The following is a 144179-nucleotide window of genomic DNA, read 5'->3' on the forward strand; positions in this document are numbered from 1 at the left end:
TGACAGTATTTGGGTAATTATAGATAGACTGACAAAATCAGCTCACTTTTTACCTATCAAGCAAACTGATTCGGTAGACAAATTGGCACGTCTATATGTAAAAGAAATTGTTAGATTACATGGTATTCCAAAAGTCATTATCTCAGATAGAGATGGTCGATTTACTTCGAGACTGTGGAAGAGCATTCATGAAAGCTTGGGTACAAATCTGCATTTCAGTACAGCTTTTCATCCTCAGACTAATGGTCAATCTGAAAGAACCATTCAAGTATTGGAGGATTTATTGAGATTATGTGTTTTGGATTTCAAAGGCAGCTGGGAAGATCACATACCATTGATAGAATTTGCCTACAACAACAGTTATCAATCCAGTATACAAATGGCACCATATGAAGCACTTTATGGTAGGAAGTGCAGAACCCCCTTAACTTGGGTTGAGGTAGGTGAAAGACAATTAATGGGCCCAGAACTTGTGGAGGAAGCAACAGAGAAAATCAGATTAATTAGAGACAGATTAAAAGCTGCTCAGGACCGCCAACAAAAGTATTATGACCCCAAGCACAGAGCAGTAGAGTTTAAAGTTGGGGACTTCGTATTTTTGAAGGTTAAACCTATAAAGGGTATAGCTAGATTTGGTAAGGGAGGCAAATTGAGTCCTAGGTTTATTGGACATTTTGAAATTGTTGAAAGAATTGGAAAAGTTGCTTATAGACTTGCTCTTCCAGCTGACATGTCAAATATACATAACGTTTTTCATGTGTCACTGCTAAGGAGATGGGTTACAGATGCCCATCAACGAATCTCACCTGATGAAATTGAGCTACAGAAGAATTTGACTTATACGGAAGAACCCAAAAGAATACTAGATTTTGATACTAAACAGCTTAGAAATAACCAAATTCCTTATGTTAAGGTGAAATGGAAAAACAGGCCCGAAAAGGAGGCAACTTGGGAAAGAGAAGAAGAAATTAGACTCAAGTTTCCTCAACTACTTAATGACCACTAAGGAATTTCGAGGACGAAATTTAAACATGGAGGGGTGAATTGTAATACCCAAAAATGTCGAAAATAAATGTAAGTATAAATTTTATATAAATATTATGTTATTTTCGTCGTAAAATTCTACCTTTGACCCTGAACATTTTGACATATAGAAGTATATGTAAATTCTTACTTTAGTTGTCTCTTAATATAGTTAATTATTTACTATTTATGATTGAATGAACAGTTAAATTAAACATTATGTACTGAGCCTTATTTAAAGTATCTGCTTAGCATAGACTTTATTTAATATTTATTGTACTGCAGCAATCCCACTTAAATCGGCATGCAGAGAGCCTGATGGGATCTAAAGGCCATGAATGGCTGGAATGGTTAGTGGATTTAGGAATGTAAATATAATATTCATAGTGGAGGATGAGGTATTAAACAATAAGTATATGAAGTCTTTGCCTTAAGCTATCTTGAGACATTTTCCTTATCCCTGCCCGAGAGTTCCTGGCACTGAAGGCTGGAAGGGAAATTGGTTTGGCGGATGATATAGGTGGCTGCAGTAAAGGAATTCAGCAATCTTTGGTGGCTGCAGTAAAGGAATTCAGCAATCTTTGGTGGCTGCAGTATAGGAATTCAGCAATCTTTGGTGGCTGCAGTAAAGGAATTCAGCAATCTTTGGTGGCTGCAGTAAAGGAATTCAGCAATCTTTGGTGGCTGCAGTAAAGGAATTCAGCAATCTTTGGTGGCTGCAGTAAAGGAATTCAGCAATCTTTGGTGGCTGCAGTAAAGGAATTCAGCAATCTTTGGTGGCTGCAGTATAGGAATTCAATAATCTTTAAGGCAAGTACATAATACTAAGGTTGTTATAGATTGTTAGTGTTGGAATTCAATAAATAAGTACTGAAAATAAGGCTTGCTACCTTTTAAATTTCAGAATTCACCATGCAAGAAACATTTGTTAGCAGAATAATAGGAAATTGAGGTAAAACTGAAGAACTTGATGTTTCAATGAAGTATACTAAGTGAGGGTATTACTGTGGCTAACGTCGAGTGGGGATGTTGATGTCTTTTGCTGAAAACAATAGAGAAATGATACATTTTTATTGAAAAAAGTAGAAAACAGAGGTAAGAAGACTTTAGCAAATAAGTTATGTGATGCTATAGTTAATTGTGGAAAGTGGTATAAATGCTTAAATTAGTTTATTGAATTTAGGAGGAAAAAAAAAAGGTTTGAAAAGAGAGTAAAAGAATTCTAAATCGAATGAAGAAGAGCGTGATTGAGGTGCTATACAAAAGAAGAAAGAATCGAGATACTGAGGTGAGATACCTAGCAATGCTATAGAAATTAATAAATATTTTCTTTAATTGAAATTCATATCTATTACGGTTGATAGCATTTATTTCAGTTTTCTTCAATTTATTTCAGTTTATTTATGATTATGATTATTCATAAAGTATTGTTTATAATAGCATGTATCATGAGACTAAAAATGATGGATATTAAGAAAGTGATTAAGCCATATGTTGGGGAATAAGCCCGCACAAGTAAAAGGCGAAAGACCTGACGAGGTAAGCCTATAATCTCAAGTCTAGAAGTTGGGAATGTGGACCCAACCCTGAATTGAGATAACAACTTCAATTCTAAAAGTTGGGAAGTTAGACCTAACCTTGAATTGGAAGCTGAAAGGGGTGCAAAAGCTTATATACAACTTTTGTATAACTCGGTATTGCTCGGTATAGCTCGGTATAATTCAGTATTGGGTCTTCACGTGATGGTATTCCTCGTTATTGTTTGGTATTGCTCGGTATTTCTCATTTTTTTGCGCGATTTGGCCTCCGACCGGACGTTCTTCTAGGAACGTCTGGTCGGAGGACGTAATAATTGTTGGAACACTCTGGATTTAGCATTACCCAACACAACATGTTTTTTGGACCTCACTGCATATGTAGATGCGGATTGAGCTGGTGATAACCAGGATCGAAATCGACTACATAATTTTGTATATTCCTTGGCTCCACACTCATCACCTGATGCACTAAAAAGCAAACTACAGTTGCCCGTTCGTCAACTGAGTCTGAGTACAGAGCTCTTACCTCTGCTGCTACTGAAATAGTGTGGCTTAGATGCTTATTAGCTGATTTTCAAGTCAGTCTATAGCTCCCGACTCCACTCTACTGCGACAATATTTCGGCTATTTATTTAGCCAACGATCATGTATTTCATGCTCGAACAAAGCATATTGAAATAGATCATCATTATATTCGGGAGTGCATTAAGTCCAAATCTATTATAGTTCATCATATTCCAACTACAGATCAACCAGCAGATATCTTTACTAAGGCCTTACCTATTAAAAGATTTCTTTATCTTCGTGATAAATTAACGCTCTGACCTCGGATCATTAATTTGAGGGAGGCTGATAACGGTAAAGGCTCAAACCGTTGCATATCTCTATCAAAGCAACAACCATTACTTCTGCCATCTGACACAAGCAGCCGAAATGCACATGAGCAGAAAACTGTCAGCTCAATCTCAGCTGTTCAGAGATCACACTTGATAATACTTCATCCCCTGTATATAAGGATGACTACTATTTCATTGAAAGGAAGAAAGAAGATACCATTGCTGCTATTCTCTTTGTCTTTCTGTTTTCTTATGTTTATTATCTCTCAAAGCTTTGTTGCAGGTTTATGGTATCTTAACAAGCAAGCGTTCAGGTTGTATTAAAACTTTTTTGTGATGTTTTAATTAATTAAATAAATAAATATGAATAATATTTTAAAGGGATTTTTATATACTTATCACTTTATAATATGTGTATTGCATATTTAACACCTAATTCTTAAAGATTACACTCCTACCACCTATTCTCTATTTTCACAACAAAATTATCACTTCATTAACATCAAAACCTCACTCCGTATTATCTTCCTTCCTGCCCGGGCTTTCCGCGGGAGAACAGGTTTCAGTGAATCCCTCCGTGTTTGCTCTTCCACCGTAGCTGCTCTTCCATGCGATTTCTTCCACTGTAGCTGCTCTTCCATCCGTATTTACCCAGGTGAGATTTCTCTGGTTTTTTATTCCCACGTGTACAAATTTCTCTGCTTTACCGTAGCTGCTTTTTTATTCACACGAGCTTTAAGGCCAGCAAACTCGTGCTGCCAAAAAATAGAAAATATTCTCTGAAACTTTTCTACATTATTTATGGCTTTATTGAAGTAATAGATGAAACTTTTCTGCAATAGATGAAACTTTTCTACAATATTTCATTTTCGAATATTTATGGCTTTACTAAAACTTTTCTGTTCTCCTTACATTATTTATGGCTTAATGGCTTTATTGAAGTATTTATGGTGAATAGTTATAAATTATTCGAAGATGAAACATGTTTGTTATTCTTTTATATTTAGAATTTTGGCACTAATTAACGATGTGGTATTTGATTTGTCATCTTATTTCAGCTTGAAGTTAATGAAAAATGACAACCTCATGGCATAATTCGGTAATGCAGGATTGTGTTGACGAAGTAATAGATGATTTATGTGGAGATAAAAAAGAGAATTTGTTTATTACATTTAAATTTGATGAAATTTGGGTTGACACAAAGGACCAATCTAGAAAGAGATATACTGCGGCAAACAAAGAACTGTGAAACTTGAGAAAAGACATATAAATATTTTCAAGATTAGATCAGAGATTACTAGAATATGTCCTTGGTTGAAAGGACATCAATACAACATGCATTATCACATTAACGGAACATCACCCAAGGAGTACAAAGTAATCAATTACGATGGTGACGTAAGCCTGTTGGTAAACCAAACGAATGAAAATTTACATGCTCAAATAGTTATCTCACTGTATGAAGTTGATGAAGATCAATCAAACTCACAGATTATGGGGATTGATAGTTTTGAACAAAATATAGAATGTTCCATTTCTCAGAACGATGATGTTTCGAGATTTCAAAAATCAAGTGTTATAGATATCAATATAGGCACATTTTTTAATGATGCTACAAGTTTCAAGAATGCTCTCCGATCATTTGCCATTAAGGAGAACTTTGGGGTGATGATAAAAGCCAGTGATAAGAAACGAGTTATTACGACATGTTCATATCAAGGTTGTCAATGGCGAATTCAGGCATCCCTATATGAAGACACTCAATCATTCAAGTTAGGAGAGTTGATGGAAAACATACATGCCCTGGGATAAATCGTGCTGGGAATCGGCTAGCTACATATGCATGGGTTGCTAATAAGATTCAGGAGATGGTGAAGAGGTATCCAGATATTCCACCAAAAGAAATAAATAGCGATTTAGAGAAGGAATTTGGTTTATCAATACCTCAAGCTCGTGAAACAATTTTTGGCTCAGTTGATGACAACTATAAATGGGTTCCAACATTGACAGCATAATTACTTGATAGAAACCCGGGCTCACACATTACATATACATTTAATGCTATTGATAATTCTTTCCAAAGATTTTATGTTAGTTTCAAGGTGTGTGTGGATGGATTTTTATTTGGGTACAGGCCACTTATAAGTTTAAATGTATGCCATCTTAAATCTAAGTATTTGGGTATCCTTTTATCCGCCAACTCAGTCGATGAAAATAATGGCTTATTCACCATAACATATGTTGTTGTTGAGGCTGAGTCCAAACATTCATGGTCATGGTTCTTGAAGAACTTGGGAGAGAATATTGGTACTAATTTAAGCACTCTTAATTTCATATCTGACATGGAGAAGGGTTTGGGAGAGGCAATCAGAGAAATATATCCCGAAGCTGAGCATAGAATTTGCATTCGACATTTGTGGAAGAATATAAAAAAAAAAATTCGATGTAAAGATGGGCAAAAAATGCAAGGATTGGTATGGGCAACTGTAAATTCCTATACTAATGTAGAGATGAACGAGAAGCATTCTGAACTTTATGACTTGAGCCCTACTTTATACTCATATTTTCATTACCTTATAAGTGGTCAAGAAGTCAATTCATGATCGGGATAGGTCATGCTACTAATACAAATAATTTTGCTGAGTCATTTAACGCATGGATTACTGATGCTAGAACTAAACCTGCTGTTGACCTCATTGATTTGATTCGGGGAAAGGTTATGGCAAAGAGCTCAATGAAAGATGACTAGCTTGACTTGGCAGCGAGAATTAGTTCCAAATGTAGAAGAATGTATCAAAGATATCACAACAAGGAAAGATCATTTGGTAGTTCGGCAAGCTAGCAATTCCAAGGCTGAGGTGGAAGGACTGCACTCAAGACACATCGTTGATATTGAAAGAAAGGACTGCACTTGTGGAGTATGTTAGCTAATAGGTTTGCCTTGCATTCATGCCGTGGCCTTCATTGATATGAAAGAGCATCCATTGTGACATATTTATGTTGATGAGTTCTACTACGTAGCAAGGTATAAAATAACACCCATTGTTCATTGCTTATTGGCAATTACTTGTATCTCACAACTACTAATTTTAAGGTAACATGTTCTTTAGATATATGCTTGCATATGATGGAGCAATTGCTGCATTACCTGGGAAGGAGCAGTGGAGAGTTGTAGAAAATTGTGATTAAGTAGGTGTACCGAATACATGTAGAACAAGAGGTAGACCAAAGAAAAAAAGGCTGTTAAATTTCTTGGAGCAAGACAAGAGATCACATAGATGTGGAATATGTGGTCTTTGGGGACATCATCAAAGTACTTGCAAGAACCCTTTGCAAAATAAGAATAACAAGGAGATGATGGACACGGAAGTAGGACGAAAACGACAACAAGTGCTGCCAAGTAGACAGGTAGCGGATGACGTTGAGCTGCAGGAGTTTGATTATTCAAATGGTTTCTAAAATGAAGATCATTCTCAAATGAATCATGTTTTGTTACTTTTATTTTTGTTAACCATTAAAATATTTTTGTTATATTTTTGTGTTGTAGTTTTATTGTATTCACTAAAATATATTTTTGTGAACCAAAAACTTGTGTTGTAGTTTTGTTGTGAAAGTTATGTAGCCTGCAGCTTGGTATGAAAGTTGTCTTTTTTGTAATTTACATTTTGATTCCAATGGAAGATGCTGCGAAGGCACTGAAACTTCCCAGTTTGATTCGGTAAAGGAACCTGCAGCTTGTTTTGAAGTTTCGGCAAAGGCACCTAAACTTCCCAGTTTGATTCCAATGGAAGTTGCTGCAAAGGGTATATTTCGGAGCAATAGCTTTGGTCTATTTCGTGAAGCATGAAACTTTTATGCAGATGTCGATTTAACACAAGCAATTAGACAAATTTCAGATATTTATACCAAATAAAAGCTAAAAACTGATTGTGTTAAACTAAGGTGATTATTCATTCAGCAAACAACAAATTTTTGGTTTTGGGAATAAACAAGGTGATCATAACTTCATCAACAAGGTGAGCATTCATTCAGCAGCCAACAACCATATAAATTTTGGATCATTCATTTGCTAGTAAAAAACTTACAAAATGGTGCAATAGACTTCATCAAAACATATTACAAGTACACAACAACCATACAGATAGCTATGCCATTTACACTAATTCGAGACGACACATTAAACTATTACAAGTACACAACAATAGACTTCTACATCATTTAGACTACTTCGAGACGACACATTAAACTAAATAAATACGGATAGCTATGTCAACAAGAACAACACCATCAAAGACTTTCATCAACAAGATGATCAAGTCAAGCTTCTTAGACATCCTAGCTTCAAAGCCTTCAATTTCAGTAGGTGTACCATAAGTCGTCTCTTCTACGTCTTCTTTCCATTTAAAATACATGCAATCGTCTTCCGTTCGATTATTCATGCATCTATAAAATTGCCTTCTAGAGTTGGGTCCACGGTAGCAAGTATATAACGCACACTTAAGATGACAGTAGCAATAAACTTAACAATGTGGGCGCCTCGTAGCAGAAGAATGTGTTGATATCATTTGAAATGGGCACAATCTATGAACAAATTTGCATTAAACTGAATAAATCCTACATATGAAAGCCAGTATGACAACTAAATAAAGAAATTATTTTTCTTTGAAGTCAACATTAGGATAACCAAATATGGTGTAAATTAACAAAACAAAATGTAAAACAGGTGATAGAGAAGCACACAAACCTGCTCCGGCTATAGGTTTGGGAAGACTTTTTTCTTATAGAACTTTTATAATATCTGAAAATAAAATGAGCAGACCTAACCTGAAATAAAATGTAAATTAAAAAAGATAGAACTTATCACAAAATACAGAAATCTTAAAATCTTAAAATATGAAAATATAGAAATCTGAAAATGAGCAGATCTAACTTGCTCCGGCTAAGAAGACTACAACATCTACATATCTAACCTCACATCACAAACGACGAATGAGAACCTAAAGAAATAATGGGGGAAAATAAAAGAAATGGTTGAGTTTAGGGTGCAAAGAGAGGAGCAGATCTTACATTCAGGTGGTACAAAAAGCAAAGAACGAGGGGAGTTCGGTGGGAAGAGCCAAAGGAGCACGCAAGTTAGGGATTTTAGAAACAGAGTGAGACGGAGTGGCATTTCTGAGGTTAAGTTTGTGTTTGAGTGGTATATATGAAATATTTAAGTTTTGGGTGTTAAATATGTAATACACATGTTATAAAGTGGTATGTATGTAAAAATCCCTATTTTAAATACTTGATTCTTAAATAAATAAGTTTGAATAATAATGTGTTCGGCTCATTTATGTTCACGAACAACAACATTTGAAGCTCATGAACAAGCTTGACTTTAAGCTCGATAAAAACTTGATTCGTGAACAGATTTTTCATGAACAAATATAAGATGAATCATAGATTATTTGTTCGTGAACGAGCTCATTTGGTAGCTCAAAAACACTAGTTATATATATTCATGATCTTGCTCATTTGTTAGCTCAAGAATACTCATTAGATATGTTCATGAATGTGCTTGTCTGATAGTTTAAAAAATTCATTAAATATGTTCATGAACACAGCTCATTAAGACTTGTTTGTTTAAAGCTCGATAAGCACTAAACAAACCGAACATAAACTGAACTTGAACACCCATTAAATTAAACGAACCAAACATGAACATTAACAATAAAGCTCGAATCAAATACGAACCAAACTTAAACAAGTTGATAATAAATGAACTCAAACATGAACACTCACATACTCGACTCAGTTGAGTTCATTTACAGCCCTATGAATTACAATGCGATGGTGCAATCAAATTGAGTTTTCTTAATTTTCGTCATATTGTTTTACAGTTCATTAAGGGTAATCATTCAAGTGGGTTGGTACGATAATAATTTCACTTCATACTGTACGAACACACTTGTTCATATTATATGATCCATTTAGTTAAAAAGTGTACAGATGACTCTTAGGAATGAATGAAATCTCTTAAGATCATCCAATACAATAATAATCATACTGTATTATTTGACCACTTTTTTCCAACAGATCTAATTGCTCCAGAAAAATCTTTAAAATAATACAAGTGTGAACCTCGCTCTCATGAATTTATGATTCCCTTTAATTCTCCCAGAGGTATATTGAGTTTAAAATTTAACCAGATTTCCCCTAAAAATAATATCATTATTTATTTAGATATATGTTCTACTTTCTATGAGCGCAAGCCTTCATAGTTAATTACCCCTCCTAATCCATTAGAAGAGCACTCTCGATTAAGGATGAAATATACTTAGCTTCGTGTAATGAGTGTTAGAATGTGCAATAAAATTTTAAACTTAATTATAGGGGATGAAGGTACACCCGATCAAGATCCCATTGTTCCATCATCCCGGGTATAATATGGGTTCAATCTTCCAACACTAATAACCATTTATTATAGTGTCCAGGGAATCTGATTAGCAGCTATGGATTGCCTCCTCTCAAGAATCCCGAGTAAACTGAAGTGGAGATTATGAATTTTAAATTTAATTTAATTTGGGTTGAGACTTATAACTTCCTTAAAAGTTGCTCGTTAATTTATTTAGTTTGGGGCTTTTGGCTCTAATTAGGAGTTGCTCGTGTTAGTGGGTTTGAATTTGGGTTGGGGCTTACAGCCTTCATTTGTAAGTAGCCCAGATAATGGATCTTATGGCCTCTATTAAAGGTGGCCTGAAGAATTTTTGATATAAGTGGGTCTTATGACTTCTATAAGAAGTAGCCCGAAGATTAATTTTGGGTATGAGTGGATCTTATGGATTCTATAAGAAGTGGTCCATTGGTGGGTCTTACAACCTAGCCCTATGGACTAGGATGTCCGGGTAAGAGGTCTAGGATTATATTATTACTTAAATATTTTCCTCAAGTATCATACTTATGGCTTCTATTAGAAGTGGACGAGTTTGGAGGTGTATCGAGGATTAAATGTTAGGTTATTTTTACCTAAGATTTCCCCTAAACTCGGACTTATGACTTTCATTTGAAAGTTGTTGGGTTGTGGGTCTTATAACCTAGTTCTTATTAATAAGGTTGCCCATTTGGGTTTTGCATTTGGATATAGAGACATTCATTTAGAAGTTCCCTAGTACGCGCGAGTCTAACTGTTTCACTTGGAAATAACCTAAGTGGCGAGTCTTACAACTTCATCCTATAGGCTAAGATGTCCAATAAAGGATTTGTAGATTTTTGCTAGTTTAACACTAGGTTGTGGTCTTGACACCCACTTGCTAGCATTTTGTTTTCTATCCTAGATTTCAATAGTGTGTTTGTTATTTTGTTTTGTGCTCGTAGTTTATTTTAACTACAATAGAATGTTGCTCTATTGGTTTTCCAGCACTATTTCTTTATTAGCTTTCCTGTACTTTGCATTACTTGCAGTAGTTAGAATTTCTCTTTTTCAGCATTGATTTTATTTATGATTTCACTGACTTTTATCTACTTGTTTACATATGTTCGTAGCCAGTAGTTGCAATAGCAAGAGCTTGCAGCCACAGATGATGTAGTTGTAGGGGCTAGAGCCTACTAGGAGGACTTTGCCAAGTGTCAAGGCTTGGAAAAATTATTCCGTCAGCTTACTTGATGTAGAACTACATCAGGTAGCCTATAATATGTCGCCATGTGCGCTTACTCTTTACCACGCGGCCCGATGACCCGACTCGGACCGAATCCGGTGAGGGAGGCAGCAAACCTGCGATTGGAAAATATGCTAACCTGCGATTTTGGGTTATGTAGTCGGAGGTGAGGCTCGCTGGTGAGGGAGGCAGCAGATCAGACGACACGGAGGCGGCTAAGGCCAGTCGGAGGAAGGTGCAGTCGCGGTTCGTGCGGCTCAGGATAGTGCCGCCGAGGAAGGTGGTCGGGTTCATGCCTGTAGATCAGGACGGTGTTGCCAATTGGTTTGGAGACGAAGCGAGGCTGCTGGCTCTTTCGCAAGATTGGAGGTCGGGCGTGTGACCGGAGGCCCACGGAGATGTGCGATCGCGGCTTGATCACCTAAGCAAGAGAATCTCTTGAAAATTCCAATTGCCAGTACGCATAACTCCCTTTTCATTTTCTTGTTTTTGTTTTATATGAACACATCTAGGGATGTAAACGAGTCGAGCTCGAGCTCGATTAGTGGGCTCGAGATCAACTCGTTTAGAAAATATAAAGCTCGAGCTCGACTCGAAAGCTTGAGCTCGTTTGAAAAGCTCGAGCTCGTTTGAGAAGCACCAACGCATGTGATGCTTATTATTATATAAAAAAATTAATAATATTTTCTCGGGTTTAGCTCGAAACTCGAGCTCGTTTATCATACGAGCTCGATTGTAGGCTCGAGCTCGAAGCTCGATAAGCTCGGCTCGCGAGCTTGTTAACGAGTCGAGTTCGAGCCGGCTCGGCTCACTTACACCCCTAAACACATCAGTGTTTTTTTTTTTTTTAATTGAGGGCTTAGCCCATTCTATTAAAAGAATAAGGATTACAAAAATGCATCAAAAAAGGCTTAGCCTACAAAAAGAGGCTGAAACAAAATGGAAAAGAACAAATAAATACAACTCAGCAAATAAAATAAAAACCAAAACAGACAAAAATTCTATCTAGTGGGGAGTCAGAACGATCACGTACGATTATAGTAGAAATCCTTCCATCCTTCGATTGCCCTAAGACCATCCAAAAAGAGCTAAAATATGTCATCATTGTACACGACCCAAGCGTTATGGACGACGGCTGCCAATTTTAATTATTATTTTACTCTTCATATGGCATTTGAGATCCATATCCATACTGGGACGAGTGGCAGAACAACTGTTGCTGGCTTCAAATTAATAAACAGCATAGGCCTTTTTCAACATGATTTTATTAATATATTATTTATTTTTATATAAGAAAAAAATTTATGTCACAATCCTTCTAACTTTTTCAGAACTGCAGTTAACATTTCTTTTTTTTAAGAAGCCGTAAACAGTATCCTGAGCCCCACCATTCTTTTGAGAACGTAATCTGGCACCCTTGTATATCCTTACATTGAGTTTGCTGTCCCGTTCTGCTAGGGTTTTCTACCTTAGCTCCTTCCCGCCCACAAGCTTGCTTTTTTCCCGCCACCTCGTGGGGAGAGGGGTTTCTCCCCTCCCCTCCGCCCACTTTTTGATGGCTTCCTCCTCCTACAACATGCATTTCCCGCCTTTGCCTGGAGGCCCATCCTCCTCCTTGCTCCCTGTTTTCTCTAACCCGATCGGGTTAAACTTTGTCTCAAACCTAACCAAGGAAGATCCTGTTGCCAGTGATTTTTCACTATCCTTCCATCCCCCTGCTCCTAAGGTTCCTTTTTCTACAGATGAGCTTGCTCTTGGGCTCCCTGATTGGGGCTCTTGTCTTGTCGGGTACTCTATCGGCCCCCGACCCACCTACCTCAGCCTTCTCAATGTGGTGAAGCGTGCTTGGAACCCTAAAGGCTCGGTCGATCTACTCTCGCTGAATGATGGCTTCTTCCTTTTCAAGTTTTCAACTCCGGATGACTACCAAGTTGCATGGACGGGAGGACCCTGGTTCTTCTTTGGCCGGCCATTCATCTTGCAGAAATGGACACCAAAGTTCAAACCTAAAAGAGATGAGTTTTCCTCTATCCCTCTTTGGATAAAAATTTTTGATTTACCTCTAGCTGTTTGGAACCCGACTGGTATTTCTAAGATTGCGAGCTTTGTGGGTCATCCGCTTGCGGTGGATGCTCTCACTGCTAGGAAAACTAGACTTACCTATGCTAGAGTTTGTGTGATGGTATCCTGTAATTCCCCTCTGCCTGATGAAATTCCTGTTTCTCTTGATGGCGATGATGTGAATTTAAAAGTCTTGTATGACTGGAAGCCTTCCCCGTGCTCTGGCTGTGGCTCGTTTGTCCATCCCTCCTCTCTTTGTCACATTAATCCCCAGCCAAAACCCCCCACGGCTCCTGGTCACGAGAGAAGCTCCTCCCGTACTCGGGTTCCCCGTCTCCCCTCAGCTTCTAAACCTCCCCTTCTTCCTCCTAATACGCCCAGAATCATCCCTCCTCCACCAAATACCACTCCACCAATCACTACCCAACCCATCCTTCCCCCCCTGCGTCTTTTTTGCCCGCTGCTGATCAACAGATTTCTGTGGCCTACCCGCCGCGGTCGGAATTACCTACTACTTCTAAGCTGATACCCCCCCCCCCTCTGGTTACTACTGCCCCCCTGGATATCCCCTTGGATCCTTTGCCCAATTTGAACTCCCCCGTAGATGAGCTTTCTTCGTCTGATAATTCCCCTTTGATTACCAGCATATAACCTCCTTCTTCCATCATCCTCAATGGTACCTCCCCTCATCCCCCCTTTCCTTCAGGTACCATTGTTCTTCCTGCAGACCCACCTATCTCCTCTCCCAATAGGTTTGCTCTTCTGCAACTTGAAGATGAACCACCCGACATTGAGACTTCTACCTCTGTCTGTCCCCCAAAAACCCAGAAAAATAAAAACCCAGCTAGCAAAAACAACACTGCCAAATCTGGCAAGAAGACCCGTCCCTCCAAATCAAATTCAAAATGACCCATGGTCCTATTGGCTGCTGGAACGTCAGGGGATTTAACTCGCCTGATAGAGTTCTTGACTGTAAGAAATTTATTTCTTCTCTTCACCTTGACATGCTTTGCATCTTGGAGGCAAAGATCCCCTCCATCTCTATGGCTGATAAGTGGTTCACCAACTCCCACAGACTTTTTGAGGATGAATTATCCTGTAACAATTTTGACTGCTTTTCCCCTGGACGCATTTGGATTAAATGGAATTCCAGGAATATTTCATTTAGTCTCTCTATTACTACCTCCCAGCTTATTCACGGTGTTGTGAGCTCTCCTACTGTGCCCCCTATTTTTCTTAGTGTGATCTATGCATCCAATACTCCTTTGGAGAGGTCGTCTCTCTGGCAACAATTACTCAACATTCCCCCTACAATTAATTCTCATTGGGCCATTCTTGGAGATTTCAATTGCTGTAGGCACTTGGAGGAAAAATAGGGTGGCAGACCCATTCCTCATAGTCGGTTGGAGGAAATGAATAATCGGAATTTCAAGGCTGCTCTTTTGGACTTGCCCTCTTCTGGTCTTTTTTACACTTGGTATAATCAGAGATCTGAGGATCCCATTCATATTAAGCTAGATCGAGTGTTGGTTAATTCAGAATGGTTGAATTCGTTCCCTTCTTCTTACTATAGAGTGGAATCCCCTTCTTGCTCGGATCATTCTCTGTTGGTGCTTTTTTCTGGCAATTCTACCTCTAACTTTACTAGATTTCAATTCAAGAACTATATGGTGAATTTGGATGCTTTTTGGGAAGGTTTAATCTCTGTTTTTGCCTCTAAAAACTCGGGTACCCCTATTGCTGCTCTGTATTCTAAGCTCCACAATCTCAAAGATCTTATTAAATGTAAGAAGTGGTCCAATTCTTCTTTTCTTTCCAATAAGATTAAAGAGCTTCAAATGACACAGGAGTCTTGCTATACCCGCGCTCAATCAGATCCTCTGAATTTGGCTATCAACATGGAACTTAAAGATATAAACTCTACTCTCTCTTCCCTTCATAAAGCCTGGGCTTCTTGGGTTATCCAGCGGGCCAAAGCCAACTGGCTTTCTAGAGGGGAGGATGATTTGGGTTTTCTGTTTGCTAGAATTAAATCTAGAAATTCTAGTAGTCGGATTAAAGAAATCACTACTGAGAATGGGCACTTCACTACTAGGGGAGATATTGCTAACGCTGTTGTGGATTATTTCCAAAGACTTTATAATTCTCCCAAGTCTTCTAATACTAGGAGTGGGCTTATTCCTGTAGGCTCTACTATCCCTCTTCATCTTGTATCTCCTCTCATTTTGCTGGTTACTGATATGGAGATTAGGAGTGTTATTTTTGCTAGTTCCTCCTCTAAGGCCCCGGGGCCTGATGGTTTTACTTTTGAGTTCTACAAAATAACTTGGGATATCATTGGGAGCCAAGTTTGCTCGGCTGTTAAGTATTTCTTCTCTACTGGTTTGCTGCCTAGGTGTGCTGAAGCTACTGCTTTAGCCTTGATTCCTAAGGGAACTCATGCTGCCTCTTTCATGGATTACCGTCCCATTTCTCTTTGCAATGTTTTTTATAAAATTGTTGCTAAATTTATCGCTAACAGAATGAAAGAGGTTATGCCTTTTATTATTGATAAGAGCCAAGCGGGTTTCATTAAGCATAGAATCTCTACATACAATATTGTTCTTGCTGCTGATGTGCTTAGAGATTTTAATTCCAATCCAAGAGAGAAGTTCATGTGTGCCAAATTAGACATCCGTAAAGCGTTTGATAATGTTTCTAGAGAGTTCCTTCTCTCTAGGCTTCTTGAAAAAGGTTTTCCTTGCCAATTTGTAAAGTGGATTGAGGGTTGCATCAAGGATGTCTTTTTCTCTGTGTATATTAATGGGGGACTTGAGGGATTCTTTAATTCCACCAACGGGCTCAGGCAGGGATGCCCTCTGTCTCCTTTACTCTTCTCTATTGTCATGGATGCCTTCTCTTGTGAGATAAACAATAGCAATTTCTCGGGTATTACTGCTGAGGGTTTTACTGTTAAGCATCTTCTTTATGCTGATGATTTATTGATTTTTGGCCGAGCCTCTTTACCTAATGCTAATGACCTTAAAAGCTCTCTGGATCACTTTGCTGAGCACTCTGGTTTAGTGATTAATAATGCTAAATGCTCAATCTTGTTCTCTGACAATGCCCCTGCTGCTGCAGATATCACTTCCTTACTTGGCTTCTCTCCTGCTGAAAACTCATTAACTTACCTTGGCCTCCCTATTTCCACTAAAAAGCTTAATGCTACTTACTTCTAACCACTTTTGAGTAGGCTCTCTACTCTACTTGCTGGTTGGAAAGTTAAATTCTTGTCTTTTACAAGTAGAATCCAGTTTTTAAAGTTCACTATTATTAATACCATCGCCTATTGAATCAGGGGGTCTATTATACCCAAATCTATTTCTAAAACCATTGACAAAATTTGCTCTAAATTTCTCTATCATGGTCTTGGCTCAGATATGAAATTGCACCTACTCTCTTGGAAGAATACTTGTACTCCAAAGTGCTTCGGTGGACTTGGTCTCCCCTCCATTGACTCCTTGTATTTTGCTTATGGTTGTTCTTTCATTTGGAGGTTCTATAATGCTGACACACTTACTGGTTGCTGGTTTAGAAAGAAACACTACTCCCCTTGGAGGCCTTTGGGTCCCAAAGTCTCTAAATTTTGGAAAGGGATTTGCTCTGTTGCTAATAAGATAAAAGGGTTGGTTAAGCTTCATGTGATCAAAGAGAATTGTTTTCTTTCCCTTTTTTGGGATCCCTGGTGTGATGGTTCTGCTATTTTCGATATTTCTCTTGATAACAGTTTAAAAGGGTTTACTGTTAATGATTTTATTGTGAATGGTGATTGGTTTCTCCCTTATGATTGGGATCAAATGTTGTTGGACACAATTCGGCCCATTATTATTAATCCAGCATCTCACCCTCTCATTACCTGGATCAACTGTGAAAAATCGTGTTTTAATACTTTTTATATGCAATATTTTGCTGAGATGGATAAAGTTATTTGGACTAAGTATGTTTGGCATCGTAAATTTGCTCTCAGACATTCTGCCTATGCTTGGTTTGCATTTTCTGGTGGTTTAAAAATGGCGGATGCTCTTGCTAGAAGGAACATTTTTATTCCTCCCTCTTGTTCTTTTTGCAACTCTGATTTGGAGGGAATTTCACATTGTTTTTTCCAATGTGACTGCACGTTCTTGGTTATTTCTACCCTCCTTCCTTCTCTTCAGAATTTTCTCTTGCGTCCGACCCTGATTCAAGTTTTTAAATCCTTTGAAGAAAATCTATTGCTGAATGCTTTTGAGAAGGATTTCTGTTATTTTGTGATCTGTTGTTCAATTTACTACTTATGGAGAGATCGAAATGATGTTCGTTTTGGCAATGCTGATTTTTCAGTGGACTCCTCGGTGAGGAGAATTAGGCGTGCTATATTTGCCAAGGTCTCTACCTGGAAATTTTTTGATGTGCTGCAGGACAATTATCCGTTTTGCTTCAGTGGATGGTGATTTCTGCTCACCTGCTCTGTTCTTTTTTTTTTTTTTGGGGGGGGGGGGGGGTTTTTGGGGGGGGGGGGGGAGATTTTTATCTTCCCCCACCGGATGATGATGTGCCGAACTATCAAACAGGTCTGTTCCCTTGGATGGCCTGCTGTGCCCAGCTATTCTACTGTCAGTTGGATTATTTATTCTGTTGGCAACCAAGGTGTGTGGGTCACCTTTGGGATGCGAAGAGACGCATGACACCCCTTGACCCCAGCGACGACTGCGACGTGACCTGGCATCAGGACGCGAAGATATCAGGCAGCCGGGGCAGCCGGGGAAAGCGGGCAGGGTCATTCTAGGTAGACGGTTTTGTGTGCATTTCGGGTCATTCCCGGGTTCCCGGGGGTCAACCCGAACCCGTCCCGATTTTTCAAACGGGTCGATTTTCAGGACCCGACCCACTTCGGGTTTGGGTCGGGTCCAATATTGAGTGCCCTAGCTCCTCAATCACTATGGAATATTAAGAAATTAGGAATGTCAAATCACCTAACCATTCTTTTATTATTTTTTTATCATATCGTGAAAGCAGACCAAATCTTATCCTCTTTGTAAGCTCAAAAACATAAATATCAAATTTTCCTTCAGTATTTCCTTTGGCCGACGATACCAAGCAAGTCCATGAGAATTGAATAATTATTGGTGATAACAAAGTCATGCATTGCAATAGGCTCTAGATTTGTTATCAACACTGAATTGCATATAACACCATCCCCGGCAATGACGTAATAGATAATATATGGCAATGCATGTAAATAAGCAACTGTAAACATCTCGTCAGTGAATGGATCAACTTTCAACTGAGTAGTAGATGATTGTGTAAGCTTCTTATCATAATCTAGCATTCCAAAAGTTTGCAGGTCTCCATCTCTTAAAACTTTGATAACATCTTTGAGTCTCAATTCAGGAGCGAAATCAGTCATAATTTTCAAGAGGGGCAAACTTATAAGTAATTGTTCGCATATATGTCGGGGGTCCAAGGGGACAGCGTCCCTTGGCGGGGTTCGACCTGCCCGGTCAAGTCGCGGGATCAAGGGGCGGCGCCCTTGCGGGGGTTTTCAGAGGCAGCGCCCCCAGAATAAATTTTGATTTACTATTTCTCTTTGTATTTGGTTCATCATTCCCTAATAATAATACATCTACATAATGTATTTAATTATATTGGGGGCAATTGCCTAAAAATTATAGTATTTTAATATTTTTAGGGGGGGCAATTGCCTAAAAATCCTTGGAATAAAGACTAAAAATCACATAAATAAGAGTATAAAAAAATTTTTTTTTAGGGGGGGATTTGCCCCCCCTAGCCCCAAAGGGATTTCGCCCTTGGTCTCATCCATTCATTCATTTTCTTTTATTTAAAACGCTTAGCATTCTTTGCTAGTAAGGAGATATAACTCAACCATACAAACCAAAATCAATTTGTCAATATACAAATATGCATGCATTATATTCATCAATAGCATATTGTATTAGATACTTGTTATCTTTCATATTTTCATTTCCATAAACTTGCTCTTCTTCTTCTTCTTTTTTAAGTGCTTCAAGCTCAGCAAGCTGTGCTCCTTGCCTTTTTCAATGTGGTAGTTGTCATCATTGTTTTTTTATCATTATCACCGATTGGTTATACATTGATTTCCTTAGCATTAAACAAACTTTTGTTGCTCCCTTTAGTGTCATAGAGAATATTACAAAAGTGTACTGAAGGAATCGTAAGAATTCTATAACAATTTATTTCATTTGTACTGCTCACCAATAGTGCATATTTTCATTATTTTACTTGATAGTAAAGATTGTTTTCTCATTATAGGATGCTCGTTTGCCATCTAGCCGTGATGAATACTTGTAACTGTATAACATAACAAATAACTGCTCCTCTATGGTATATTTTATTTGCTAATATATGGTTTGTTGCACATTTTATTCATTTGTTCGAACAAGGTTGTCCAGATGATTTAACTCATTATGATCGTACTGTATGATCTAAAATCGTACTGTCTATTTGCTTAAAATCTATAAATTGGAAGGATTTCTATGTTTTCAATCCACTCAAACACTTGAATTCCTTTCTTCTCTCAAACTCCTACCCTCACAATATTACGTTCTCAAATGGCCAGAGGTAGCAAATGAGGACGTATAACCCAAGGAGGCTCTTCCTCTCATTACCCAGCCGACAATTAATTTCAATCCGCTGAAGATGAAGCTCCCTACTGCAGATACAAGGAAGCTCGCATCACTCCCTCTTGAATGCTGAATCAACATGCACTAAACTATGGGTGATGAATATTTTTGCCTCCACTATTGTTCAATTCCTTCACACTCTTACATTCCCTTTCAACCCCAAACTCCTATATAAATTTCTTGCAAACCTTAGGATTAATGCTGTTGCACCTATCATGACTTCCTATATGTGTCGCTGCCCTATAGAAATCACTAAAGAAGATTTAGGGGAACACATCATAGAAGAACCTCGACCCTAATCCATGGCCTCTAGGACTGATTTTGATTAGAGTGCGGTAAATCTAACTATCTGAAATGTTGCCCTGAATCAACATCAACCTTTAATCCACTCTTTAAAGAAAAATGTATATATTATCCAGCATGTTCTTCAAACATTAATCATACCGAAACCTAGAGATAGTGTCAATATCACTCCACTCCATTCTTTGGTCACCCACTTTATCATGTATGATACCCAATTTGATGAAGCTCAAATACTTATCAATTTATCCAAAATCTGGCCCCCATTTGACTTACCTCAGTAAGGAGAAATAGAAATATCGCACTTGTTCATATTATTGCCTATATTCTTGAAAAGAAATATGAACTTACCTACCTTGCACCACCCGATAATATTCCTATTTTCTACATTGATGCTTCCTTCCATATTTTTTTCCATCATCAATTGGGGCAAGAGCATTAAGAACATGGTTTTGATGAAGAAGGGGAGCTGGTCCTACAGTTGCACCTGCATCAGAACAATCACCAGCACTAGTACCACCACCTGCACTAGCCTACCACTCTTACCCTCATGAGGATATAATAGCTCGATCAATTAGAATCCCACCTAAACTCACATATTCAACATGAACAATAGTAGCACGAGGTAGATATGGGATAGTGTGGGGAACAATTCTTCTCAATCCATAAATATTTTTAACCACCACCACCACCTGATCAGGGGCCTTCCTACTTTTAGTTTTTGTGTGAAGTATTTCATATTTTTCATTTTTCGTAGTTACTTTCACGCCTTATGTGCTCCTCCTTTTTGGTGATGTCAAAAGGGGTAGTGAATGTTTGGTTGTATATATATTTGCACTTATCAATTAGTTTTTTTTTTGTTATAATTTTGTTTGTGCTCTTTTGATTTCTAGAAAAAAAAAATAAATTAAAAAAAATATTTTACCCCTATTTTTAAAATCTATCACCTAGTGAGGGGGAGATTAGAAGAAAAGAACATTAATTAGCTCATTCAACGAAAAATATTTTTTATCATAAAAAATGGGGGAATTGTTACAATCCAAGATCCCTAGCTTATGATTTTGATAATAACAAATATTATTGGTTGAGATTTTATTTCTCCAAGCATATATATTGGATATTATTTTTTTATGTGCGCACTAATATTTCAGGTACATCATACACCGCTCAAGATTATTGAAGACTCAAGTTTGTATAGAATATGATGTCATTCAAAAGAGTTTGTAATTTTAACTTTATTATATTTTCTATTTCTTGAGTTTAGCCATGTAAGGGTGGATGCAAAATTGGCGACCATGCTCACTCATAGTAAGAAATTTTTGAGAAGAAAATTTTTTGAACTAATTGTACCATACGATTGTAATCGTACTGTATAATCTATTATCTAAAAAGAAGATCTAATGATGAATTGAATCATTAATTCTAATAAACTAATCATACTATATGATACCGATCGTACTATACGATTAATTTTGATTTACCCTAGCTGCTAGATAAATTAAGTAAGAATTTTTTAAAATGAATTTTGAATTAATCGTACTGTATAACCCTAATCATATTGTACGATATTTAAAATCTTACTAAAATTATCTCCCATGATTAGTCAATTAAATTAAGGCTTATTAAATGTGGCTAATTGTACTATACGATCTTGATTATATATGTAATTGACAGTGACAAAATTCGGTCGTTTTAGAGATCAAACCGAATGAAATGTTAATTTTTGAACTAATAGTATAGTACGATATATATATCGTATTGTACAAACTATTATTATTACACTTAGAATACTGTATGATGTGAATCATATCGAATGATCGATAGAGATGATTTCCAATCATCCCTGTGATCATCATGTATGAATATAACAAAATTAAACTAATCATACTATACAAAGTTACGCTCATATTTTAGGGTATGTTCATTGAAATTGATCAGTTCATCTGAACAATTGTTTTCGTTATATTAGACAAGTTGTGTTTTTGAACTGATCGAACTGTATAAACCCAGATCATACTGTAAGAACAGAGATGACCAAATTAAAAAAATTAGGATTTTCTTAAGCCTACTACTTAAACAACTTTTTGAAGTCTTTTGATAAGGACTTTGACTATTGAAGGAAATATGAGGGAGATTATTCTTGAGAGACTTTGGACTTATAGAGTAAGAAGAAGGTGAGGTTGTGTGTGAGGGAGAAATAGTTTGAGGGGTTTCTCACAGTTGCTCTAGACAAGCTTGCACCTAGCTTCCTCATGTGGCCTTTGTGAGTTCTTGAAGATTCTCTTGAGAGAGAAGCTTCAAAGTCAAGAGTCTGAGGTTCTCTGCCTTTACGAGGAGGGTGAAAAAAGATTGTGATTCTCTTCTATCACTGGGAGGGTGAAAAAAAAAATTTAGATTCTCTACGTTCCCCAGGAGGGAGAAAAAAGATTGAAGGTTCATTGCCGTCACTAGGAGGGTGACATAATTTTCGCTTATCCACGGAAACAGATTTAGTGGAAGTGATTCTTGGAATGGCTTCTCCGTCTTGCTATGGAGCAAAATGAGAGACACTATAGTATTAGCGCAATACCCATAGAGGAGGACTCTGGGGAGTGGACATAAGTCAAAGTTGGCTGAGCCACTATAAAATTTTTGGCGTAGTCTTTTTTATTTGCTTTTTACTTTTCTGTATTTTTATTTCTCAAATTTGAATTTACTACACGAATTTTATTGTTTATTATAAACTACAATTATGATAATTTGTGATCTGCTAAAAAGAAATTTTTTCATATCTTGGTTGATATACTTGTTCCTTAAAGTGAAAAATATTTAAAACTCTTATTGGCTCATGCATGTGTTAAGTTAATTACTTAGATTTGTTTTTAAAATTATTTTTTAACATAAAATATAAAAAGGGTATTATTGATGTAGTATATTTTTAAGTATTAATTCACCCCCTCCCTCTTGGTGCACCTTAGAGCTTCTCCAATCGAAAATCACAATTTTCACTCCAAAATGCTGTGAAACCAAAAAATGCTGTGATTCATCTCCAATCAAACTCCATTCTTCCCCCTTTTGCAGGTAACGGTCGCCTCTTCTTTCGCACGACAAGTTCGGTAGAGACATAAAAATGACGGAGATGAATAGTGCAACGCCAATATTGGCGTCCCACTGTTCACCCGCAACTAAATAGCAGAAATTTTACCGTTTGGCTGGAGCTGTCATGGGACGTCATTTAAGTGTTTGGAGTTCGGTTGGATATGCTCTTATGATAGTTCATTGAGGTCTTACAACGTCCCCCAACTTTCAATTTATTGCTATGAAAATGTTAAGCATAAATGTATAATATAATGCACCCAAAGAATGCTTTATTCAATTCATTGGCCTACTTTAGGAAATCAACCCGACATATAATATAATTTTAATATATTTTAATTGGGCTAAAAAATTAGTTTTCAAACTTTGTTTGATAGTTATTAAAATAGATTATTGAGACATATAATATAACGAATGCATGTTATACTATGGGGATAATTTATTAGAGATTGCATATCAATATTTGTAACATGCCAAGATTTAAACCAAATTCTAGGAAAAAAGAAAACAGAAGGATGTGCATATCTCTATTACGGGGATCATGATACAAACTGAGTTTATCACTAGTAATTGCCAATAATATTAATGCATGTCATCGCTATAAGATTGGTAGAAGTCACTGTTCAACATCATAACTGATATTCATATTAGGCTTCTTGGTTAGTGGTTTCCTCTTCTCAAGGGAGAATGAATTAATATATTACCAAAGTCTTTTTGAAGTCAACCCCAATGCCTTGAGACTCTTCTAACTTTTACCATGAAATCTTTTCAATACAATTTATATGTACCTTCTCTAATTATTGGGAAGGGCATCATTTGCAACCTGTGAATCATTCTAATGAGTCATTTCCCCATGATTTTGTTTCTTTTTCAAGTTTTTCATGTAAACAAATTATTTACGATTGCAATCTTCTTTCATTTGTTTGTGCTCTAGATTTTGGTACAATGCTAATATGCTCTAGATTTTGGTACCATTTTAAGACTTCTAACATGCAACAACATTATAATTTATTTTTCATCTATTAAAAAAATTATATAAACCATCTTTCTTAAAATTGAGATAACCTTCTAACTTTTTTTTTGATAAATATCCATATTATAAAATAAAAGCAAGGTTAGGGTTCTGAAAAAAAAAAAAAAAGATATTGAGAGGAGTGTGGGTTTCAACTTACGTATTAAGGGGATTTAAATTCATAAAATCTAACACCTAAATTTTAATATTTACTAATATAATACATTAATATTTAAATCACATTAAGACATATGTATGAAAAATGTATTTTACTTTAGAAAAGTTAACGTGAGACATATTTTTAATGTGATTTAGAAAGTAGAGTGTTATGTAAGTAAATATAAATATTCATGTATTAGATATATAAATACATAAGAATTTTATGATATGTATGCAAATGCTTTAAATAATTATTTTTTTGGTAATGATGAGTGTTTACATATAAGTTTGATATATGTATTTGAAAATTATTATGTTTTAGATATTAAGAGTTCATTTAACATCACTTTTTTATTTTGATTTTTCATAATATTATTATTTTATTATTTTTTATTTATTTTTTGAAAAAATAGGGGCATACATGCCTAATTTTATTCAAAAAAATGAAAGGTTACAAAGCAAATACAAATGAATTGTAAGAAAAAACAAAGAAAAAGTTACAATATCAAAGAAGGAAAAATAAAAGAAACCTAAAAACTCCTTATAGCATGAGACATCTACAAACATGATTCTTAAAAAAAGAACCAACAAAAACACAACTCTGTAAAAGAGTCAGTAATGATAAAAAATAGGAACAAAAGATGAGATAAATTCCATCCACCTGCAGATGAAAGCAATACAAGCTCAGCAGCAAAATATCTATCCAATATAGCCAACCGAACCAACAACCTCAACTGGCAAAAACAAGAGTCACTACAACAATAGTCCAATCGAAAACTGGAAGAAATTGTCGAGACAGCTCTAACATCCAAAAAAGCCAACAAAGCAACTTCAAAGCGATCAACCTGCAACCTAACCAAACTCCAGATAACCACGTCAACTGCACAAAAGAACACCCAACTGTACCAATAGCAAGGAAAAAACCCATAACCCCTGAAAATAAAGACTCAGAAATATGGGAAAACATTCCGTTGAATCAAAGAACCCAAAAATAATTTTGGTTGCTAGACCCAGCCATCTAGAAAATTTGTTTGTCAGATCAGCCATCCAAAATAAGAAACAATACGAAGGTGCCCAATCATCATAGTCCAAAAACACCAATAATAATCCATAATTAGACAATATATTGGATAATCTTATGATAATAAGCCCATTTACTAGCTTTTGCTTGCACCGCAGAGCTAATGAGCCTACAAATATAATCCTAATTACGAAAAATGTTCTCCATCTTCCGACAATTTCTTTCTTTCCAAACAAAATAAAGATTGCAACAAGAATAAAGAAGATAGAGATGTTTAGCTTCCACAATCAAATTAGAATTCTAGATAAAATAAAAAACTTGCAAAAGATTTGGTCTAAGCATAAAGAATTTAACTTAGGCACAAAGATAGAGATAATGTTAAAAGAAAAGTCACATTCAAAAAATAAATGATTATGACTTTCCTGCCCCATATTGCAAAGAATACAGGAACTAGGCACATTAATATTTCTCCTAATTAAAAGATTAGCATTTTTCAAACCATTAAGCATAGCCATCCAAGAAAAACAAGAAAACCTAAGAGCATATCTCTTATGCCACACAAATTTAAACCAATCCACCTCATTAAAATGATTAAAGAACATAGAATAAAAATTCTTAAAAGCAGGAAAGGTCACCTTATCCCAAACAATATAAGGAGTGACTTGATTATGAATCAGAATACTCGAAATAACCAGAGCAATGTCTTCTGGAATATATACAGAAATATTTCAGCTATCATTAATAATCCATTCACAAACAGTCCTTGCATTTAGAGAATGAGCCTCAAAACCCATATGAATTTCTTGAAGAGCTTTCTCATTAAGCCAAGGATCCCATAAGAGAGGTAACGAACTATTGGCAGCCAAATTAAAAGCTATCTTGCTTTTAATATCTCTTGCAATAACACAAAGATCTTTCCAAAATTTCGAATCCTTTTGAGAGCAAGGCTTCCAACAAGAAATATATTTGAATTTAGCCCAAACCGCAAGAGGCCCCGTATTATTGACAATACACCAAATAATACAACAATCGTAAGCAAAGCATAAAGCATTAAGATTACGAATCCCTAAATCACCAAACTTTTTTGGTTTACAAACATCCTTCAAAGCAATTATATGAATCTTCTTAATATTAACTTCACCCTACAATAAAAAATTAGAGCAAGCTCTTTTGAATATTTTGAAACATGTTTTAGGTAAAGAAAGCCCTCTAATCCATTACAAAATAATATTAGAGAATGTGAAATTAATATATTGAACCCTCACAGCAAAAATTTTAGCTTTCCAACCATCAAGAAGATCAATAATTTTATTCATTAACAGTTGAAAATCAAAAATTAAAAGTCTTTTACAAGAAATTTGCAAACCTAAATATTTCAAAGTGTCCTGAGAAATAGGGATTCCCAAAAGCTGACCAATATTATGAGCAATTAAACACCCTTTAGAAAAGATAGTAGAACTTTTCTCTGGATTAACTTTCAGCCCAGAAATCTTATGGAAATAATCAAGAATCATCTTTAACTTTTAAGCATTCAAAATAGAGATTTTCCCGAAATTTAGAACATCATCCACATATAATAAATGTGATATAGAATGTTCACCAAGTCTTTTATTTTATTTTTGATATTAAATGAAAACATGATGTCATCTTAAATAAGTGTTGTTTTTCTTTTTATTTAATGTTGCATAAGGCAATGATGAACGGTGGTGAACGATATTAGTAGGGGGTGATTTTATTTTAAAAAATAAATACTCCTAATAAATATCTAAATAGTATTTTGAGTCTATAAAAAAGAACTAAATTTGTTTAAAAACTAAAAAAATAAATTAAATTCATTTTTTTAATAAAAATAAAACAAAAATGATTTCTAGGGCTTCAAATGAACTGAGTATTTTACGAGGTACTTGTGGCTTGGTTTGATTACAGCTCTTTCATGATTATTTGTTAAAATAACCAAACAAGTTTGAATACTATTTAAATCACTCAGATTGTGAATGAATAAATTTGAACAACTATGTGTTATCTTTGTTTATATTTATGAACAATATCAATTAAAACTTGTAAATAAGCTCAATGAGAAGCTTGATACGAAGCTCAATTAATATTTAACACAGAGCATGTGAATAAACTTGTTAATAATCTATTCTTATAAATCTTTATTTGGTATATTCTCATATATTTTTAGTATTATTATAATAAATGATTATTATTTTCTTAAAATTAGTTTCATTTTTTTAATGTTGTACCCTTAAAGTGGAATGCATTTATTCATAAAGAAGAGATATTTGTTCAAGTTTGTTGGATTGTTTATTTAAAATGTTAATCAACAATCTTGTTTATAAGAAGAATTGTTTTCTGAGCTTATCTGTTTTTGATTGAGCTCATTTGATATATCGAAAATACTAGCTAGATATTTTTGTGAACGGGCTATTTTGATAGTTGGTAAATTCTCGTTAGATACATTCGAGAACAATTTCAAGATAATTATTTGTTAATATGCTTAATAAAATTTATTTGTTAAGTTAATGAGTATCTTAAAAAAGGCTTAATACTAGTTTGAGATTGATCTTTTATTTGAAGTTCGAAATAAATACTTAAATAGAATATGAAATAAATATAAATCAAATATGAAATCTACCACTTTAATATAAAAGCTAAAACCAAGATCAAGCTGAACTTAATAAGCTGAAAATAAAGTAGCTTAAATATCAACAATCTCCTCTGGCTCCATTCGTCTGCAGCCCGACAAACCCTCTGTTTTTTTCCCCGGTAGTAGGGTTTTCGCTGCTTTCTTTTGGTTTGCTACGCTTCCGGTCTGCTAGCCTGCCACGCTCCAGCAAAACACATATCTTCCCACTTTCCTCTTCCTCAATCCCTCACCCATTGGCAGCTGCCAGCTTGTTCAACTGCGGCCTAGTCTCTCTCTGCGCTACGACTTCTATTCCCGATAAAGATCTGTTTTTTTGTTGTTTGCTTGCTCGACCTGAAGAAACGGAGTAGATGAAGTCGGTGGTGGGAATGGTGGTTTCGAACAAGATGCAGAAATCTGTGGTGGTTGCTGTGGATCGGCTCTTCCACCACAAGCTTTACAATCGTTACGTGAAGCGGACTAGCAAGTTCATGGCTCACGACGAGCACAACGAGTGCAGCATCGGTGACCGGGTAATTAATTGCATTTGCTAACGTACCGATTGTTTTTTCACTGTTTTTTTAGTATTTTTTTTTCCTGTATGATACCTGCCAATTATCTGCCCTTCTTTTTTCAGTGGTTTTTATCTGAGGCTACTCATTTCCAGCGTCTCGTTTTTTTTTAATCTTCCATTCAACTGATGAACTGCAGGAACTTATCTTACAATTTCTGCACTAGATCAATTCTGCTAATTGCTGAGGGCTCATGATAATGCTCCCCCCTTGGAACTATATGGGTTGTTGGTATTTTCTTCTCATTTAGGGGCTGTTTGGCTGCAAGTAGGATATTTTTAGTAATTCTGTAAATATGGATTTACTAAATCCTAAGCATGTTAAATCCTAAAAATTGTTGGGCATTATAGATGTTAAATTCTACTAAATGGTGTGAAACCATTTGGCAATGCAATTTAGTATTTAAGTCGATTAATTCATATAGTTTTATGCATAATAAATAATATTGAAACAATAACATGTAGTAAAACTATATCTATTCATGAAATCAAAATAATACTGCACATTAGCAAGAATATCATATCCAATAAGATGAAAAATATAATTAAATATTAATTTATTATTTCATTGTTAAGAAAGGTAGAGGTAGATCTAAAAAGACTTGGTTAGAAAATATTATAAATGATATTTCTTTACTAGATTTAAACGAGAATTCGACTTTTAATAGGATAGAATGGAGAAAAAGGATTCATGTAGCCGACCCCACCTACTGGGGCAAAGGCTTGTTGTTGTTGTTGTCAAATATAGCGTTTAATCAAGTTGATTGGAGTCGTTGACTCATTTCTTGTGATTAAAATAATGTGTTAGTAGTAGATAATCCATGGAAATTTTTTTCTTAATAAAATAAAATCTTACACACACTTCTTACAAGTTGGTGGCGATTGAATGCCTTATTGCATCACTTAGAATTCTTTACCTTATTGCATCACTTAGAATTCTTTCCCCAACTATTATATGCATGTTAGGGACTTCATCATTGATTTGTACCTCACCAAAATTACTTTCATGCTTCATTTAAACTTGACATATTTTGAAATACATATCGTGTCTGTGATAGCATCCAATGAAATTGTGCATCACTGTACAAGCAAGCACAATATCTATATGAACTCTTAAAGAAAATTACCGCATGTAAGTTAATACTTTGAATCTCTCTTTTGAAATATCAAATACTCTTTTTACTATATTACATAATTGTGCGTGTTGATGATTGTACAATTCCTGCTCGATTGAGTGCCTGTAAGATGTTTCTCTATAATAATCTCTAAAATAATATTAGAATCCTTTGAGTTATGCCATTAACTTATCCTTGTTAGCATAGCCATAATCAACCAATTAATAATTAGCAAATGACACTCTAAAGTCTCCTTCCACTACCCATCACCATACACTCAGATCAGCTATAAATCCCTCGCAGCAAGATGTGGCATTGACAAATTTGAGATCAAATGAGATTGCTGCCATAACATTTTATGAAGTAAATTCTTTCTGTTGCAGTATCAATTATGCATTCATCTGTTAATGATAGTAGGGATATTGATATTATACATGGCTCCAATCACATTTTTGGAAGTAGGGATAAAATTGTGGGTTTGATCATAAGAATGGATGATAGTTTGTTTTCATGATTGTCAGTTTAATGAACTCTTAAGCTAAAAAAAACTATTGCTCGTAGTATTAGAATCAATGTTTCAAAAGAATGCTGAGAAAACTCATAATTTTTTGTAAGTATGTGCATGTGCAGCTCTTAAATTGAATATACCTAGCTGTTCATTTGCTATCATATCGTGACTTACTAATAAGTCTTCCAATTATTGGAATGCTTCTATTGGAAGCCTAAAATAGTTATATGACCACAATTTATGCCTCAAAAGTAGATCGGCTACATGCTGCTGGCCAATTTATGATTTGTTTAATATAAACCGTCATATTATTGGATCCTCATACAACAAATTATTTTACTCCATAATAAATGAAATTAATTTACTTATACTATCGTGAACCTCTATATGTTTGTCAATCATATTGCAAATTTCATTAAGAATTGTACCCAGAGATAATTACACATCACTACAAAAGACAATAAAATGTGATTTATTAGAAGGATAAATGCTTTGATAATTAACAAAAGGGTTTATAGTTGAATGTCCATTAAGAACATATTGCAATGATAATTCCAAAAGAAAAGTAGGTTACAATACAAACTTAATAAGATTTATAAATATGCAACTAAAGCTAACGGAAATCTAACAAATCTAAGCAAACATTAGGGCTAAATGTTGAAGACAACTACATATATATCATGATCATGGCAACAAAGCTGGAGAAGCATAAAATCTTGACTCAGTTGCACCCCTAGGTAAGACTGCTAGGTAAGCTTGATCTTTTTGGATGCTATTCACTAGGCTAATGAGCTAGGGTTTTGGTTGATATACAAAACATATATGATTTCTAATGCTATATTTGAGCCTTTTTTTTTCCTTCTTTTAAAATCTTTTTTTTTTGTGTTATTTGAACTCCGACAGCATTAGACTACAAATATCCTCGCTTATTAGTTTTGACATTCAAGATAAAACACTTATCTTTGTTAGCAGTAGAGATGTGTTTGGAAGGATGGTTCTGTATATACTATATTGTTGTTAAGATAAGCTGAGATATTACAACATGCATTCAATATGCATAAGAGTACTTTTTTTTTTGCTTGCCCTTGCAATCTGAAGAGTGTTGTTGCTTGCCCTCATGATGTGTTTTGTGGTGGTGTTTTTTTTGTCTTCTCTTGTTTTTTGTGGTAATGTGGTTATTGTTGCTATGCTTGTTTCTTTTTAGTTGCAATGAGAGGTTGCTTCCATCGCCAAGACCATATTACACAGGTCTTCATCAAAGCTTTAGCAATGTATGCTACTTTTTCACCTTTGCTTGATTGATAGAGTGCAGTTGTATGCAGTCATCCTTGGCCTATTTTCTTCCTTTGAAGGGTTATTTTATGATCCTTTATAATCCATAACAATGAGGTTAAAGTGCTTCTGGACCTTGTTGGATGAGGTTAATGTTGTTAAAGATTACCCATTCACTCACCTAAGTATTCAGGTGATGTGAAGTGATGCCAGAACATCTTGCACACCCCATATGCGTACACCATTACTAAGCGTTCCTAGGCAAGTGCCTTGCCCTTAAAACATTCAGTGAGGTGAGCACATTGCCTTGATTTGAAAGATGAATGCTAATGTATACTTCAAATATTGAAGATATTATTTTTTCTAGGGATGATGTAAAAGCATTATAAGAGTTGGCACACAAGCATGCCCACTTTCAAACTAGCGGATCACTTGCCTTTGCACCTTTGGAAATAAGTCTATAAAATGTTGGTTTAAGAACTTATGCTTTAGAATAGTAAATATATAAGATGAAGATGGTGAGTCTAAGTAAACAAGTAAACAAAAAAGAGATGGACTGCAAATTATATGACAAAGGAGTAAGCATGGATAATGACATACAATAGTTAGTAGCAAAATTGATCAGAAGATTAATTTACTAGTTGAGAAGGTGCGTGGAGGATAAGCCAAGATTACTTAGAAGTTGTAGAGGAGAATTCTGAGAGCCTTGCGGTGTGTTTAGAGGAAACTTGTGAGGGCTAGCATGCTATTAAGAGAAATCTATTGAAATTGCGATTAATTGGCAAGGCTGAGATGAATTCAGGAAAGGCCTTGACAAGATTCTAACTTGAGAGAATGCAAACCTGGCTGGAGTTTTCTATTAATTGTATGTCAAGATAATTACCGCCTCATGATTTGTGACCATGATTTCATGTAATAATATTTCTTTCTTTTTAATATAACAAACATTTCCTATCATTAGAAAGTGTTGTCTTAGGATTGAGAATCAATTAAGAATAAGAATCGATTGAGATAGTTCCGTAACTGAATTCTAAATATCATATAGTTCAAATTAGAGATTTCTTAAAGAGAAACTTTGTGAAGTTATAGAGCATGAGAGAGATGATTCAATGAAGCATCATCTTCCTTCTTTGTATCTCCCTTATTTTTATAATGAAATAATAGTTTATTGCTCCAAAAAACAAGAGTCCAAATTACTTGTTCCATTTATTTTTCCTGCTCATTGGATCTTATTTCATGTCTTGTTTGTGGTTTCAAATCACGCTTTTGGTATCATAGTGCTAGCTTTGGAAGAAGCCAATGAAAGTTTATAACGAAAATTGGTCCTAGAATACAATTTTGTCGTTAACGGCAATGAGAAGCCAACAAATGCTCTAGAAAGCAAGATGGTGACTTTGAGCTTTATTTCGGAGGACGACACCAATTTTTCAAGGTTGAAAATAAAATTGATATCACTACACTTGATGGTTCTATTTACATCGAGAAGCTTTATGCATGGGTAGATCAACCTGGAACCTATTTTAGTCCATACAGGTCTTCTTCCAAATTGAAGGTTTATTTACCTAGTTAATATTCACCAAGCAGGCTTTGACAAGGTAGAATGTTTGGGTGTTAGAACATAATCTATTGGCAATTCAAGAAATTGCTCTAAAATATTATAACCCATTTGCCACGAAGAAGGATGGTGGAGGACGTGGTAAGTTGTGACATCGGCAAGATAATATTATGTAATCTTATATGGCATAGTTCAGGAGATAAGCCTAGAGCATGGTGCCTTGCTAAAAGATGTCTTTGTGTTGACCCACGACAAAGTTGCATTACAACATCTCCAATGAACTTTTTCTCTTCCCTTAAAAAATCTTGGTCAGCTAAACATATTTGCTATAGCCATTCGGAGAAATAGCAAAGGTCGAGGTGGTAAACCCTGTTTTGACAAGAAGGTAGGGGAATTGAAAGTTAAGCAGAATCAAAAGGGTCTTGACAAAGGTAATTCCGTATCGTCTTCTTCTAAAAATACCCTTAATTATGATCATTGCTGGATTTTGGAACATGTAGAGCAAAGTGCTATATAAGTCATCTGAAAGTTTTAATAGAGAAGTTCAAAAATGATGTTAAGGACAAAAGTTGGCCACAACAATGTGCCAATATCAAACATTAGATTTAGTGAACTGACTTGATATATGCCTTTTCTTGATGGAATAGCTGAATGTGAAAGCCTCATATGACGTATGACCTAATGAGCATGACTGTTCACATGGAAAATCTAGGTGAAACAAGAATTAGTTAAACGTTATATTCAGCTCATGTAACATGAACTTGATCTTAGTGATTCTAGCCAGAAGACTGGGACTTGAGATGAATCTTCACCCACTTGGATGGATTCAAAAGGACTTCGAGATATTAATTGAGTAATAGTGCCATGTTCACTTTTCCATCACTAATGTTCATCGACAAGGTGATTTGTGAAGTGGTACCTCCCGACATTTGCCAGATTTCTTTGGAACCATAAATGTGAGACCATCATATTATATTGAAGGACACAATAATATTGTTTCTCCAAGGATGGTTTGAGGTACATTATCAATAGAAGCAAGGGTTGTTAGCCTTTGAATATGATGGCAATTGAACTGGTAAATAGAATGATATATGTTTTTCGATATTTAATTGTGCTTTTTATCTGATAGGAGAACCCAGATAGAAATATATTTGCCTTTTTAGTCGATAGGAGGAGACAGGAAAAACATCGAACTTATTGTTTGGGGAATAAGAGTTGAGAATGCAACACTTAGTAGAATACTACCAAGAGCTTTCCCAAAATCTATGAGGTTTGTCTCCTTGACGAGCTATAGAGCACAAGATTAAGCTCCTCTTAGATTCGGCTCTCCCCAATATTGGGATGCATCACAACTCGGTGGTAGATAATGAATAGATAATGAAGCCAGTGCATGAGTTGCTTGATTGAGGAATCATTAAGCCAAACAACTCTCCATGTGGATCATTGATTGTGATGGTGTTAAAGAAAGATGGTGGTTGTCAAATATCTATAGACTACCATATACTAAAGAAAACTATAATGAGAATCAATATTCACTTTCTAGAGTGCAATGTTACAATCCGGGAGCTCGACCTTGTGTTTTGATGATTACAAATATTATTGGATGTTTATTTAGTTTCTCTTTCTTTATAAAATGCATATGTTTTTATTGTGCTCTACTAATCCTTTTATGTATAGCATACACGAAGTAAGACTTAAGGATTCAAGGCTTAAGACTATGCAGTGTCTATGTGTGAGTCAATTTATGTCTTAAAGAGTATGTAATTTTTATTTTTTTAGTCTATATTTGTAATAGGTGTATATTGGCCTAATAACTGTGCACACACATAAGGGAGAGCGTAAGTAAATATTTTAATATTTTTTTATATCATTGGACGATCAGTGCAATAAAAAATTAATTAGAATATTTAATTAAATAAGATTAATTTGTAATGGGCTATAACTAATCGTACTGTATGACCACAACATCATATAAGACGATCAGCTATATTTAGTATCCCTGTTGTCATTTAAATTAGCCGATAATTCAAGTTTTGAAAGTTCTAATCATACTGTACGAACTAGTTCGTATTGTACGAAGTTTAAATATCTTGCGTAATTTAATTCCTATGATTAAGCAATCAAATCAGGATTAATTATGATTAACGATCGTCCAGTACAATCGGCAGAGCGACCTCCTGGACAATAATTAATCGTCCCAGGGTTCGTCCTATATGAAATACTATTTGATTGAACTAATTGTACTAGACGATATTGGATCGTACATAAGAAAATGAACTAATCGTATCGTACAATATGAGTACATACTGTACAATATGAGTATCGTATTATACGATTAAGGATGACTGAATTGAAAATTAGCATTTTAAAATGCTCTCTTTATAAACTCTTTTCTAATTTGAGAGAAGGGTTTTTTGGCAGTCAACGGCTGTTTTCTTTTGTGAGAGAGCTTGGAGAAATAACATTGAGCAAGGGAGAGAGAGGGTGCGATTGTGTGAAAGGGAGAAGAGCCTTGAGGGATTCAAGGGAGTGTGAGATGGGTTTTCACACTGTTGCTTCGACTGACTTGCACCTGAGGCCTTGTGGTTGTATTGTTGTGTCTTTCGAGAGGAGCTCTATGAAGAAAGGCTTTGGTGCCAAAGGCTTGCTAGCCGAGAAGGCTAGTTGTATGACGACTCCACCTGACTGAGGAGGTGAAAGGAGGACTCAACGAATTCGTCGGACTAAGTCGAAAGGAGGACATGGTGGCTTTGTAGGATTGAGGAGGTGAAAGGAGGGATTCTTCAGGTGTGAAGAGTCTATAAAGGTGCATTCTCCGCTTGTGGAAAAGGTGAAGGGCTTCTCCATCTAATTTTGGGATGAAGCAAAGTCACCGTGTTAGTGCAATTCCCGAAGAGAGGACATTTGGGGGAGTGGACGCAGGTCAAGTTGACTGAACCACTATAAAAAGTAGTTGCATCATTTTACTTTTCGCATTTACTTTCAGCACATTTATTTCCTTACAGTTTAATTTTCAACCCTCTCATTTGATTGTGATTGCACTTGTGAAAGAAGATTATCGTGATTCATATTTATTTTTTAAAAAAAAAAACCAGAATAAGTAAAAAAATGTTATTAGTTTTAATATTCAAACGTTTATGCTTAAAATTAGATTTTGGTCTTTATTCAATTTTTTTTTTTTGAATTTTTTTAAATCACCAATTGACCCCCCTCTTGGTGGGCAAATTATTGGGTCAGGTGACCGGAGGCGGAAAATAAGTTCGGACATCCAATAAAAATTTGCTGCGTCACCTTGCGCTTTAGTTGCGCTTTTTGACTTGCGCTTTAGTTGCGCTTTGGTTGCGCTTTAGTTGCGCTTTTTGACTTGCGCTTTAGTTGCGCTTTACCTGCGCTTTAGTTGCGCTTTACTTGCGCTAATTTTAAAATAATTTTTTATTAATATCCGGACCTATCTCTGCGTTCGGTCACCTGACCCAATAATTTGCCCGATATTTTATTAATACCTCTTGGTGTGCCATCTTCACTATTAGAGCACAAATGTTCATTTTCATGGAAGACTTGTTGGTTTAATTGAAGAATGCTATAATATTTTCAAAGCTATATTTGAAATTTGGTTGCCATCAAGTTTCAGTACATTAAGAAGATGAGCAGAAACCACATTTAAAACAAGAATAAGGCAATTTGAGTGAATGGTGCTGATATTCAATCTTTGTAATGCATCGACTATATTTAGGTATCTAATGAATGACATTTTGAGATCATTTATAGATGATTTTGTGATTGTCTACTGACAACATTCTCATCTACAACTGAATTTGGGTGGAACATCTCAAACATATAGAAAAATTGTTTGACTTCTTGAAGAAGAACCAATTTTTTCTGAATTTGAAGAACTGGATTTTTTGAAGAAGACCCCACTCTATTAAGGGTTTAAAGCTAGCAAGGAAGATTAAGATCAACCTCAAGAAGATCAAAACCATATGAGACTGGTCTCAGCCATAGAATGTGATCAATGTGTGAAGCTTCATGAGAGCATATCAATATATAAGAAAGTTCATCCATAACTTTTAGTGGCTGTTTGGCAACAGCATTTACACAGGATTTGAGTAGGATTTAGCTTAAATTTTGCAAAACAGGATTTCAACTCGGCATAAATCGCACAACGGAATAAATCCGTCTTTACCACCTTTTTGTGGTAAATCCTAGATTTAATAAATCCATAAGTTTTAAGGATTTACGAGTTTTGGCCGAAGAAGCAACACGAAAGGGAGAAAATAGTTACCTTTGCAATGAGCTCCCTCCCTCCTATTGTCATCGTTACCTTCGATCCAACAGAAGAATGATGAGTTGTCCTGACTTTCAATTCGACAGGAAGGATTGTCGTCGAAGGAGAAAAGGAAGTCTTTAAGCAACTTGTTCAAAACTCTACCTCTCACGTGAAGCACATGCGAAGTCGAATTGTTGGAGAAGAGGGAAATCGAACCTTAAGTTTACGTCTATGGGAAGACAAAAGTGAAAATTTTGAAATCGGCAAGCATTGGAAGAGAGGTATTACTATAAGAATTAATTAATTTAATTCAATTAGTTTAATTAAAATTAATCAAGATTATATTGTAATTAATAAATAATTAGTACAACAACAACAACAACAACATCAAGCCTTTGTCCCACTACGTGGGGTCAGCTACATGAATCCTTTTTCGCCATTGTGTCATGTTAAAAGTCAGATTCTCAGTTAAATCTAATAAAAAAAATATCATTTGTAATATTTCTAACCAAGTCTTTTTAGGTCAAAGTAATTAAAAACTAATACAATTAGCTTAATTAATATAATTTGAAATATAAGTTATTATGATATGCTAGGGGGGGCCACCTTGTGGGGCCCAGGAGTGTTATTATTCGTTATGTAAGCAGGAGGAATCAATGGGAAGTTGTTTAGGAAGGTTCCTAATCAAATGAAGCTGTTTAGAAGGTTCCTAATTAAGGGGGAACTATTTAGGAAGGTTTCCAATTATGTTTATTATACGTTAGGAAGGATTTAATTAGGGAGGTTTTAATTAGGAAGCTTCTAATTATGTTTATTATATGTTAGGAAGGATTGAATTAGGGGGGTTTTAATTAAGAAACTTCCAATTATGTTTCTTATGTATTATGACTATTTAAGGGGGAGTTTGTCTAGGGTTTGAGGTTATGTTTTGTTGAGGGGGAGTTTGTTTATTCTAAGGTTTATTGTGAGTTTTCTAGCGGCGTCTAGGGTTTGTGGGAGAGCTGATCTATCTCTCGAGTAGTAGACCAATTTTATCTTGCATTATTTTTGAAGAAGTTCAAATTTAGCTCCTAAATTGGTATTCATGCATTTATTTCTTATCTCCTTTGTTGTTTTTATTTCCAAGACACATCATATTAATTATATAATTAATAGTATAAATAATAATAAAGTAATTAATTAGTGGAACACTTAGGTGATTAATGAGATAATTAATAGTCTAATTACTAATTAAAAGTAATTAAATAACACTTAAATAGTTAATTAAATTATTAGGAGTATTAATTAAATAATTAGTTATTTCAAAAAATAATTAACTAATTAATTAGATGTCAAATTCTTATCAAATTAACACCAAAATAAATAATTTGATAATTAATAATTAGTTATAAAATTATTATTTAAATTATTTCATAATTAAGCTCGTTTCTAATTATATTATTTATCATTATAATTTATTGATAGTAATTAAAATTGAAATTAATAAGTAACTCATACTTAACATGTAAATTAAATTCAAAATACAATAAATTTTGTTTTTAAATGAACTAACCACCTTAAATCCTGGATTATGTTGCCAAATAGTTTAGTAGAATTTAATAGGATTTAACAACTATCTTGCTAAATAATTTTTAGGATTTAACATACCAGTATTTACTAAATCCGAATTTACAGCATTTACTAAATCCTACTAAAGTTAAATAATACTCATTGTCAAACAACCCCTTTTATACCTACCACACCATTGCATTTGCTAACTAAGATTAATTATAAATTATTCTCGATGAAAAAACATGAGGAAACTTTTTTTTCTTAAGAGAAAGATAAGCAAAGCTCTAATGCTAGCGTTGTTAATTTATATTTAACCATTTGAAGTTGAGTTTGATGCTTTCGAATGTGGGTTCCAAAAATTCATGCCAAGTTTCGCTATAAAAGTTTTGTGTTCTAGGTTAAATTTTCAAAAAGTTGATTGGATTGTAGATAAGACGCTCCTTAGACATTTCATCCTCATTTTATGAGATTTTATTATATGGTTTTAGGTTTCTTATGGCCACAAGCCACTATAATTAATTATCATGAGAAAACTTTAGTTATTTGCTAGAAGTAAAATGTTTAGCATATACTAGTAGTAGATTTGGTCTTAGATTAAGAAATTTACCACTTATAGCTTAAAGCAGAGCAGATGGTTTTTTTTTTTCGCAGGGGGGTTGGGATGATGATGAATCTGAAAAAGATCTTATAGTTTCGTCGTCCCGGGTTGTCATGGACCCTGGACTACTTAATCAAGAAAGATTGTCAACTAAATCTGATCAAATGATTCTTACTGGCAACTGTAGATTACTATTTTCAAGGGTACCTTATAGGACTATGGTGAATATTTGTCTAAGTGTCATGGACCCTGGACTACTTAATCAAGAAAGATTGTCAACTAAATCTGATCAAATGATTCTTACTGGCAACTATAGATTACTATTTTCAAGGGTACCTTATAGGCCTATGGTGAATATTTGTCTAAGGAGACAAATTTAAGTCGACTTTAGTTAACAGAGCATTTTATGCCCTCTCAAGTGCACTATATGATTCACAACTCAAAGGTTTTTATGTTATCATAGAATTGATTGGCACTAACCGTGATTATAATTTAATGGTTCTATTTTATAAGTCTGAGGGCTCCGATCGTAATCGTTATTTGTGATGTTTTTTTTTAATTGTAAAACCACATGTTAGAAAACATATGCTACATTTTTATTGGTGTAGATCAATTAAAAATGAACATAGTGAATGATAAGACATCGCCTTTTTGTGATTTTAGGTTATTCTTATATGCCACCCTCGATAAATTGTTGTAGAGTGTGAATGAATTTTGTTTTAAGTTTTATGGGGCATATTTTATTCTCCTATTTTTAGATTTTGTAAATATTGAATTTATAAAAAAAATATTAGAATTTCCACCTCAACTAATTAGCTCCGTAATTTTTTTAAATTAATTAGCTCTGTAATTGAGGGTATTTTAAAAGTAAGGTCCCTTTTGATTGATATTGAAAGTAAGGCTCCTCTTTAGTCAAATGGTAATATGTCATGAAGGTTGATAATGCATTTTTTATAATGTAATCCTTGGTTCTATAAACCGGGTGGTTTGAGGGTAGGCTTGCAACAACAACAACAACATCAAGCCTTTATCCTACTATGTGGGGTTGGCTACATGAATCCCTTTTCTCCATTGTGGCATGTTAAAAGTTAAATTCTCATTTAAATCTAATAAAGAAAGATTATTTCTGATATTTTCTAGCCAAATCTTTTAAGTCAAATCTAATACATCTACTTTCCTAAACGGGTCATCAAAAGGTCGTCAAGGCTAGACTTGGATTGATAAAAGTCATTCTTTCTCAAACCCTGTACTTATTTAAAAAAATAATAATTTGCATTCTTAGCTTATATCTCTTTGGCTACCCTTCCTTTTTTACTACTCATAGAAGTCTTGTAAGGTTTGGGTATCGCCAACTAAAAAATTTTGTTTTGACATTTTCTAAGGTGTGGTAAGCGTGGATTAATATCACAAATTATAAATGAAATGTGGATCTTTTTTGCAAGAGTCCACTTTGTAATCTTTTGGCCTATTTGCAACTTCTGAGTATAGGATTCAACATGAATCATATAAGATAGATTGATAGAAACCTTTGGTAAAATATTAAACAGTACTTATAGCCCAACAAAAAAAGTATATTAGATTTGGTGACTTTTGCATTTGATTTTCTCAAAATTCATACTATTAGATTGGGTGAATTAGAGAATAAACATACATTTGTTGGCATTCTAGACTTTTTTTTTTCCGGGGCCTATTTGAAAGAGGATTGTGCATTTTAGTTATGAATATCTAAATAGGATGAATCCGGCTATGTGAATATTATTGCTTCAGAATATAGCAATTAGAATTAGGCTCGATCAACTATAATTTGTATTATCCATATAAAGAGATCTTCCAATTGAGGGGATCGAACGATTTAAGACGAAGAGAAAGGTCTATCTATCTTCTTTAATTATTCAATGAAACTAATGATTTGTTAATGGAGTAGATAACATCAACCACTTCAACAACTCATTTGTCATTCAATATTTCTTCATTTGGTTGTTCATATCATTTGTACATAGTGTTTTAAGTTTTCAATTCATCCATATTTCAGCATCATTATATTGCTCCATGGAGCTAAGGCCAAAAGAAAGTGCTTTTTTATCTCTACCATCCATTGTTTAAATAGATGGGGATATTATTAGTAGAATTCAAGTTGGATGGTTGATGTGGAGGAATGCTTCGGGTTTGTTGTATGATAAATAGATGGGGATATTATTAGTAGAATTCAAGTTGGATGGTTGAAGTGGAGGAATGCTTCGGGTTTGTTGTATGATAGAAAAGTACCATTCAATCTTAAGGGAAAATTTTATAAGATGGCGGTGAGATCTGCAATGCTTTATGACGCAGAATGTTGGCCATTAATAATATTAAGTTAAGTGTTGCTGAGATGAGAATGCTCAGGTGGATGAGTGGACTTGCTCTTAGAGATAGGATACGAAAAAGTATATCAGGGAAAATGTTGGAGTAGTTCTAGTGGCATATAAGATTAGAGAGAACCGCCTTAGATGGTTTGGTTATGTAAAACGTTGGCCTTTCGATGATCATGTTAGGAGAGTAAATGTATTAAATTTAGCCTATGTTAAGAAAGGTAGAGGTAGACCTAAAAAGACTTGGTTTGAAAATATTAGAAATGACATTTCTTTATTAGATTGAAACAAAAATTTGACTCTTAACAGGACACAATGGAGAAGAAGGATTTATGTAGCCGACCCCATGTAATGGGATAAAGGCTTGATGTTGTTGTTGTTGTATCCTTTCAATTTTATTCCACTAAATCCTTTTTCATGGGCACTTATCTTTTTGGTTAAGGAATTAGGAATCTTGCTCCTATTACATGAATTAAATCTTTTGTTTCATTCGAGATAAGCCATCTCATTCTTAATAATGTCTTTTCCATTGACAGCATTCTATTAGATAAGAACATATTTGATTGGGGAATATGTGTCGATAGGCCACATTTCCCCCACATTTCCAATACAACCTCTATCAACGACTACTACAATCAGAGATTTAATCATCATTAAATAAAAATTCACCCAGCAGATTGCAAGAGAATAACCTTCATCATTGGAGAAGGCTCTAGTTTTATGATGTTATGCCTTTTATCCTTGAGAATGTTAGAGCATCATATCAATGAATGATGGACCACATGTTTAGACAACATAAAGGAAAAATGTCTGCGTAGATGATTTGTAGGTAAAATGCTAAATGTCGAAGCAGCATTTTCTCGATCTAAAGAGACATTTATCATGTCAACAAAATTTAACTTGTGTCTCAACCTGAATAAATGTACTTTTGGTGTCTAGTCACTGAAATTTCTAGGTTTCCTACTCATAGTTGAGGGATAAAGGTGAACTTGGACAAGGTAAATGTGATCTTAGAAGCGCCCTCCCCCAAAAGGAGTTATAGTGAGTAATTGGGTAAATTGTTACGTTAAGCCGTTTCAACTCGAAGTCGGGTGAGAGGTGCTCTCCGATCTTCAAAACCCTGAGAATTGCTAAACTCTTAACATGGAACACAGATTGCTAGGGCTTGCCAGTAGTTGATGTTACTCTTATCTTCTCTTCATGTATTGCAAAGCCTATTGTTTGGAAAAAATTTACTGTTGTACCTTAGAGTAAGACTGGAGACAACTAGCTTTATTTTAATCCATGAAGACACTAAAAGAAGTGGCCCTCTACTACGTCAGTAAAATCCTCCTAGGAGTCCAGCTATGGTACCCCATCATAGAAAATTGACATGGACAGTGATCATCACTGCCCGATGACTTTGACTATATTTTCAGGCACACTCAATTCAAGTTGTCACCTACCACACCCTAAGTCTATCTTTTGCAAACCGGGTCACTCGAGAAGACCATTGAATTGGTCGGTGGAACTAAGTGTATTCCAAATCTCATATATTTTGAGAACCATAATCAAAGTGTAAGCCTTAGCTAAATTTTTTGTTGACTGTTTTCTTCACAATTCGAAGAAAAAGATCACGAACAACTAAGGATCTTTTTGGAACCTATACATAGATGATGTTCAAAAGCACGAGAAGTTAAGATCGGGATGGTCCTAAATAGCCTGGTTGGAATCATAATCCCATGGCAGTAGAAATCAACTTCTCGATCATTAACAATTAGACTTAGCATGAGGTTTTGATTGTTGACTGTGTTGCAATCGAGGTTGGAGCAAAAAACCTGATAAGAGATGATGTTTTATAAAAACATCTTTTATTGCAAAGAAGGAAATGAACAAATTTGAGTATTTTAAAATCCAACAAATATTGAGGGAGCTAAACAAGTTAGCCGACTTTTGAAAATTGAAAATCTTGGTGGGCAATCTGTCCAGGAATTCTATTGATCCACTATCGCAGAAACCAAGGCCATGCAGGCGGAGAGAGTAGCATTTTTGAGTTGGGTTGATTCATTCCTCGAATAGTTGAAGATGGTTAAGATCCTATTGATAATAATATACTAGGGAAGATTTGATGCAAGCAAAAATTTGAGAAGAGCCCCAAATTTTTGCAAGCAATAACTAAACCTTCCTAGGAAATAGAAATGACACAAAATACTAAAAAAAACCTTTTATATTATATAAAGACACTTAAAACAAAGGACACTTACAAACTTATGAAATTAAAATAAAACAACACATACAACTTCCTAAAATTGCATTTCTTTGATTGATTGAGAAGAAGGATACAAGTGAAAGGGAACTTGCAAATAAAAGAAAGACGTTAGAAGCCGAGACGAAAGAGGAGAAGCTCGCAAGCTTTCCTAGACGAAGAGAGGAATGGAACAAGCTCACAAGTTTTTCCACGACGAAACCCGCAGGTTTAGGCTTCCAAAAATAACATCATAACAACCTCCTAAAAACTCTTTAACAGCCACAAAACATCTCCAATTTATAAGCAAAAGAAAGAAGCCAAACAGCCATTCCACCTCCAACCAAAACCAATCAGGTTTGGGAAAATGAAAGACCAAGGGTCAACCACAAAGCAACCAAAAAAAAAAACCACCCAGAAACTGGTTATAACATCCACGGGACAGCAGCCAAGAACAGAATCGGCAAACAAAGAAGACCCAACGGGCAATAAGAAACAGAACCGGTAAAAAAAAGGAAATCTCAATTGGCAGCCAGGTAACAGAGAGCAATTAGCACAGCAAGGGGAATGAACCACACTTCGGAAATAGCACCAGAGGAGAAGAAACCGAAGGGGTAAAGAGAAGGGAAAGAGACACAAGTCCACTCCACAATAATGAGCTATATAGAAGAATACCTTTATGCATTAATAAGCTAGGGAGTGTAATTGTTCCACCAAATAATGAGCTAAACATTAGCTCAAGCATTAATGAGCTAGCACCAAGAAGATCACAACATTTCAGCTCACAACCAGAGCAGCAAAAGCCCAATCCGAGAGCAGCCATGCTCCAAATCGTGAAACAGCAAGCAGCCCAAAGAACAATGGACACGAGGAACTTGCTGAAATTTCAGAATTTCAGCCGCCGGTGGTCCCGAATCGATGCTCTGATACCAATTTGATAGGAAACACTTGGATTTCCAAGTGTTTCACACCAAAACCAAGAGGATCCAACGGAAAACTGCTGTCCACAGCAGAAAAACAGCCAACTGCACGAAAATCTGAGAGGAAACGTAGGAGAAAAACGTAGGAAAAACACTGCAAACACTTTTATTTTGATAACGGATGAAAAGCACTTGCAAGATACAGCTTTCCTTCAATTCGAGAGGAAGGAAAAACTCTCCAAAAGTTCTCCGGCGAAGCCAAGAGCCCAAGACACCAAAAGCTAGATCTCAAAACAATTCAAATTCAAGATGATCTCTCTTTCCCCCCTAATCTCCTAATTATACAAATTAATCATAAAGGACCATAATGGACTTCCTAAAACAGCCCCTCATTCAAAATTCTCCCTCCCAAAATCAATTTCAGCAACCGTGGGGTCCACAGGGGGTTCCGCCCCTTTTTGCTGTTTCCGCCTGGAATAGCATCGTACCGGTCCAGAAGGGACCGGTCCGCTCGTAACACAAAACCAATCAGGTTTGGGGAAATGAAAGGCCAAAGGACACCACAAACAGCCCCCAAAATCTGCACAGAAACAAGAAGAAAATGCCACGGGAAGCATAGCCAGGGAGCCACGGGAAAGCAACCAGGGAGGGACCCGAGGAGCCAAGCCAGGAAACGAGACAGAGGAAGACACGGGAAAAGCAGCTAGGGAGAAAACAGAAAAGGCAACCAGCCCACAGCTTTTATTCACAAGGAAGAAACCAAAGAGACACAAGAATGGGAAAAAACAAGCTCCACTCGACATACCTTTATGAATTTATGAGCTAGGAAGTGCAATTACTCTAAATAATGAGCTAAACTTCAGCTCAAGAATTAATGAGCTAGCACCAACTAGAACACAACTTTTTTAGCTCAAAACCAAGTAGCCAAAGCCCAACTAGAGAGCAGCCAAGGCCCAAACTGAAATACAACAAGCAACCCAAATGACAAAAAGGACCCAAGTTGTTTTGACCCCCCCTTGCCTACATCAAGATTTAAAATTAAATCATCCCAAGACCTTATTCATGGATGTTGTGTTATTCAAAAGGTTAACAACTCCTGCATACATATCTTTAATGACTTGAATATAAGCATTATTAATTCCTTTCTTTTCTAGAACTCTCCATGGCACTTCTCTTGGAACTTTCTCATATACTTTCTTTAAATTAATAAATATCATATGTAGATCCTCTTTATTCTCTATATACTTCTACATCAAACATCTCAATAAATGTATAGCTTCCATAGTAGACCTACCCTCATGAATCCAAATTGATTTTGAGAAACATTAGTATCACGCCGCAACCTATACTCAATAACTCTCTCCCATAGTTTTGAAGTATAACACATTAACTTAATTCAAACAATCTTGTGCATCATCTTTATTCTTTAAAATAGGAATCAACACACTTGTTCTCCACTTATATGTCATATTTGTAGTCTTTAAAATAATATTAAAAAGTTTAGTAAGTCAAGAAATTCTTTCATCTCCTAAGCATTTCTACACGTCTATTGGAATATCATCAGGTTCAACAGCTTTTTCACACTTCATTTTCTTTAAAGCCTCTCTAACTTCGGTTTTACTAATACGACAATAAAAATAAAAATCTTTATTTTTATTTAGGGTGCTAATGTCATTAAAGTCAATCACATTCTCACAATCTTCTTTAAAAAGTTTAACAAAATATCTCATCATCCTTTTTTGAATATTCTTTTCTAATAAAGTACTTTTTGATATTCATCCTTAATACACTTCACTTGAACTAAATCCTTACTACTCCTATCTCTTTATTTGACTAACTTATACATATATCTTTTGCCCTCATTATTATCTAATCTAATATATAAATCATTAAAAGCTAAAATCTATGCATCACATATTGTTTTCTTAGACTCCTTGCAGGCCTCTTTATATCTTTCCTAATTATCAGAATTTTTACATCTTAACTAATTTTTATAACAAAAACTTTTTTATTTTTCCGACTACCGACCTACCGCCTATTGACCTAGCGCGGTGCGCCTGTGCCGTCGTGCCAACTGCTAAACTACAGACGTAGCGAGGTGCGTCTGCGCCTACCTAGCTCTCTAGTTGTCTCAGGACTCCATACATGAGGCGAACGGGTCCGAACTCGCTGGCGGGTCAAACCGGGTTGATTTCAGGTTGTTGGGTCAACCCAACCCGATCCAACCAGGACTGGTCCAGATTTATAGGAGGCAGAATAGTAGAAGTTCTGCCCCCATCTCTATCTCCCCTTGATAGGGGGGTTCATAAGCTTAATTAGGGGGAATTAATGGGGTATTTATGAGGGAAAATTCAAATAGAAGATCTGTTTTGGAGTTTACCTAATTATTGTATGTTTTGGTGGCTAAAATCAGGTTTTCACCTTATTTTAGCAGAAATTTTTTGGTTATTAGTTCTTGTTTGGGCTCTAACGGTGTCTAGAAATTTAGGAGAGCCGAATCTTCCTCTCTAATAGAAGATCCATTGTACCTTGTTTGTCTTCTCCGTATTTCATCAATCTAATGGCTATTTAGATGTTTTTGCCAGAAGATTCTTTTCTATCTCCGGTTCTATATTGCTGAAATTTCAATTTGAGCAATCGATTTCTGCATATGTTTCCTATCAGATATGGAGTGCTGAATGAGAGAATATATATATATAATGGTGAGATAATTATTTACTTATGATGAGAAATGAAGTGAGAGATTGGCGAAGCTATGGCAATCAGATAGGAAAACCTCAACAATTACGATTCTTTTCATTAATGCTTAAAACCCTTTGATGGTCTATTTATAGGCTAAAGTCTTGAACCTTGTTTTCAATAGTCTTTTAAATGTAGATAATGGCAAAAATATCAAAAGAATTATGAAATCTATCCTAGGTACATAAAATGAAATAAGCTTGTGATCAGTATGATTAAATTAAAAACAAACTAATTGGATAACACATCAGATTGCACTGCAGCTTCTATAGTGATGTTTCTTCGTGATTGTGCTATAGAATTTGGCAGATGGTTTCCATCAGGTACTAATGGTTATGCCCGTCGAGGTGGCTGTCTTGCCTGAAACCGCTTCGTGAAGAATTTGATGCATTGCCAGAAGACACTTGCAATTGATAACACTCACGATTGATTTCTGAAAACTTGTTTTATCATACTTTTCTTGGAACTTCTCGCCACCATCTTTTCTCCCAAATTGCCTTTGTTTGGTTTGCCGATACATTCATTGATTTCTGCATTGTATGCGAACACTTTATTAGGTCAAGTGACCTGATGTAGCTCTACATTCGGACACCAATAATATGTCGCCACGTGCTCTTACTCTTTATAGCGCGGTCCGACGACCTGACCCGGGATTGCTATGTTCGAGTATTGCTCGGTATTGCTCTAGGTATTGCTCGGTATTGTTAGGTATTGCTTGACAATAACGAGAAATATCGCTCTGTAATGCCGAGAAATACTTAGCAATACCGAGAAAAATTCGGTATTGCTCGGTATTTCTCGGTATTGCTCGGTATTGGTCTTCACAGAATGGTATTTCTCGTTATTGCCGAATAAAATCGACCAATGTCTAGCAATACCGAGTAATACCTAGCAATACGCAAACATAGCAATCCCGGCTCCGTTACGGGTCGGGTTGTCGAGCTGCGCGATAAATAGTGAGAACACGTGGCACTAATTTACTGGCGTCCGAACATAGAGCTACGTTAGGTGACCGGACCAAATAAAAGTTCGTCCTAAGGGCATCTCCAACCGAAAAACTCATTTTTTTAACTCCAAAATGCAGTAATACATAAAAATGCAGTAACTTGTCTTCAACTAAAATTCATTTTTCAACACCAAAAAAAGAATATTCCTAATATATTCTTTCTTATATTTCACTAATAATTAATTTTCGAATTAAAAAAAAAACAAATAGCAGGTGAACAGCACGACGCCAATATTGACATTGCTCTGTTCACCCGCGATGAAATAGGGGCAAAATTGCCGCTTGATTGGAGCGACGGAAGAACGGCAAACAGTTGTCTGCCGTTCCATTGGAGATGCCCTAAATATTATCTTTTTGATTTTTTGTCATCGCATTCTTATTAAACAAGCCAGTCATTATAAATTGTCCTTGTTTTATCTAAAGTTTAAGATACTTTCTGCTTGCTTGCTTCTTTATTTGACATGGAATGTTCGGCTTCTTTGTTCTTAAAGGTTAGATTGGATCCATCTAGGCCGCTTAGTAGGCACAAGCATTGGGTTGTAGCGGAGATCCTTCGTCGGGCTAAAGTGTACACTCCACCTCTTCCACCTCCGGCCGCCGCTGCTGTTCCATCTCCCGATCTTGCTGAAAATCCAAACTAGTAATGCTCATAAGATTTACTCACACATTTTGATTTTGCATTTTAAAGTGAAACATTTCTGTCTGAAATTTGGGAGTTAATGCTCTTGTCTTCTGTTTTTCTTCTTTCTTTCGCTTTCATTGCTCCCCTTCCTCTCTTTTCATCATTCTTTGTAAATAATGCAAGGTGGTTAATAGCATAGTTCTGTTGTTGTTCTTATTGTTGCAATGTTGGGTGGGCCAAATTCCAATATAAGATTATAACAATAACTTTTAAGATTTTTGTCAACTAAGTTTATATTCACATAACAATTAAATTTTATCAACCTACTTAAATTGGGTAACTAACTAATTTGTGAGGCTGCTATTTATATTGGCTAAACTAATTATTTTGTTTTTTTTTAAATGCCCATACATTTAAAAAGAAATGCTTTGAAAACTGTTGATCAAGCTAAGTCTTCCATTAAAGGCTCCAGACAAACTGCACAGTGAATTAAGGAAGGCCCTTAAATTTATATAAACGCTGGTTCTCTGCAAAACTATCCATTTTAGCAATCCATTTGTGTCATCATAGGGGGAAATTATTAGGCCCCGTCAGCGGACCTAAAAATAGGTTCGGACATCCAATTATAACTTGTCATGTGGATTGCGTTTTTCGACTACGTTTTGACTGAGCTTTAATTGTGCTTTAAGTGTGTTTTGACTGCTTTTTTTGATTGCGCTTTACTTGCACTTTACCTGCGCTTTATCTACGCTTATGCGCTTTTGATGCGCTTGACTTAAAATTCCAATGACACGTGTACATTTCACATGTCAATATTTTATTAATGTTCGGACCTATTTTTAGGTCCGGTGACCGGACCTAATAATTTTCCCATCATAGGATTATGGTATGGGTGTTAACAAAAGAATGATATGTGCGAGTTTAATTTGTTTAGGATCTATTTGTGGTTGTATGGTTGTGTCTATTTCTATAGATATTTAGTAGGAAGCTCGTGCGTCATTATAGAGAAATTTGATTGACTTCAAAGGTGGCCTACAATAGGTTCTAGCTTGACAATTATAATTTCCTTGAGCTTTATGTGTATTCTAACTTCCTCTCTAGCTCTTCTTTCCGCTCTTTATTCGCGCCCATAGGTTCTAGCTTACTAGCTCATCAAGTATGACTGCTAATAAAGTCGAGTGTCATCTATGGATAGAGTTGAATTCAACAAGGGTCTTTTTTTATTTTTAAAAATATTTCTTTAGTTTGTTCTTTAAATTATTTTTATTTTTATTTTTTTTTTAAAGAAATCAAGTTTTTTAAACACTCAAAAGAAGTTTTGGGCGCTTTTGGGTATTTTTGAAAATAATTATAATTATTGTCGGTCTTTGTTCATCCTTGTTCCCCATTTATGCTATTAGTGACCTCAAATGCTAACATTGTCGACGCTGAGATCATAGGTAATTGTTACCATCGTCATTGACATCTATAGCATGGCCACCATCTTTGTCTTGTTGGCGACTGTCTTTACCACCGCATTAACATATAACGTATATTTTTAAAATATAAATATTAAAAAAAACTTAATTAAAAAAATTAAAAACAAAAAACAAAGATGATCCCCAACAACCCCTTAGATTTTCATATAATATATATTTTTTTTGTGTGTTAGTAAACATTATATGATTTTAGTATTAAAGATTGGAATGATATGGGATTATACATGTGCATCATCAAAATTAATAAAATTACAATTATCTAGGTTATGACTAAATTTACATTATTTAAATAGTATAGAATATTTAAAACTTAATGTTAAAAATTCATGATTTCTAATTCTAAATGTCGTTTAATTGTGGTGGTTTAAAAATACAAACATTTGAAGACATTTATAAATGTTTAAGAAAATTGTATAAATTTGAAGATAATTGCAACAATTTTTGAACATTTATGCTCATAAATTTCTTCTTTTGGCATAAAAAACCAAACAAAAAAATTAAAGATATTCATAATTATTTTGAAGATATTTATAGGAATTATGGATGCCTTAATTTTAATATCCTTAAGACAATCAAATGTTCATAAAATGACGAAGAAAAAACATTTTAAGTTGTTAGAAGAAAATGTCTAGGATTTGGATAAAATAATTAAAATTCACCGTACAAAATTTATAAATTGGTTTTCAGAGGACCTTGAGGAGGGGAGTTCTTGAATTTAAAGAATCATAATACTCTATCCATTGATCAACACCAATGATCATTGTCATCGATTAACATTGCTCGCTTACCACTAAGCAACATCAATAATTGTTGGCATTAGCTATCAACTATGTTGCATCAAAACAGATACAACGACACATACGACATCATATAGATACGGGACACATCAACTCTTAAAAATAAATAATACAGGTACGGCACAGACACAACATTATAATTTATAAATTATACATAAAAATTAAGAATGCAATCAAAACATAATATTTGAAATTACAAAAAAATTGAAAGTAATATCATTTGTATCCTTGTAGCTTATAATACCAAAATAAAGTATTAAATGTCTACTACAACAACAAAAGCATAAACATAAATTATCTAGCATATGAAGTTTCAACTATTCAATAGAAGAAATGATATGATTAGATTCTTTAATGGTTTGTCTTTGAACTTCTATATCATCTTCAATATATATCTTAGCTTCTAATTCAAGCTCATTAAGTGAAAGATTAGCAATTTTTAATATTCCTCTATCATCAAGAGTCTCAAATCCATCTAGGAATTGATAGAACCTCGCTCGCAGCCGCGAAAGTTAATACGACGGGTCTTTTTTTGATTTTTTTTTTCAACGAACACACGTAGTTTAGAAATAATTGTGTACAGCTTGAATATTTCTAGTTCTAACATTTCAACTTCTTCAATCATGTTTATTTATATTTATATTTGAAGTGATAGTGCTTATTAATTATGCAAGTTAGTGACTAATTTTTTTATGCAATATGGAATTATGTATCACATAGATCAATTCAACACTCTTCAAATGCATACATTGTTTATGTTTTCCCCATTTTTTAATTTAGTTGTGTTCAAGATAATTTAGAAGTTTCTAAATGAGTACTTGTCTCATACCCCAGCAGAAAGATGTATAAAAGCATCTAGATGAAATCTTCATCTAGTCAATCAAATTATTCTAAAAGAAAGTTCTTAAAAAACTCGCATCACTTGGAGGAACCTGCAGTAGTACACATGGCAGCTACTTTGATCATGTTGGATTTTGCAGCGTCCAGAAGAGGATCTGATTGCAAAGCCTTCTCAAAGCAGTTTGTAGCATCTTCCCACCTGCCCTCAGCCACATAAACCAGGCCAAGATTGTTATGTGCGAGTGCATATCCCGGACAAATCTCCAATGATTTTTCAAACATTATCTTTGCATATTCAAATCTTCTTTGCTGGCGGAAGAGATTTCCAAGATTTGAGAGAATAGCATGGGCTTGTTGTGCAGTGGCCAAGGACAGAGCACGTTTGTAAACCTCTTCTGCTAAGGATGGGTCATCTGAAAGCTGCAAAGCCACACCTGCATGAAATCATTTGCCCACATAAAATAATCAGTTTCAACACTAAAAACATACTGAAGAAAATTCTGTTATATTTTAAGGATATATTTAAATGAAAACCAAGTACTCCACACTAATTAGTACAAAATAACATTTTTCCTTTACTCCAGCATAGATCCAATAACCGATTTAACACAATCATGCCACTTGTTAGATCCAAAATTCTGCAGGTTATTGGACATTGCCCACTCAAATAAAGGGTTTCCTTGAACTTAATAGTCACATAATAAACTCAACTATTTTGGATGTAAAGATACAAAGCCCCTTTCATTATCTCCATAATGAGTTAACTACCTCTGCACTCTATTTTACTATTTGTTATTGGGGCATTTGATAATATATTTGAAATATCAATATTGCTTTCAACATGTATTCAGTTTATAAGCAAAATTCAAAATAAAATTAACATGCAATTTATTGGTTTAATGTTATGGCATACATAAAAAAAATATTTTTTAAGGGTTATTATATAAAGAATACTTTAATGTTACGAAATGAGCATATACGTGAAAAGGATGGAGTAACTCAAGTGGCAGATAAGATTAGAGAGAGTCACCTTAAATGGTTTGGTCGCATAAAACGACAGCCTTTCGATGACACGGTTAAGAGAGTAGATGTATTAGATTTAACCTATGTTAAGAAAGGTAGAGGTAAACCTAAAAAGACTTGGTTAGAAAATACTAGAAATGACTTTTTTTTTAGATCTAAATGAGAATTTGACTCTTAACCGAACACAATGGAGAAAAATGATTCATGCAGCCGACCCCACGTAGTGGGATAAAGGCTTAATGTTGTTGTTGTAGTAGTATAGATCTCATGTCTTGCATTTTTGTTCAGCAAATGCTCATCAAAACTTTCATTTGTACAATAATGCATAAGCGGGCTGACATTGACGTTAGGTATATAAAGCAATGTAGTTTTGCGATGCATCATCCTTCACCTTCGATATATTTAAACTCATACACAAGTACTGCTTTGTTTCTCATGGTTATATTTGTACTTCAAAGTTGTCATATAGACTTTTTTTTTTTTTAAAGTTCATATAGAACAGCCCACAACAGCACCATCTTAAATTTGGGAAAAAAAAAGTAAATGCGAGATGATCAAACCGCCTAAAGTTAACTGTTTTTATGCTACCAAAGAAGACAATAATAAAAAGAGAGGAAAAACGGATATTTACCAAGATTAGACCATGCATAGCAGCATTCCATGCATCGGGCTACAGCAACCTTAAGGAAGCCTACAGCTGTATTGAACTGCAGAACCCGAAGATTGTGTAGGCCAAGTTGATGCCATTGCGCCGCATCATTTGGACCCTCTTCAATTGCCTTAAAAAATTCATATTTAAGTAAGAAATGCAAGAAAGGTTGTGTACATATAAAATGAATCCAGTCTCCTACAAATTAATAAGCAATTCTTCCTTGCTATGCATATCAGGAAGTGCAGAAATAGTTTAATAAAAAAAATTCTGGAGTAATTTTCTTGGTTGTTTTGGGTTCCAAGTTGCTACTAGGAATTGGGGGAGAGCCATTTACCTCTTGAAGAGTAAATTATTTGTATCTTTTGTTTCTTTTGATTGAAGGTTATTATTTCATCTTTATTAATATTGTTCATGCATACCATTGTTGTTTGTTTTTTTTTTCTTTTTTTTGTGATTGATTTTTGCTCTTTGGTGTTGAATTTGTTCTAGTGATTGTTTTGGGAGCCGATTTGATCTCCACATCATATAAATATCACTAATCTCAAAAAGAAATACCCTATTACCAAAAAAAAAGCCTTTTACTTTTACAATCTAAAAAATAATCACTAAATTTTCTAATCTAAAAAAAAATGTCCTATTAACAAAAAAAAACCTTTTACAATCAAAAAAATTATAATGAACAAATTAAGTTGATCACATATAATAAGATTACTAATGTATTAACAGGTATTTGATTGCATAAAAATATATACCAAAAATATTTTCACCTTGAGTTTGAACTATGTTTCAATCACGAAAATACATGTTTCTTATAAAAAATTTCAATAAATATTTCAGCAAAACAGAAAAAAAAAATCAAATTAAGGACTAAAAAAAGTTGTTTAAATTTTCTTAATTTCACAAATAAAAATAGCCATATGATTTATTTTATAATTTTTTATGTGCAAATTATAGTTTTAAAAACTGCATGAATTTGATGCATGTGTTTATTTTAACTAATACAGACAATATAGAGCCCGATGATAACATTACCAAAACAAAGTCTAAAATGAGCAAAGCCATACAAATAAGATTGTGTTTAAATAGTGCGTAGCCTTAATCATGATGATTACCTGCTTCAATGTATAAAGAGCCCGCTCCTCAACCTCTGCAAGCTCCTTTTGTCCACTTTCACATGCTGCCGTAATTTCATGTTCTACTCTGTGAGCCATTGCCAAGCCTGCCCAGGTTATTGGAAGATCAATCATTGCAGGATCTCCTTCCTTAAGAATAGAAGCCATCTCGTTTGCTGCCCATGATATCTGATCACTACATTCTTGAAACCGTTCAGCATCTTTGATCCGTTGAAGAGCAATGGCATACCGGGCTGCCATTTGATTGGGCTCCAGCTTGGCTGCCTACAAGGGTAAACACCGAACACTTCAAATGCAAAGTTCGAGGTGATTGATACAAACGCCACAATATAGAAGATTCATCAAACTATCCAACTGCATTAAAAAAAATGTAACCATGCTCAGTTAGTATGTAATGAAACAAGAACTTATTACTAGAAAATGTCCAATTATGCCATCTCACAAAAGGTCTAGTAACAAATGGAGAGAGGAAAGAAAGTTTTCTATTTAAACCTAAATATAGCATGCAATAAGATGCATCCCATGGAAACCCCCAAACTTATATTGCATGGGATTGCAAATGCCTCACACGAATATAATATCCTATCTCAAATTCAAATTAAGGATTAGGACACAACAAGAGATAACCACCACTTCTGCTGTAACCTAGCAGATAGGACCACAAGTGTTAAATTATCATAAATAGCATCAATCTAACACAAAAAGCTAAAAGGTTCAATTCTTCGGACTTACTGAAGTGGTGCAAATATGTTGATTAACATCACCCAATTCATTTGCATGGACAGCCCCAATCGGACAATACAAATAATGCCAAATGAAGAAATTGTTTTGATTGACAAGTCAAAAGAAATTCCAGCAAACCACTAAAAATTTAGCACCTAAGCTTAATCAATTGTAACTAATTCTACAAAAAAATAATATCAATACTGATTATAGTTTTCAAAATTGCACATGGGGTACACAACGTAATGCTTGAAAGTAACCTCACATCTAAAATTAAGAGTGACTGAATAGCCAATCCAAAATTTAATTCCATTGTAGACTTCCTGACTTGAGAGACGATCATCAGTCCTAGCATCATAAAAATCAACATACTGTTAGCCTTTCTCGTGCTTTTCAATGTTAGCCACAACTGGACGCATCTACAACAGATCAATCACCCATACACCTTCATAGTTCCATAATAATGATGCTAGAATTTAATAGCTAGGGTATACATTCAGAACCATTTCTCATCAGGGGGGAGGAGGGTGGACTTCCATAATTTGTAAAATAAATTTCATTGTTTTTCTTAAAGATGATGTAGAGACTTTTTCAAGGTTGTGGCAATCGATTTTTTTGTAGTGCCTCGATCTCTCCACATGATTTGAGGAGAGTTTGAATGGATGAAGTTCATAAGTAAACTTTTGTAAATAGATTAGTTAGAGATAATACACTATCCAAAATTGTAACCCTCATTTGGCGAGGACTTTACGAACTTAATTCAGGTTTCGCATAGGAGCAAGCCCCTATGGTTAATTACCCCTTCCAGTTATGGAAGAGCACTAATGATTAAGGTTAGTCGTTACATAGACTTAATACCCAGCATATAATAACAACAATTTTAGATTTTTAAGATTGAAATTAGAAATTTACCACCATTTTATTTAAAGCAGATGGTGAGTGAAAGATGACGAACCCAATCAAAATCACATGGTTCCATCGTCCCGAGTTGCCATGGTCACTAATCTACTTAGTCAGAGAAGGTAGTCGACCCAACCTAACTGAAGAATCTTTATCTACAGCTATGGGTTGATTCGTATAAGGGTATTTTATAGACTTAAAGAGAATATTTGTCTAAGGGGCAAATGCAAGTCAACCTTAACTAACATATGGCTTTCTGCACTATTGAGTCTGCCATATGATTCATTACTCAAAAGTAATAGCCATTGATGAACATAAAAGCTACAACTCTTATTAAAATAAAGTAGAATCGTTGGGCCAAACCACCCAATCAAAAGGACCTCGATCATAACTATTTAACACATAAGAACCGTTGAGCTAAACCATTGATTTTGTGCAACCGTTAGATCAAACCATCGATTAGAGGACACATATTACGTTGTTATTTGTAGGAGATTATTTAAAAATGAATCTTATTGATATTCTCAATTAGAGATTTACTCATTATGAGCTGAGATTCTTCTTGAATTCATCGCCCTCACCAAATAGCTGGGGTAGGTGGATAAGTTTTGCTTTAAATTATAACCGACAAAATTTCACTTTAAATGTTGAAATTTTGAGGGATTTAAAATTTGATGTTTTTGATAGATTTTGAATATTGATCCTTTTAATTGAAATTACCTTGCAATACTATCATCATCGGGGGACGTTGAAGTTACTTTAAATACATTTATAGTTCATCAATTTTTTAGGCATTTGAAAATATATAGTCCCCTCTCATGGAGATTCACTTTCTACACTATCATCATCAAGGTGTCGTTTAAGTCATTTAAAAATATTTTGTATTTGATAGGAGTTTTGAGGCATTAAAAAGGCATAATCCCTTCTAATTGACATTTATTTTCAACATGATCCTCATCGCGGATTTAAATAATCCAAATTTTTGTTATTTGAACTTTGTTAACCATGTTTGTTTGCCAACAGAGGATCAAGTTCGATTATTAATTTAATCAGTTATTGTGTGAATGTTGAAATCGAGAGGTTGTATTTTTTATGATGAAATTCATTTAGGGAGGCTTTGAAGGCCTAATGTAAACTAAAAATTAAATATCTAGGTGAATTTTATGAAAATATTTTCTCATGTTAATCAAAGTCGTGTCGACTCCAATTTTTTGAGAAAGACTGGATAAGAAATTTAGCCTATCAACATTCTTAGATCTTAGGTTTAATAGTTAAATGTAAAGGTTAGAGACATGGTTTAAAATTGTGCAACAAGAGGCATGCCTTGAGGTGCGCTTCAGCGCAATTCAGTCCATTTACATGTTGAGGCATGCACTTCGAACATGTTCAGCGAGGCATACGCCTCAAATCAGCAGATGTGCGCTTTCAGGTGCGCTTTGCCTCACTTTAGCGAGGCATTTGCCTCTAAAAAGGGCTTATTTAAAACATAAACCTAATATCGATCATTTCATTCGTTCATTCGTGCTCTTCGTCTTGGCTTGCGTTCCTGCACTTTGGCTTCGGCTACAGCTACATTCCTCTTATTTGACATCGCCTAAAGCACCACAGGTAGAGTTTCGGACGTTCGCTAAAAGCTTCATTACCTTCTTCGACGATGTCTAAAAACTTCATTGCCTTCTTCGAACATTCGTATGTGGAGTCGTAGGTAGAGCCCACTTCAAACGTGCCCTATTGGATCAAAAGTCAGGAAGGTTCGACGACATTCCAGGTTCGATCTGAAGTAAGTGTTTGCTCTCTGCAACAGTTTCTCCCATTTCTAGTTTTTAATCTCGCTCGGTATGTTGCTATTCACATGCTTTTTTCAAAGATTTCTCATTTTTCATAGAGTTTTTTTTTTTTAGTAAATTTATTTTCCTTAAACTTTGCTGCAATAATGTGGAAGGATAACCTTAGCTCAATCATTTTTTTGGTTACATAACAGTTAACTAAGTAGGGAAAAATATAAACAAAAAATTCACATAACCATGAATATATTGTACGAGAGTATTGCGATCAGCCATTCCGGTAATTTACATTTTTCGTTTGCTGGTCCTTGACATTGTTGCATCTAAAATAGAGACAGTCGATTTCATTAATAGCATTAAAATTAATTATGGGAATTAAGTTATAAAGTTTATGACAAATTGATTTTTCATAAAGCTTTGTAGAGAATGGATGGTTTATGTGTTATATGGTTAAAATGACATTCTTAGTTTTGTGAAACACCAAAATGAATGGTTTTATTCCAATCATATGTGATGTTCACTTGTGTGCCACTTTAAACGTTCTGTATTATCTAACAAACACTCTACGCTTTAAATTATTAACATTTGTATACCACCTTAGTTCACTTCTGTAAATATCTAGTTGGAATATTCAGGAAATTTTAATATTACTGTTAGTTGATGAATTAAAAGTTACAAAGTTGACTTAATTTAAAAAGCGTGCTTCATTTTCTCTTAAAGTAGTTCCAATCATACTTTACGTTTGCAAATTTCAAACTCTTGCCACCATGTTTTCTTATTCAATTGTGAGCTCTCATGGGGACATTGAAATCTTATCTCTTAGCCTCCTCCGATTGTGATTCCTTAGCAACGGTTGATATAGAGTTTTTACTTGCAACAAAATCAATATCAAGACAATCTTGCACTTCAGAGGACACATGAGAGTGATATTTATGGATGAGAAAGTGGATAAATATAAAAATTCTTGTCTTCTTGGAAAGTTTAGATATTTATGATATGTTTAGAACTTTGAATTATTGTGATCAGTTTGTCTCTATTTTACCTCAATATTTTATTGGGTTGATCGTCAATGCATTCATGCTCTAATTATGAGAAAGTTTCAATATTTAATGTGAAGATTGAATATTTTATTGTAGGGTTTTGTAAAGGATGGTCAGAAGCAGAGATAAAACTGCATCAGGTTATAGAATGGATCCAACATAGAAACATAGCACTCAAGTGGACGTGGGAGGCATTGACAAATCATACATATATTTGAAATTTAATTAATGTGACAAAATAGTGAAAGGTGATGTGACTAGCATGAAGGAGCACACTTCCGAGTCTCACAAAAATGTTACAACATGGCCAACGTGCCTAATATAGTCAAGGAATAGATAAAAATATACATGAATAAGTCTATCATGTCAAAGTATCTTTCATAAAAGCAGTTTGAGGATAGAGTCTATATTTGCTCCTACTACAGGAGTGAGCGTAACGGTTAAGATTCATCTTCTTTATTGCAACCCATATCATCTAGGGGTGCAAGGGGTCTCATGGATCATTACATGGTTCAAACATCAAAGGATAGGTCTCCTATTGCACAGAGGGTGACCCTAGAGAATGCTAAGCAGGCACATAAAAGAGTATGTATGGATATAGATAAATTCTTCTATGAAAATGCAACCCCTTTTAATGTTGCAACATCACTTGCTTACTACAACATGATTCGAACAGTTGGAGCATATGCGAGAAGATTCAAACCTCCAACCATGTATGAATTGAGAACGTTGATTTTGAAGGGGTTGAGTAATACTGAAAAAAGCATTAAGGAAATTAAGAGGATTTGGGCCCAAACAAGTGTAACTATTATGCTAAATGGTTGGTCATATATGAAGAATAGAAATTTAATAAACAATCTGATTAATAATCCTTATGGCATTGCATTTTTGAAGTCAATTGAAGCATCTGATAAGGTGAAGAATGCTAAGTTCATCTTTGGATTACTAAACAATGTTGTTGAGGAGGTTGGAGAGCCTTTAGTAGTCCAATTGGTAACATATGACGCAAGTGCTTACAAGGCTGCAGGAAAAAAACTTATTGAAAAGATAAAACATTTGTATTAGACTCCAGGTTCCGCATATTGCATAGATCTCATTCTTGAGAAGCTTGGAGAGCTACTACAACACAAGAATGCACTGACCAAAGAAAAGAAGATAACTAAATTTATTTACAACCATTCTGGAGTTTTAACACTTAAGTAAAAATTTTCAAAGAAAGAATCTTTAAGGCCTGTAGCAACAAGATTTGCCTCGGCTTACTTGACATTACAAAGTATATTTGATGCTAGGCAACCTTTGGAGTCTATGACTACCTCCATATGGTGGTTGCGTTATGCATGGGCAAAGAAATCTAAAGGGAAAGAGATTAGAAAGATTATTTTAAATGACAGATTTTGACAAAGTCTCTTGAATTGCAGTGTTTTGCCAAATTATGCAAATCTTAATTGAGTGGTGGATTCAATTTGGTGATGACACTCTAGAATCACAGTGTTTCGCTATGAAAGGTTTGGTATTAACATGCACTTAATCTGGATGTGAACGAAATCGGAGCCCTTACAACCAAGTGCATACAAAAAGGAGAAATCGTCTGTTAACATTAAGGATGAATTCATTAGTGTATATTATGTATAACAAAAGACTCAAAGACAGGAACTTTAAGAAAAAAGGGTTAAAGGATGATGAAGATCCTTTGATTTGTGAGGATATGGCATCTGATGAAAAATGGTTTGTAGATGATGAAGTGGAGGTGACATCGTCTGAATTACGTGAGGACAATTTGAATGTTGATTTCTTCGATGGTTATAGAGCATCTATATCCATCACAACCCAAGAACAAACTAAAATATGCATATAAATAACATAGCTCTCTTAGACTTAACTTTTCTTAATGTATTACACATCTTTATATTGTTCAAAAATAGTTAGGGAAGGGGAAGATAACTGATATAGAGGAAGAAGAAGTTAATTGGGAGACATTGGACTCCATAAGCGATGAGGCAGGTTGGGAGAGAGCAGTTTATTATAATGATGATTTAGATGAAGACCCTTTTAGTGATGACAGTGCTAGTGACTTCTGAGCTGTTATATCATTACTAATTATATTTTGAACTACATGTTAATTAATTGGATATTGAGATTTGGGAAAGATAGAATTTTGAGTTAAAACTACATTTCATGTTGGCTTATTATTATGATATTTGGGTTTTAATTCAATTTCAAACAACTTATTACTTGGCATGTCATATCTTGTGCTTTTTTATGTTTTATATATATAAGAATTTATTTCTTATGCCAACTTTTAATATATTATTAGATCATTATATAAAAAATTTATCATTTTACTTTACGCAATATTCTCATTTTGAGACTTACGCCTCAAAACGCCTTGATGCTCACGCCTCGCCTCACAAATGAAAAACATCTCAATACCCAATTGCATAATTTTAAACATTAGTCAGAGACATGCAGGTAATTTACATCTATGTTAAATAACATGTGTACTTCTTGATGCATTTGTATTATGCAATTAAACATTTTTTTATACACTTACATGATGCACACGCACTCTTCCAATGTGCTAGCATGCTTTTCGATGAGGACTCATGCCATGCATTTACATGCATTCCAGTTCATTTGAATAGCATATTCACATTCTTCTGACTTTTATTTAATTTCTTGATTTTAAATTAATGGCACACTTTCCGGTATAACCACATGCTTCTCGAAGTTGTTGCAAAATTTTTTATGTGATAAAACAATTCTTGTGGCAGCACGCTTCATTTTTAAAAATTATATTTAATATGTGCAAGATTTTAAAATACTAAAATTTGAGCATTTACACAAGTGTTTGTACTGTGGGAATGTGTGCAACATTTCATTTTTAAATTTTGAATGCAACACCTTCTGTCTGCTTGTATTTATATTGTGGATCATATTGCATTTGTTAAAGGCTTATTAGAGACCTCTTTCATATTTTTAAGATTGCTAAAACTTTATTTTTAGGCCATTGTAGAGTATTTTGCTCAATTAGAGTGAGGCAATATTGACCTCGGTCATAGGTGAGCTGAGCTACCCTCTTCACTATAAGTCCCTTGTATACTCCCGTAGGCAAGCTATTATGTTTGCTACAAGTCCTTTGTTTATGACCATAGGCAGGCAGGCTGCCATGTGCATTTAAAGTCCCCTTTTTGAGTTCATTTTGTGTTCAAGCATTGCCTTTTATTTTGCAAACTTTAGGGCTTATTCCTCGCTTGTTCATTCAGCTTGAATTTCAGCAACCTCCTAGTGTCTTCCTAGATGAGCTACCTTGTTCGCTATTAGTCCCTCGTAGAAGCCCATAGGCAAGCTATCTTGTTTGCTACAAGTCCTCTATTTATGCACGTAGGCGGGCTTATGTGTGCATTGTAAGTTCCCTACTTGAATTCAATTTGTGTTTGAGCATTGTCTTTTACTTTGCAAATTTTAGGTCTTATTCCTTGCTTGTTCATTAAATTCAAATCTCAACAGCACCCCGGCATTTTTGACGGATATGCGGCATCATCGAGAGTGCTAGGTATGTCTACCACACTATAAAAAATGTGTATGGTCGATATCGAGGACACCTTGGTCGATGTCTTTAATTACACCAGACTACTAAAAATGCATATGGGTCATAAGGTACCTACTTGCAATTATTTGAATTTATTATTATTTATTTTTTATTATTTTTAATTTCCTTTTAGGTCCTTCATTGGAAAGTTTGATAGCCTTTCTGCATCACCCCCACATAAAGGGCATCATTGAGAGTGTTATGCCTATCCACCACCCTATGAAAAGTGTGGATGGTTTGTGTCAAGTAATATCATGACTGATTTCTTTAATCCCACCACGCTATAAAAAGTGCGTATGGATCTTCAGATACCTATTTTAAGACTCACAAGCTTTCCCTGCCACGCAACACGAAGCTCATACAAGCACTTAAAATTATTATCTCCATGTTATGAAAAGCGTCTATAAGACTTACATGGCATGACGTAAGAGATTCCCCCTGCCATGCTACAAAAAGGGAGTACAGGGGGTCCGTTCATCACACCGCACGCGTCACTAACGAGAATTTGAGTTTTAATGGGTTTACAAGTGTTATACCTTTATGTATGAGAGGTGATAGGGATGACGACAATGTCAAGGATAGTACCAAGTTACGAGGATTGAGGGAGATACACAATTTATTAAAGTTAACTTTTCTTTTCTCTTATTGATAATAATAATAATAATAATAATAGAGAGAGAGGATTGGAGGAAGAGATAGAGAGAGAAAAGTTTCTCTATTAAAGGGAGAGTTATACCCTCTCTTGGAGAGAGTAGAGAGAGAGAAGCAGAGAGGTAAAGAAGGCTAGTGAGAGGGAGAGTAGAGTTGTGGCAAGTTTGCTAGTTATAGATGGGGAGAACTGTAAGTGAAGATGGTGTGCTTAGGTGGGTGAGGTTAGACTGGCAACTGGGTAGTTGGTGGTTGATAGGAAAGTTGGGAGGCGATCGAGGTGGGTTTGGGGTTGCTAGGATGTATAAGTAGAAGTGGTGGCGAGGTTTTCAGCAACTAGTTCAACAACAGCATGTGCAAGAGGGTATGTAGGGAGCTGTTGTGCATGTGATACAGGATGAGGTAGATTGGTTGGTAATGTATGTGGTAGAAGTGGTCCAACAAGGGGCTCTGTGAATGAGTTGCATGAGTGCCCGTGAGAGGGGATTTCATGTGTGGCTCCTTGCGTGCACAGCAAGACTGCGAGCATGGGAGGGAGATTGGTGGAGGTATAGGTGAGGTCATGAGGATTTGGACTAAGGGGGTGACCATGAAAGCTAAAACAAGCGATGGGGTTATGCGGATGAGTAGAGAGGAGTTCGGCCCAGGCGGAGAATCGGGTTGGATTAGCATGAACCAAAGAGGAGAATAGGAGGCCCCTAGGCCTTTGAGTGAGAATGAGGGGGGATCTCACCAATGGTTGGCTATGGGTTTGAGGGGTTAGAAGTGAGCAAGATTCAGTGGAGGTGGCTATGAGGTGTGCAAAGGTTTGGAGGCAGCTGCGAAGGGTAGCATGGAGCTCGAACAAGGATGGAGATCGTGAAGTGTTGAGAGGTGAATGGGAGTGACATGCTAGGAAGAAGAGGCAATCAGGAGTTAGGGGGGTTAGCTGGGTAGTTTTAGAGTTTATTATTTTTTTCTTTACTTTTATGAAGCGATGTAGACAAGACAGTTGTGGGCTGTAGTGCCAATTTGGAAGGATAGACCAAGATATAAGGATAGGGTAGGATAGAATTTAAATAATGATTTTTTTTAATATAATTATAAGTATCATATTTTTAAATTTAATAAAATAAAATATAAAGAGATAAAATACACGTGAATCAACACCTCTATTCAATTTCTTATTTTTCATGTCTCGGTTTGCATGTCGTTGACTCATGCATAAGCAAATTTTGTTTATCGACTCGTGCGGTAATGCCCTATAAAAAATTTTCGACTTTCATACGTAACGGCTAAGTCCATTGAGCAAATGGACATCGTTTAAGAGACTAAACACACTGTCGTGCCTGCACACCATCATCTTTGCCCGTCTTCACTTTGATTGATCGCGAGAGGTTCTCTTGAGCAAATTTGACATTTTGATCACAACGGCATAGTCCATTTTACGATTAGATATTGTTTTGTCAATTTTTACACAGCGACCCACCATGTTCAAAGATTTCCTTAATAAGGGCTTAAAAAATATTAAAAATTGTGTCCTAAAATTTTACAAATATAACATTATCAGTATATGCTTTCATAGATTACCTTCTATTCTAGCTACAAGATTGAGCCAATCCACAACACCTTTTTCCATCGGCAAGGTAACGTCAATTTCAACCAAAACTTGGGCCATATAAGACCTCAAAAGGCGAGTTGTATCAACATCAACTTGGTAAGATTTTTTAAAGATAAATCTCAAGAAATAGAAAAGGTGGATTGGTTGAAGAAATGTAATGGAAGCTGAGGAGAATCTATCCAAATAGGTGTGATTGGTGGTTCCAAATATGCATCCAAATTGGAAGATCACTTAAGCATGCTCATTGAAAAACCACTAACATCTTAGGTATGTCAAGATAAGAGTCCAATATAATTTGGATATGAGGATAGCCCAATAATAACATGTTGAGGATCAATAATCCCAACTAAATTGTCATCAACCAAATAGAGGTCTAACAAAAAATTATAAATGATATCCACATTTAAACAACCTAAGACATTTTTCTCCACAAAAAATGAGCACATGTTTTCCTTGATATGATGACGTAAGCTTATGATTTGTGGAGCTGAAGCTTGATGAAAACTAAAAGAAAATTTGACAAACGGAGAAGATTGCAGTCCAAAATCTAATGATCCACACATAAAATTAATTGAAGATTGTGAAAAACAGAAGGCACGAGATCTTACTAAATATGAGCAACTGAAGGAACCTCCGAGATAATAAGAGTTATTGGTACAAGAGGAGTGGATGATGGTCAAAATGGAGGAACCATCAGGACCCTAAGAGCATTCAAGAAAAGAGAAGATTGTGGTGGAATTGGGATGGAAAAGAGGGAGAAACAATGAGTACAGCTCGAAAGCAGCAATGAAAGTAGTAGAGCAGGGAAAGAAGCCACCCGAGTAAAGTACAACCCTCAATGAGGGCGGAGTGCCAGGCCGCACCATTAGGCAACCCACCACATGCTATCAGGTGACATTGTGCATGCAAGCACAAGCAAGTAAACTATATGTGTATGAGTGTATGATAGCATTGCAGCCAGGGAGCTTGCAAGCGTGCATAAACAGTGACAAGATGTGAAAGCACAAGGGGGATGGAGTAGCGGGGCAAGGCACATGAGCACAGGCCAAGCATATGCAAGAATGGAAACCAGTTCAAATGCAGGGACGAGCAGTTAGGGTGAGCATAGAGAAGGGATGTCTCATATTAGAAGTTAGATTATAGAAATATTTGTGAGCTTTCCATATACCATAGTGGTTGGAGGCAAAAGATAATATCTACTAAAGTTTAGGTTTGCTCATTCATTATAATTATTTAAAGATAATCATTATATCTACATTATCTAGGTTTTGATTAGATGACTTTGCGGCAGAATAGAACAATATAAGTTTACAAGATGCTTTGGTGTAGATTTCATGTTCAATTCATTGGTTATCTGTATTCAAATATCTTCTTGTAAAGGCTATAGCATGGAACGTTGCATCCAAAATTTATTAAACTTTTTGTTGAATGCCATACAGACAAGGAGCAGAAATGCAGTACCAATTATATGCCATATTGGCAGAGGACCTTTTAAATATCAGGAATAAAATATAAATTTACTTTAAACATGGTAATATATCATCCATACCTTTTCCAAACATTTCTTTGCATTGTTATAGTCATGAATCAAATAATATACATTAGCAAGATTAATCCATAACGGCCCAGATTTAGGATCAACTTTTGCTGCTGCTAATAAGCAGTCCCTTGCCACAGTTGCAGCTTCAACTTCATTTGGATAAGCACCTTCACCAGCATTGGTACCAGGTCCTAAAATAGAGAGGTAAATTAAATGATAGATCACCATAATCGATTTAAAAATTAGCACAGTTGACTAAAAGCCAATTATATTGTCGAAGTAGCCCTACTCATTCTTGTTGAGTTGGGCTTTGATTTCTAGAATTTCAATTGCATAATTATTAATAGATTAAAAATTGTTAACTTTTCAATGACCACAGAGGATACTCTAATTAATTTAGAGAAACAAAACATGTTTCCAATAAAAAATTGTTAACTTTTGCATTCTATCACTAAGAGTAAAGTCACTCATCCACCTAAACATCCTCATCTCTGCAACACTTAATTTTACGCTTCTCTTTTAATGGCCAACATTCCGTGTCATACAGCATTGCAGGTCTCACCACAATCTTATAGAATATCCCCTTAAGCTTGAGGGGTATTTTTCTATCACACAACAGGCCTGATTTATTCCTCCACTTCAACCATCCAACTTGAATTCTACTAATAATATCCACATCTATTTCACCATCACTTTGAACAACAGACTCGAGATATCTAAAATGTCTACTTATTTTAATGACTTGATCGTCCACAATCACAATCCCTCTATTGGATCTATTATTACTAAAATTACACTCAATATATTTAGTTTTAAATCTACTCAAATGAAAACTTTTAAACTGCAAGGTTGACCTTCATAATTCAGTTTTCCTTCAACTCCCTCTTTAGTCTCAAGCTCACAACTAGAAAATTTAAAATTTAAGGTGGAAAGTTATTCTCAAAGATCAAATAAAATGTATAGCAATGATGTAATAAGTTACTTTTAAAAATGTTAGAATTAAACAATAAGGTTATTCTGGCTCCTAGAACTACACAAGCCATTTTATGGGTTCACACGAAACCATGCCTTGAAAGTACTTTCCCTCCAACCTACGGCTTACTGGCTCAATTTAAATGAGTTCACTTTGATAGCACATGTTACAGATGCCTTGCATTAAACTCTACCAAAAAGGAATAGTATAACTGAATGTGATTAAATGGTATGATAATTTTTATGCAGGATGATTAAGATTCTCATATATACATGATTCAACATAGAAGGATTTATGAATATAATTGATAAATCAAGTATGACATTAGCTAGAATAGTATTGTTGGCATACAAGACTTAATATTTTCGTAGTGCATAATCAGTCATTTATCTTGAATATGTTATGTGATCAAATTGCAGAGATATTATATGATCATGCATGTGGCTTTACATGGCATTGAAGAAAATTCTATACTAAACTTTAATATTTTGCTGGATGTTTGTTGACCTCCGTATAAGATATCGGGAGGGGTAATTAACTATAGGGGCTTGCGCCTATAGGAAACCAGAACTCAGATCATAAAGTCCTCACAAAATGAAGGCGAAATCTCTGGTAGTGTCTTATCTACAAACCCATCTGCCTTCCAAAATTTACCCCGGAACTTAGTTCGTTAAAACTCCCTTGCTGAATAAGAAACGCGAGTGGAGGCCGAGGCCGAATTTTCGGAGCCCACAATGTTATGCTCAACATCATATGTACCTGCATATTTTTGCTTTTCAAGCAAAAGTAAAAGTATTGCTTAGGAGTAGGACTATAGACTCAATTAATAAGAGATGTGTTCGTTGAGATATTTTTGGACATTTATATGTGTTAGGATATTAAAATATAAGTTTCTATTATAGATGCTAATGGCTGATGTATATATAAATGATGTGGGTCCATAATGTAATATTAATTCTTGAAATAAAAATATGTATTTGATGTATATGAACTTTAAAGTGACAATTGTTTATGGTTTTGGAAGTTTCACTCTCAGTAGCAACTCGTTATAATATATGTTGAGGCGTGATATGCTGCAAGGTGGCCATAAAAACTATCCAACTTATGACAAGCTATTTGTCTGGCATTATGTGGCAGAGTACTGGATGAATAACTTTTAAGGAGATAATTCTGCATAGAAAATGTCAGCCACTATAATACCTTTAGGCAAAATCCAATCTACAACAAGACACGCTCATTAAGTGAATTTCATATCTACATTAGTTCGATCTACCGACCAAGTACAATAAATCTAAATCGCAATGTTTATTGGTCAAATATGCACTGAAATGTGCAAAGGTTTATGAAAGAATGTCTACTTTACAACAAATTGAAGCCTTCAAGCAAAAGATGGGTTTTGTACACACCCCTACCAATAATCAAAAAGAGTGAAGTACTTAGGAGGATTACGAGACATATGGCGAGAGTATTACCTATACTTCATTTTTTACAGTTTCAGAATGATGAGCCTAATTTTGTTTTTGATGACCATAAAATAATAGGTAATAGCAAAGATGTTTTCCCGACAAATTTGGAAATACTTCAGGTTGCCTTCATCCATTTATGACAAGGGCAGTACGTTTATCAATAAATTTTTTAAAGACCATTTGGGGTTTTATGGAGACCAAGCTGAAGTGCAGCACCACTTTTAACCCAAAGATCTAAGCAGATAAAGGAGGTGGATTGCATAACGATTCACATTCTGAAAAGTAATAATTCACGGCATCCAAAGACTTGGGCTGAAAGTATTCCATACACGCATTTTGCCTTTAATAGAACAGTACATGTTCAACATTAAAGTTACCTTTTGACGTGTGGAACACTAAAGTCACCTTTTGACGTGTGGGGGTGCTTGCCACATAATTCTTTTGACTTGGAGTTTCAATTACATAGAGTATGGTATTAGCCAAGAGCATGAGCTACAGTGAGCACAGAATGTACAGTGATTCCTCAAAAGAATTAACAAGATTAGCCTAGGGGTGAAAAAAAAATTTACTTACTCGACAACAAGCTGCACTAGATTTGAGGATACTTACAGTAATTTTGAAAGAGCAAAGGAAAGAAATCTTAATCAGCATGTAATATATACTCTCTCACAACCTTATGTCTAAGACACTTGGAATACTTGATCAAACCCTTGGTTATTTGATCCATTATAACTTGGATAACCAGAACTACGGAAAACTGAATCAAGTAAACATTTCCTCTTCACCGGAGAATCAAGACCACATTTCAAGCATGCTTGAATTTGATTGAAAGTTCAATGAAACCAAACAAATCTAGCTCTCGTACATGTCCAGGAGACATGGAAAATCCATATAAAAAAAATACTAAAAACCGTTGGCCAAAAAGTAAAATCAATTATCTGCGATGCTCCATAATATTGATATGCATGTTCAAGACAACTAATGAGTCAAAAATATTAATAAGTATATATAAAATAGTATATGGAGGTACATGGAATTCCTAGCACAAATTATAATGAAATCTAACAAAAGAAGCAGCAACAATGATAAGCAACCCAAATTCGAGTGTTGTACCTGCAATAACACAACCATATTTACACAAAAGAAAGGTGGCATAGTTGATCAGAGCAGCAGGATGATTTTGGTCCTTCAGAATCAAATCTTGAAAACATTTTGCAGAAAGTTCCAAATTTCCACTGTAAGAAAAGCATTTATATAACATATTAGTATAAGCGTATAAACGCATGTCACAAGAAAAAGAAACTAGCAAAAAAATAGAAATACAGAAGTTTATAGATCGATCTTGATGTAATTCAACAAAATGTCTTGTTGCAATATGCACTATGATCGAGAAGAAACCATGGCAATCTACAGCCTTCTAGAATTTTAGCATGCATGAATGTTGTAGTAATTGTTCATATCATTTTAGTATTGTTTATGCTTTCTCCTTGGTCAAGTTGATGTTTACAATTTGTATGGGTCTTGACTTAAAAAAGATTTAAGGAAGCTATTATGATAAACAGTTGTTTTTAATTATTAGGGAGATGATTGTTTGGATTAAAACTAGAATTCATGCATGTAGGGTTTTCAATCGAACTTTTTATAGCTCTGGAGTTGTGTGTGATCCTTTTCTTTGAGTTATTCAAAAAGCAGTCACAAAAAAGATCATCTAAGATAACCACACATCCTAGTCACCATCCCCTAGCTTATACCTAATATAGCATTTCAATACTTCTCCTCCGTACCACCAACCTGCAGGCTCACACTATATTCAATAAAATACCATCCTTTCAATAAAAACTCTAGTTTGTATTAGTGCTCATGTAAATATAAATCCCTACAACTATGTTTGTTCATTGATGGTGGAACATCAAAATAATATATTGATGATCATGCTCTAGTCATATTTATGGGCAGTCATGTAAAATCTTTAGTTTTCTTTATTTGAATTGTTATGGGCAATGGTGTCATGTTTCATCATATGATATGGTTGGTATTATATTAAATATTTAATGATTGAATTGTCATATGAATAAGGATCATCTAACATAAATAGAGATACAAGGGTCAAGTAACACATAGTATTTTGAATGAAAATTATGATCATTGCATTGTTTCCTTTACCTCCCAAGAGCTGTACTAACTTATCCTCCAAAATCCCTGGTTTGATACCAATTCTCTTCTAACCTTCTATTCTTCCCATTTCACTGTTCTTTTCTCTATCTATGTAAAGACTCCTACTTCTACTATGACTGCTTCAAGGCTTTCACAAACAATATGTTGACCTTCCATTGCTAAATGGTGTTATAGCCCAATTTCATAGTAAGCATCATCACGGTTACGATCAACTAACATCTAGGCATCCATGGAATTCATAATGGTTAGTGCTTCCAAATTTTTTGTTTCTTAGCTGTTAACCAACATGATCATTTCCTTTTCTCAAAATCCACCTCGAAGGCACACATTAGTCATAACCCTAAACTTGTTCTAAATGACCCTATCATAAATTAGTTTCTATGTAAAACATGGAATTTTCCAAGCTCGAGCTTAGACTGCACCCAAGCACAGAGCTATACCCAATAGCAACCAAGACAATGGTGAAAAATATATCCAATTTATGCCCATAACAAAACTCAACTTGTGTGGACACTGCACCCAGCTACACCCAAATCTACAACCAGTTGCAACCAGTCAGCCTCAATGCCAGCAACCCCTTCTTCAAGCAAAATCCAACTTGGGAAAATCTTGCATGCAAGGTTATTTCTACATAACTCTGCATCAAAGCTCACCAAGCTGGCCTTCATAATCTTTTCAAGTTTCTATAATTCCCTTTCTATTAACATCATCCCTATAATTTTGAGTAATTTGCATGATAAGCTTTTACGTTAAGCATTTAGTTTCTTTATTAATTTTTCATAACAATCATTCATTAATGTGCAAATCATCACACCATCCAAATTAGCAAATAATATTAGCCCCCAATAAAAGAGATGCAGGATAGAATCCAGCATCTCCTAGAAGCATAATGCATTAACTGAATTAGATGTCTCAACAGGTCAATGCATAGAATTAGATAAGAAGAAGTAGAACCTTTGAAGGTATGCAATGCCAAGATTAGCAAGTGAGTCCAAGTAGTCTGGCGTGATAACCAATATAGAAGATAAAATAGTAATTGCACTCTGAAAGAATTTAAATCATGATAAGTGTATATGGATTGATGAAGAAATCATAAATCAACAATCTCTAATGGCACAGCTAAAAGGAAAGAAGTAAAATAAAAATAATTAAACATATAAGAACCTGAAAACGACCGGTTCTAAGAAGTATAAGCCCAAGTGTGTTCCAAACTGCTGCTTGCTTGGCATCTAAGTGCAATGAATCTCTCATCCTTGTAAGAATCTCATCTAGTTCACTAGGTTCCAGTTCTTTATCTGAGCTATCACATGTGTTTACCTGCAAAATGCACTGTAAACAAAGAAAAGATAAGCGTGAAAACAACTTAAGTCAACTGACTTAAAATATGTATCAGATAAAGCAAAACAAGAAGAAAGAAGAATAGTGTAAATTGTAATAAAAAAGCACCTGTGCATGGTGATTGAGTACTAGAGAGAGCAAATCTGGTCTGCGAATTTCTTCTTCATCCCTTTGCAATATCTCTGATGATTTTTCAAATGCTGCAACTGCCTATTGAGTACTGAGAATGACCAAATAAATAATATGCTGAGAATTCAGAGTAAAATTGTCATATAGGTAAAAAAGTACCTTTTGAGGCTGACCCAATCTCTGGTACATCAGACCAAGTAGGAAGTGTGCATGAGCATTTTTGGGCATTTTTCGTGCAACTTGAACCAAACCCTGAGAATACAAAGGCCACGCTTCATTGTTGAATGGCATTGAAAACTCACCAATAGTAGCTTTACAAACTTAAAAACGAGCACAAACTCCACTTTAAAAGGACCATAATGAAGCTCGATAATATCATAATATTTTACCTTAAATTAGAATCTAACCCATATATTGCTAATAGGATCGATTTCAGCTATCAAGCAAATTTTGAGAAGAAAATTCATCAATCAAATTCACAGGCATTAAAGATAACAAGTTAAACAGCTTCCTTGTGGCTTGAAGAATGACTAAATGAGTTGTCATGCCTCATATTTAAACTCCTCTTACTTCTCAGGAATACTTGAAGCAATCTCATGCAACAATGATAGTAGATATGGAGCAAATGTTACGTGGACTAAGGAGTTTGCACACCGTAAATTTGTTTATTGCACTCTTTGTTTTCTTCATGTTATATTTAGTTTAGACACTATGATTTTACTTCTTTATCTTCCCTCTACCATAAGGACTTTTGGAAGCCAATCATTAGGTTTCTTTGTTTGAATGGGTTGCTTAGTTTAAACTAAAAGGGGTGAAAAGTACTCTAAATGATGGGATTCTAAAAATATTAGTCTTTGATTTGATGCAAAAGAAATATAGGGTTGCACACTTTAGTTCGTTTTCAATGTATTTGGAATTCATCTGATTTTGGGTGAATTTTTAATACAATACTAAAGTAAAGGCTTATTTGCTTATCGCCGCTCAGTTCATCCACCCGCCACAACCCGCCCCTTTCGCCCACTATCACTCGTTGCCAGCCATCACTACCACAGATTGTCAATCACCGCCCGCTAACACCGCCATGGCCATTGCAGCCACCACTGCTTGCCAACTGTTAACGAGCCTCCATTGGCCATCACCATCATTGAATTTTTTGTTGTGTTCGTTTTCCTTCAAATCAAACACAAAAAGTAACCACCTACGTTTGTTTTACAGTTATCCCAACAACTCTAAATATTTCAAATGCATTGCATTTGTTTTACTATGTATTTCATTTTACTCTACTTTCCTTTTTTAACAAAATAGACAACCCTAAATGAGATGTATTCTAATTAATTACTAAGCATTGATTGGCTATTTGTAAAGTCAGTGCAATGAAATAATTCTTTATTTTTGTTGTTGTCTGATGTAAAGTTTAGAACCGAGGGCCTACAAGCAAGGGCGCAAAAAATAGAAAGTATGATGTGGTATGAGAAGATCGAGAAAAGGTAGTATGTTGTTGAGATTATATCTGACATTGTGTAGTTTATTGTTGAGATTATATTTAATATGCTAAGAAAATATCTATAGAGGATCCCTATTATGTCCTTAGGACATAAAAGTTTTTATACAATACAAATTTCTATTTCTACTTTTATTATTTTTGCATTATTACTTATAAATATGATCCACATATTAAAGTCATCACATGACTCAAAATATTATCCATCTTGTTTATTAAAATAAGGAAAAAACCAAACGACCAAGAGAGTCAATGGGTAAAGGCATATCGAGAGGCAAGAGACAATGAATGAAGGCGATGAACAAATGAAGATCACAACCAGTATTATCATATAAGATCAAGCAATAATGATAAGCAGACAAGCAATGCAATAGATGGAAAATCAAGATATAAGACTATTTCACGCTTGAACAAGAACGAAAAGGTGCATGATAGACAATACCATGAGGTGATGGCAGACACGTTGAGGGATGTGATGGTGATGCAAGTAGCAAGAAGAGGGTCAACATTGTAACAATATGGAAGCCAGACCTTGTGTTTTGATGATTACAAACATTATTGGATAAATACTTCTTATTCTTATTTTATACATTGCATATTTTTCTTATATCTCACTAACCATTTAAGGTACAGCATACAACAAGTAAAAGCAAGTTTAAGATAGTGTAGCATCAGTGTCTAAGTCGATCTGTGGTTGACAGAGTCTGCACTTCTAATTTTTCTTAAATCAATTTTTGTATCAGGTGTATGTTGGCTAAGCAACTATACACATACACACAAGGGGGAGTAAAATAATATTTTAATTTTTCAGTTAATCGTACTATATAATCCAAATCATACTATGCGATCCATTCAAATAGAAATTAATTAAAATATTTAATTCAATAAGATTAACAAAAAATGGCTATAACTAATCATATTATAAGATAAGTTATTTTGATAATATCCCACCGTCGAATCTATGTTACGTAAAATAGGCAAGTTTGAATTTTAAAATTTGAATTGGTTTGTGCTGTATGAACCGATTCATGATGTACGAACATTAATTAAAATTGCTAATTTAATCACATAGATTAAGGAATCGAATCAAGATCTAATCATTAATGATCATACTATATGATCTCGATCGTACTAGATGACAACATAAAGTTCAACTAGATGAACTCAGTTCTTCCTAGACGATATGTGTTTCGATATAACTAATCGTACTGCACGATTGTGAATTGTAATATACAATCTTCTACGAAATTAATCTAATCATATTGTATGATATATGCATCATAATGTAGGATCAGAAGACTTGATAATAAAAATTAGAGTTTTTGAGAGCCCACTATATAAACTCTTGTTATGTCTTTAAGGCAAGGGGGCTTGAGCAATCAAATATGTTTTCTTCTTGGGAGAGAGCTTGAAGAGAGTCTACTTCACAAAGGAGAGAGAGGAGGTGAGGTTGAGAGAGGGAGAATACCTTGAGGGAGTCAAGGGGTGTGAGAGGGGTCACACGGTTACTCCGCTAGCCAGCACCTTAAGTCCTCCAATACTGTTTTGGTGGAGCTCTAAGAAGGAGAGTCTTTGGTGCGAAAGATTTGCTAACCGAGGAGGCTAGGGATCAGCATCTCCGCTGGGTTGTGGAGACAAGAGTGGGCCATGGAGACGAGAGGAGGGACGGTATCTCCATCACTGCGAGGAGCAGAAAGAGGGTTGGCATCTCCGCCGGGTCAAGGAGGCGAGAGGGATCAACATCTCTACCGAGTCAAGGAGGCGAGAGGAGAGATTGGCAACTCTATTGAGCCGTGGAGGAAAAAGAAGGGATGACATCTCTCCCGGTTCAAGAGACGAGAGGAAGGAGATTCGTCGAAATCTGTAAAGGTTATTCTCTACCTATGGTAAGGGATAATGGCTTCTCCACCTAGCTATGTGTTGAAAAAGTCTGAGTTAGTGCAATAACTAAAGAGGATGACCTTTTGGGAGTAGATGTAAGTCGATTTGACCGAACCACTATAAACTTGATTTGCATATTCTTACTTTTATGCATTTTACTTTTCTTGCAATTTATTTTACCGCACTCTTGTTTTATTTTAATTATCTTTGTGAAAGAGGCTTTTAGTGAATGGTTTTTTATTGAACTTTGTTTTAAAATCATAAGAGAAAAATTATATATATTCTAAAAATTAAAAAAAAAAAATCTCTCTTTTTCTTTTGGTCTTTGGTTTTTTATTTGAATCTTTAAATCTCTTAAACGCTTTCGCATATTTCAAATTTTGCTTTTTAATCAAAAGATATTTTAAAAAGACCAATGCACCATCTGTCCTGGTGTGCCTTCCACATTTAAGTTCCCTCAGAGCACTTTCAAACATAGCAAGAAACCAAAGTAAAAACAAATTGCCCAAATCAAATGATTTTCTTTTTCAAGCAAATTAGGGCCTGCGAGCTAAAGTCTTAGAATCTCACTTTGCATTTACTTTTCCTTACACCACACATCAAAACAATTAAAATACATGCAAACTTCTTCCTTTAGACTCCAAGCACCCGCATCCAAATAGCCCCTTAAAAGAAAATTACTTACGGGAGTAAACCAAGCACTTCCTCCTCCATTGCAAACATCCCCTTAACAGGAAACAACTACATGCATAAGTAAATCAAGCACTCTTCCCCCATGGCACTCAAGTATAGCAAGTAAGATGACTGAACAAACAATATCTCATCAAGACAGAATTATTCTCACTAACAAATTAAGGAATATACGAAGAAATACTCACAGCTTTTATTGTAGTGACTTTTTCTTCGCGGGAAAGGGAGACGCCATGGCATTGTTGATCCAATTCTGAGATTCAGTTAAGTAAATCTACTTTATTCGTTCAATTTGCACTACCTTTAAAAAATCCTTACCTTCACTTTCAATGACATCAGGATCTTTGATTATTACAACATTTTTTGATTGAGTCGTGTCATCATTGCTGCTCCTGCAAGTACAAATGGAGTACTTAAAGAGAAAGTTGAAATGGTGTGTTAACTTTAACATAGAAAACAACAAAATTCATAAATGATAAAGTATGAAAATAGCTTTAGACATATGCAAATCATAGGCTTATGGTACTTTTTATCGTACAATTCTCACCAAATTTAAAATTTTGACAGGTTTCTGAACGCAAAACAACAAAAAAAATACCTAAATAAGAAATAATACTTTTTATAAGCAAAAGATAAACAGACGAAAAGATACACACATATAAACATTTGATGCAATTAAGAATGCCAAGGAACCATCCAAGTATTAGAAAACAAAGTATTACACATGCAAATTTTGAGCATTTTGATTCCAAAATGAAAATCAACTACACCGTATAACCAGTCACATTATAACATAAAGTAGATGACACAAACTTGAGACCACGTCACAATATGATTCCTGTATATGGAAAAAAAATACAATCAAGTTCAACAGCCAAAACAAGAAATGTAATTGTGAAGAAGGTACCCGGTAAAAGAGCAAACAGAAATATAAGAAACTATTTTTTTTGTGTGTGTGCAAGTGCTTGTGAATTGTAGCAAAGCCACCGTGCATTAGAGAATGAGGAAAAAGAAGCAGCAACCCCAACTCTCATGAACAGTAATTTGTGAGAAGAGGAAACTTTAGAAACAGCCACCTATTTTGGACAAAAATTACACATGATAGAATAACACTTGCTGGATCTTCATCGTGGAGCATTATGGTTATCATGTGAAGATGGCAGTAACATACTATTTCAAGGGAAAGATACTTGGCTCCTCATTTTGCAGGACCACATATCCCCTCATTCTCAAAGTTTGATAAATGAATAAACTCAGTTAGTACTCCTTTGTGCCTCTCCTAAAACTCTCCTCTAAAGCTCCCTCTATCTCTTTTAGACCCAAATTTATCCAATGGCGACACCTTATTCTACTACAAGTTAGGCTAGCTAGAGTAAGAGAATAGGATGAGAAAGTCAATAAGTATGAAGAGTAGATGGAAACTAAATAATATCTATGTACAGTGAAAATGGTATGAAGTTCAAAATATGCCTCTTAACAATTTATTTATTAGATTAAGAGGGATAAAGAAAAAGTTAAACCAAAATAATAAGGAAAATAATACATTATCTAATATATATAAATTAATACAGACATGTAAATTAGGCTAAAAGGTGCACACATGATTGTCTATCCTTGACAAGGCTCATGAGGCCCCTAGGGTGTACTCTTTGCGAGTCCTCAGGGCTAAGTGCCTCAAACGAGTCTTTCGAGGTAAATGCTTGGGAAGGGCACTCAAGGGAAAGTACGTTAGATGAGTCTTCAAGGGAGAGTGCGTTGGGCAAGTCCATGAAGTATGTTGGTGTTAACACTCGAAAACTCTAGAAGGGCCTCCTTCGCAAACTAAAAGCAATAGAGGCAAAATGATAAAAATCTAGCAAGGTATTTGAGGCAATGAATTAGGCGAGGTGGATAAGTCAAGTCAAGCAAATTTCGCTTCTTCTTCGAATTCTAGTGACATACCTCTTGTTGAAAGGCATACTAAGTGAGTATTCAAATTAAAAGAAGCTCATCAAGTCCCCTCTAACATGAGTAATCTACCTGAGGTGATGAGCTCTACTCACAAGGAAGTTGATCCAACTATGTAGCCTCATTCTCAATTAGAGCCATCAAGTACTCACCCTACGTTGGAGAAGGTTGGGCGGTAGCGAGTGAAAATTAGAAGTAAGATGGATTCCTTCTTTATTTTTGAGAAGTTTATGTATGTTGATCACAGGGAGCTAATCAAGAGAGCCTAGGATCTACTTCAAAACGAGTGAGATTTTAGGTTATCCACTTAGTGAGTATGAAGTAGTGGTTGTTACTCAATGGGCATATGGCTTGTATACTAGGACTTGGGATCTTCTTGATCAATTTCTTAAGGTTTGTGGGCTCCGAAAATTTGCGCCCCGGCCTCTCTACAACCCATTCTTTTTTGCCGGTGAGGAGAGTTTTAACGAGTTTAGATTCCATAGTAAATTTTCAGAAGAGATGTTGGGCTTTAGATAAGGCAGTACCTAAAGATTTTCCCCACATTTTGCGATGACTTTATGATATGAGTTCTAGTTTCCTATAGACGCAAGCCCCTATAGTTGATTACCCTTCCTGATAACGAGAGAGAACTTTCACTTAAGGCTAGTCGTTGAACATATACTTAGTATCTAGAGTATAGTAGTAACAGAATTAGATATTGAAAATAAAAAATTTATCACAGCACATTTAAAGCAGATGGTGGGGGGAATGATGATGAACACGATCAAGATCCCATGATTCTGTAGTCTTAGGCCTTATTGGAAAGAGATTGTTTGAGAAAGAATCATAGTGATATTCCTGATTAAACGTTCATTCTTTGTGATCTAAAGTGATTTTCAAATTTATCCACCTCGATAAACTACTACAGAGGTTGGAGAGATTTTCTCTTTAAGTTTAGTTGATTAGATTTCATTTCAAAGTTCAAATTTTGATTATTCATGTGTTTTAGATTTTTTATTGAAATCAAAATTCATTAATGGTTAATTTTGATATTTGAGAGTATTTTAAAAGGTGAGATCGACTGCTACGGTGAGTCGAACAGGGAGGGCTGCTGCGGTTGGTAGCTGAAGGAGATGTTGGGAACAAAGGAAGTTCAGTGCAGGTAGTTGAGGGAGTCAGTGTAGGAGCAGGTTTGTTGTCATTCACATGAGGGAGGTCGAGGAGGGCTGCTATAGTGGGATCGGTTGGGAATAGAAGTCAAGAGGAAGTGTTTGGACATGCTCTTGTGTGCGACTGAGAGGAGATAGGGTTATGGTTTGTTAGAGCAGAGAGTGGAGACAGGTGAGGCAGAGAGTGGGAGTGCATGAGAGAGGAAGTGGGAGTTGCTACTGAGGGCTTGTGTTGGTGTTCGACTGAGAGGGAGACAAGATGAATGGATAAGTGAAATAGGGAACATGAGATGCAGGGATAATGATCACATCAGAAACGACGCCGAATTGTAGGGTTTGAACAGGAATAGGATATATATATTAAATATTGTTAAAAGTAAACAAGAGTGTTAAACGATCCTCATGTAATTTACTCAATTCTCATGCATCTCGGTTTACATGCATTGCCTCGAAACTTGTGCAAATTTTACACTTTTCTTGTGCAAGAACCCGAACAATATTATAGTCGTTTCTAGATAATTTCAACATTTCGAACGCAACGGCAAAGTCTGTCTAGCAAACGGATGTTGTTAAAGCAATGTCACGCAATTTAACATTCATAGACGTCGATTTCGATCGTCATCACTCAATTCAACTACGATGGGTCACCCTTTAGCTATTTTTATGCTCTGATCGCATCGGTGTAGTCCGTTTGACGATTGGAGGTTGTTCGAGCAATTTAGTGAAGCATCGTGCTTGTCAAAAATCATGTTCGTCGATCGTTACTCTCGTCACTTTTGCTCGCACTGATTTGGTATATATGTGGAGGCCAACAAGGTTCCCCTTAGCTTTAAGATAGGGAATAATCTCTTCACAACTCTTCACTTCATATTATAGTAGTGACTCCAAAGGCGCAGGATTCTATTGGCCAACAAACAACAACTTTCTTAGGAGCCCCTCCTGCAGCAAAGATCTCATAGATCTCTTGGAGACCAACAAGCACACAAAGAAGTGATGCAATGTCCGCTCACTCAAGAACTCCTTACTTGTTCTACTATACCACCTCCAGTAGTTTAAAAGCCAAACCCTCCTAGTCATCGAGACAATGAGATCCCTGCACCTATGTCATTTCCATTAGAGGCTTTACCAATGTGAATTCAGGCTTTGGAGGAGCTAGTGTGCATCAGGGTCGAGTTTAAGGAAGGGAAGAGGAGGATACAGACTTTGGAGAAGGCCAATACCTTTACTTTGAGTGACAAGGTTGCTATGTTGCGCAAGGAGATGCCAAACCTGAAGCCTAAAGTGTTGGTGACTCGAATGTTTTTGGAGTGGCAATTTTTTATTGTAGGTCGATTCGTCCTATTCACTTGGTGAAAAGGGGCACAATGTCCTCCAACCTCCTTTTAGACTCTATATATAAGCATTTCTAGAAAGTGAATGATAGAAACTCACTCGTATGCGATACATAAAAATATAACTGCAAAAGCAATAAAACATTCTATGCCATATATACTCCTAATTTTTATTTGTAGCTTATGTTTTTTCCATTTGGTTGTGGTGATTCCTTATTTCTTTTACCAATGATGACACTTCGTTGCTTACCAGTGGAGACTCTTTGATATTTGTTTGAGAGCGACTCTTCATTATCTATCTAAGAGCGACTTTCAATTATTTGTCTAAGAGAAACTCTTCATGAGGTGAGTGATCTAAGTTAAGAGGATCTTTTCATAATGATGAGAGAGCGAGGTGATATCTTGCTTATTAATGAAGAATATGACTCATTCCTTGAAATTCAAGCCACTATTTTTCCTATAAACACCCTCTCAACCTTTGACTGAGGTATTTCTTCCTTCATTTCTTAGGCAAAATTCTCTCTCCTCTTAATCTCTCTCTTCCTTTTCCTAACATTGGTGCTCCCGTAAGAGATGACTACTTTAAGGAGATGCCACAAGGCCTTCAGCAAGTTTGAGTACTACCATGCCATACTAGCGAACTACTCATTGTTATGATCTTTTTGGAGTAATGCAACATAGATTGCAATCTCATGGCATGAGTTCCCTCGGAGGTTGAGTAACTTAATACATTATAGAAGGATAAACTATGTTTCCCTTACGACCATTTAAAGCTCGACCCATGGTTCCCTCTATATCCTGTGCTCATTAAGATCATGATTTATGGTTTTGTGCATGCACAAATCATGTCGAACTATGTGGCAAGTGTAGTGACATTCCTCTCCCACTTGCAGCAAGAGAAATTTAGGTAGAGCCTCGCATTGTTCAGCCATGTTCAGCCATATCTTTGTTGTGAAGGCATTTAAATATGGAAACATTCAATTCTCCTCAATCCAGGTTACAGGTAGAGCAATCCTCCCCTTGATCTCTCATTGCTCACTCGAGAAACCGTAGAAAAAACCTATAAAGGAAGTAAGTTGAGAGGCAAGCACGTTCATCTTATCACAAAAAGCTTAAAAATGATGTTAACATAACTCTTTGTATCAATAAGGATGCTATATGTTTGATAATTGGCGATCAATACAGTAACCACCACTACATCGTTGAAGGGGTTACCACTAACCAGCTTGTCCACTTTACTGAAGGTAATCCGAGCGACCTCTATTACAAGTTTTATGGGCATATTAGCCAAGTTAAACTCTCCCAAGCATTTTCACTTGAGGCTAGGTCGCAAAGATATCTTGGCTCCATATTATTCAAGGGTTTAATGTGGATAGCATGAGCAGGAACTAGGTCAATCTGCTGGTCCTCTACAAGAAGCTTCCCTGCTTGCTTGCCCAGGTCAACTAGGACTAAGTCCTTCAGTTTTTCTGCCTTTATCAAATCCTCCACTAGGCTTCGAAGGTACCTATATTTCCCACATTGTGCCTACGATCTTTATGGAACAAGTAAAATTTGGACATGTCCCTGTAGTTGGCGCCCACCTTCATCAACGTCAGACATTTAAAGAACTCCTTATTCTGAATGGCCTTTACTAAGGATAATGATAGTCAAGTATAGATGAGTGGGCTACACCCCCTCATATCTATGTATGCGAGTTGCGTGTGGTGCTTCCACCATTCATAGAGCAAGCGGTCCCATTATTCTCAGCATCCTTCCTAACAAGGTCCTCTATTGTTTGTGATGGCATCGATCCTATTGTGTATGCTATCTTCTATCCATTCTATGAGCTTTTATCATACTGATGATGTTTTGAATTATCATTTTTATTTACCTTTATTTTCTAGAAAATCAAAATTAATATATTTATTCTATAAGAAGTGTTTTTAAAAATTACCCAATTTATCCCCTTTTAAGTGTCATAATAACTCTTAGGATGAGGATATCCATGGAAAACGGATAGCTTTGACTAGGAAGAATCACTGAAATAATTGAGTCCTCATAACGCAAGTGCCTCCTCGAGTGTAGGCTTGGTAAGGCAAGTTCTCTAACTAAACTCGCATAGAATGTGTGCAACCTTGATTGGGTTCCCCAGACTGAGAGCTCCTAGATCGTGAGGTTCATTAGGGTGAATACCTTCCAGTCTCAATCCATGTTCTGGAAAGTAGCCCTTACGGCAAGGTGTATTTTGTGCAAGCATACCTCCTTGAGCGTCAACCTGCTTGCTACCTACAAGTTACGTACATAGGCCTGTATGGACATACAATCTCCAAGTTCCTAAGAAGGAAATTTCATAGTGGATTGTTGGTAAAGATCAAGTGCTGCAGTGTCCCCCACGCTACACATTTATATAGAGCCTAAAAGGCTGTTGCTTTTCCTCAGCAGAAGAGGTATACTTCCTCTTAACTTTTCTCTTAATGCCTAGTGGAGTGCCAACTCCACCTTTTCAATTAATAAAGATCATTTCCTTGAATTGAAGATACATAAACCATAAACCATAGCTACAAATTATCAAAATAGCAGTAATGGCGGCCGTAGCAATGAAACTAGGAGCCGCACAAGAAGAAGAAGAAGAAGAAGATGGAACTTTGACTACGAATGTACTAAAACCTGACAGGAGATTCGGAAACGGGGACGAAGGTGCAGTCCTCGCCGTCGCTCTCGGGAGGGTCGACGTTGAGATCGGCGATAATAACCGGCTTAGGCGGTCGCAGCGGCGGGCCCGGATCGTCCGGAGCCGGAGTCTTTGCGGCTGCCTGCTCGCCACTTGCTGCCGCCGGTTGTTCTTGTTGCATCACTACCAACGCTACTAGCGCCGGCTTAGCGCTCCGCCCCAAGGGTTTTGGTCGCCTCCTATGGGGCAGGCCGGATGAACCACACCCACTCTCAAGGGCTGGCTGAAATTAAGTGCAAAGTTTGAAGTACTAGCATTACCTATGAGAAATTTCGATTTTATAAGCTTAATAGAAGTCCTAATTAGAGAAATATTCTCAACATTTATTTATTTAAAAAAAAAAATATTAGCTGGATTAGAAAACGGAATAAATAATTGATTGTTCAAAAAATATATTTCTATATACAAAATTATAGAGAATGGTAATAATTAATTTAACTTGAAGAAGTAATGTATCATTTCCATGGAGCAAAGTTTATGATATTAATTACACTAACTGAGATAATAATAGGGGTGTCAATTTAGGTTGACGGGGCAAGTTCGGTTCGAATCTGAGTTGACCCGGATCTAAACGGGGCAACATGAACCCAACCCTTTTTTACAAAAGAGTCAGTTATTTCAACTTGGACCCGACCCGCGCAGTTTGCCGGGTTGACACGACCCAACCCTAATTTACATATTTGGCTGAAAAAGTGCGAGCTGAGCTCCCGTTGTCGGCGGCAAAGTGGCGGCAGCGGCGACGCAGGGGTGCAGCGGCAGTGACGGCGCAGGCGCACAGCAGCAGTGGTGGCGCAAGCGTGCATCTGCAGCATGTGAAGCGATGCGAAGTGACGCACCTGTCAGACAATGAACGCGAAGCGACTTGACACGTCAAGCAACACGGGCAGCAGCAGATGCAAGCAAATAGTTTCCAAGTCATTTTCAGGTCATTTTTGAAATGATCCAGAGGCAAATCGTTTCCCAGTCATTTCCGGGTTCGGGTTTCCAGGTCAACCTGAACTCGACCCGATTTTTGAAATTGATCGGTTTGTTAAACCCAAACCCGACCCGTTTTACAAACGAATCGACCCAAATCCAAAAAATTTCGGGTCAAGTTTTGGGTCATGTCAAAAATTGACACCCCTAGATAGCAATAGAATATAATCTTTGTTTAATGAGATATTCATATAGAGGCTTAAATGAGTCAAGCCGTTTTATGATTTGGTTCGAGCTCAGCTCGATAAATGACTCGTGAGCTAAGCTCAATGAGCTAACGAGTCAAGCTTGAGCTAGCACCGACTCGGCTCATTAGCTCGTTAGACGACTCCTTTAAAAAATATTAATGTAAAATATGTTTAAAATATATTAGGATTCAAGATTTTATATATAAAGTTTTTAAAAATGTTTGAAAATAATATCTCATTTTCTTATATTAAGTTATTCTTTATTATCTTTCTTATAATTTCTCTTTTTTTCTTTTTTATTATAAATAATTGTTTAAAACATAATTGGTTTTTCTCTTTCATAATAAATGAATAAACTTGTGAGCCGGCTCGAATTCATTGGATAAAGCTCAAGCTTGATTAAGTAATCAAGCTCATGCTTAAGCTAGGGGTAACTCGAGCTCTAATCAACCCGTTTGCACCCATATATCCACATATATTAAGCACATATCTCTCATTTGTGTGTCTAATGCTCAAAAAAATATTTTAATATCATAATGTAGTAAAAATGATGGTGATGGAAGGTTAGTTAGTCCAACATCTTTCAAAGATTTAAGAGTTGATGAAAATGATAATGTGGACAAATAGGATGTAGATGAAGATGTTATTGTGGATGTAACTCCAAAAAATGTGACCATTAACAAGCTCAATACTAGATCATTGACATGTAACCATGGAGAAAACCATTTGATCTAGACCTAATTTGAAGCCAAAGATGATAATATCAAACATTAAGAGGGATTATATCATTGCTTTAAGGCTTAGTAGTGCCATGAACAATCGATCACATACGTAAGAGGGCCCCCTAAAATTATTTTTTAGGATTTATCAACAAATGTGATTGTTGTTGGAACATTCTCAATGGTAGAGATATAGAGAGTTTAACATCATATCTTTGTACTAAGACCCAGAACACACAAAAATAAGAGCATATTGCAAGAATTATAAGAGACACTAGAGTTTTTACAAGAAAAACCATGGGATCTTGCTTGGTTTAAATTATTCCACTATTGTTTTTTATTGATTACAAATGATGCCCCTCCTCGAGGGAAGGCATTGTTACATTATAAAAAGCATATTACTTGGTTTAATTTAAAAGAGCCCTATGATAAAATCTAGCATAAATCCTAGTGTTAAAGTTGAGAGTCATTGTTGATATCAATATTGTGTATTGTGACTAAAGAGGGAGTTGAAGGTAAATTTGAATTATGGAGATCATCCTTAGAGTCTGAAGGATTTCGCTTGAGTATGTCTAAAACTGAATATATAGAGTGTAACTTTAGTAGTAATATACCTAGTGAGGGGATTATGACATTGGGTGATCAAGTCGTTAATAAGAATACACATTTTAGATATCTTGAATTTATTGTTCAAAGTAATGGTGAAATAGATGAGGATATTATCAGTAGAATTCAAGTTTGATGGTTGAAGTGGAGGAATGCATCGGGCATGTTGTGTGATAGAAAAGTCTACCTGAAACTTAAGAGAAATTCTATAAGATGGTGGTGAGACTAGCAATGCTTTATGGTGTTGAATGTTGGCCATTAAAAGAGAAGCATAATACTAAGTTTAGTGTTACAGAGATGAGGATGCTTAGGTGGATGAGTGGCTTTACTCTTAGAGATAGGATACAAATGAGCATATTCGTGAAAAGGTTGGTGTAGCTCCGGTGGAAGATAAGATTAGAGAGAGTCTACATAGATGGTTTGGTCAAATAAAATGGCGGCCTTGCAATGACCCGGTTAGGAAAGTAAAGGTATTAGATTTGACTTATGTTAAGAAAGGTAAAGGTAGACCTAAAAGACTTGGTTATGGAATATTAGAAATGATATTTCCTTATTAGATTTAAACTAGAATTTGATTTTAATAGGATACAATGGAGAAAAAGGATCCATGTAGCCGACCCCACGTTGTGGGACAAAGGCTTGATGTTGTTGTTATTATTGTTGTTGTTGTTAAACTTATAAGTGATAAAGTGTGTTGTCATGATTAACAATAATTGGCAATGAAGATAGTAGGCATCAGAGTAGACTAGTGATAATAATTAGAAGATTATAAGTCGAAGGACTATTGTTGGGTGATGGAGGTCAAAGGTATGTCAAATGATGGTGTTCAGTGATCATTAGTCGAGTGATTATGGTCAAAGGAATGTAGTAGGCAGTGAAGGACAGTGAAGAGTAGTAGGGAAACTTTAGTTAGAGAATTATAGTCGAACTTTGTGAGGACTGTAACCAGAAGACAGTAGTTCGAGGGACCAAAATAAGATGATAGTTGTGATGCCCAAAGATCTAATTGATGATTAAATCCCAAAACCAAAATTTTCTCAACCATAATGCTAAATAAAAAGAGCCAACTAAATAATTCATACTAAATTGAAATAAAAATATTTTGATATTGTATCACACCTGGTTGGTGGAAAATATTTTGGTATTATGTCACACATGGTTGGTGATTGTATCACTCAAGATTCATTTCTAAAAAATTATATTTAATAATCAAGTTTGTATAAAGTCTATACATAAAAAAATAAGTAATTAGATTACAAAATACCTATGAAATATGGCCCTGATAATTCTAACCTTTTTAATTTTACTCCAGTGGACACTTTCTTTTTCCTTAGACATCAAAAAAATTCCTTAGGGTGAGCATAATAAGTTCGGTATACTTCATTCACATTCCCATCACATATAGCAATATTTATTTTATTATAAATAGTAAATTATTCAAATACTAAGTTAAAGCATCAAAGTACATACTAGGTGTTAATGAAAGTACTTATATAACATTTAACATATTTGTATTTTAGAAATATCAATGCAGAAATTGCTCCTTGACTTTACACATAATATTTGCCTTTATTACCTTTCAAAGGAATGCTTTTACAAGGATATTAAGATATGCTTATAATCAGAGATATCACTTAAACTTTCATAGATGTATCAAACCTATCATGACATACTTATTTTGAGAATATTTATTACACTTGAATTTATTTAAATTATCAAAATATGTGAAGCATGAATCTATAGTGCACATATCTCGATGTTTTCTTATAATTTTACTTCCACTTATAACTTTCTTTAAGCCTCTCAACCGACGTAAAGTAAGTGGGGGTAGAAAGCCTCCAACATCTATATACAACAGAAGGGTCAAAGCAGAACAAATAGAGCCCTTATTGAAAGTTTAGTAGTTGGTCGTAAAACCAATTAAACATTGAAATGACACACCAAGAGGGGGTGAATTGGTGATTTAAAATCTTTTAAAAAATTCTTTTTGATTAAAAACTAAAATAAAAAATTAATGCAAAAGCATTTTAATAAATGAAAGCACAACTCACAAAAATAACCCAAAATAAATATTCATCTTTTTGTATTTTTTATTTTATAGAAAAAGCAAATAACAATGTTTGTTTTATTTATTTTTCTAATTTTTAATTTTTTTAAAAATAAATATCAATCCCAATCAACCATAATGATTTTTATATCATAATGATAATCATCCTCAACCTAGATTGCAGAAAAATAAATATAGAAAAGTAAAATTGTAGAAAGTAAATATGAAAGAAAAAAGAATGCAAACTAATTTTTATAATGGCTTAATCAACTTGTCTTATATCCACTCTCCAAAGTTTCTATCTTCTAGTATTTCACTAATCAATAGTGACACTCCTGCCCATTACTAGGCGGAGAAGCTCTTACATAATCTTCTTTCCAAAAGAATATCTCCTTTCACCTCCTTTGTCGAGTGGAGTCAATAAAATCCTTTTCACCTCCTCGATGCATCATAGTAGATGAAATCTCTTTTATATCATTGGTGCTATAGAGTAGCCAAAATTCCTTTCACATCCTCGGTGTGGTAGAAGAATCGAAATCCCTTTCACGTCTCGGTGTGATGAAGTAGCCAAAATTCATTTTACCTCCTCGGTGTGATGGTGAAGCCAAAACTCCTTTCACCTTCTTCATGCGATGAAGTGGCCGACTGCCTTTGACATCAAAGGCTTCTTTATAGAGTTTTCCTCAAGATAAACATCGGCACACCTAAAGGAACTTAGGTGAAAGTTAGTTGGAGAAACCATGTGTCCCTTAAATCTTACAATGCTCTTCTTCCTCTCACACAACCTCACCCTTTCTCTCTTGTGCTCAATGCTCTTTCTTTAAACACTCTCACAGAAGAAACAGATCTCTCAATACCAAAAGGTTCCTCCAAAGTCATGATAAGAGTTTATATAGTGGGCATAAAAATCTTAATTTTTTAATTCTGTCTCTTCTATTTGTGCAGTGCGATAGGAGTATCATACAATACGATTAGTTCATCATCTGTTATACGATCCAAGATTAGTTAGTATAATTAGTTTAATTGAATAGTAATTTGTGATGATTAATTATCATCAGTAGGTCGCTCCATCGATCGTCTAGTATGATCAAGATAGTACCATATGATAATCAATATTCATTTATCCTAAATTGATTGCTTAATTAAACATAGGAATTAAATTAGGCAAGATTTCTAAACATAGTACAAAATAAACTAGTTTGTATAGTATGATTTGAATAAATTAATGCCTAATTTAAATAATGGGGGGATACCAAATATAGCTAACCGTCATGTACAATGTTGTGGTAGTACAATATGATTAGTTATAGTATTTTACAAATTAATCTCATTTAATTAAATATTTTAATTAATTTCTTATTGTACATATAATACATTATGATTAAGATCATCCAATATGATCTTCAAAAAAATAAAATATTTAATTACACTCTCCCTTGTATGTGTATGCATAGTTTCTAACCAAATATAAACCTATTTTAAATATTAACTCAAGAAAAATGAAAATTAGAGACTCTTTGAGATAGATTGACTCACACACACTTTCTTGACCTCTAATTCTTTGACAGTGCATTGTGTATATTGAACTGAAATGTCAGTATAGAAGATATCATTTAAATTTTTTGATATACTACACTCCACAATAATTCCATGTTTAAATAGAAAGAACAACAAAAAAACCAGAAATCTAGTTTGACCAATTTTTCAACACATGAGATGATGAAGCTCCAAACCTGAATTAATTCAATCCAAGTTGAAGTTGCCAGCACTTCTTGCTAAAATATCCGAAGATGAAGCATGTGTAAACGAGTTAGGTTAGCTAATGCCTCAGCAGGAATAAAACCATATAAATCATTGTCGGAGATGTCGATTCGGAGAAGGAGAAGCCGACTGAGTCGTCTGATGGCTGCAGGGATCTTGTTAGAGAGATCAATACCCGAGAGGTAAATGAATTTGAGATTGCGAATAGAGGAAATGAGGGAGAGAAGCGTGCCATTAAGCCGATTTCCATGGTGACCGAGAACGCGAAGCTGGTCGATATGGGAAAGTGAATCGAACGAGCCGCGGAGGTCAAGCGATGGAAGAAATAGTGAAGTTACTCGACCAACGGAGCATTTAACATCGCGCCATTGCCCAACACAGGCGTCAGAGGTACCAGTTAGTAACGAGAATGTCGTGGACGTCAGCACGGTATCAGAGTTCAAGTATTAGGGCTTCCGCGAAGAGCAGAAGACAGAGGTCATCTGTTTCACGCGTTAAAAGCAGAATGCGAATTTTGACCTTCCGCGAAGAGCCGAAGACGGAAGGTCGACTGTTTCATGCGTGAAAAGCAAAAGGCGGGATTACTATTGGGACGAAAAAAGAAATATAATAATACTATTTTGATTTAATAGGTAATTATTGAGTCATAAATACACTTAATTAAAAGATTATTAATACAGTCAGTGGGGGCACATGCCCCCAGTGCCCCCATGTTGCATCCGCCCCTGTGTGGACTCCTATATGTGGGTCATTAGTCACTAGTCCAATGTATCAAATCATTTAACCCATGAGTTGGGAGGTGGTGGCTAAAAAGTTGGTGTTGATATTGGTGTTAGTACTAGTACCTTAGATGGTGGTGCATCCCCTTTCTCATCATGATCATGCTCCTCTTCTACAAGCTATGCCCCATAACATTTATCACTAAATAATAAGTGGATGGAACTGTTGGTGTAATATACTGGGAAGTGGTTTGCTGGGGTAGGATACATAAGGCTATATTTTGTATATAAGTTGTAGGCATTAATATGTCCAAGTACAAGATTTTTCCTACAATGTGCATTAGAATCTCTAATACTAGTCAGGTTATGATTATAGCAGTTAAGAATCTCCACTGCATTGAATTCAATATCAAACATATTAAAATAGGAGATAATTGATAGGAGAGGTGTGATATTGATCCTATCACATGCTTTGTAAATATTGGTGTTCCTAAGAATGTATCGAATGATACACACATTTTGGACTAATGCAATAATTAAGGGTAGGTGAATATTTATTAAAGCATTTCTAAGTATGAGATTTGCATGTGTCCAATCATAATCATCTTCACTAGCTAGGGTGTGGGGTTTTACTCTTGTGGTATAAATGTATTAAAGTTCATGAAAATCCTGATATGTGATTTCTACATGGAGCCTATATATATAAGAATATAGTGAAGTATGTTCTGAATTAATTTTAAGACTTGTAAAAAAATCATATAACATTTTTTGTGTGAAAAGGAAATTCTAGCGTGAGTTAAAATTATAATATGATGCCTAAAAATAGGTCTAGTATTTAATAATTCAAAATTTCTTAGTTTAAGATCTGAGAAGGTGTGATGGTGGCTGCCTTATACCTATGATAGGTGGCTTCATCCTTAATTTGTTAAAACCCATAGTGGATTGGATGATGTGAAGAACTCCCTTGAAGGAGGCAGGTTCTCTTACCTCTAGCCATATGGACAGTTAAGGACAGGGACTTGAAAGCTTGGAAGAAGAGAGATTTAGAGAAGTGGTGTGAATGAATTCTAGGATTTCCATCTCCTTGAATATGCTTGACTAATTGTACAATATGATTATAATCGTACAGTATGCTCACAAGAAAACAAATCATCTCGTACAAAAAAGTTAAAAAAGCATCCAACTAATACAGTACGATTAGGGTATCATATGGATGCTCTTCATAAAATTGTTTTCCCTAAGGAGTCATCTATATGATCTTTGACTGAACTATCTGTGCAGTATGAATATGTGTTCATATAATATGATTGATAATCAATGATCGTACTGACCAAATTTAAGAATGTCACAATAGTAATTTTTATATGTATAATACAATACAAATAATGGTTCATCCAATATGAAGACAAATAATTATTCCAATATGGTTTGTCAGCTAGAATGGATAGCAATGATGTACTAACTAACATTGATTGTACAATATGAAAGTTATCATACAATATGGTGTGAGTGAAAAATTTGTGTGTGTGTGTGTGATTATTAGGATCAATTCTACAAGCACATTTTTTCATAAACAAATAAATACACAATAGAAAACAAACATAAATAAACACAAACAATACAAACATGATAATAAACAAACATAAAAGCATAATTTAACATACCACTACACCAATTTTTTTAAGCACTAATATCAACACCTTGTCTAGTATTAAGTGTATTGAATGTATCAAAATTCAAGGTTTGGTAAAGATATCTTCCCTTTTTTTAGTATTAACATGCAGTAGTTCTACATTATTTCTGGTTACATGATCCCTAATAAAGTGATGTCTAATATTTATATATTTAGTGCATGAATGTTAAATTAGATTTTTAGAAATACAAATTGCATTAAGGTTGTCACACATAATAAGGATTGTACCTACAAGTAGTCCAAATGGAAAATATGTTGCTTCAATCATAGGACTTGGGCAACACAATTCTTACAACTACACACTCTACTTTAGCGGTGGATAAGTCTAGAAAATTTTATTTTTTACAAGACCAAAAAATTAAAGATTCTCCTATGAATTCGTAAGTTTTAGATGTGTTTTTGCTTTCTACTCTACACCTAACAAAATCTAAATTTGAATATCCTACATGATAAAAATTGGAACTATTTTAAGGATATCAAATGCCTAAGTTTTGGGTGTCAATCAGATATATGAGGATTCTTTTAATAGCTGTCATGTGAGATTCCTATGAATCAGCTTGAAACCTAGCACATAAATAAATACCAATCATGATTTCTGATCTACTACTAGTCAAGTAGAGTATTTATCCTATAATTCATTTTTTTAAGGGATATGTCATATATATCGTTGTCTAACTGGGTGGTCTGGCTCATTAGTACATGCATGCTCTTACTACCTTTCATATCAAATTTCTTTAAAATTTCTTTATGATACTTTGTTTGACTAAGAAAAGAACCATTTTTATTTATTTTGCACTAAACCTATAAAAGTATGTCAATTCACCCATCATGCTCATTTCAAACTCCCTACTTATAGTTGTAAAAAACTCATTGCATAAATTATCATTTGTGGATTCAAAGAGTATATCATAAATAAAAATTTATACTTGGGTATGTCCTCTCCAACTTTATAAAGAAAGAAGGTGGCATATACACTACCCTTAACAATAAACATTTTTTTTAAGTTGATCAACCTATTGTACAATGCCCTAGGTGTTTATTTCAACACATACAATGCTTTCTTAAGTTTGTAAACATAATTTGTAAATGAAGAATTCTCAAAGCCTAGAGGTTGTTCTACAAATATATCCTCTTTAAGATTAGGCACTCTTGACTTCCATTTGGTGCAACTTAAGGACACTAAAATATGTAAATGCTAATAAAACTCTTATGGCTTTTAACTTAACTACTGGGGCAAAAGTTTCTTCAAAATCAATACTTTATACTTGATTATAGCTCTTAGTTACTAACCTTCTTTTTTTTTTTCTTACTGCCAACCTTAAAACTCATTTGGTGCCAACTATACTCTGATTAGCAGGACTTCTAACCAATTATCATACATCATTTCAAATAAATTGATTAAGCTCTTCTTATATGGACGCTAACTAGAATCTAACACTTAAGGCTTAATCTATACTAGTGGGTTCAATCATAGAAATAAATGTGGTATGTATAACCTTTTTCGTATGACCTTCCTTACTCCTACTCATGATGGATCTCTTAAGATGAGCTCCCTAAGACGACTAAAAGAGTACCATCATTCTCTAGGAAAAGGAGCTTAAGGTAGGTCAATATTATCTACTCCATGGGTAATCTTAGCCTCATCATCAGCATTTATCCTAGTCTCAATAGATGTATCTGACTCATTTAAGTCCAAGTGGGTGGATTCCTCTACAACTAAGGATATTTTATTAAAATCCCTATAGGCTTTAACTTAGAGAAATAACCTAAGAAAATAGTTTCATCTTCCTTATAATCATACTTTCCTAAATGAGATTTACCATTAACAAGCACAAAATGTTTGCAACCAAAAACATGTATATGTGATAAATTAATTATCCAACCCTTTACTAGTTCATAGGGTGTCTTATTCATCTTTGACCTAATATTTACCCAATTCAACACATAGCAGGCACTATTTAAAGCCTCTGCCTAATAATATTTATGTAGGCTCTATTCTCCTAACATTTCCCTTATTGTGTATACCAAATTTCTATTCTTTTTGTAATATCATTTTATTGTGGGATTTTAAGAGTTACAAAATTATGACCTATCATGGATTCATACAAAATAATTCAAATATCTCATTTTTAAACTCTTCACCATGATCACTATGAATTGTAGAAATTAAGCATCCTAACTTTGTTTGAATCCAAGTAGAGAAGGCCTAAAATTCTTCAAAATACCCACTCTTATGTTTTAAAAATCTTATCAATGTAAATCTTGAGTAGTCATCAATAATTTAAAATCCAAATGTTTTTCACCTAAATTATTTGTACTAATAGGTCCAAATAAGTTCATATAAAGGATCTCTAGTGGTTTAGTGGTTATCATATCTTTAATTGAATGAAAAAATGATATAGTTTGTTTTCTTATTTGACAAGTATCACACAAATTATCTTTAGTGAATTTTGATTTTGGGATGCCTCTAATTAGATCCAATTATGTTATCTTTCTAAATTTTCATGCTAGCATGACATAGCTAGTATGCCATAGCCAAGCTCATCTATAATAATTTTAAAATAACATATATTATCAGATGCATCAATGAAATTCAAGTCAACCAAGCAAATATTATTTATTTTTTTTTCTAAAATAGTTTTTTCCATTTAAAGCAATTAGACATTTATTAAAAAGAAACTCAATATTAAATATTTTTTCACACAATTGGATAAAACTGTGAATATTATATTTTAAACTTTCTGCTAACATAACCTTTTTAATAGTAAATCTTCTAGTTTCTACAATTATACATGTACCTACCACCTTCCTAATGATATTATCTCCCAATATAACTTTAGCTCCACTCTTGGCCTTCAGCATAATAAACTGCTTTAGATCGCATATCATATGCCTTGAACAATTGATATGCACCTACCACGCATACTCTCATTGGACCTCATATGAGAGCATACCTGCAAAACAATCACATTTTAGCTTTGGGAGCCCAATTGGGATTGGATCTCACCTTATGCTTGAATGTATGAATGTTATGTTGTGATGGTAATGCTTTGGGCCTCCAAATTAAATGTGTTATGTAGTGCAGTGTGTAAGTGCATGCAATATGTCTTAGTATACAACACGAATATCATATAGCCCCTAGAAATGGGTTTACTAGCCTAACTGGGAGATAAAAGCTCTTCTTAGGGATGTATGATGCATGTTGTATCATAGGCTATGGCTTTAATGTATGTATTGGCCAAGGTGTATTATATTTAAGTGCACTTATTTTATTTCTTAAATGCTAATTTACACTCTTATACATACTAACTTCTACCTTCAATGCATGTTCATTATTGTCTAGTTCTAATACAAGTTCTTCTAGTTCCTTAAATGTAAATTGTACCTCAATATGTTCTTCATTAAATGATTCATATGTCTTTAATAATTCAATAATCTTTTTATTCAATGAATTAGTGATGCATGCACCTTATTTAATGCAGTGTGTTTAATTTTAAGAATTGAATGCTCTTTAGTTAAACTTTCATAAACTTCTTTTAAATTTGAATTTTTTTGTGTTCAAGTGCGAATGATCCTTTTTTAACTTCTTATATGAGTCAAACATTTATTTAGATATAGAAAATAAATCAACATATGAAATCTTACATGCCTTATCATTATTGGAGTTTGCAACATTATCATTAGCCATTAATTAAAGGTCAGTTACCTCCTCTTCTGGTTCAATTTATGGGGAATCTGACTTCAAGTTTTCCCAAAATAGCTTTTGTAGTTTTTTGTTTTTCCTTTTTAGAATTTGATTTTCTTCACATTTTTCCTAAGTAGGTGACTCTTGAGGTTAGGGCAATATGTTCTCAAATATCCAAGTTTCTTACACTCAAAACAAATCATTTCAAATGAAAACATATTGAACTTACCATTTTTACCTTTGCTCTTATCGAAGTAGTGCTTATGTTTGTAATTTAGGAAGCACTTGAATTAGTGAGTCCTCAATGCTATGTGCTCACCCCCATCAGCTTATGAATTAATGCTCTTAGTGTCAATAACCTTTAATGCCACTATTCTTTCTTTCTTTCTTTCTATCACTTGCATCTGAAAAACATTTGTCTCACATTTTGCTCGTAAGAAATAAGAATTCCCAAAAGATTACATTAGAGTGCACATTAAGATCTTTTGATTTATATATTGCAGTGACTTGAGCATCATACGAATCAAGAAAATGATGTAATATTTTATTCTTTTTTTTTTCATAATTAGAAATTTCTCCACCTAAGGCTTGTAATGAAGTGGTCATTTTGATGAACCTAGTATACATTTTAGATATTGTCTCACTAGGTTTCATGCGAAATAGTTCATACTCATGTAATAAAAATTTTAAATGTGATTTTTTAACGTCATTAGTGCCATCACAGGTGATACATAATCTATCTAATATGTCTTTTCCATTAGTGCATGTAGATACACACATATAATCTTTTGATTTAATGTATAAAAAAAGTTGAAGTACTTTGCTTTCAGTTGGGATAAATCTCCATTTTCTCTAGACCATTTAATAAAGAAAAATATCAACTTTCATGCCATTAACAATATGAGATGGTAAAATATATCTTACTTGAAAAGAGGTGGTTTTCCACATGCTAAAATCTATAGATTATAAGAATATAGACATTCACATTTCTAAAAATTGAATGAAATGTTATTAAATAGCGGTGGACGAGTAATAGAGTACCGTTCAACAATATTATGGTTTTGAAAATGTGTTATTGGAACACACTCTAAGTGCTAAAACCAAATTACAATAGAACCCGCTTTGATTTTGAAAGTTCAATATTTGACTACGAAACAAATTGAATGTTGAATTGGAACACCAAGAAGGGGGTGGGGATGAATTAGTGATTTTAAAAAAAATTTCAAAATTTGTTTTGATTAAAAATCAAAATTATATTTTAATGCAAAAGCATTTTAATAAATAAAATCAAAACTCAAAACAATAATCCAAAATAAATACTAATATTTTTATGTTTTTGATTTTGTAAGAAAAGCAAATAACACTTTTTTAAGCTTTTTATATTTTTTATTCTTTCTTTCTATTTAAAATAAATATGAATCCCAATCAACCATAATGATTTTTGTATCATAATGACAATTAACCTCAACCTAGATTATATAATAATAAATATGCAGGAAAGTAAAACTACATAAAGTAAATGTGAAAAGAAATGGATTGCAAACTGATTTTAAAAGTGATTCGGAAAACTTGAACTATGTTAACTCCCTATAGTTCCTCTCTTCGAGTATTACATTAATAAATAGTGACTCTCCTTCAGCCCACAACTAGGTAGAGAAACCCATACATACTATTCTCTCTCAAAGAATCTCATTTTTTACCTCATCGGTCTTGTGTCAAAATCCCTTTCACCTCCTCGATGTATGGAGTAGCTGAAATCCCTTTGACCTCCTTATTGTAGTGGAGTAGCCAAATTCCCTTTCACCTCTTTGGTGTAGTAGAGTAGCTGAAATACCTTTCACCTTGTCGGTGCGACAAAGTAGTCATAGTCTCTTTCTCCTCCTCGATGTGGTAGAGTAGTGAAATCCCTTTCACCTCTTTGGTGCGACGAAGTAGCCTATAACCTTTGACACTAAAGGCTTCTTCATAGAGCTTTCCTTAAGAAAAACATCAACACAACTAGAGGAACTTAGGTGTAAGTTGGCAAGAGCAACTATGTGAAAACCCCTCTCACACTCCCTTGAATCCCACAAGACTCTTCTCCCTCTTACACAACCTCATCCTTTCTCTCCTTTTCTCAATGCTTTGTGTTCAAACACTCTCATAGAAGAAGTAAACCTTTATTTTCCTTAGACTCCTCCAAATTCATAACAAGTGTTTATATAGAGGGAATTAAAAAACCTTTTTTTTTTCTGCTGCTTTTATTCGTATAGTACAATAGGAGTATCGTACGGTACGATCAGTTCATCTACTAAGTATTATTTTTTAATAATTGTAATTGTTATGCTCATATTATATTTCTCAATACATTAATTTATTAAATTAAATTTAATTAATTTTAAATATTTAGTAAAATGCTTTATAAAAGAATTTAAAATTTTAGAATGGTTTGTGTATCCTACTGAAGTGTTGAAGCTCACTATGATTTTTCTTCTATTTCAAGCTTTGGGAAAGAAAAGAATCTTGTGGATTAGCATTTTAGAATTGATTATAATTTATAGGTATTTTCCATTTTTTATTTTTTTTACAATCATGGCTAATTTATTATTTAGTTTGTTGCTTCTACAAGTAGGCATATACTGAAGTCTAGATACATTTTAATGAAATAAAAGAAATCTTATAAATGATTTAATTTTTAGTATTTAGATATTTTAGTAGCTTTATAATATATAGTTTATTTAAAATAAATATTAGAAAATAATATGAAATATTCCAAAATTAAATCTTAGGATTTGCCTATCACAGCTCAAAATGATAGGACCTGTCTTAGTTGGGTTTGGTTGTGACATAATTAACCATAAAAAATAGTGAATTTTACCTACACATCTCGATGGATAATGATATACATGATTCAAGAGTCATGACATTTCCCAAATTCAATATATTAGCTTAAATAAGATTTATTTGATGTGGGTATTAGTTTCATATGGGTGTAAGCTCCTATGGTTAATTATATCTTATGGCTCAACCTAAGAATACTCTCAAGTAGGGATTTTATTTTATTCTCTTCTTGATTTGGTGCATATGGGATTTCTAGGTTCTTCTAATCCAAAGAGATAGGCTTAACGGACTATTCAACACACACAATGATCATGCAATAATTTGGTCAGTCTAAAGGGAAGAAATTAAGAGAGGAGAAATTACATACAAGGCATGCAAAAGAGAAAAATGGAAGAGACGTCACCAGTTTGTTATATATAAGTAAGATATAACCTTTCAAAAATGAAGATCTTACCCAACGATATGCAGCGATATCCTTATAACGCCTGTCTTTATTCCTAAATATACAGGGGATATATTATAATCTCAATACTAATGCCCTCAACCTAGAACTCCACCTAGCATTTTAAACTTATGTTGTCTAGACTTATGCAAATATAAGAGTGGTGGGGAGGTATATGAAAGAAATGGGTGTTAGGCTCGACCATGAATGGTAGTATGCTAATACAATGATGAACTATCCATTTATGTGATAAAATAAAAAATATATGCTTGACTCAAGCTATGTATAAGGGTAAGGCTAATTAGAATTAGCCTAGAGTCATCGTAAAGTGGCTTGGTTTTGAACATAATTTATACTTTAAAATTTACCCCAAGAAGGGTCATGCATTAAATTTTGAAAGCATGTTAGTTGATTTTAAGCCCTATGTTTTATTTATCTTGATTGAAATAATTTTATATATTTTTAAAAAAATTAACATCTTAAGAGCTTAAGGTGAAGACTCCATCCGAGCCACTAGTAAGATAATTAATCAAAGAATCCTATTAAAAGAAAGCAATTCTACCGTGCAATCAAAGTAAATACACCGATTGTCAAAGAACAAATAATAAATAAGGGGCTAAAAGTGTACTTGGGTTCTGCAATACACCCCATTAAAAGAAAAATAGGTAGTTGTGTTATACCATAATTACAACATAGCCTAAAAGTAAACATTATTTAATGACATGTGGGGTCTTGATTGATCATTATATATTTAGTCTCCTGCCTTCTGAAGTACCCATATACCAACATGACTTTCTAGCTAAAATTATATACATAAAATAAAATTACATAAGTTTCCCACAAAATAAAGATTAATATAGTTATAACAAAGCAATTATATTTATATCCAAACCTAGTCCTTAGGTCGACATTCCTAAGGGCTTAGCAATGCCCATTATACCTATTAAAGAGTGCATTTATAATGATTATAAAATTATATTAGCCCTTAAGATTGTGACCACCTACAAAACATATTTTTTTAAAAATTCAAAACACCTAAGGGTTAGTGCCCACTCATCAATCTATAAAATAAGAAATAAAATCATCATAAATAATCCAAAATAAAACACCACATGATAGCATCACAAAAATAAATTAAAAAGTAAAGAAATTGAAAAAACATAATCCTAGCTACACGCTACCCTATAATGCCTACAAAAATGTGCCCTACCAAGCATTTAAGTGTGTGAAAAGTTAGTGTTAGATAACTACCTTAGTTTAGGTGGAGGGTTCAAGTTGTAAGATTAAGTTCATATTATTTAATTTATTAATCTAGAGATTTCTCTTTAAGAGATTAGCTATTTAGGGTGAATTAATTACAAATTAATTTTAAAGTAATAATTTTGATCATTAAGTTATAATGAGCCCAAAATATATGATCCCTAGCTTATGCTAGAGCTATAAAGTGTTGAGGGGGAAGAAACCCATACTCAATCCCAAACCTAACTAAGGCTAGAGTGGTTATAAGGCTACAAGCACGGCTAAACCCTTATTGGTTTTCTAAGACTTAAGATAAGGCTAATAAGTGATACACTAAAGTGGGTTTACTATCCACCATAAAAATCTTAGGCTTCCTATGCCTAAGGTTAATCAATTTTAAAAGGGTGACAAAGGCATGGAGCATTCACAATCTCGGAATGTTGAAGGGTTCTACCAGACCTAATGTTTGACAATGGGTGATTAAGGAGTTGGATTGGGCTCGTAAAAGTAGTTTTAAATTTATAAAGGGAGTAATTTGTGCAAAATTTTGGACATTTCTTCCCTTACTTATGAAGTATATTGCATCATAATAAAGGGCAAGAGGATTAAAGTCTCCTTAAGATATATAGCAGCTCAAGGATTCCAGTATATATACCACATATAAAAGAAGAGGAGATAGAAAAACAAATACAAATCAAACATGGGTCAAGGGACTAAGGCTTGATTTGAAGTACATTCGCTTCCCCAACATCACATGTTATATTTGAAAAAACTTTTCAAATAAAGTTTTATTTTTATAAGATTTAAAATTTAACACCTACATTCTATAAATTTATTCATGGAATTATAACAAAGGATATGAGGATCAAAACCTCTTTAGGACACCTAACCTCGCAGGCTGATGTTTCCACCCTATAAACTTTGTTAACAGAATAGGTGATACAAAGGTTATAAAAGTTTTCTCTCATTTCACAAATATACATTAATATTGGATTATAAAATTTTTATAATATCAAACGAAACTCAAACATAAGATCCTAAACCAGGTTGAAGTCATGGAGTATAATTTATTGGTTATACAGAGACAAACTACACAAAGCTAACATATATATCAACTTAACATGCTAGGGCTTGGATTTTATTTTATTTTATTTTACATTCTTTACATGTTCATGGAAATAAGATTTGGAGGCTCAAAATCATTAAAGATGCAATTTTTATGGTTGCTTAAGTATGTTATTATCAAAACTTAATAAAACATCCTAGTGAGGTCCACTTCATGTGAAAAAAAATATCGATGCACATGACACAAATTGGTGGCCTACACTATAGACCTAATTAACCATATTAAGGACACTATGGTTTATATAAGTGGAAAGGTTTGGCCAACATGTCCAAGGCTTTGTTGGTGAGCTAACCTATTGCTAATATCTAGCACATCCTACCATATATCTTTGGTTGAAAGTAAAAGTGGTCCAAAGTGTGAATATGATTATCAACAAGTTGTTCACAATAAAAGAGGGACCATAATACAGTTGCCAAAATTATACCTGATAAGAAGCAAGATGAGGAATACATGTATTCCCTAACATAAAGGAGGAGCCTCTCTAGAGGCCCGAGGAGATATGTCTCACCTATCGACACATAAAAATGATATCCCTCACAAATAATACAAAGCGAACACATATGTAAGTAAGTGATATGCAAATGATGCATTGACATGTAATATAATGCATGCAACAACAGAACCAAAGCCTAAATTTATTAAGAAACATGATTTTCCAAAGTTTTTGGTTAAATAGTGACCCATGACCTTGAAAAATCAATTAAAAAATTTAGGGGTCTCACCAAGCCCAAAGAAAATTTGGGGCTGCAGGGAATATCTCCTTGTTTGCCCTATCCAAATTTGAGCTCATTTGAGGAGTAATTTGAGAAATACCCTAGGGGTTTAACTATAAACTACTCTCCAAATGTGTTAAAAAAACTTTGATTTTATTTTTAAAAAGTGGGGCTCATCAATTTAGTTCCATAGAGTTCAAAATAATCAAATTTGGTCCAAAATAAATTTCGGGTGAATTTTTAAAAGTCTAGGCATTTTTTATAATAAAAAAGTAAAATTTTTTATTAAAAATGTATTTTTTTAATTTTCTATGCTAGAGATGGAGGTGGGATGGCGGAGTGACACATGATGATGGTGGGAGGGCAAGGGGGCCATGTGGCGCGCATGGGGTTGGGGGAACTTATTACAGTACAAGAGCGATGCGTAGGGAAGGTGCGATGGTGGCTAAGGACATGTGGCAGTGTGAGGGTATGCCACATGGCATGCATCCCTATGCAACTTAATCGAGTTAGCATAAATCTAAGCTGTTAGTCATGTGATATTCAGATAAATGGCCTAGATTGAGCCACATCAAATTGCATGGGATGTGGAGGCAAGATCTCGTGCAACGGGTCAGATCATACTACATCCGACGAGATCTAAGTCATCCAATTTAAAATGGACGACCCCTAATTTATATTTTCCTTCATAAAAGTTTTCTTGAGGAATTCTCTTTTTAGTGTTATGGGTTATCTATTAGACCAAACTAAATAAAATTTTCAAGAAACCCTATGAATTATTACACGTTGATTTTGGGGGCTTTATATGACCTATTTTGAAAGTTATTGGCAATCAAAGCTTTAACTAAAATTTTAAATATAGTTTCATCCAATGGATAAAATGGCTCACTCTTGGGCTTATTTTCTTCATTAGAATAGAATGAATAACTTCCATGAAGAACTCTCCTCTTGAAAATGTCTAGATGAAAAGCTAGGATGACTTGAAGAAAAACTACTAGGTAGCACCATGGATCTCCTCTCCAATAAGCTTTCAAACCTTAGGATTAGTGGGGAAGTCAAGGGGCTAGGAGTGGAATATAAGCAATGGGGGCTTTGGAGATAAAACCTAGGGGAAGATGTGTTTAAATGATAGTTTTTTAAGAGTTTTTTGCCCTATTCTAAGTAAGGGGTTTATATAGAGGGCTGGGATTAATTAGAGCTCACACTTGGTTTCTTGTCAAATTTCCATGAGGTTAGGTGAGCAAGATTTGGGCAGGAGAGGACAAGACAAGGTTGAAAGCTAATTTTAGCATTTTATATAGGGGTGAAAAATTTGATGTAGGATGTTAAGCCTCGGTGAACTATGCCTAGACACACCAAGAGGGTGAGTGAATTATTAGTTTTTTAAAATAATCTTACTTCAATACAAAAAAAAAATATTTTTGGATTTTTGTTAAATTAGAAGTATGTAATACTATCACCCAATGTAGAAGCTAATAAACTTGTCAATAATTACAATAATGCTGATGATAATTTAATTAACTCAATATGACATCAACCACAGATTTTTATCATGTAATTTTTAGAAAAATAAATCACAAAAAAGTAAAGTACAAAAAATAAAAATTAGAATGAGCACACTAAAATTTTATAATGGTTTAATCAAGTAATAACTTACATCCACTCCCTAGAGTCCTCCTCTCCAAGTATTGCACTAAAACTTTAGTGTCTCTCCTTTAACCCAACAGCTAAGTGGAGAAGCACTTATAATATTTTCACCAACCCAGTGCGACAAAGAATCTTGACCTCCTTTTCATCCTCCTAGTGAAGGCAAAGAACCTCATTCTCCTTTTTCACTATCCTGATGAAGGAAGAAAAACTTGCAATCCTTTTCACCCTCATGGTGAAGGTAGAGAACTTGGAATCACTTTCACCTTCTCCAGTGTGACAGAGTAGTTGGGTCCTTTGAAATCAAAGAGTTCTTCTTCCTAAAGCTTCCCTTAAGATAAGCCTTGATATATGGAGGAACTAAGGTGCAAGTTCGCTGGAGTAACCGTGTGAAACTCCTTCTCAAGCTCCCTTGAGACCCATAAGGATCTTCTTCCTCTCTCAAAAACTCCACCCTCTCTCTCTCTCTCTCTCTTAAGTTTTAGGCTCTCTATTGAAGCTTTCTTCAAAAGAAATTAAATCAACAAATGACAAAAAGACTCTTAAAAAGTTTTATGAGAAAGCTTAAATGGAGGGCTATAAAAATCATAAAAATTCAATTATGTTGGCACTGATCGTAGAGTATGATTAGTTTAAATAACCTTATTAGTATTGTACGAATAATAAGGTGCTGTGCAATTAGTTCAAGTATTTGAGCTGATCGTCTAATATGATATAAAGCATCGTTTAGTAGGATTCATTTAACCTAATTAGATTAACATCCCGTACAATTTGTGGTGAATAATTATCATCTCATACAAAGATCTTGTCATATAGTATAATTTATCCAATCATCCAATATGATCTGATGGAATAATTAATCCAAATTTAATACCTAATTAAAGGATTAATTTATGAAAGACTTGATTATATCATACAGTACGATGTCTATCGTACAATACGATACCCATCATAAAGTACTTTTAGAATAAATTTAAATTTCAAAATATTGCCTAAATTTTGATTAGCGATTGAGATCATAATTTCAATTGATCTTTTTATACGATCTGGATCATACAATAAGATTAATTTAAATAGTTTTAATTATGTTAATTAGTCATTATAATGATTTTTTGAATATCTGATCATATAGTACTATTAGTTTAAAAAATTATACTTCTAATTTTTCTCACTATCGCAATCCCTGAGTGTGTGTGTACGATTATAGGACTAGACTCAATAAATAAAAAATAAATAAATGAATATTACAAACTCTTTCAACATATCCTATTTTACCTAATCTTGAGCTCTGAATCTTCATTGAATGGTATGTGATATACATAAAATATTAGTATACACATAAATAAATATACACTACAAATACTATGAAAAATAAAAAGACAATCAATAATATTTGTTATCATACAAAATATAAACTCAGGTGCCCGATTTACAATAATCTCTCACTTTTTGATGATGACAAACATTATTAGTTGAATTTATATTATTTTCTCCTACTCTCCCACTCACTAAGAGAATTATATTAAAAAATAGGGAAAATATTTTTTTTATAATTTTTTCTTTCTTAAAAAATAAAATTGAAACTAAATAAACAATGAACAAATACAACTAAATATCTACTCTACTTTTTGACATTACAAAAAGGAGAGATAATACAACACATATATTGAACTACATGCATGAAACAAGAAAATTTTAAAGAAGTGAAAGAAAACAACTAAAAAACACAAAACAAAAAGATAAAAAATGAAAACATGTAAAAAAAACTATATCCTCCAATCGTACATAAAACATAATTATATATAAAAAATAAACAAACAAACAAAACAGATAAACAAATACATAAAAAATTCTTAACATACTTATAATTGATCAGAGTTAACAATTGAACCCTTGGTCATTCAGCATAAGTTCGTTATCTCCTCTTCTTGATCTTGTTTTGATGAGTCAGAGGCTAAGTCTACCTAGGAGATTTTTTTTTTGCTTCTTTCATTTCTCCTTTTTGCATTTGGTTTATCCTTAACTTTTTTCTTCACGGAGTGACTCTTAAAACTGGAGCATTTGGATTTGAGATGACTAGATTTCCTACACCCAAAAAAATAGTGTTAAAAGAAATCTTATCATTTTTACCAGTTTTATCTTTGCTCCACTGAGTGACGCATGTGCTTCAGCTTCAGGAAACTTTTAAATTGGATTGCTATTAATGCTATCTCCTCACTCCTAAAATCTCTAAGCCATTTTTATCTTTGTCTTTGGCCTTTAGCTCTATAGTCTTCTCTTTTCTCTTATCACCTACATCCAAAATTCTTCGACTCACACTGCTTGTAGGCAATGAGTGAGCTAAAAAGATTATCAAAATAATAGGCATTCAAGTCTTTTGATTCACATAACAGTGACTTTGGCATCAAAATTATCAAGTGGAGAACATATAATTTTGTTGAGCTTCTCAAAGTTTGAAAGTTATTTACCTAAAACATGCAATGATGTCATTGTATGAGTTAACTTAGTGTACATGTCTGAGACAGTCTCATTAGGTTGCATGCAAAAAAAATTTATAATCATGTAATAATATATTTAACATATATTATTTGACTTCACTAGTACCTTCATATGTAATGTATAGTCTATCTCAATTATCCAAGCTAGTGGTATAGATATAAACTCTCATGTATTCTTAAGACTTAAGTGTATAGAAAAAAACTATTTAAATATTTAGCATTCAGTTGTGTAAATACTATAGTCGATGGGTGATTGTGGTCGGAAGGACCGTAGTAGGAGATCGATGGAGGTTAGACAAAAGTCCAATTTATGTTAGTCGACATATGGGTAAAAGTCTTGTAGCAGTCGTCGACGAAAGTTTACTGATGGTGCTGCCGGGGTGGAACTTCAGCCTCATAGCTCTTATTTTCTTCCTCCACTCCCCTCCCCTTTTCATGAGAAGAATATAGTCTATTTATAATTTTTTGGGAGTGACATGCTCTGTAAATATAGAGAAGATTGAGGGCATGTTGGGAGTGTTTCAATAAACGACTCATATTGATCCCTTTAATCGTGGAGCATTTATAAAAAATTTGAGTGTCCAAACGATGTCACAATTAAGCAATATTAGGCTCCTTAGATTCATCTCGTTGATTTGATCAATTTGGCTGTAAGCATGTTACATTTAAAAATCATTTGGTCATCTAATTTATGTTGTAAACCTTCCAAATATGCCTTGGGTCTGTGATTTGGACCCATTTGGGCCCGGATCGGGTTGAATTTGGTGTCATTGGGTTCATTTTCTCGATACATTCAGTTCGACAATAAGTTTGACAAAATTGAAGTTTGGTCGACTCCAAATTTAATTTTGAAAGTTTTTTATATGAATATACTTTGAGATTCGTGCTTAATCAAGCTAATTTTTTGGTGATATATGAACCATGATCCTAGTCTTATGAAATATAATATAGACGAGCAATTGTTATTTAAATTTTTATAGTATGGGTGTCACACCCTAGCTTGGCTCACCCTCTAACGGTCAATTTGGAGTATAATAAAGAAGGAAAGAAATCTATTTAAACTCTCATAATACTTTAACATATCAAACTCCACTCAATAATATGAAGCATGTAATGTACCTCAAGTAACATCAAATATAAATAATGTAAATACAGAGCTCTACAAAAACTTTTAAAATTTACTTACATACTCAAAAGTCTTTGTACAATTTATACTTGAACCTCTATGTACACCCAAAAACTATGTCCAAAAGAAAGGCAGTCACCCCTTTAGTGCCCTTCCATCTCATTTCCCTTTCCTGCAGTACAATCACTGCTAATGAGCTATGTCCTTATAAAATATACAAGTAATGTATAAGAAATAATATTAATATTATTAATAATTAATTTAAAACAAAAATAAATTACATACTAGTCATAAAAAATGCATAATTACTTTCCATCTTACTAATAGTTCAACATCTTTAAGTAAGTCATATGATGACTATAAGCTTTTGCACCATTTCAGCTTTTCAATTCAAGGTTTGGTCTAGATTCTCAACTTTTAGAATTAAAGCTACTCTCTCTCATTCAAGGTTGGGTCTTAATTCCCAACTTTTAGAACTGAGTGTATGCTTACCTCATCAGGTCTTTCACATTTACTTGTGCGGGCTTATCCTCCATATATGACTTAAATCACTTTACACCCTCTTTCATTTTTATGTCCATTTTCATAATCATATCAACAATTCGCATATATAAATAAAGTTGAATAAATTGAAACACTGCTTCATAAATATAATAGATATGCATTTGCAAATATATAAAATTTAATTATTTTCTATGCATTGTTTGGTATCTCACCTCATCTTCTATGAAAGTCGAGTAAATTCATTCTCCTAAAGTACCCCTACCTGCTTTCCTTTTATATACAATCTAAAGTGTAATTATTTGTCATTCAAATCTCTGCATTCAAATAAAATATAATAGTTTATATGAAAACCTTAATAAGTTTACCTCAAAGGAGTTTCTCTTCATTCAACCCACTCCCTCCCTTAGCTCTCTCTCTCTCTCTTTCTTAACTGAATTCAATCACAACCAATGTAATTTGTCTTCTTACTATTTTTCAACGGCTGATTTCAATAACTGCGATAGAATTTAACAAAATTCAACAACCACCACTACTTAATATATCAACAAACAATAATGCCTTTACCTATTCTTAGCTTTTGCTCTTCCTTTACTCACTGATTTTAGCAATTCTAGATGATTTCAACACTTTACAACAACAACACCTGATTTTAGCAACCCAATTTAGCTTCCTGAATTTAGCAATTCAGATTATTTCTGTTTGCAGCTATCATTTCCAGTAAATAGCAGTATCGCAGCTGTTATTTGCAGCAAAGAACATCACAAATCATCTTCTTTTCCTCCCCCAAATCTTCCCCTTTTCTTACCTTACTAATTTCCTAACTTTTCCCCAGCAAGCAGCAGCCCATAGGCCGTAGGATTAAATCACAGCCGCTGCATGCATTGAAAGGGAACTAAGTGGAATGATATAGTGGGAAAACTGTACAGTAATTATTTATATAATTTCTATCTATTAAGAAATAACATAGTGAAATGCCTATTATATCATATTATGCTATCAAGGAATTACTTATCGATAAATAATATATGATTAGTACAATATTATTCTTTCTATTATTAAATACTAAACTAATATTTCAATATACTTCTATATATAATTAAAAGTAGAATTTAATGAAACAAGTTAATCTTTAGAGGAAGTTAACACTTACATTATTTTAAACATCTTGATGGTATTACAATGGAGCTGACTTCTAAGAAATCCTAAATAGCCTTGCACTATAAATGATGGGTTATGCCTCCAAAGAAAAATGCAATTAAATTTTTAATTAGTTAATTAATTTATAATACAAAGCATGCTTTATATAGTCTATGTAATAATCTACATGTGAAGTTTTAAAAATTTATAGAAAATAGGTTTTATCCTATAAGAGTATAAGGAAGAAGAGAGAAGTTACTTTGAAAGAATTTAAAAAGTGGTCCAAGTATAGGTTTAGGTTTGTTCGACAATGAACGAGGACAAAAGGGCAGGTTCAAGAAGAGAAAAAAAAAAGTCTGGATTCGATTCAAATTTATAGTGGCATATTTCAGATAGTTAGACCGCTAGAATAACTTAATATTTAAATTTGGTGGCATTTTATTACAATGTAGGTAATAGTGTATTGGAAAATTTTTTGATGGTAGAAATTGTGCTACTATTATTTCTAGCGGTTGTACAGGCCGATAAAAAAAACTAGCAACCCAAACGCATTGGTTTACCGAAATATGTCATATTTCCTATAGTCTCTATATCTTTCCTTGGGTATATAGAGGCTCACTCTTTAAAATATATTTGACCACAAAACACTAAAATTTAGACTGAGCAATCATGTTGACGAACCCACATAAAAGAAATGAATTTAATTTGACTTAATTCGAGGATTTGCCGAGCTATTTTAGTTTTTGATAATTTAAAATTAGTCAAAAATATCAAATCAATTTAAATTTTACAGGATGACTCATAAATTCATTATGGTGATTAAGGCTTCATCTGGGACGACTTTCTTATTGCTTTTTAAAGCGACTTTCTAGTACAAATTTTTTTAATTTTTGTACTAGAAAACAGCTTTATGAAGCAAGAAAAGATCTGTCCCAAACGAAACCTAAATCATGTAGTAGATGACAAATCACCCTGTTCATTAGTTCTCTTTAACTAATATTTCTACAAAGTGATATTCATATTATCAATCCAATCTAACTCAAATCGAGTGTTTGCTAACCTACAGATCATTTGAATTTTGGGTTTGATATCTAAGCCAAGCAGATGATCAAATTGGAGATATAATTCTGTATATTTAGAAGATTTATCTACTGGCAATAACATTTAGCATACGTATGGGCTTAAGGACTTTTCTGCATTTAGCTTCTTAACGACCCATTACTAGAAAAAGCTCCATCAAATTTGCTTGTTTTTGAATTAGACAAATTTGGCTTCTCAAATAGATGAATTTAAACAGGGTGACTGTTCTTAGATTGAATAAGAGTAGAAACTACCTTGGATTTTAATATCTAGCTTAGCAGAAAGAACAAATTAGAAATGCCTAAAAGATCATGCAAATATCAGGGCAATTTTATCTATTTCATCCTCTAAAATATATAATATTGTTGGGAAACTTAAACATCGAGGAGTCATAAAGTGGGGAAATTATTAGGTCTGGATACCGGGCGTAGATATAGGTTTGGATATCTAATTAAAATTTGACATATGCAGGGGCAGATCCAGCTTCTTTTTTTAGGATGGGCAAAAAAAAAAATTTATTTTTTTTGTGGGGGATGGACAAAGAAGCTTATGATTGATAAAATTAGGACTTTTTTTTTTGAGAGGGGGCAAAATACCCAAAATACTCAAAATATTCCAAAATATATCATCTAAAATAAAAAAAAAAAGAATTTTGAGGGTGGGCATTTGCCATCCCTCAATCTAATGGGGATCCGGCCGTGGACATATGGGCTGCGCTTTTGTTGCACTTTGGCTATGCTTTACCTGCGCTTTACGTGTGCTTGACCTGCGCTTTTGATGCGTTTGACTTAAAATTATGCAGACACATTTAATTTATTAAGTAAAAAATAAATTAATTGAATATCTATGTGTACACAACATGTCAATATTTTATTGGAGTTCATACGTATCTATACATCTGATATCTGCACCTAATAATTTTTCTCTAAAGTGACTTAAAAATTAGGTGCAATCTACACAATTAATAAATTATGATGATCTTTTTTTAAGTGCCACGTTCATGGGCTCAAACGAGTAAATAGTTTTAAATGACTATTGGCTACCTAATTATCTTAAATAGCTGTAAAACATTTAAGCAGATTTCAGAATCTGTTCACGTTAGTGAGATCACCACCTCATTATGTCTAAAGCGTCGGCACGTGTGAGGAAAAGATGCTGCGGTACTGAAAACAATATTCACTTGACGGTGATCCGACCCCGATACCGATACTTCCGAGAGTTGTCACTTGTCAGTCCCGTTACGATCATCGTTAATAGGAGAGTTTTATTTACTTCGTTCCTCCCAACTAATTCTCTGCAGTGAGACTTCTCAGTCCCCAGGTACCTTCTCAGATCTATTTTTCCTGTTTTATTCCGCACCTAGCTCAATCGTTGCATTGCCGCGTCGTAACTCTGATGAACTGACAGTTTGATTTTGGAAATTTTCGGGCATTGTTCGTCTGTAGCGGCGGAAAGTGGCTGAATAAATGGATCTATAGGCTTACACGTTCTTTCAACCGGAAGATAATTAAGTTCTTGCGCATCGAGATTCTTCTATTTATTTGTCTCGATTTGGGTTGAAGAGGTCGACTATGTGGCTGACTGACTGGATTTACAGGCTTAGATGAGCTACAAACCAGAAAATAATTTATTAATTGTGCTCTGATTTTTAAATTTACTCCATTACGCTTCCTTTAGATATTTATAGAACTAGGAAGTTCGGTAGACGAAGGCGCTGTTTGGCTGCGAGTAGGATTTAGTAAATCTTGCAAATCTCGATTTACTAAATCTTGTGATAGTTAAATTCTGAAAATTGTGTGGGAAATTCAGTTAAATCCTAGCATGATGTTTGGCTACTTATTTTATGTTTAAGGTAGTTAACTCAATTAGGATTTAGTAAGAATTCTTGCTGACAAAATGGGAATAGACTGCACAATCGTAGCTAATGATAATCATGAACAGCTGCACAGTAGTGAGAGCCTTTAAACATAAAAGAAGAAAATACAATTAAAGACTATTTTTTTTTCTTTTGCATAATTAATATGAGGCAACTATCAAGTGTAGCAATGCCTTTAACTCACTTTGTGCGATTAAAATAATATATTAGGATTATAATTAATTTTTAACTGATAAATTTAAAATCTTAAGCATGCATCGCACATGTTGGTGGCAATTGTATTTCGCACTTCATCTTCTTGAATTCTCTCATCAACTATTGCATGTATATTAGAGTCATTATTTGACATCTTCGTCATCTAACTCACTATAATGTTGCATCTCAAATTGAGATATATTGAAATATAAATCATGTCCATCATAGTAATCAATAAAATTGTGCAACACTTTACAGGCAAGCACAATATTTTCTTGAACATTTAGAGTAAATTATCTTATTTGAGTTAACATTTGAATTCTCCTTTTCGAATGCCAAAAGTTTTCTTTACTGTATTACATAGATGAGCATGATGACGGTTATATACACACACACACACACGCTCTCTCTCCTCCAATGACCATCTTAGCACCCTTATATTTGTTGCAAACCAGTCCTAGCTAGAAGCCATGTTAACAAATTAATGATGAATGAGACTGTAGTCATTACATTATGAGAGGGTGATACTTTTCTATTATGATATCTATTTTATAGTTTTCCACTAGCAATGTCGAAGGATACACTGTTATCCTTTTGAAGTTCAATGGGGCATTCGTTAATTCAAATGACATAGGTAAGAACTCAAAATGTTCATCATGAGTTCTAACTGCAGCCTTATATACATCTTTTGCCATCTTTATCTAGTGATGTCCTGAGAATAATTCTAGTTTTGTGTAAGTTGCTGCTCCATGTAACTCATTCATCAATTAATCCCTGGTTAACATTGAAAAGTGATAAAAAACCATTACCCTATTTAAGGTTTTATGGTATACACAAAAACATTGCATCATTTTTTTCTATACTATGAACACCGGCGATGAAAATGAGGTAGTACTTTCACGGATAATACTGGCATCATGCGTTTCTATTAATAGCTTTTCAACCTCTGTTTTCTAACTAAGGGTATTGATATGGTTTCATCTGAATGGAATTTTGTACCTGGCAATAGATTTATGTGATTATTTACTGCTTACTGTTGTGACAAATTTGAAGATGGTTGAAGAAATTACTGATATATAGTCAGTACTTCTTGAACTTGTGTTGGTATGGCTCTTAGCCATCATATTGTCACTTTTGTAATTGTTGGATTTGGTCTCATGCTGAATCAAGCTACTGCCAGTTGTAGACATAAATCGTGTGAGTTTCTGTAAATTAATATTGTGAATGTTTGGTTCTCCATCATCTTGTAATTTCACTGTATGACATTTCCACGAAAATTCCATAGTGAGATATTTGTAATTTGTTATTCATGCTCCAAGATCCATTGCATTCCCAAAACAACATCAAAACCTTGTATTGGAAGTAAATATAAGTCTACAAATAAAGTGTGGCTTTGTGTAGAAATTTGCAATTGAGGGCAAAGATCAGAACATTTCAACATTTCATCAGTATCCAACAAAAGTTTAAATAAATTAAATGTTGTGATTGGTCACCCATACAAGAGCTAATTTTGTTTGAATAAAGTTGTGGGTAGATCCACTGTCAATCAATATAGGAGTACTATTATTGCTGATATTACCTTGCATTCTTAAGGTTCTCAGATTTGTATGTTCAGAAAAGGCATAAAAACTTGTCTCTGAAAATTCCGTAGCAACTTTATGTTATTGCCTTGACATTCAATTTGCAATTTCGGCTGATCCTGTTCATCAGTAACCATCATCAGTATAAAATTTTTTGAACTTAAAAAGATGGCCACAGTGATATTTGTATTCACAATAAAAGCATAGATCCTTAATGCATCATTGCTCTATCTGAGTTGCCATTAGATACTATATCAGCGGCGTAGTTTTGGTAGATAGCATAGATTTTGAAACTACTGTAGTGGGCGGACAACACACTTTGTGACTGTCTAGTCACATTTTCTTGAAAATCTCTTTGATTTACTGTGTGAGCAACTGCATCCACCAAACAATCCTCCATGAGTTTGGCTAGTTGAATGACTTGTTGTAATGATTGCGGTTGTAATGCTCGAACCTGTCAATATATATCATTCTGTAAACCTAATTCAAAACAACTTTGGATAAAGGATGGTGGAATACTTGAAATTTAATTGATTAGTTTTTCAAAGTGATTGTAAAACTCCTGTACTCACGATGTTTGCTAATATTTTGCTAATTATTTTTTAATATATTGGTATAATGACCGATTGAATCCTTAAAGTGTGCTTTCTATAAAGGAATCCTATGAATTTAATTGTTTGTTGAGATACATCCATTGAAACCAGCCAAGTGCCAATCCGTTCACATACACAGATGCAATAGTAATCATTGCTATTCTGAAAGATTTTAGTAAGAGAAAAACTGATCAGCTTTAAACAACCAACCTCACATCTTGTCGGCATTAAAATAGGGCTTAACCGTTTTTTCTGCTTTGAGATTTATTGTGGACATCGCTAGTTGTGGATTGGTTTTGAATGAGAGATCAGACATGCCATGTCATCGTTGCTGCTATTGTGTCTAATTTGTGCTGATTGATCCATACTCTCGATTGAAGCTAATTGATGAGAGACTTCATTTATAATCTGTCAGACCGGGTCCTAGATCAGTCTAGCTGGCTCAACTAGAACCGTTCCAGGTCTATAGAAGGCGGAACAGGAGGGTTTCGCCCTCCTCTTTGCAGTCCAATTTATTTGGGGTCCACAAACTTGATTAAGTTGGGATTTGGGGGAGGGTTAGGAGAGAAAATTCAAATAGTAAGGGCAGTTTTGGGTTTTTTAATCTAATTATTGTATTAAGAAGGCTTGGGGGAGACTAGGGTTAGTTTTATCTCTGATTTTTGGTTGAAATTAGGGTTCTTGTTTCCTTGAGCGGGCTCTAGCAGTGTCTAGAGATTTGGGAGAGATGCATCTTCCTCTCCAATAGAAGATCTATTGTATTTGTATCTTGCTGTTTTTCTTCATCTACTTTAAATCAAAAGTTCAATTTCTGGTTTTTCCTCCAAGTTCTTTGCAATTTCTATTTTTTACAAATTGCTGGAATTAAATTTCAGCAAGAGAATTTCTGATTTTCTACAGAGTGTTTTCTATCATAATCAGTGTTAGGGGTGATACAAGTCAAAGTTGAGTACCAATGATAGGCACCTGAGATCTTGAGGCACTTTGAGCTGTCTTAACATTCAAAAAACATCCGAAGTCTTCAAGATATAAGAGAAAAATAGAATCATAACATAATAGAAAAGGTTACTCTGAGGTGCCCTACCAACTCTTTTGCTTTATTTATAGTGTTCTCAAACGAGTACATTGCCTACGCTGAAAATAATAACAGTAGACTAGATGCAAGAATTACAACTAATTGTATTAAGTTATTATAGCTAATTATGTAACTAATATAACTATCTTAACTTATTTTTGGTACAACTTTGCTATCACCTTCGTTTGCTAGTTTACTAAGATTGAAAATGAACCATTCATTATAGTTTTCTTTTTCCACTTACTTATCAAACACCTGCCATACCTCGTCGATTCACATCAATTTGTTTGTATAAACTATAGTTGTCAGCTATTTTTATGTTGGGTCATCATCTTATGATTTCTTCATTATTCCAAGGAAGCAACATTAACATACCATCTCTTTCTATTTTCTTTTATACTTTGAAGGTTCCTTGGAATATTATTTGTCATTTCTTGCTTCTACACAGGTGATTAATCGGTAGTTCTCAGCTATGGCGTCATCTGACAACCCAGAGGTTGTTGAGAGGGAGGTTAAGGAGAAGAAGCACAAGGATGAAGAGAAGAATGAGGAGAAGGGTGGCTTCCTTGATAAGGTTAAGGATTTCATTCAAGACATTGGCGAGAAGATTGAAGAGGCAATAGGGTTTGGAAAGCCAACAGCAGATGTTAAAGGGGTTCACATTCCTTCTATCAATTTGCATAAGGCAGAAATTGTTTTTGATGTGCTTGTTTCGAACCCAAATCCTATTCCAATTCCGCTAATAGACATTAACTACTTAATAGAAAGTGATGGGAGGAAGCTTGTGTCTGGACTGATTCCTGATGCCGGAACTATCCATGCTCATGGTTCAGAGACTGTGAAGATACCAGTAGTATTGATTTATGATGATATCAAAAATACTTATGATGATATCAAGCCTGGAAGTATCATCCCATATAGGGTCAAGGTTGATCTCATAGTTGATGTACCCATTATTGGAAGACTTACGATTCCTCTGGAAAAGAAAGGTGAGATTCCTGTGCCTTACAAGCCTGACGTGGATGTTGAAAAGATACACTTTGAGAAATTCTCCTTTGAAGAAACTATTGCAACTCTTCACCTGAAATTAGAGAACAAGAATGACTTTGACCTAGCACTTAATAAGCTGGACTACGAAATATGGCTATCTGAGATGAGCATTGGAAGTGCTGAGCTTAACGACTCGACGAAGTTTGAAAAGAATGGAATCAGTAAGATGCAGATTCCAATAGCTTTCAGGCCAAAGGATTTTGGATCTGCTCTATGGGACATGATAAGGGGAAGGGGTACTGGTTATTCGATTAAAGGGAACATTGATGTAGACACTCCTTTTGGGGCAATGAAATTACCCATTACTAAGGAGGGTGGAACAACTCGCCTCAAGAAAGGGGAAGATGATGATGGAGAGGTGTGGTCTCTATTCCTCACAATCTTGATCACGTTTATTTCACCTTTTTTATTCAATATGAATTTTATACTAGCTTATGCGCTATTTGTTTTTGTTTTACAGTTATCTTGATGCAGGTCTGTATACTATAGTCATCACTTGTTCATTGTAGTTTTATGAAGGCATACTTGATGTGTATAAACTATGATTTAATTGCTTTCTGATTTTACTTATTATTTATCATTCTTACACAATTGATGCAAGCCCAAATTTTTGCTAACAAAAGAAACTCTTCCTAGGATAATAGAAACTACACCAAAGAACACAAAATGGACAATAAACCACAAATAACTTCACTTTAATATAAAAGACTTACAAACTTTTGATGCTTACAAACGACAAAATAAAGACACAATGACTTTCTTAAAACTGCTTTCTTGGATTTAGAAGAAGGATACAAATGACGTCGGACTTGTGGATAGAAGAAGAAAATTAGGAGCCGAGACGAAAGAGGAATAACTCGCAAGTTATCCTAAAGGAGAATAAGAAGAGGTGAAGGACATAGATCGCAAGCTATTCCGAAGAAAGAAGAAAAACCTCACAGGTTTTTGGCTCCAAAAATATCATCATAACATTCTTTTTTTACATCCCATAACACCTCCTATTTAAAGAAGAAAAGGGCAGCCAAACAGCTACCTAAAACTATTAAATATAGAAGGCCAAAAGTCACCAAATGGAAGGCCAAAAGACACTACTAACAGCCCCCAAAAACTGCACAGAAATCAACAAAACAACACTTAAAATTTGCATAGGATATAGGGAAAAATAGCTGCAGAAAACTGCATAGAAAACCAAGAGGCAGCCATCAAAATCCCCACCCAACAGCCACCAAACAACATTAAATAAACCTATTAGATGAAAGACCAACAGTCATAACATATCATCCCCCAAACGGCACAGCAAAACAGAGAAGAAAAGCCGCAGGAACCAAGCAGCAGCCACGGGAACCCAAGGGTCAAGGCACGGGAAAATCAGCCAGCACAGAGAATCAAGTAGCCAGCCACAGGAACCCAAGGGGCAAGTCACGAAAAACAGCCAGCACAAAGAATCAAGCAACCAGCCTCGGGAACCCAAGGGGCAAGGCACGAAAACAGCCAGCACAGGAAAACGAGAAGACAAAGGGGAGGAGAAAAGACACAAGTGGGGAAACTAAAGAGACACAAGAAGAAACTAAAGAGACAAAGGAAAATGGGGAATGAATCTAATAAATCTTCAATTTATGAGCTTAAGACACTCAACTAGATATTAATGAGCTGACATCTAGTAGAGGATATTAAAACTCACCAAGAGTAAACCCAACTTGTTTTGACCCCCCCCCCTTTGAGCCCCCCCCCCCCCTGCCTACATCAGACTCCCATACATGAAAAACTCATCTCCCGATGAGTTGTCTTTAGCTTTCTTCCGAGGAGGTGAAGAAGGTGCATCAAGTTCTCGAATCTTTGCTTCAAATTTCTTCATAATTTCTTCTTTTTCTTTCTCGAATTGGTCTTGAAGATATTTCTTTCTTTTCTCGTATTTCTCATCACATAAGAACATGTGATATTGAAGTTTGTACAATTCGTTTTGAAGCGGATATGTTGAATCTGCTTAAGTTCGAATCCATCTGTCCATCGGAAGAGGGACGGACTTCAAGATCATCGGGCTTGCATTTTTCCACTGGATCACAATTTTTGTCTTTTTCCATTTTTTTATAAAAACTCAAAAAGAAATTTAGACTCGAAGAAAGAAAGACTCAACCTAAAGAAACCTAGATTCACACTACAACTGTTATGACTCACCAAGACATACAAAACTTGCTTTGATACCAAATTGATGCAAGCAAAAATTTGGGAAGAGCCCCAAATTTTTGCTAACAAAAGAAACTCTTCCTATAACTTAAAATATACACAAAATACTTCAAAAGAGAACAAAATTACATAAGACAAACTGACGACACATGCACAAAACAAAATACAACTTTAATATTATAAAACGACTCCTTACAAACGACGCTTACAAACGACTCAAACAAACTTATATAAAAAAAAAAACCTAAACTTGCTTTTCATCCGTCGAGAGGAAAGATACTGATGGCGTTGATCTTGCGGAGAGAAGAAGAGAATAAGAGGCCGAGACAAAAGAGGAGAAGCTCGCAAGCTTTCATAGAAGGAAGAAGAAGAAGTGGACAAAGCTCTCAAGCTTTTCCAAAAACCCTCAGGTTTTCTTACTCCAAAAATTGCATTTTTAACAACCCTTTTTCTTCCAAAAACATCTTCTTTATATAGGCTTGAGAAGGGAACTAAACAGTCATAACACTTCCAAATAAGCCAATTAGAATTAAGGAAAAGAAAGGTCAACAGCCACCTCAACAATTCCCAAACGGCACAGCAAAATAGAGAAAGGAGCTCATGGGAACCAAGCTGAAATCCCACGTAACCAAGCAGAGAATCGTGGAACCGAGTAGCCCATCACAGAACCAAGCAGCCAGCCGCAAAACCAAAGGGGCAAAGGCACGGGAATTCAGCTAGAACAGTGAATTAAACATCCAGCCACGGAAACCCAAGGGACATTGCACGGGAAAACAGCCAGCACAAGAAAACAAATAGACAAAGGGGAGGAGAAGAGGCAAGTAGGGGAAATCAAAGAGATACAGGAAGAAACCAAAGAGACAAAAGGGAATGAAGCTAATAATTCTTCAATTAATGAACTAAAAAATAGCTCATAATGAGCTAAATTTCAGCTCAAAATATTAATGAGCTAGCAAGTCCAAGAGAAGTCAAAACCCAAAATTTAGGATTTGGATTGACCCTCCTGCCTACATCAGACTCCCCTACTTGAAAAACTCATCTCCCGATGAGTTGTCTTTTACTTTCTTCCGAGGAGACGGTGGAAGGGCATCAAGCTCTTGAATTTTTACTTCATACCTTTTTAGAATTTCATCTCGTTCTTGTATGAATTGAGCTTGCAACAGTTGCTTCTTTTTCATGTATTTTTTCGTACACATATGCATCTTCAATTGAAGTTTGTATAATTCATTCTGAATCGGATTAGTTGAACTCCCTTCTGACGGCATCCATCTGTCCATTGGACTTTGAACTTCAGAATCTTCTGGCTTGCTTTCTTCTTTGACCGAATCAATTTTTTTGTGATTTTCCATTTTTAAAAGACTCAACAAAACTTAAATTTCTTGACACCACAGACTTACACGACAACTACTATGACTCACCAAGACTTTACTTGACAAACCGGGATAAGAACTTACTCTGATACCTAATTGATGCAATCAAAAATTTGGAAGAGGGCCCCAAATTTTTTATTACAGATGAAACTATTCCTATAACTTAAAAGATACACAAAATACTTCAAAAGAGAACAAATACGACAAATTAGACAAAATAAGACTTTTAAAACAAAATACAATTTTACTTTTATAAAAGGATGACACTTACAACTTTTGATACTTACAAACACAAACACCTTACAATAAGCGACAAACAACAAACACCTAAAGTTGCTTTTCCTTTGCTTGAGAAGAAAGATACTGATGGTGTCGATCTTGCGGAGAGAAGAAGAGAATAAGAGGCTGAGACGAAAGAGGAGAAGCTTGCAAGCTTTCCCAGAAGGAAGAAGAAGAAGTGGACAAAGCTCTCAAGCTTTTCCAAAAAAACCTCTTAGATTTTTATACAAAAATTATCATTATCACCTATCTTTTTAACATAAAACATCTCCTATTTATAAGACCAAAGAGGGCAGCCAAACATCCACCTAAAACATTAATTAAAACCTATTAGATTTGGGGACATGAAAGACCAATAGCCATAAAACATCAGCCCCCCAAATAGTTCAACAAAACAGAGAAGAAAAGTCACGGAACCAAGCAGCAAACCCATGGAACCAAGCAACAAATCCACGGAACCAAGCAGAGAACCGCGGAACCGAGCAGCCAGCGGCAGAACCAAAGGGGCAAAGGCACGGGAAATTAATTGATGTAATAAAACATTAGGGAGAGGGCCCCAAATTTTTGATTATAAATGAAACTCTTACTATAACTTAAAAGATACACAAAATACTTCAAAAGAGAACAAATACGACAAATTAGACAAAATAAGACTTTTAAAACAAAATACAATTTTACTTTTATAAAAGGATGAATGCAAGCAAAAATTTGGGGCCCTTTTCTAGGTAATAGAAAAGACACAAAAGAATACAAATAAACCAATTAGAATTAAGGAAAAGAAAGGTCAACAACCACTTCAACAATTCCCAAACGGCACAGCAAAACAATGAAAGGAGCTCACGGGAACCAAGTTAAAATCCCACGGAACCAAGCAGAGAACCGCGGAACCGAGCAGCCCAGCACGGAACCAAGTAGCCAGCCACAGAACCAAAGGGGCAAAGGCACGGGAATTCAGCCATAACAGTGAATTAAACATCCAGCCACGGGAACCCAAGGGACATTGCACGGGAAAACAGCCAGCACAAGAAAACAAATAGATAAAGGGGAGGAGAAAAGGCAAGTGGGGAAATCAAAGAGATACAAGAAGAAACCAAAGAGACAAAAGGGAATGAAGCTAATAGTTCTTCAATTAATGAACTAAAAAACAGCTCATAATGAGCTAAATTTCAGCTCAAAATATTAATGAGCTAACAAGTCCAAGAGAAGTCAAAACCCAAAATTTATGATTTGGATTGACCCCCCCTTGCCTACATCAGACTCTCCTACTTGAAAAACTCATCTCCCGCTGAGTTGTCTTTTACTTTCTTTCGAGGAGACGGTGGAAGGCCATCAAGCTCTTGAATTTTTTACTTCATACCTTTTTAGAATTTCATATTATTCTTGCATAAACTGAGCTTGCATCAGTTGCTTCTTTTTCATATACTTTTTCGTACACATATGCATCTTCAATTGAAGTTTGTATAATTCATTTTGAATTGGATTAGTTGAACTCCCTTTAGACGGCATCCATCTGTCCATTGGACTTGAACTTCAGAATCTTCTGGCTTGCTTTCTTCTTTGACCGAATCAAATTTTTTGTGATTTTCCATTTTTTTTAAAAGACTCAACAAAACTTAAATTTCTTGACACCACAGACTTACACGACAACTACTATGACTCACCAAGACTTTACTCGACAAACCAGGATAAGAACTTGCTCTGATACCAATTTGATGCAAGCAAAAATTTGGGAAGGGCCCCAAATTTTTACTAACAAAAGAAACTCTTTCTAGGATAATAGAAACTACACAAAAGAACACAAAATGGACAATTAACTACAAATAACTTCACTTTAATATAAAAGACTTACAAACTTTTGACGCTTACAAACGACAAAATAAAGACAACGACTTTCCTAAAACTGCTTTCTTGGATTTAGAAGAAGGATGCAAATGACGTCGGACTTGTGGATAGAAGAAGGAGATTAGGAGCCGAGACGAATGAGGAATAACTCGCAAGTTGTCCTAAAGGAGAATAAGAAGAGGTGAAGGACATAGCTCGCAAGCTATTCCGAAGAAAGAAGAAAAACCTCACAGGTTTTTGGCTCCAAAAATATCATCATAATATTCTTTTTTTACATCCCATAACACCTCCTATTTAAAGAAGAAAAGGACAGCCAAACAACCACCTAAAACTATTAAATAGAAAAGGCCAAAAGTCACCAAATGGAAGGCCAAAAGACACTACTAACAGCCCCCAAAAACTGCACATAAATCAGCAAAACAACACTTAAAATTTGCATAGGAAATAGGGCAAAACAGCTGCAGAAAACTGCACAGGAAACCAAGAGGCAGCCATTGAAATCCCTACCCAACAGCCACCAAACAACATTAAATAAACCTATTAGATGAAAGGCCAACAGTCATAACATATCAACCCCCAAACGGCACAACAAAACAGAGAAGAAAAGCCACAGGAACCAAGCAGCAGCCAAGGGAACCCAAGGGGTAAGGCACGGGAAAAACAACCATCACATAGAATCAAGCAGCCAGCCACGGGAACCCAAGGGGCAAGTCACGGAAAACAGCTAGGACAAAGAATCAAGCAGCCAGCCACGGGAACCCAAGGGGCAAGGAACGGAAAACAGCCAGCACAGGAAAACGAGAAGACAAAGGGGAGGAGAAAAGACACAAGTAGGGAAACCAAAGAGACACAGGAAGAAACCAAAGAGACAAAGGAAAATGGGGAATGAATCTAATAAATCTTTAATTTATGAGCTTAAGATACTCTACTAGATATTAATGAGCTGACATCTAGTAGAGGATATTAAAACTCACCAAGAATAAAACCCAACTTATTTTGACCACCCCCCCTAAATCAACAATTATGAGCACTGCACAAAATTCTGACATTCTTTCTTTCTGGTCCTACTTGAGTAATTAGTTGACATCATCATCTTCTTTTTTTCTCGTTGAAAACTAATGTGAAATCCTCTTTATTTATCGATGATCATAGGAAAATTCTAAATGAAAATAGATTAATCTCTATACTTTTTAATAACGGCCTACGTCTAATGTAAACCCCTTTGAACCAAAAACTATAATTCTTTAAAGGCAATTTGATATTTAAAGGATAATTGTGGTGCTCTCTTGATAAAGGTTGTAGCTCTCCTTTGGGAATGACTCATTTGCATTGTTTCAATGCTTCCTTTCTCAATTTCTAATTCCGGCAGCTTCTATTTTTCCTATTTTATGGCTTTTTTTATCCTTTATTTGGTGGTTGTACTGGTGATTGGTTAGAATTTTATGCTGGATAACTTACTCTTCAACTATTTCTATTTTTCCCCTTTTGGTTCACATACACTTTCTATGGTAGGATAGCAGTTATGGTTGGATCAACTTTTTTCTGTGGGCTACAATTACTTTGATTTGGTCAATTAGTGTTGATTTCCTTGAATGATTTTTCTTTTCATATTCTTATTTGGTGTCCAAGGGGCTTACAAATAGTCGTTTCTTGGGCATGTAGAATTAGTCTAGGTTGATTAAAAAAAATTAGTTTTGATGTGTAAATTCCTATTCTCTTAGGATTCAACTCATTGATTAAATGTGAATCTTGAAATATTGGGATAAAATATCTCCTTGCATAACCATGAGACTTTTTTTGTTGACTTTGTTTTGCTTCTTGGATGACCCAGAAGAGCGGCACCTTTAGAGTAGATGTGTAGACTCCAAGTGAACTAGATGAGAGCACAAGAAAGAGAGGAAACTAGAAATTTTCATTCATGTTAGTTTGTTTCTGATAGGGTCTTTTTATACTACTTTGATAGACCAAGTTATAATATAGGCTTGGTCTTCCTAATACATGTTTTAATAAAATAGGTAGACTTGGTCTACTTAAAAGAACAAAAATAAAATAATGCTTTATTACTCATTTGTAGCTCACTTTATTATGTTATCAGGCTTGATTTATTTTGGCATCTTATTCTTTGATAAACTTTGATGATTTTTGGTTGGCCTCTCATGTTGGTAGCCCATGCTTTACAATTTAATTGTATCAATTTCAGATCTAATGAAATGTTTTGATGCTTAAAACTCTGATCACCATGAAAAATAACCTTATCCTCAAGGTTGAAATAAGAAAAGGATGCAACGAGCGTTGCAAAATTTTTCCATGTGGCATCTTCCGCTGTGTTTTATTTCCATTGCAACAAGACTTGACGGTGGAGTTGTCCATGAAGCTTTATAATGTGGGATGCTAAAATGCTTTATGGAACAAGTAGTGGTTGATCATTATAAGTAAAATTTTATAGGTTGGATAGAGTCAATGGTGGGGTTCCTTTAAATGGGTTGAGAAAAGCAACATGAAAAATAGGATGAATTTTGCTATTAGAAGGAAGGGTTAAGCAACAAGCCACCACGCTAATGACCTCTTGAATTGGAAAATGGCAAAAAATTGTTTACCTAATTTGGAATGTGTTCTACAGATAATGGACTTTTGCCTGAAGGGTTGTAGTTTAACCAATACTAGATCTACTATTGAGAACTGCAAATCCCTTCTATGGCAATCTATCTACAAAATAAATGTTAGAAGAACCAAGAATGTATGCGGGAATTAATGGAGGTAATCGATCATATAGGGGCTGGAAAGGGGTCATTTGAATAGTCATGTGAGGATTGGCATGTGTCTGGAAGCAATAATGGTGAGAAAAAATTAGCAAGAAGGGTTGGATTGTCGAAGGAGGACTAGTATGCATCTGGTGCTCTGATGCCAGATGACACCGTAGTAAAACCACAGATAACGAAAGAGATAGAAGAGAAGAAAAGAAGTAAAAAACTTGTTAAATTCACCGCTTGTGATGTAAGCAAACTAGAATGAAAAGCCTGTTGGAGAATTTTTGTATCCTCAAACAGATTGCATACTTTATGATTGAGCAAGGCATAAGAATAATGATATATTACCCTGAAGGATAAAAATATCATTTCCTTATGAACTCAATGATAAAATTTACATCCCAAGCTTTGGCTTGGGAAAACTTTTGATTAAACTAGTGGTTTTCTTGTTTTTTTTGAAGTCATTTAAGCATTGACTAAAGTTTGATTTTTGAAATCCATGAAAGTCTTAGTTAAAGGGTTTTGACCTTTAGAAGTTTCAAGGAGGAATTGATTAACTTGGGATTAGATTTGGAATGAGAGCCAAGGAAGGTGAAGTAGGAGCACCTGATTCTGAGAAATCTCAGAGGTGCTCGGACCATCCTATGTTGGGTTTTACATTTTAGGAGTCTAATCTTTTGTTTAAGTTGATATTTTTTATTAAAATGTTGGGGCTTACATTCCAACAACACTTATTGGAGGAATTGCCTGAAAGGTGAGGGCTTATATAGTGATTTGAAATCAACTATTGCCTCAGACCCTACAACTAAGGTGAGGACTACCGATAGGTAGTGCCTCGAACCTAAGTCTAACGAATGCAAAAGGGACTTATAAGCTACACCTCACATGAGGCATAGCCTGCCCGACTTCTCGATTTACTGTCTTGCCTGGAAATGACTACCAGCTAGACCCACCTAGTCGACTTTAAAACCATGCCTTTTGGTCTCAATGCAAATGTAGAGTGGAGGGCTATTTCATTTAGGAAGGTAGGGCTTATAGCTTAGCTTTGAGGCCAAAATGCCTATGTATGAAGGTATATGCTGACTCAAAAAGAAAGATTTTTGTTATCTAGTCCTTAAATGAGGGCTTTCTATATGTAACACACTTGAGCTATACATGCTCATTTTAAATTTTTAGAAAGCTTAGCTCCTTGAAAGGGAGCCATGCAATTTTCTTATTTGAAAGACATGGAGCTTAATTTGATTTTTTAGATTGCTTACATTTTATTGGGTAGAAAACTTATTTTTGTCCTAAGAGCCTACCACATCAAACAGTCCAGACCACACCCAAGCAAAAGCAGGGAAAGAAACTTAGGAAAAAGATGCATTTCTATTGCACAATCAGGTAAACAATCAAACATGCTTTTATTTATAAATAAAGTACAAGGAATGTAAATAGAGTCCAAGTTATTACAAACATGTTTGACAGCTGAGTTGTCTGCCATTATACAACCAGAGTCAAATTATTACAGACTCTACTTGTGGAGTCTTGAACCTTTATCTTCCAAGTAAACCTCAGGCCATTACCTTCCACAGATACATCCATTTGGTTCATCTTCTTTTGATCTAGACCCCCACAAGTTTTACATCATACTTATATCAAATATATTTAGAAAATGTAAAAGACTCAAGCCTGCAAAATAGAGTTAGAAGTAGTTTATATAATAATCGCATCCAAAATTTATCTAACACTTAGAGTGCTGCATCTGCTTTTATCCTATTGGTCACATCTTTTGGGGGGTTTTAAGCAGCACTTGTCATGCAAGTAATTTATTATTTATGAACTCCCTCCTTTTAAATATGGCCACCTACAAGAAGAACATATATATTTCTACACTATCCATTTAAGGGCAAGTGCCCACAACACAGACAATCCAAGGGTAATCACACCAAATCATAAATCATATACGCACAAAAGGAAAAATCCTAGTCCTAACATGCTTATGGGGCTATGCACCTAAGTGTGTGAGGCTTGTGTAGCATATTACACTAAGAGTGTTTGGTTTTATTTTGGAATGAAGATGTTTAATCTTTATCCAAGGGTGGTTTCACTTTAAGTTATTTGTGACTTAAAGATTTTATTTGATTTTTAAAAGTTTCATATTTAGAAGGTTTATGAAGAACCCATAAAGTAACCATTGCTTGCTTTTGGGTAAGCTTATTACTTATGAATCCTAAGATACAATGATGTAGGCATCCCACCTTTTGGGAGAGATGATTGATCATTGTATCAAAAGGAACCTAAGTGATTTTTAGGTGTTTTGGAGTTCTCTTAATGTTTGGATAAGGAAAGTGTCTGTCTAATAGGGTAAGATAGACATGCCTAAGGGGTTGCACTTAGGACTTGGTGAAATTCATCCAATAGAGTAGGATGAACTTCAACAAATTAGATAATTCCTAAGGGACATCTATGTGTTTAACATTTTAAATGTCATAAGAGAAATCACTTAATTTGGATTGAATGAAAGAGATTACTTAGATTTTGAGTCTAAGAAAGGTGTTCAACATATAGCTTTTGGGTTACATGTGGAGGAATTTGATAGGAAACCCTTGTAGATCTTTTGAAAAACAGCGAAAACAGTGATTGGACTGCTGTTTACAGCAGTTTAACAGCAGATTTCAGAGGAAATTGGAAAGAAAACTCAAAGCAAGATTTGTATTCCATTAGTAGAAGAAGAAAACAACAAAGATACAATTGATCCTCAATTCGAGAGGAGGATCAATCTCTCCAAAATCTCTAGACGCCGCTAGAGCCCAAAGAAAACCTAAATCTAAGAGATCTCAAATTTCAGCCAAATTCAAGATACTCAAACTCTAGAAAAAACAACTATTTAATGCATACAAATCAAAAGGAATTCCCTAAACAGTCCCTACATTCAAATTTCCTTCTTAACTCCCCAAAATTTCTTTTTAATTTGGCTCCCGCACGCCGTGCGGCTCGCTCGGCATCCCAGCGGGCGGAAGTTTTTCCGCCCTGTTCGTGCCTGAGCCGGTCCCGCCTGGACCGGCTGGAAGTTAGGGGAAATCTCCCACAACTTTGGAGTTGGAGGAGAGTTGGGAACTTATAGCTTTTGGGCTAGGATATGATATCTTCTAAGGCCTTAGGAACCTATAGAAGTTAGGGAAGATTAGTAGCTTTGAGGCTATGAATCAAAAGGATATCTCCTTGAATTTTTGTATTCAAGGAGTTGGGTTTCATTTGCTTAATTTGGATTAGGCAAATAACGTTGAGTCACTTAATGAATTTAGCTCAATAGGTGAGAAAGATTTGTAATTTTTGGTTTACAAATCAAGATGGATTATCATTAAACTTTTATGTTTAATGATGGGTATTTAATTTGTTAAATTTGGATTAAGCAAACATAAGAGAATGATGTGTAATTTTGGCCTACACATCAAGGATTCTTTGGACTTCCGAATATCCAAAGAGGGGAACTCATTCACCTAATTTGGGTTGGGAGAATGGAAGAAAGCTAGGAGTTTCTCCTTTGCTTGATATGGGATTATTTGTTGAATTTGGTTCAACAAATAAATGACTTTGGATTGGACTACTTGTTGATTTTGATTCAACAAATAGGTGATTTGGAACAAGATTGATTCACTCAACATGAGTTGAGTGAATGAGACTTTCATACAATTTTTGAGTTGTAGAAAGGAGAAGAGAAGATGCAACTTTGGGTTGCAAGCTTCTAAAACCTCTTTGAACATTTGGAGTTCAAATAGGGGAATTCATCCTCCCAACTTGGGTTTGAGAGCATGAAGGTGGATTTGGATGTTCTCCTACAATGTTGGCTTGTAGGAAAGAGAGAGGGAAACGCAACTTAGAGGTTGCAAATCATAGAAATCCTTTGAACATTTGATGCTCAAAAGAGATGTTCACTTGCCTAATATATACCTAAGCAAATGAAAGGGAAGAGCTCAAGGTTTGATCTCAAGCTCGAGTGCTTTACAACATGATGTATTTAGGATTTTGAGGAAATCCACGATACAAAGCATGAGGAGAATTAGATATTCTCCTACATTTTTAAGTCGTAGGAGAAGGGGAATTAGGATTTGAATCCTAAGACCGAGAGATCGGTCATTGGTTTTGAGTTCCAACGAATAAAGAAATTGATAAACTCCCTACAACTTTGGGGTTGAAGCGAGGATATGTAACTTGAAGGTTACAAAATTTCATGGATGTTCTTTGAATATATGGTATTCAAAGAGAGATGATCATTCACTTAATTTAGGTTAAGTGAATGGAGAAGAAAGACTAGGATTTAGGTCCTAAGTCTAAGCGGGATGTTCAATTGTTAAACTCAAGTTCAAACAAATTGAGAGAAAGAACTTAGAGTTTGGTTCTAAGTTCAATAACCCCATGTAATAGTAAGTAGAAGTTTAGGAGATGCTTCAAATTACTATACATGAAGGGAGAATGGACATTTGTTTGTTGACTTTGCATTTCAACAAACAAAGGGGGGGGATAACACAGGATTTGGTCCTAAAGTTGAAAGGACTCATGCAATGATATGCTTAAAGGCTTGAGGAGTCTTAGAATATCTTGCATGAGAAGAGATTTGTTGGTTTTATATTCCAACAACGAGGATTGGAGAACTTGGGATTTGGTTCCAAGTTTCAAATAATTCATGCACTCCAACACTTGGGGCTTTGAGAACGCCCCATGCATTGTACATGGGGGAGGATGATTCATTTGTTAATTTCATATCTTAACAAAGAAAGGATTGGACTTAGGATTTGGTCCTAAAATCTTGAAGATTCATGTGATAGAACATTTGGAGCTTTGGAGAGGCTCCAAAATATTTCACATGAAGGGAAAAGAGTGCTTGAAAGCAAGTTCTTTATACTCGTTGGAACTCATGCAATATAGAGCTTAGAACTTTGAGAAAGTTCTAAGCATCAAACTTGGAAGGAGATGTGCATGAGGAAGAGAATTCCCCTACATCTTTTAGAGTGTTTTGGACTCAAATAAGAGAGGGAAGAATTGATTTCCCAAGGTTTTAGGAGACGTTTCTAAACCAATTTTGGCATGATTTAGAAACTTGGACAGGAGAGATCGATCCCTATGGCTTCTAGGAGATTTAAGATCAATTTGGTATGATCTAAGAAGAACCTAGGAGTGCATGCATGTGTAGATGATTATCCAAATTAGGGAATTTTGATCATTGAAAGCAATCAAGTATTTATTTTGTAAAATGTCGTACATAAACTTAACCAACAATATATTTTGTGGGATCTACAACATAGACTTTGGAAAGTCTATGGGAGACCTCACAATGATTTGATTTTCAATAGTTGATTAAATTTATATTCAAGCACTCACAAAATCTCACTAGAGTTCATAATTCAATGTATGCACACTTCTTGCAACTCCTAAATAATTTTTTCCATGACTCATACTTGAAAGAAGGGTGCATGCAACTTATGGATGAGTTTTAAGATTGCTATTCCTTGCTCTAAGTTTTGTATGGTACAAGATATAAGCTTATTTGATTCTTTATGTTTTGAGATTTGTTATATAGTCCCTTGAAAGTCTGTCTCACAACGACTAGAAAGTCCAAATCAATTGAACTCAACACATGTATTAAACAAAACTCTAGATATTATCAATTCAATGTATGCAAACTCTCCTAAATTTGGGTGTCAACTTTGTCATGACAATGTATTTAAATGAGAAGTGCATGCAACTAGTGACAATCTAAACCTATGCGTTATCATTGACTTTGAGGTCAAATGATAGCATCTACCCTAGGGCATGATAGTAGGTGACGGATTGGGCACAACATGAGTGCTATTACATGCATTTGGAGAGCGTTGGATACCAATCCAACAACCCTACGCGCATCGCCATTTCCTTTTTGGCTCTCACATGAGAATAACTTGGCAAAAATCACCAGATTTCCCCAAGTTTACAAAGAGGACAGCGATCATAGGATTTCGGGTAAGCATAAATTTAAGTTTTTAAGTGACCTAGGGCTTGGGGACGTCAACTACACAAACATTGGCCTTGGGGGACCCTAGGTTTCACTAAGTTTTAGGGTTTTATCTCACCCGGGTTGTCCTAGCGCTCCAAACCGAGCTCCAAATGTTGTCCAAGCTCCTTTGAAGGCTCCAAGTTGCTGTCCAAGACTTTCCCAGGAGGAAGACTGCTGTCCAAGCCTTTCCGGATGTCGCCGTTGCTGTCCAAGCCTTTCCGGAGGGTGGATTTGCTGTCCAAACTGCTCCGGACAGCAGTTTTCGCTGTTTGGATGCTCTCGGAGGCCGTCGCTTGCTATCCAAGGCATTTTGAAGGCTCCAAGCTGCTGTTTGGAAGCTTCCTTTACTGTCCAAGCTGCTCCAAAGACTCTCCTTGATGTTTGGAAACTTCCAACAGCTTTTGGAAGTGGTTGCTTGCTGTCCAAATGTTCCAAACAGCAATTTGCACTGTTTTGAGGTCGCCGGAGATGGTTTGGAAGGAAGTAGAGGCTTCCTACCTTCTTCCTAGAGGCAGCATAAAAGAACTACAGCAGTTCTTGTTCCAGATTTTGAGATAGGGAGAGGATAACAGCGACGAAACGGCTGACCATGAAGGCTTGACGTCTGCTAGGGCCACTCCTTCCTCTCTTCCTCCAGGAGACAGCAAGCAAAGGGGGCGGAATCCCCCCCCCCCTTCCTCTCCTCCACACTCACCTGGGAGAGCCTCTCCCGCTCTTTGTTTGGGACTGACGGCAGCAAAAACGGGAGCTTTAGGCTCCCTCTCCCCCTTCCGCTCTGACTGGGACGGAAGCCAGAGAACGGGAGAGCCCAATCTCTTCTTTCCGCTTTCTTGGAGACTGTAAGAGCAGCCAGTGCCGCCCAAATGAACCAACCCGGCCTCTCACGTGCGAAACGAGGGATTTAGGGCAGAATTCTACAAGAAATCTGAGCCCTCCATTTTGATTTCAAATTTAGGTATTTGATTTAGCCTAAATCAATCAATTGGGGCTGAAATTAAGCCCAAATTGGACTCAATTCATACCGATTTGGGTCGGTTTGGGTCCTATCAAGTTAATTTTGCGAAATTAAACTTGAAACGACACCGAATTTCGTTGAATTGCGTTCGAATTGGGCTCGACGACGCTCGACGGGGTTTGATTTGGATTGATTTGATTTTAATTAAATTAAATTGGATTTAATTTAATTAAATCGAGGCTTAATTTGGGCTGATTTTGCTTTGACGACATTTGATTGGGTCGATCGAGCCTAGTCGGGATTGATCGGGGTCGGGTCGATACGAAAATATGCATCAACAAAGCCAAGTTGGAGAACACAAGGACAATTGTGGGCTCCGAAAATTCGGCCTCGGCCTCCCCGCCGCTCGTTTTTTTTTATTCGGCGAGGGAGTTTTAACGAATTAAGTTCCGAGGTAAATTTTGGAAGGCAGATGGGTTTGTAAATAAGACACTACCCAGTTGGAGAACACAAGGACAATGAAACCAAACTCGATTCACTTTAGCTTGCAAACATCCAAACAAACATCCAGATAAACGAAAAGTCAAATCAAATGAAACAAAATTATAACATAAAAATGCTATCCTCAGAACAACCGTCGAGCAGTTTCCTCACATGCAACGAGAGTAGGAAAATATATGAAAATAGTGCTTAGGCTTGCAAACCGAGGGTTCACCACTACAAAAGGGTCCAACGTTCTACCAAACTCTTCCGGCAAATGTCTCCAAAAATCAGCGAACAAACAACTTCCAAGAGCTCAAGAAGAAGGATACATGTGGAGTGGAACTTGCGTAGAGAAGAACAGGTTAGAAGCCAAGACGAAATAGAGAGAAGGAAAGGGGGGGTGGAACAAGCTCTCAAGCTTTTCCAAGAGAAGAAACCCTCAGGTTTGGGGAAATGAAAGGCCAAAAGATACCACAGCAGCCCCCAAATCCTGCACACAAAACATGAAGCAAAGCCATGAGAAACCCAGCCAGCAAGCCACGGGAAAGTAGCCAGAGAGGGACCCGAGGAGCCAAGAAAGGAAACGGGGCAGAGGGTTCATGGGAAAGAAACCAGGGAGAAGAAACGATAAGACAACCAGCTCATAGCATTGACTCACTAGGAAGAAACCAAAGAGACACAAGAATAGGGAGAGACAAGCTCCAATCCACATACCTTTATGATTTAATGAGCTAGGAAGTGCAATTACTCCTCCAAATAATGAGATAAACTTCAGCTCAAACATTAATGAGCTAGCACCAACTAGAACCCAACTTTTTAAGCTCAAAACCTAGCAGCCAAAGCCCACCCGAGAACAACCAAGGCGCCAAACTGAGAATAGCAAGCAGCCCAAGGACAAGAAGGACCCAAATGCAAGCAAACCCAACCTTGCCATGCCCAAGCACTTCTTACCATGATCATTGGATGCTTTCCATCATAGGATAGCCTAAAAAAATATATAAAACACAACTAAAATTGTTCAAATTACATCAAAATAAAATAAACCAAAATATAATTGCATCAACTTGGTTGCAAACCCAAGATACAGAACTTTAACTTTGGCTGAAAATACATTTGCTCTCCAATTCACTTCCCTCTCTAAAGAGCAATTAGTTTCTTATATAAGATCTACAATTTAGATTCTAAAAGAGAAAATAAACCAAACCGGAATTTGCGTGCCTCTTTTATTTCTACTGAACCGAACCAAAAAGTTGGGGATATGCGTTTCTAGCTATCGGTTCAGCTGTGAGCTGGACCGAAACAATAGGAAGGCCGGTCTTAGCTCCTACATCACTCTCCCTGCCTTGACAAAAACCTGCTTCATCCATGAGTTCTACATTATTAATTTGGTCTTTTTACTTTCATCAATATTGACATGTGATGAAATTAGATTTTGCTATCTTGTATCTTTTAGATGTTTCAACATATAATAAATCACCATCCAACATTAAATCAAATAATCACTTGCATCAATATTGAGATGTGACATTTTATTAATTTTGTCTCTTAACTTTCTTTTTATATTTTTTTAAAGAATCATGAATTTCATCTTTCATATATTTGAGGTAACTAGTGCAAGCTTTAGCATTTTTGAACTATGGTAGTGATGAGACAGTTGCCGTAGTTTCTCTTCTCGAAGTAAAATACTAGCCATATGTTCGAACCCGGATATGAGACGCTGATTGATGCCAGATATGAGATGCTTGCTCAGTTCGAATTCAAGATGAGTTGCCAAGATGAGAAGTGTGAGGGAGACAACATGCTAGGGCACATGATGGCTTGAACCGGGAACGATATCGTATATGCCTTAGTTACTATTTACTATTTGCATAAATTATGAATTAATAAACATAAATAAATATTAATTTAAATGCTAAATCATAAAAATTAACATAGTGCAAGTATATGATATTTATGTTGTGCCATTGCCTTTGCATGCATTATTTTCACCTTCTATGTTGCATCAAGCAAATGGTGTCGAGGATGTGCTATTTAAAGAAAGTGACAACGAGGGTGCATCGCATTACATCGTGTCATGGTGAATGCTATTTTGTGCTATTGGTATTTTGTGACTAAAAGACATAATATTGTGGTAGAAAGAGGGTCTTCTCCTTTTTCTGAAGGTGTATTTTTATTTGGTAGTAGCCCAACATAGCATCGAAGAAATTAAGTTTGTTGATGCCAAAAACAAAGTTGACCAGGGCATTGATGTATAGGGGCATGCATAGTTGACCTTTTTAATGTTTACACACGTCCTCTAACTCTTGTCGGCATTATTAACCATGAGATCTAGCATGGATATTGAACTTCACTAAAGAAATTGGCTTTCAGCAGCTTTCGAATCGTGGCCTTGATCGCTTCTTGGATTTCAACTATGAATTTTATTTTTTTCTTCCTTATTGCAATACCACCTAGGTTGATGCTCAAGGATGGCTTGTGCCTTGACGAGAAAAGTTAATCTTTCTAAACTTCTTGGGATATCCTAAGCCTGGATGACCTTTTGATCCTCAACCCTTCTTAACATCGGATTTTGATTTGGACCCAACTTGCTTGTTTCATACCATTTGTTTAGCATTGATGATCTCAACAGCTTTTTGGTATACACAATTTTTTGGCCAAGGAAAACTTAAAGGTGCTTGGGCAACGACTCATGGTAAAGGCAGCCTTTGCTAGATTCTTATCATTATTGGTGACCTCGCAGGTAGCTCTTTTGAAATGATCAAGGTAATCTTGTAGTGGTTTTCCCTCAGTTTGATGCAGAATAAAGATCGAGGGTCTTTGTCCAACCTTTTTATTGCCAAAATTATAAAATATAATGTGAGTTGAACTTTTAGTCCAACATGGAAGTTGAGCTACCTCACTGATGGACCGGCGCCTGGACCCGTGCGGGTCTATAGGCGGAAGAAAAGGGGAGGGGGCGGGCTGGCTGGACCAAAGGGACCCACCACTTAAGTGGGGGTATTTTGGGGATGGGAGGGATTTTTCAAAGAGTATGAAGGGAGTCATTAGGGTTTAGTTTTGGGGCATTATGAAAAGTGTATTCTCTTTCTAGTTTTTCTTCCTCTAGTCTTTTTCTTGTGCTTTTCTAGGGTTTTCTTGTGGGAGATCTTGTCCTTCTCGAAGTGGACAAACTTATCTTGTTTTCTCTTGGCTTTCTAATGCAAAGGTTCTTACTTTTCATCTCAACCCTCTTGTGAGTGTTTCTCATTTGGTTTTGGTGGAGAAATTTCTCCTTTTGGAGGAGAAATTAGGGCAAACCCTAATTTGTGAAACCTAAGGTGTATCACTCACCTTGCCATGTCATCCAAACTCGAGTCACATGCATAGCTGGCCATGATCTTGCAGATACTAAGACACATTAAACCAGTGGTTAACAACCCTTGAGTTTCCAAGAAATGAAATTAAAGATGAGGTTTCCATGCAAAGGCTTAATAGTCGGTTGCTTTTTTTTCCTCCCTTGTAATGTTTCATCTTCTTCAAACATTTAGTGTCAAATTTGCTGCAATGGGCACATGGTGCAATAGTAATAATTTGGAGAAGTCTTGTCTTTCTCCTTAGGGAAAGCTTTGTGGTTATCCCTAATCCTTGGTTTGGTGACTTTGGATATTATTGGATCCAAATATATCTGTGGATGATATCCGATCTTATCAACAGGCGAACTCTGTGAGGAGTGACTTGGAACTTGTGTGAGAATGGAGAGAAAGTACTTTGCTAGAGAAATTTGTAGAGAAATGCTCAGGGGGCTCAAAATCTCACTTTGTCAACAAGATACCAAAAGATATGAAAGATCCAAAATGCTTTTTTTCACGTCTTTTTTTTATAGGGATCCAAGTGCTACAAGAAATATTTCATAAAAAAGAATAAAAATACATTGACTAAAATGAATCTTAGTACAAACTTCCCTTGTCATGTGTCATCTCATGACTAGCAAGGGGGCGGCGTTGAATGACATTTGATGATCTACCTATGGGGCGAGTTGAGTAGTGTTAAGTAGGTTCTGACGAGCATGCTAGGGAGACTATGCTCGGGAAAGTGCTGATATGAGGGAGCCTGTGATTGGGGGTCTAATTGAGATTGCCTTCGACTTGTGTTAAAGGCCTTGGATCGCCTTACAAGATAGAAGCGAGTGAGCTGTTGTTGCAAGAAAGGAGAGATCTGGGTTGGTTGCGTCAATATGAGCTAAGGATCCCTTGGGTAGGTGCATTCCTGTAGTTGAGCTTGGTGTGTATGAGTGAGGATGCCCACTTTGTAAGAGAGCGAGTGATGATGGTAGTTATTTTCTTATGTGGCAGATGATGAATTGTCCGCTTGCCGTCCCCCCCCCCAACCCCCTCGTATAGTGGGCTTGAGCAAGTTGTGCTTGAGTTGCTCCCCTTAACCACTGGGCTAGTTTTGCGCACGGCGCACCTACGACGCCATGTTCATGGCGAGGCGCATGTGTTTAAAATAGCGCACGCTATTTGCGCCACATGTGAGCCATGGCGCATGGCACAAAATAGTGCGCCAAATTGTTTTTAAATTTCATTATACTTATGAATATTTTTTACAAGAATTTACAACTTAACATGTTTGATTCTTATTGATTGCTACTTGAAGTGTTTCACTAGCAACCATGGTTTAGAGGCGTCCACCTCTTAAAATTTAAAAAAAAAATGCTCGGTGCCGCTAGGCACATGCTCGGTACCGCTAGGTACATGCTCGGTACCATTAAGTACATGCTCGGTACCGCTATTTACATGCTCGGTACCGCTCGGTACATGCTCGGTACCACTATGTACATGCTCGGTACTGCTAAGTACATGCTTAGTACTGCTATTTACATGATCGGTGCTGCTCAGTACATGCTCGTTACCGCTAGGTACATGCTGATACCACTATTTACATGCTTGGTACCACTCAGTACATGCAGGTCGAACCCCCTTGGACCCCCGGCAGCCCGGCATATTATTGTATTCATCATGTTTAGTAATATTTGTTAGTGTTAGTCTGCTTCTTCATGAGTGCATGCTTTGTATACGTTTTCTTCATGAGTGCATTCTTTGATTGGGAGACATTGGACTCTATAGGAGAGGAGGAATGGGCGAGAACTTTAAATGTGAATTCTTGTATCTTGGATAGCTTGTTTTTCATTTTTAATGATATTTTATATTCATGCTTATTATTTTATAATTTTTAAATAGTTTGTGCTATGTTCAAAATGGCGCGCTATGCGCCATGGCTCCAAGGGGACCTTTGCGCCATGGTGCGCCATTCGCTTTTAACAGGTATGGGTACTTGTGAATGTATATATATAATCTTTCTTTGATGAGAGATTAAAAAATTTTCTTCCTTTTTAGTGCTTTTTTTTGTTATGTTTTTATGCACACTTCCTATTGAGTGTTTTGGAACCTAAACATCAACACCCAGATTCTGCCTAAAACCTACCACCCTCCAATCCATTCCCCAAAATTACCATCAATCCTTAAACACAAACTCTAGAGCACCATTTTCATCATCATCTTAACATCTAAAGCTCTCCACTACTATGATAGGAAATACTTGAGTTCGCGAGCAAACATATCACTAATTGGTGAGAACGGCAAGAATAATGCAAAAATCTGGGTGAAATCAGTCCCAAAATGATGGATTGCAATAAGGGAATCAAAGCCAAACAAACACCAAGCAAGATACAAGCGATCCTTAATTCGAGAGGAGGAATGTTCTCTCCCAGTCTCTAGAAAAGGAATCTAGAGCCCAAGACACCAAGGAACTACAAGAGAAAACCAATCAAAGCCTAACCCTAACCATAGCTTCTCATGCTTTTAAATACCCTCCCTCCTAAAAAAAAGAAGAAAAAAAAACCCTCCCTCCTAATAAAAGCTTCCTAATATAAAACAAATTCAAATTGTCCTCCTCATGCTTAAACTACCCCCTCTCTCTCTCTCTCTCTCTCTCTCTCTCTCTCTCTCTCTCTCTCTCTCATTTCTGCCCAAGGAGGGGGCGCACTTGCTTAGGCGGTGGGCATTAAAGGAGGCCCGCCTCCTATAGGTCTGAACCGGCCCCACCTGGGACGGTTTGGGCTAAGCTGTAACATAATACATTCTTTCCATCCACAACCCCTTATTAACCCATTTTTCTGACCTGCTCAAAATCAACTACTCACACTACACCATTGTTCTTTCCACCACTTGTTTGGAGTGTTACATCAGAGATGAAATTCTTGAGATAGAGATAAACTCGCTTGAGGTTTACGTGGGATTTCCATGATCTTCCTCGGCCCGAGAAAGATTCTCGAGATCAAGGACCCAACTCAATATGATAATACCAATGTTATGCTACATATATGGCCATGGTGTTGCCATTCAAAATGTGCGAAACTTGAAGAATGGGAGATTGATTTGAAACATTTTCATGCGTCTATATCATCGATTGAGTCTAAATATCATGCTCCTGTGAGGAGAGTACGAGATAAGATGAGAATTTCCTGAGATTGAGATAGGCTTTGCTGAGATTTGGGAAATATTTTTGAGAACTTATTGGGTTTGATATGGATTGTTGAGATTGAGAATGATTTCCTGAGGATTCAAGGAACACAGTATGATGATTTCAAGCTCTTTATATAGGATGTTGCCAATGGAAGGGTACAAAATTGAAGAGTAAGAAAGTAATGCTTTTTGATAAGTACATTATTCGAGTAAATTTTAGCATTTCCTATATCTAACGATCTTGTCCATGTTTTTGGTTACTTTTTGATTTCCTATATCTAACTCTTTGGTTAGCTCTGATTTTTTAAACAACTAAAAATTATCGTGTACAATACTATTCTTTTTTATGAGAGTCCTCGCTCTTGGGGCAAAGAGTCCGATTGACTTAAAGATCTACCAGCATCATTTTTTGAAGAATAATTATAATGGTAGAGTGTCATATCTTCTAATAATTTGCTTTTGGATTATTTTGTTGTAAATGACTGGAAACAATTTTTGGAAAACCTGAATTTTGCACATCTTCTGATGCTTATTTAAGAATTATGTGTCACTGAAAGAGAATTTATCTATTAACCACAAATTTTTCTATTTATTTTATTTTCAGGATTGAAGCCGTTTATTATAACGTCGAAGTTGCTGTCAGACGTACAGCGGGAAAGATGGTTTATTATAATGCTCGTTGTCCCGTCAGCTTGTGCTGCGCTTCGTTAATATTCTGCTGTAGAGGGTATCTTTGTTTTACTCAAGACGTTTAAAGTTATGGCTACTTGATATGTATTTTTGATGTTTGCCGTTGACGTCTTAATGTGGACAGATATTGTTAAATCAATAAGTTGCTTAGGCTGGCTTTATTGTTGGTATGTGATATATTTCTCTCTACAGGTGCACATCAGGAAAATTTCCTTTGATTGGTTAGCTCCGGCGATCATTAAAGCTGGGTCTCTTTGCTTGCTCTGAGTTCTTTGTTCCTTAATTTTTTTTATTTTAATTTGTAGGGCTAGAAATTTTGCAAGCTACCTAAAGATTCATTATGCAGCTAGTCTTTATCTGTTGGTTCGCAATATTGATTATATTTTGAGTTTGAAGTTTGCATATGTGGTGTGTATGAGTTTGTCTTAATTGACTTGAAAGTCTAAAAAAAACCCTTAAGATTCATTTGAATATTGGAAGTTATTTGGTTTTTGGTTCATATCAAAATAGAAATTGCATGCTAAGCTTAGCTTCTGTACATGAATTGAATCAAACAAGCTTAAAATTGAAGCAAAATATTATTTTTTTTATAGTCGTATGTCCGTGCACTAGGAGTAGTTATTGGGCCTTACCGATGGGATTTCTCATTTGAACGAAGCTGATAATTTATATTTTGGATCATTTAGGTATATACATAGGTAAGATTTGAACGCAAGATCTTTTAGTTGGTAGTCAAAATTTTTTATCAACATACAAAATAGAGTTGCAAGTTGATAATATTAAAGCAATTGTGTAATTAGAATATTATAAATTTTAGGATTATTTGGCATGATATTAGTTATATATACAATTTATAGAATAGGTAAAAAATGTGATAGTACATTTTGGCTCTATATGGTCACCTAAAAACTATTTGGTGCAATGACTGGACGTAGCGCTACGTCCGTACTCTAATTAAAACTAGATATGTGGAGCCATGTGGATTTTTTTTTTGTATATTATCTTTGTTTTATGTCTTGTTAGGCCGATCGACCTGATCGACCTGACCGACCCTTAAAAATTCAATGGAGTTCAAAAGACGTGAAATGGGTTTTTTTAGATTTCACCCTACATTTTTAATTTTTCACTCTCTCTCTCTCTCTCTTGTCTAGCTCGGTTCTTCAGAAGTTGTTCTTCTAAACCTTCGGCATTTTCAGTCTCCAGGACCATTGGGGGTAGCAGAAGTTTGTCTACTTTGTTTTTAAAAATAGGTAAAAATTGTTGCGCCATTGTTACACTTTTACTGCGTATTAATACTTTTCATTTTTTTCCCCTTATTTTTCTTATATTTTATGTGCGGCTTTACTATGTTTTTGCATTCATGGTTTCATTTTCTATATTGATTAAGTAAACATTTCTTTTCATCTTTCATATCCTCATGTGCTGTACCTGTATTTTACCTTAGGTTTAGCAGCAGTTAAAGCACAGAGCACGTAAAGCGCAGTCAAAGCACAACAACCTAAGCAAGTTTTAACTATACTTTTAATGCTCTTTCAATGTTCTTTTCATTATTCATCTGACATTTCTAATTTTTCACTCTCTCCAGTCATTTGACATTTCCATTCTCCATGACCAGGCGGGCAACAAAAGTTCGCCTCCTTTGCATTTAAAAGTAGAAATGGCCTAGTAATTTTACTGCATATTATAATTATTTCTAATTTATGTACATCATTATTATATTTTTGATGTGCTTTCACTATGCTTTACATGTGCTTTCGCTACTCTTTTGATGCACTTTACATGCGTTTTTGTTGAGCATTTGCTGTGCTTTTACTGTGCTTTCTTCTTATTCTCTGATTATTATTTTTTATTTATTTATTGCAGATGGCTCCTTAATCTTGTCCGTTATTTCTCATTGCGAAGTTTCAACTTTCAGAAATATTTGTGACTCATTTGTTGAAATAGTTCTCAAAGATGTTTAGGACACTTTGAGGACTATGCACATCCATTAGTTCTTGAAGTTCCCACCATTTAACAAAAAAAATTTGCATGCTTCAATTTCTCCATGTAGATTTTTTAATCAATTAATCAAATACTGCTTACAAGTTTGCCCAACAGAGGTGTTGAGATCATATGTCAGGCCGAGCCACTTACTGGAGTTTTGTCAACTGAAATTAAAACTAAAATGATGGAACTAAACAAATCAACTGATGAAGTTGTTATGTTAAAAGCTTTATAATGTTTTTGGTTTCCAATTTATTTTTTCCCCTCAATACCAATAGAACCCCAAGAAGTTTGGTTTCTATACATAATAATGTAGATGAATTTTCATCTATTAATTGGGCTGGTAGTAGGAAAATTTTTATCCAAATATTTAATAAGATTGCCAACAAGATTGCTATGGAGAAGCCATTGGTTATATTAATGGATTTCTTTCTCTTTTATTGGTGAGTCCTAATTTCATTTAAGTTTAATTTAAACTATAAATATTTTTTTATAATTCATAACCTCATACTACTTTACATTGTCTAATGCAAATATAATTCCTAGAGTACATCTCTTATACAAATAGGTACCAAAATTTAAGGCCATGTTTTCTTAGATGGGGGGCAACATAGATATTTTTTATTCCGCAAAGAATGCCAAACATTTATTCGCTACCTTGAAGGAAATGTAGGTATGTATTTATATTTGCATTTAAAATTTTAAATAATTTTGCAAAGATTTATAATTTTTTAAATAATATTTAACACTTATAGAAAAAACGTAGTGAAATGGCAGTGAAAGCGCAGTAAAAGCGCAACAAGAGTGTTGTGAAAGATCAGTGAAGAATTCGATTAACTATTCTTTCACTAAGCTTCGGATGTGCTTTCTCTGTGTTATTACCGCGCTTTGGCTACGCTTTGAATGTACTCTTAATGCCCTTGGTATATTCTTAGTAATGAGATTTTCTAATTTTTGTTAATTTGTGTTCAGATTTTTCATATCCTCTAGGGTGTTAGTCAGGAAGTAGCAGATAATTTGAATGCTGACATAATTGTTATTGATAACCCCAAAATTTGAACTACTCAAACTCACCAAATCCCCTCACCAAAACCAAAAGAATTGACCACCCAAACCTCTCATTCTCCCCTTTAAGGTCATCCATATTCTCCCCATTGAGACCCCCCTCAAGCTCAAGGTGAGGATTGGGCTATTGTTTACAAAAAATTGCTTGGTGCCCTAAATAACTATTGTAATAGGTTTGAAGAGAATTTGGGCACTATGATTGATTGACTTGAAACACAAGTCGATTATCTTGAGTACAAGCTCATCCACCATATAGCCCAGTGTAAATATGATATAGAAAAAAATCCCGCATCTTCCTCATCCTCTTCTTACCCATATGTAAAAAATCCCTCCACATCTATAAATAAACCAAACCAAAAGGTACACAAACCCCCCAAAGAGATCTCCACAAGACTCCACCCAACTACCGGCCAACCCCCATTATTAGAACCCTCCTTTGCAACCCAAGTATTTATAGCTTATGTCACTGAATATGACATAGTGTGGAATTTTACCTTGGTAGCCTTCCCAAACTCATTGATCAAGATCATAATCACTATCATGATGCATTGAACCAACATTAAGCCTTTGGTGGTCTTTGATTTCCCATATTATATTTTTATCTATGTTTTTATAAGTTTAAATATGTTGTTTTAATTATTAGTTTATAGAAAAAACTCAAA

General features: G+C 35.1%; 4 protein-coding genes across 8 annotated transcripts in view; 3 read left to right on the forward strand and 1 right to left on the reverse strand.

The window, feature by feature from the left end:
• Positions 1 to 12589: 12589 nt before the first annotated feature.
• Positions 12590 to 13621, forward strand: LOC110098278. Its single transcript, XM_020825048.1, has one exon. The coding sequence runs from the start codon at positions 12590 to 12592 to the stop codon at positions 13619 to 13621; it is 1032 nt and encodes a 343-aa protein (XP_020680707.1).
• Positions 13622 to 28089: 14468 nt separating this feature from the next.
• LOC110098282 (30S ribosomal protein S17-like) lies at positions 28090 to 49488 on the forward strand. The gene is made up of 2 exons (XM_020825057.2): positions 28090 to 28504; positions 49137 to 49488. Exons 1-2 carry the CDS (start codon positions 28343 to 28345, stop codon positions 49284 to 49286), a joined length of 312 nt encoding a protein of 103 aa, XP_020680716.1. The 5' UTR covers positions 28090 to 28342; the 3' UTR covers positions 49287 to 49488.
• Positions 49489 to 52247: 2759 nt separating this feature from the next.
• On the reverse strand, positions 52248 to 84556 carry LOC110098283 (probable UDP-N-acetylglucosamine--peptide N-acetylglucosaminyltransferase SPINDLY). Its single transcript, XM_028693030.1, has 12 exons — positions 84246 to 84556; positions 77486 to 77559; positions 77356 to 77420; positions 73255 to 73347; positions 73075 to 73176; positions 72793 to 72957; positions 72583 to 72671; positions 70567 to 70688; positions 67024 to 67205; positions 55170 to 55454; positions 54037 to 54184; positions 52248 to 52816 (listed from the first exon to the last, which is right to left on the reverse strand). Exons 1-12 carry the CDS (start codon positions 84428 to 84430, stop codon positions 52461 to 52463), a joined length of 1866 nt encoding a protein of 621 aa, XP_028548863.1. The 5' UTR covers positions 84431 to 84556; the 3' UTR covers positions 52248 to 52460.
• Positions 84557 to 112271: 27715 nt separating this feature from the next.
• Positions 112272 to 144179, forward strand: part of LOC110098281 (exonuclease DPD1, chloroplastic/mitochondrial) — a 68489-nt gene continuing 36581 nt past the window's right edge. The window contains exons 1-3 of one of the 5 annotated variants that reach the window (XM_028693034.1): positions 112272 to 112354; positions 116802 to 117761; positions 142333 to 142670. In XM_028693034.1, the coding sequence (XP_028548867.1) occupies positions 116826 to 117761; positions 142333 to 142344 (948 nt within the window). In that variant the 5' untranslated portion in view covers positions 112272 to 112354; positions 116802 to 116825 and the 3' untranslated portion in view covers positions 142345 to 142670. Of the gene's footprint in view, positions 112355 to 112479; positions 112599 to 113717; positions 113740 to 116801; positions 117762 to 140383; positions 140645 to 142332; positions 142671 to 144179 lie in introns of those variants that run through there. The other 4 variants (XM_020825049.2, XM_028693032.1, XM_028693031.1 and 1 more) reach the window with 4 other exon arrangements.

Source organism: Dendrobium catenatum, unplaced genomic scaffold (assembly GCF_001605985.2).
Source record: "Dendrobium catenatum unplaced genomic scaffold, ASM160598v2 fragScaff_scaffold_218, whole genome shotgun sequence".
NCBI lineage: Eukaryota > Viridiplantae > Streptophyta > Magnoliopsida > Asparagales > Orchidaceae > Dendrobium > Dendrobium catenatum.

Bases quoted from the DNA above. Each gene is read 5' to 3' on its own strand.
- LOC110098278 (XM_020825048.1), top strand. From the start codon at position 12,590: ATGGCTTCCTCCTCCTACAACATGCATTTCCCGCCTTTGCCTGGAGGC.
- LOC110098282 (XM_020825057.2), top strand. From the start codon at position 28,343: ATGAAGTCGGTGGTGGGAATGGTGGTTTCGAACAAGATGCAGAAATCT. The intron at 28,505-49,136 runs GTAATTAATTGC...TTGTTCTTAAAG, and splicing joins AGTGCAGCATCGGTGACCGG to GTTAGATTGGATCCATCTAG.
- LOC110098283 (XM_028693030.1), bottom strand. From the start codon at position 84,430: ATGCAACAAGAACAACCGGCGGCAGCAAGTGGCGAGCAGGCAGCCGCA. The intron at 77,421-77,485 runs GTAAGGATTTTT...ACTGAATCTCAG, and splicing joins TGATGTCATTGAAAGTGAAG to AATTGGATCAACAATGCCAT. The intron at 67,206-70,566 runs GTACAACACTCG...TCTCTATTTTAG, and splicing joins ATATGGTTGTGTTATTGCAG to GACCTGGTACCAATGCTGGT.